This window comes from Amborella trichopoda, chromosome 3 (assembly GCF_054954075.1).
Source record: "Amborella trichopoda isolate Santa Cruz 75 chromosome 3, AtrichopodaSantaCruz75HAP2 v2.0, whole genome shotgun sequence".
NCBI classification, from domain to species: Eukaryota; Viridiplantae; Streptophyta; class Magnoliopsida; order Amborellales; family Amborellaceae; genus Amborella; species Amborella trichopoda.
Genome location: NC_142338.1, coordinates 54,137,747 through 54,281,925, shown reverse-complemented (window position 1 = coordinate 54,281,925; position 144,179 = coordinate 54,137,747). Strand labels below are relative to the sequence as shown.

The 144,179-nt window shown below is 34.9% G+C and overlaps 10 protein-coding genes across 31 annotated transcripts; 6 read left to right on the top strand and 4 right to left on the bottom strand.

The window, feature by feature from the left end:
• Positions 1–2,412: 2,412 nt before the first annotated feature.
• LOC18429371 (pentatricopeptide repeat-containing protein At1g32415, mitochondrial) lies at positions 2,413–5,175 on the top strand. Its single transcript, XM_011623419.3, has one exon. It carries the CDS (start codon positions 2,757–2,759, stop codon positions 5,148–5,150), a length of 2,394 nt encoding a protein of 797 aa, XP_011621721.3. The 5' UTR covers positions 2,413–2,756; the 3' UTR covers positions 5,151–5,175.
• An 11,687-nt stretch (positions 5,176–16,862) lies between these two features.
• On the top strand, positions 16,863–23,588 carry LOC18429370 (homeobox leucine zipper protein). Its single transcript, XM_006838656.4, has 2 exons — positions 16,863–17,296; positions 22,848–23,588. The coding sequence occupies exons 1-2, from the start codon at positions 16,970–16,972 to the stop codon at positions 23,055–23,057; spliced, it is 537 nt and encodes a 178-aa protein (XP_006838719.1). The 5' UTR covers positions 16,863–16,969; the 3' UTR covers positions 23,058–23,588.
• A 6,944-nt stretch (positions 23,589–30,532) lies between these two features.
• Positions 30,533–35,244, top strand: LOC18429369 (Leucine-rich repeat protein kinase family protein). 2 transcript variants are annotated; one of them, XM_006838655.3, is made up of 13 exons: positions 30,533–30,923; positions 31,037–31,172; positions 31,259–31,330; positions 31,478–31,549; positions 31,831–31,902; positions 32,017–32,088; positions 32,179–32,250; positions 32,607–32,713; positions 32,866–33,042; positions 33,168–33,500; positions 33,866–34,120; positions 34,556–34,689; positions 34,790–35,244. In XM_006838655.3, exons 1-13 carry the CDS (start codon positions 30,842–30,844, stop codon positions 35,006–35,008), a joined length of 1,803 nt encoding a protein of 600 aa, XP_006838718.1. In that variant the 5' UTR covers positions 30,533–30,841; the 3' UTR covers positions 35,009–35,244. The 2 variants fall into 2 exon arrangements, with proteins under 2 accessions (XP_006838718.1, XP_088717528.1); XM_088861402.1 differs by having other exon boundaries at positions 30,592–30,923; positions 33,881–34,120.
• A 79-nt stretch (positions 35,245–35,323) lies between these two features.
• On the bottom strand, positions 35,324–43,752 carry LOC18429368 (Pentatricopeptide repeat (PPR) superfamily protein). Of its 5 annotated transcripts, none has more exons than XM_088861398.1 (4): positions 40,294–43,635; positions 39,786–39,940; positions 36,984–37,032; positions 35,324–35,586 (listed from the first exon to the last, which is right to left on the bottom strand). In XM_088861398.1, the coding sequence occupies exon 1, from the start codon at positions 43,291–43,293 to the stop codon at positions 40,579–40,581; it is 2,715 nt and encodes a 904-aa protein (XP_088717524.1). In that variant the 5' UTR covers positions 43,294–43,635; the 3' UTR covers positions 35,324–35,586; positions 36,984–37,032; positions 39,786–39,940; positions 40,294–40,578. The 5 variants fall into 5 exon arrangements, with proteins under 5 accessions (XP_088717524.1, XP_088717527.1, XP_088717526.1 ...); XM_088861401.1 differs by lacking the exon at positions 35,324–35,586 and having other exon boundaries at positions 36,880–37,032; positions 40,294–42,565; positions 43,266–43,752; XM_088861400.1 differs by lacking the exons at positions 35,324–35,586; positions 36,984–37,032 and adding an exon at positions 37,074–37,411 and having other exon boundaries at positions 40,294–42,565; positions 43,266–43,739.
• Positions 43,753–52,469: 8,717 nt separating this feature from the next.
• On the top strand, positions 52,470–61,554 carry PHF1 (phosphate transporter traffic facilitator1). The gene is made up of 10 exons (XM_006838653.4): positions 52,470–52,748; positions 52,830–52,915; positions 53,713–53,845; positions 54,190–54,281; positions 55,015–55,114; positions 55,275–55,347; positions 55,458–55,581; positions 55,856–55,975; positions 60,144–60,214; positions 61,094–61,554. The coding sequence occupies exons 1-10, from the start codon at positions 52,614–52,616 to the stop codon at positions 61,264–61,266; spliced, it is 1,107 nt and encodes a 368-aa protein (XP_006838716.1). The 5' UTR covers positions 52,470–52,613; the 3' UTR covers positions 61,267–61,554.
• Positions 61,555–63,567: 2,013 nt separating this feature from the next.
• LOC18429366 (ATPase complex subunit) lies at positions 63,568–73,812 on the bottom strand. 4 transcript variants are annotated; one of them, XR_016051729.1, is made up of 7 exons: positions 73,399–73,693; positions 73,259–73,299; positions 71,741–71,804; positions 68,851–69,039; positions 64,967–65,082; positions 63,959–64,137; positions 63,568–63,873 (listed from the first exon to the last, which is right to left on the bottom strand). XR_016051729.1 is itself a non-coding variant. In XM_006838652.4 (7 exons), the coding sequence occupies exons 1-7, from the start codon at positions 73,546–73,548 to the stop codon at positions 63,756–63,758; spliced, it is 813 nt and encodes a 270-aa protein (XP_006838715.1). In that variant the 5' UTR covers positions 73,549–73,812; the 3' UTR covers positions 63,568–63,755. The 4 variants fall into 4 exon arrangements, 3 of the variants coding, with proteins under 3 accessions (XP_006838715.1, XP_088717523.1, XP_020520238.1); XM_006838652.4 differs by having other exon boundaries at positions 65,011–65,082; positions 73,399–73,812; XM_088861397.1 differs by having other exon boundaries at positions 65,011–65,082; positions 71,746–71,804; positions 73,399–73,674.
• Positions 73,813–77,518: 3,706 nt separating this feature from the next.
• On the top strand, positions 77,519–84,432 carry SPD1 (P-loop containing nucleoside triphosphate hydrolases superfamily protein). Its single transcript, XM_006838651.4, has 9 exons — positions 77,519–78,554; positions 78,886–79,100; positions 80,051–80,201; positions 80,335–80,526; positions 81,663–81,825; positions 82,197–82,432; positions 82,716–82,892; positions 83,008–83,172; positions 84,007–84,432. Exons 1-9 carry the CDS (start codon positions 78,078–78,080, stop codon positions 84,325–84,327), a joined length of 2,097 nt encoding a protein of 698 aa, XP_006838714.1. The 5' UTR covers positions 77,519–78,077; the 3' UTR covers positions 84,328–84,432.
• A 4,649-nt stretch (positions 84,433–89,081) lies between these two features.
• ATRZ-1C (RNA-binding (RRM/RBD/RNP motifs) family protein with retrovirus zinc finger-like domain-containing protein) lies at positions 89,082–96,941 on the top strand. Of its 13 annotated transcripts, none has more exons than XM_020664211.2 (4): positions 89,147–89,307; positions 90,383–90,426; positions 90,852–90,967; positions 95,982–96,941. In XM_020664211.2, the coding sequence occupies exons 3-4, from the start codon at positions 90,857–90,859 to the stop codon at positions 96,702–96,704; spliced, it is 834 nt and encodes a 277-aa protein (XP_020519870.1). In that variant the 5' UTR covers positions 89,147–89,307; positions 90,383–90,426; positions 90,852–90,856; the 3' UTR covers positions 96,705–96,941. The 13 variants fall into 13 exon arrangements, with proteins under 13 accessions (XP_011621568.1, XP_020519870.1, XP_011621566.1 ...); XM_088861388.1 differs by having other exon boundaries at positions 89,182–89,301; positions 90,383–90,452; XM_088861390.1 differs by lacking the exon at positions 90,383–90,426 and adding an exon at positions 91,191–93,550 and having other exon boundaries at positions 89,184–89,307.
• Positions 96,942–98,608: 1,667 nt separating this feature from the next.
• On the bottom strand, positions 98,609–112,312 carry KTF1 (kow domain-containing transcription factor 1). Of its 2 annotated transcripts, none has more exons than XM_020664155.2 (18): positions 111,903–112,312; positions 110,600–110,826; positions 110,335–110,490; positions 110,029–110,187; positions 109,846–109,929; positions 105,809–105,876; positions 105,219–105,647; positions 105,064–105,112; positions 104,839–104,994; positions 104,577–104,714; positions 104,373–104,490; positions 104,118–104,273; positions 103,981–104,041; positions 103,779–103,871; positions 102,122–102,161; positions 101,975–102,008; positions 101,615–101,845; positions 98,609–101,466 (listed from the first exon to the last, which is right to left on the bottom strand). In XM_020664155.2, exons 1-18 carry the CDS (start codon positions 112,165–112,167, stop codon positions 98,816–98,818), a joined length of 5,115 nt encoding a protein of 1,704 aa, XP_020519814.1. In that variant the 5' UTR covers positions 112,168–112,312; the 3' UTR covers positions 98,609–98,815. The 2 variants fall into 2 exon arrangements, with proteins under 2 accessions (XP_020519814.1, XP_011621564.2); XM_011623262.3 differs by having other exon boundaries at positions 101,615–101,842.
• Positions 112,313–133,120: 20,808 nt separating this feature from the next.
• Positions 133,121–136,549, bottom strand: LOC18429361 (Major facilitator superfamily protein). Its single transcript, XM_006838647.4, has one exon. It carries the CDS (start codon positions 135,409–135,411, stop codon positions 133,651–133,653), a length of 1,761 nt encoding a protein of 586 aa, XP_006838710.3. The 5' UTR covers positions 135,412–136,549; the 3' UTR covers positions 133,121–133,650.
• Between the last annotated feature and the right edge of the window lie 7,630 nt (positions 136,550–144,179).

Sequence of the window (144,179 nt, the reverse complement as noted above, 5' to 3'; positions counted from 1 at the left end):
AAGGACCCCAATTAAAATGCTCACTTCGCTTTTAAAAAGTTTTTTTATTGTCGACACTCTACAGGGTTACAATTTCCATAACGCATGCATGTGTACTATCTAGCTATTGGGATTGGCATCATGGGAAAGGGGCATGAATTAGAGATTGTTTATACTTTGCTTTTCAATGGTTTATCATCGTATTTAAGTGATTTGAAAAGGGAACCGACAATTCAACAATGAATTCAGGTGGGGGAGAAAGATCATTTTATCTTGTGTAAAAATATGAGCGAGAGAGAGCATTGATTATGGATATTTGCTCTTCACCTTCGCTTCGTATCTCTTTCTCTCATATCTTTCGGGAAGCTAATGATGCAGCATATCATTTAGTGAAATTTGGGGTCTCTTTGTCATCTTTATCTGTTTTTTGATGCTATAGTTCCGGTCTTGTAACCGATGCTTTTTAAGCAACAATTTAATAAAAGTTCTTGAAATTATAAAAAAGAAAGCATTGATCTTGGATAAAGCCAGAAGATTACCTACTTCGGCAGGAGTATACATAAAAAATAGTATATTATCTATTTACTCCCTCAGGCAAAACATATGCTATAGATCCTTTGTAGATCTCAAACTTTAGGGACGTAATAGTTATAATCCGTAGACTAATCTCAATAAAAAGAAGTTTTGAAATAAACTCTCCATATAATAGAAAATAAATCAATGCCTCAAGACTGAATAGAGACGGTCAAATTTTTGCAGGGCTAGATCTAAGTTTCATGAATCTCCAAAATTAAATTTTTTTTAGTTTGAAAATAATCATCTAGTAATTCTTATGTGGTTCCCAAAATATGAGACAAAATCTTTTTTTCCTAGGCATGTGTTTTGGGCGAGAAGTAGGCAACTCCCGTAGGAGCATAGTGTATGCACTCGAGTGTAAAAATATTGTGCTTGTGTTTTTTATACAAGAGAAATCATGGATCACGTTCAAAAGCATTGCTGGATTTTGTTTGGGGATTGTACACTATAAGACAATTTATTTTTGGTACATAAAAATCACAATCAATCCTAACCATTGGGTATGAAATTAGATAGCTTGTGGTATGTCACAAAGTCCAAAAATTTTTATTTTAAACTTTATGTGCATCCAGTGACATAGCTTCAAGCACCCAATTTCACATTGATTATCTCTCTCTCTCAAACACAATTTTTTTGCACAAGATCATTGATCTGTCTCTTTCTACATACATCCATGGTTGAATTGTTGGTTCTTCAATTTCTAATCTTCCTTTTCAAATGGTACACATATATGCTTTATGGCATTCATAAATCATAACCTTGTAGGTGGGAAAACCTTAAAAGCAAGGTCACAATCTAGCTGCGGACATGGCTTTAGGGTGACATGACCATTGTGTTGGAAAACCTCAATACAGAAGCTACATTCATTGCTAGCTAAAGAGCCTAAATTTATTTTGCATTTATCTCTTATAAGGTTAATTACATGTAACAAGAAGTTTTGTTGATTGGTTAATCGATTGCATTTTATTCAGGAAATGGTGTAACAAGAAGTTTTGTTGATTGGTTAATCGATTGCATTTTATTCAGGAAATGGGTTGGATTGGTATTATTATGGATATAACAAAATCATTCTATTAGATCGAATAAGTACATTAAGTACTTTGTCTCAAAATTGAGAAAATCTATGGACAATTCTTTAATATCTCGTTCATTTGCAACAATACATTTTCTTTATGCGTTGTTTTTGGTTTATTTATCACCAAAGAGAGATGAATACTATATAGTAATGGTAGCACTATGAAATTATTTGGCCAACCACAATGACCAAATTTATTATCTTCAGCCTTATTGGTGAGAAAACCATTAAGTTGAAATTCTCAATAGATAAGCTATATTCATCTGCTAACTAAAGAGCCTAAATTTATTTTGCATTTACCTATTTTAATGTTAATATTATGATATATTTATGTCTTTAATTGTTTTTCTATATTTCTTGTGTTTTTTTGTATTGTGGAATTCTTTGGCTTTTTTTTTTTTCTGAATGTAATCCTTGTTTGATTTCCTCTTTATTTTTCGAACCTTTGAAGTAAGACACCCGATTTTAAACAAAGTTAATCACAAAAAAGAAAAAAAAATATTAATATACTATTCATTCTCAAATTTTGAACCTCATAGACGTGCCTTCATTTTCACAATACAAAAAATAAAATAAAATTAAAAGATAGCCTAAAAAATAACTGAATCTTAGTGTATTTTAAATTTTAGTTTGACTATGAAATGAATGCAATGGTTAAAGCAAGTATTTTTAATAAAAAGGTCAAAAAAAAAAAAATTCTATAGAATAATACCCCTTTCTTAAAAAACCTCATAAATTTGGATTTTAAGAATTCCTAGCAATTTTGGAGATTTTTTGAACAGACCGATCCACCGATCCAATAGCTGATTCTCTGATCTAGATTAATTTTCTGGATGAGTAATCCGCGTCACCAACCCGGGCCCGGGTAAAGTTATACACAGTTGGTCGTAATGTACCCCTTCTATTGGTAAATATTACGAGAATGAGGTGGGCAATTTTAGGAAAAGATGGTAAAATGGAGCAGTTTGAAAAGCTGAGAACTTTGGCCTCTGGTTCAAAGAAAACTTATTCTCTCTCTAGCCATGGACACATATTTCTCCTGCTTTCTCTCTCTAGCCATGGACACATATTTCTCCTGCTTTCTCTCTCTTCTGCCCTGTTTCCCGTGAGATGCATGAGGTAAATAATGGAAACATATGTACTCCACTTCCAAATGTCAAGCATTCTCCGTTTGAAGGAGGCTGCCAATTTCTCTCACTACCCTTCCCATAGATGCCTACTTCCCTCTGCACTCTTCTCAAATCACCCAAGTTTTCTCTCTCTTTGGTATTCAAATCAATCAAAGCCCCCACTTCCAAAACACCTCATTCCAAATTTTCTTTTCCTTCAATTTCCTTCTCTTCGAAACATGACCTCATTTCCAGACCAGCCCATGAGAAATTTTCTCTCACTCCCATTTTCTTCCCTTCAAATCAAGGCCCCATTTCTGAACTGCCCCATTTCTGAACTGCCCCATTTCGAGCTTCAAGACCGACCCAAATCACATTGTCCGACTATCCATCGTTTGTTCGATAAAAATTCAAAAAGAGAAGTTTTGCAATGCACGTCTGCAATTTCCAGGCTTGCTCGCAAAAAACGCATTGATGAAGCTCGAAAGCTCTTTGATTCAATGCCTGAAAGAAACCAAGTCACTTGGAATGCAATGCTCACTGCTTATATAAATAGTGGTCGAATTATGGATGCCTTTCAGTTATTTAAGAGAATGCCTCATAGGAATGTGGTCTCTTGGACCGCGATGCTTCATGGCTTTGCACTCTCAGGATTGATCAAAGAAGCCATGGGGCTCTTTATTTCAATGCCTGAGAGGAACCCCACTTCATGGAATGCCATGATATCAGGGTTAATACACAACCATGAACTCACAGAGGCTCGAAGGCTCTTTGATGAGATGCCTGATAAAAACACGATTTCATGGAATGTTATGCTATCAGGTTATGTTGAAAGTGCCATGATGGGGGAGGCGAGAGCTACATTCGATACCATGCCTAAGCCCAATGTTATCACATGGACAAGTATGGTGGCTGGTTATTGTAGAAGTGGCAACGTGAGCGAAGCTCGAGAGCTTTTTGAGCAAATGCCAGTGAAGAATTTCGTATCATGGACTGCCATGATTGGTGGGTATGTGTGGAATGGCATGTATGATGATGCATTGCTTATCTTTCATGCCATGAGATGGGCAAGTGTGAAGCCCAATAGTATCACATTTATCTCCCTCTTTCATGCATGCTCTGGTTTGGGTTATGTTAACATCGGTAAGCCGCTCCATGCCAGTTTAATGGTGAATGGTTTACATGACCATGATGATGAGAGATTATCAAAAAGCATGATTCACATGTACTCTCAGTTTGGAATCATGGATTATGCCCATTATATATTTCAAAAGCGTCAACAGAATTGCACCATGTCATGGAATTCACTTATCAATGGTTATGCTCAACATGGGTCATTGAGAGAAGCTAGGCGCTTGTTTGATGCCATGGATACCAGGGATGCGGTGTCATGGACATCCATGATAAATGGGTATTTCAGTGCAGGGGATGTGGACGAAGCTTGCCACCTTTTTGAGATGATGCCCATGACCATGAAAGATGCCATATCATGGGCTGCCATGATATCGGGGCACGTCCATAACGAGCTCTTCTCAGAAGCCATGGACTTGTTCTCCCAAATGCAGCAATCATGCATCAAACCCCTGGACCATACATACTCAAGCCTTCTCAGCGCTTGTGGTTCCATGGCATATCTAGATCAGGGGAGGCAGTTCCATGCTCGGTTAATCCAAACAAGACCAAATTCAGACATAATAATCAATAACTCACTGGTTTCCATGTACGCAAAATGCGGGTCTATAGACAATTCTTACAAAGTATTCATTAACATGCCATATCGTGACATAATCTCTTGGAACTCGATGATCATGGGATTTTCACATCATGGCTCAGCTGCCATGACCGTGACGCTCCTAGATGCCTTGACGGGTGAAGGCCTAAAACCAAATTCAGTAACATTTCTTGGCATTCTATCAGCATGTAGCCATGCTGGGCTTATGGATGATGGATGGAGGCTCTTCCGATCCATGATACATGAACACAACATTGAACCAGAGGAAGAACACTATATATGCATGATCGACCTTCTTGGGCGTTTCGGAAGAGTAGGTGAGGCTTTGGAATTTGTTCAAAAAATGCCATTTAAGCCTGGTTTAAACGTGTGGGGAGCTTTGCTATCCATATGTAGCATACATAAGAATGTGGCTATTGGCAAGAGGGCTATGGAGCATGTACTCCACTTTGATCCTTTAAATGCACCAGCTCATGTGTTACTCTGCAACATATATGCAGCTAATGGTCGACATGACGAGGAAACAAGACTTAGAAAGAGAATGGGGCATAAAGGTGTAAGAAAGTATCCTGGTTGCAGTTGGATTTTGGTGAAAGGAAGATTGCATCTCTTCTTAGCAGGGGATAGATCACACCCCCAAATTGAAAAGATATGTGAAGTCCTTGGAGGCCCTGATTAAGTTAAAGCTTGCTTCATCTTTTAAAGTGTTTTCCATCTATTTCTTTTTCGTTGTTTCCATGCATTTGGATCTCTTTACCCTTACGAGATCATCTCAGAACACGTGTTGTCTTTTAGTAGATCTAGCATATGGAGAAAATACACTATATATATATATATATATATATATATATATATATATGGGAAAGGATCATGTTAGTCATAATAGCTACAGTGTCAGACAGCGGCCCAAATTGAATCCGAGCCCGATCCAATGATTGCGGCTTCATTACGTACTTGAATTTTTATCATTTTCTACAAATCCAAATCACTTGAAATTTTGAGAGTCCATTCTTAAAAAATAGGATAATATAATAAAAGAATAATTCACAAAATATAAATTAAACAAAATACCCCTAAAACATTTAAAGGGTATTTTGGTCAATTTGTATTTTACGAATTATTATATTTATATTGCTATTAGGTATGCCTTAATGCGAAGAATGAATGCCTAAAATTTCAAGTGATTTTGTTTCGTAAAACAATTTGAAAATTCAAATACGAAATGATGTCGCAATTGCCAGATCGGCCCAGATTCAATGTCGATCGTTAGTTCACACTATAGCAGTCAATCCGTGGGTTGGCAGGATCATTTCCCTATATATATATATATATATATATATATATATATATATATATATATATATATATATATATATATATTAATGGAAAGACTTTGTTCTATCGTTTTTATTGCGAAGCTAGTTCTAAATTCAAAAGTGCCCTTTTTATAAATATCAGTAATAGGAACTCTTGGTATGTTTCAATTATGTATTTGTTTCTCTATATTATCAATTATTATCTAATAAGATGATCCAATCTCATAAAACTACGGATTACAAATATTTACATATAGGTCTTATATCGGTAGCTGTTAAACCACCCACTAGATTAGGGTTAAATAATTCTATATTATTATGTCTTAGGGATAGTAGACATAATAAATTTACTGATTCCTTATTAGGAGTTGTAGAATCCAATTTGTGTAGTGGTCCGGTTTATTTTAATTGTTTCCCTAATTATTCAATCTCTCTAAGTGATCCTAATCTTCTCAAAGTACTTACTCATGATATAAAAACACAAGGGTTCGACATGAGCCCAGGATATCAAAATATAGCTTTAATCTATAAAATATGCTATTAAGTTATGAATACACTTTGTCCAAATGTCTTACAAATGGATACAAAAGGACAAACTGTATTTTTCCAAACAAACATAGAAAAATCAAATACAGTTATTCCAAATCAATAAACTGGTCCCAAGTAGTTCTCCCAGAAAATTGGTCTATTCACAATGAAAACCAGCAATATAGGACCCCTGTCCATAATGAACCAGACCAAATAATAGAGCATCTTGATGGAAATATTGAAATACAATTTAGTTCTGATAGAAGAGCTAGGTTGAATTTCTCAGATGATATAATAAAACCTTCAAGGAAAATACCTGTACTTTTCAGGCATTCTACCTCCTCTTTACCAAAAAAACCTATAATACAAGGACTGACCAGGACAAGTAGCAACGTACATATACCTGTCTACAAACCAGTTGATCCTAATCCTTCAAATAATGAACTATCATATACTGACCTTGATTTTCAGGTCCTAACTCTTCAGAAAAAAGAAAAGATAGATATAGAATTATTAAGAAATGATTACCTATCTGAATCCAATAAAAAAATAAGAACTGGTACCTAAAAGAATTTTTGCAAGAATTATTGGATGCTTTCATAAAAGATATAATAAATTTATAAAAAAGAATAGACAAAATATAAGATTCTTTGACTGGTTGACAACAACACTCAAAGAAAAGGATATTCCTATCCCTGATTTTGAAATAAACACCCTTGAAACCCATTATCAAACCTTTTATACACCCGAGGGTGAAGAAGTACAAAGTGTACATCCTCCTGCACGAAGCCTCCAAATAAAAGGAATATCAAAAGAAAAATCAGAAACAAGAGATTCACCTTATAAAATGGTCCCTAATGAACATACCCATAAAATAGAAATGATTCCACATATGATAGAACAAAATAATTATGCTAATATTTATTTACAATTTATTGGTAAGCAAGCAACTAGGATTGAGAATATGTTAGATAAACCTCAAGAGAAAATACAAGAGAAAAAGAAAGCTGTATTGTTTAAACCTCCTCCATAAATAAATGAAGATAGGTTTCACTTAAGAGGAATAAAAAATAAAGGGTTAGTGGATGAATTAATAAATAAATTATCCTTGTTAAGCATAAAAGAAAAAAAAGGAAAAGGGAAAGTGGTAGAAGCTGAAGCTATGGTACTTGAAGAAGAACCAATAAAAGATAATGAAATATCGAAATTGGAAGAAGCTTTTAAAGAAAATAATCTAGCTATTAATCGAATAGATTACGGTAGGCAATGGAGGTCTACTACTCCGACAAGAATGTATCATACTAGGCCAACCCCCGTTGATATACAATTTGAAGAGGATCTGATTTCACATACTGTATCCTATTTAGGAAGAACAATAGTCAATTGGAATATTGATGGAATGTCTGATCATCAGATACTGGATACTATGAAGCATATCACCATGTATGCCACGGCTTGTAAGGTTGCTGGAAGCTATGATCAAGAGGTCGTCAAAGCCATTGTCTGTGGATTTACAGGATGGTTGAGAGGATGGTGGGACTTTCACATGAGTGAAACCACCAAGCAACAAATATTAAATGCTACCAGACAATGGGTGGTAAAAAATGAATTTAATCAAGATGTCCCCCATAGTGAGCGTGATGCAGTTAATACACTCATATACACAATAACCCTTCATTTTGTAGGAAGTACGTCTTTACTTGATGCTAGATCAGAAGACTTACTTTTTAATTTCAGATGCCCTACATTATCTCATTACAAATAGTACAAAGATGTATTTTTTTCAAGACAACTACTATCACGAGAGGATAGTAGTGCCGACCATTGGAAGGAGAAATTTATAGCATGATTACCTTATCTTTTTGCTGAAAAGGTAAAAAATAGGTTGAAAAATAAAAATTGAGGAATCATGGCATACTCTCTTTATACCCTAGGAGAACTCTCTGCAGAAATATGCGCAAAAGGACTTACCTTGTGCACTGATTTGAAACTCAAAAGACAATAAGATAAACAAAGAATGACAAGGAGGAAGGGGTTAGGAGATTTTTGCGAACAATTTGGATATAGTACTGTACCCTCATCTGATAAAATCTATAAAAGAAAGAATAAAAATGAAAAATATAAATCTGAACGAAATAAAGTTAATAAAGATAAGTTTACCAAGAAATTTGCTCCAAAAGCAAAATTCAAAAATACCAGTTTGTTAGGACACTACAAAAGTACTTGTAGAGTCAAAAAGAAAATTAATGCCATACTCCTTGAAGAAGAAATCAAGAGACAAATATATGATATAATTCATATAGATCATGAGTCTGATAATGATACTTCATCTTCTGATACTGAATCTTTAGTAGGAAGAATAGAATATGAAAATTTAATATTGAGTAGTACAGATTCTAATGAAGATATGGAAGATTGTTTTTGTAAGTCAGTTAATACTCTTACTAAGGAAGAGAGTTTAATCATAGATTAATAGAAAAACTTCTTGATCCAGAAATCAAAAGCGAAGTTCTAACGCAATACCTACAAATACGAAAGCAAAAAATAAGCCTACCTCCTTAATCAAGACTCAAGAAGGATATAGCCTTGTAGAAATTCTTAAAAGAATTAATAAAAAAGACAACATACAGAAAGAACCTTATATTTCTGAGTTAAAACAGGAAATAAATAAAGTAAAATCGGAAGTCCAGCATCTTAAAAATAGGATAAGGATATTAGAAATGACTACCGACTTCTCAGAATTAGATACTAATGATGAACTAGAATTTGATAGTCTTCTAAAGTCCCATAAAGAGATAATACCACCTTTAAACCCTTTTGACAGTGATATTCCAGAATCATCTAACTTAGCAAATAAAAATAATCAAGAGAATAATTATGTAAATTTAATAGATAAAGTTATCACACAAAAATGGTTTACGATGGTAAGAATAATAGTGAATAAAGAATACAATTTTTAATCCCTTGCATTAATAGATTCAGGAGCCGATCTTAATTGTATAAATGAGGGATTAGTACCAACTAAATATTTTAATAAAACTACCCAAATATTGAATACAACAGATGGTAGTAAACTTATAATTAAATATAAATTATCTAATGCTGCAGTATGCAATAATGGAAATTGTTTTGAAATACCTTTCATCACGATCAAAGGATTAAGCCAAGCTGTTGTCCTTGGAACTCCTTTTCTAAACTTGCTTTATCCTTTAAAAATAGATAGTACGGGAATAGAGTCAAATTTAGACGGATATAAAGTAAAATTCAAATTTATTGACAAGCCAAAAGTAAAAGAAATTAATAATATGAAACAGGCTATTGAAAACAAAGAAAAATTCCTTTGCCATTTACGGAAAGAAATAAGATATAAATTAATAGATGAGAATCTTCTGTTACCATAAAATAAAAGAAAAATTGAAAACATTAAAAGAAAAATAGAAGAAGAAATTTGCAATGAATTGCCAAATGCTTTCTGGAATAGAAAAAAACATGTGGTGAATTTACCTTACATAGAAGGATTTAGTGAGAATAAAATACGAACTAAGGCCAGACCAATCCAAATGAATACAAGACTTCTTAAAATATGCAAAAATAAAATTGATGAATTGCTCCACAAAAAGTTGATTAGAAACAGTTCATCTCCTTAGAGTTGCTCAGCTTTTTACGTAGAAAAGGCCTCAGAAAAAGAGCGAGGAGCACCGAGACTGGTAATCAATTACAAGCCTCTAAATCAGGTACTCAAATGGATTAGGTATCTTATACCTAATAAAAAAGATTTACTTGATAGATTGGTTAATGCATGCATATTCTCGAAATTTGATCTAAAATCTGGTTACTGACAAATACAAATAGCTGAAGAAGATAAATATAAAACTGCTTTTAATGTTCCCTTTGGATAATACGAATGGAATGTAATATTGTTTGGACTAAAAAATGCACCATCAAAATTTCAAAAAATAATGAATGATATTTTCAACCCTTATATGAAGTTTATGATTGTTTACATAGATGATGTGTTAATATTTTCAGAAGACATACATCAACACTTCAAACATATAAATGTATTTATAAATGCAGTTAAAGCTTCAGGATTGGTTGTATCAGCCAAAAAAATCAGTCTTTGTCAAACTAAGATTAGGTTTCTAAGACATAAAATTTTTGAAGGTAGTATCATCCCTATCAACAGAGCAATAGACTTCGCTGATAAATTCCCAGATATTATTCTAAATAAAACCAAACTTCAAAGATTTTTGGGTTGTTTAAATTATATTTCAGATTTTTATGAAAATCTTGCCATTGACACCAAACCATTGTTCGAAAGATTAAAAAAGAATCCACCCAAATGAACCGATATACATACTATGGCAGTAAAGAAAATTAAAAATAAAGCCAAAGAATTACCTTGTCTTACACTGTCTGATCCTAAGGTTTTTAAAATAATTGAATGTGATGCCTCCGAAATAGGATTGGGAGGAATTTTAAAACAACAAATACATGGCAGGGAACAACTTGTCCGCTTTACTTCTAAAGCTTGGAATCCTACTTAGCAAAACTATTCTACGTTAAGAAAGAAATCTTAGCCATTGTACATTGTGTGACAAAGTTTCAAAGTGATATTCTTAATCATAAATTCTTAATAAGAACAGATTGTAAAGCTGCAAAAGATATTTTACTTAAAGATGTCAAAAATTTAGTCGCCAAACAGATTTTTGCCAGATGGCAAGCAATTCTCTCGTCCTTTGATTTTGATATTGAACATCTTAAAGGTAATACCAATTTTCTTCCTAATTTCTTAATACGTGAATTTTTGTAGAGGGGACAGGGATAGAGCAGACAGCCAGAGATAGACAATAATGAATAATAATAGTCAAAATAAGGGACAGAATAAGATGGAACTTGTTCCACCTCTATCTCTGGGATCACCTATAATAAGCTATCCACCACCCTCACCACCTTCCGAAAAACCTATGATAAACTACTCAGGAACTTCAAGCCAGCTAATAAAAAGACAAGCTTAGGAACTTGTCTCTTCTCCTAGCCCAATAAAAGCCTCTCCTTCAGAAAAATCCCTGTTTGTAGAAACCACCTTCCTGATAGATACGATAATAGAAGATGAGCATTGGGATCTAGACCCAGCGATAATTGCAAATCATTATCTGATAAATAATTTGAATCCCTCCAATGAAAATAAGACAAGGGAGTGGCATGAAGCAATTTTGCTAGAAACAGGCTCAATTACTTTGGTACACTTCTACCAAAGGAATACGAATATAACAGCCTATTCAAAATTTCAAATACGGAAAATAATAACATATAAAGAATGGGGTTCTGACCCAATGATGAGCAGAAAATTACAAGCTCTAGAGTTCAATAATAAATATTTCAAATATTCAGAATATATGGATGCTTGGCATAAGATTTTTGCCCTCCAGAATACTAATAGCTCTCATACTTGGTTTCTACAGATGAAAATGCCAGTTGTTGAAAAATTGCCCAATTGGTTTAGAAACTGGTTCCTAATCCGGGGATACGGAACCCAAATACTTCCTGACAAAATACAAAAATCCCAAGCCAAGTTTGCTGAATTTAACAATAATGACCCAAATATAGATTACCACCTATATTTTATGGCATTATACCAAATCCCTTGGATAATGAAATGGAACTATTCGATATCTGATAATTTTACTAATGATTGGGAATATATCCCAAAACTTAGAAAGAAAATATTTATCAAATGGTGGGACGTCTATGAAAACAAGTCCCTTGACCCAGAGAATATTAAATTGAAAAAGTTCCCGGGCCAGATTCCAAAAGAAAACCCAAATAGCTTCGCCGAATATATTAATAAAATGAAACGGCAAAACCCGCAAGCAACCAAAGAAGAATTAAAGAAACAATTATTACAGATATTTGAAGAAGAAGGAGATACAATGTCAACCTCAACACACAATGATGAGGACTACGCAATTGAAAATGAAGACTGCGGAATAATTCGGCTAGCCATTGAATTTTCTCAATAACGCCCGAAAGGAAGGCCCATAAAATATTCAGTATATGACCTGATCATAATACACGACAAACCCGGTCCACATCACCGACATAGACCACCAACTCTGCCTACCAGCTGTTGTCCACCAAAAGATTCCACTGCCACCTGTTCGTTGCATCGACATAAAAGACAAATCTTGCCTGCTACCAGTCTGCTCGAAGATTCCGCCAGAACCAGCTGTCCACTACGCTGACATGTGCCGACAACCTTTTAGTCCCTTCAACTCCCTATTCAAAGTTGCTACCACTGTACAATGATGCTGCCGACAACTTTTCGGTCCCCTATTCAATAGCTTTAAACAATATCGAGACACTGTGGAAGATTCCAGATTGATACCGACTAATGAAGAACAATTGATAATTGCTTGGGGTCCGAGGCCTATAAATACAAAGACCCTCCTCATTTGCAAGGCATCCGAAGCTCCTTTCTCTTCTCTCAAACTTTCTCTCCTTCTCTTAAGCCTTTCACCTTCCTCTTCTAGAAAGCTCTTCCTCTCCACTCTTCGAGTCTCCTAGAAACCATCTCTGAAGATCTCTGCTAAGCTCAAGCCTTCCTGTGCAAGAGCTACTCTCGGGTAATATAATACTTTGATACATTCTCTTGTGCATCTATACTCTCTGCAACTCTCACCCTGATATATTCTCTTGTGCATCTATACTCTCTGCAACTCTTTGATACATTCTCTTGTGCATCTATACTCTCTGCAACTCTCTGATATATCTCTTGTGCATCTATACTCTTTGCAACCCTCAGATATATTCGCCTGTGCGTCCATACCCTTTGCAATTCTCTCTCTTTCTTTGTAACTTTATTCCTGTCATGCTTCTTTCTCTGTAAAAATTTTACTTATGTACTGTATATTGGATGCTGTATCAAGCCACACCGAGTCTTTTTGAGTAAATGTAAAATACTATATGTGTGATTGTAACTTTCCAACCCTACCGAGCTATTGTCCGGAGGAGTGGAAACTCTTTTCCAGTTACTGCAAGTATGTATTGTAAGTATTTCTTAAATTAAGTTCTTTTTAGTAACATGTTTTAGTATGCAAACAAAGTTTATTTTAAGTATTAAAGTTAGGGACATTAATTATACAAATTGGGTCGTACTTGATATCTCGCCTTTCTCTCTATTTATTGTTATCACTATGCTTCTATATCTTGGATTCCTTAGATTTATTGTCTAAATATCATGTCTAATTACTATATATTGATAAACTGTGTTGATAAGCTATTGTGAAGCTTTTAATAGATCTTGGTGTATATATATATATATATATATATATATATATATATATATATATATATATATATATATATATATATATATATATATATATATATATATATATATATATATATATATATATATATATATATATATATGGGAAAAGATGGGATTAGCTCACTAACTCATATGAACATAGCCCAACGACACAGATTGAATCTGGGCCGATCTGACGATCACAGATGTTCGGTAGTGCTTGAATTTTATTGTTTTTCTTGAAACTTTTCGGGGGTACTTTGGTCAATTTATTTCATGTAAAATATTTTTTTTTATATTTTTCGAAGATTCACCTATTTTTTATGAATATACGCCTAAAATTTCAAGTGATTTAGATTTTTAAAAAATAAAATAAAATTCCAACACTACCGGACATCTATGAACGTCAGATCGTCCCAAATTCAATCTGGGCTGTTAGTCATATGAACATATGAGCCCAACGGCCCAGATTGAATTTGGGCCGATTTGACGATCACAGATGTCTGATAGTGTTAGAATTTTATTTTATTTTTTAAAAATTCAAATCACTTGAAATTTTAGTCATATATTCATCAAAAATAGGTGAATCTTCGAAAAATATCAAAAAAATATTTTATATTAAATAAATTGACCAAAATACCCCCAAAAAGTTTTGGGAGTATTTTGGTCATTTTTTTCACGAATAATTTTTATTATATTTTTATTTAGTATGCCATGATGAAAAAAACACCCACCTAAAATTTCAAGTGATTTGAATTTGTACAAAAAATGATAAAATTCAAACACTACTGATCATCCGTGATCATCATATCAGCCCATAATCAATCTGAGACAGTGACATCAAATCAGCCCATAATCAATCTGAGACAGTGGGATATATATATATATATATATATATATATATATATATATATATATATATATATATATATATATATATATATATATATATATATATATATATATGAGCTAGTGGGCTAATCCCATATATAGGGAAAAGATGGGATTAACTCACTAGCTGATATGAACATATGAGCCCAACGTCCCAGATTGATTTTGAGCCGATTTGACGATCACGGATGTCTGGTAGTACTTGAATTTTATTTTTTTTACAAATTTAAATCACTTGAAATTTTAGGTGTGTGTTCATCAAAAATAGGTGAATCTTCAAAAAATATCAAAAAAATATTTTACATGAAATAAATTAACCAAAATACCCCCGATTAATTTAGGGGGTATTTTGGTCATTTTATTTTTTACGAATAATTTTTTTTATATTTGTTTTAGGTGCGCCTTGATGAGAATAACACACACCTAAAATTTCAAGTGATTTGTATCTGTAAAATAATAATAATAATAATAATAATAACACTACCTGACATCCGTGATGATTAGATTGGTTCAGACTCAATCTGGGCTATTAGACTCATATGTTCATATGAACTAGTGGGCTAATCTCATCTTTTCCCATATATATATATATATATATATATATATATATATATATATATATATATATATATTGGATCTCTCTAAGAATAGTTTAAGCTCTTGAAATCTTTTGATATGTACTTCAAACTTTTAATTGAAGCCAAAATACTCGATCCAAATATGAGCTGTAAGTTTATGTGCTATTTGAAAACGTAAAATCAGTAGAGTTTTAATCCAATCTTGAGTCCTTTGCACATAGGGCTCCATTTCTTCGTATTTCACATATTGTAACAAAGCTTGATTTTGTGTCTAGGATTTTTATAACCGTGCATTCATTTTTCCCGGTATGTGTGTGTGCTTCTATATATATTCCGAGAATCTCTAGGACATCACATGGCTTTTAGGTGTGGAGGTACCTACTTGTCTCAAAATTCATGCGTCTTCAATTTTTTATTTTTTATTTTTCAATTTCAGAATTCATCTGTTAAGTGTTTGGTTCTAAAATTTCAAATTATTTGGTATTGTTTGTGAAAAAGTGTTTTGTATTTGTTATATTTTATCTTCTAAAAGAAAATATGCGAGTACAATTAATAAATATTTAAGCCCGTAATCAGAAAAACTTTATGTGAAGGCATGCCATGAAAATAGTATCATTCTGTTTGCATGATAAACGCTATCATGGTAAACAAACTCGAATTTTTATAAATATAGGTTTGAGCTTTAGTTTGTAATCTTTGAAATGAAAACCATGAGCATTCTGGCTATGAAATATAAATTTAGAGATGATTAAATGGTTATCAAGCCTGGAACGCAGTTGTCCGATCGGATGGATTGCCGGTATTTTGGTTGGTCAAGCCCAAAGTAAAAATCAAGTTTATGCCGGTACTTTGGTTGATCAAGCCCAAAGTAAAAATCAAGTTTGTTAGTCAGACCAGGTAGTTTTGGCCAGTTCAACTGATTAAAACAAAGTTGACAATCTTTTTCTAATATATTTCATATTTTAAAAATATTATTCTAAACTTTTTTGTATTTTAAAAATCCGGTCTAACACAGTCAACTGGGGATATATTGATTCTACGCAGTCCATAGCCCTCAAGAAATGGCCATCCGATCAAGATAACTCTGGTCATGAGTTTATGATTGGTAATTACATGGTTTGGATGGAAATAGAAGAAAGCACGGATAAAATATCACTTGATCTTGGGAATAAAATTTCGGCTGATATCACTGATATTTCAGACGAATAATGCAGCTAAATAGATTTCAATGTATCTCAACCACAAGAAAAAGGGAACCTACAATAAAATGCCATTTATGTTTTATACCGAGATCTCAACACTAAGAATGACTCACAAAGTTTGATAAATTTTTTATTGAGCATTGTACACAATTAAAGACACACTCTTTGTCATTTGAACTTATATTTGAAGCTGACCACCATATGTCTCTAAAGTAAATGGTCTCACCTTGTATTTTATCCAAAAAAAAATCTTATAAACGAAGAAATAGTAAATAAAAGAGAAAAGTGATTTTCAAATATTGGAGGTCTCCGTTCAATCTCTAGCCACTAATTTTCCCCTGAGACTTTTTTTCTTTTTTCTTTTTGTTTACCGAAGTTAGTTTGTGGACTGTAGAAATAACATCCTAGATTTAAAAACATATCTTTTAGTATGTATTTTGACTAAGAGAGTAAATAGATAGTACACTCCCGAGGGAGTAGGAAAACTTTTGGAAGAGCTTTTCGCCGGTGCGGAGATCCGAAGTGCGGTACAGCACGTGAGAACCGTGTATTGGATTACAGGGTTGGCAGAGAGCAAAGACTTCCAGCTTGAAGCTTTTAGATTCTCTCTCTAAACTACAAAATCAGAAGCCCTTCTCTCTCTAGACCACAAGGGATTCGAGGTTCATAATATGAGTAGGAAAAGAGAGAGATCCACATTCTCGAACCAGCCTCATGGCCCCAAGAGGAAGAACCCACGCATCACCCACATGAGAGAGAAAGAGGAGAGAGGAGAGCCGAAAAGCAGAGGCAGCTCTCTGGTGATTGTTTGTTGCTTGCCCTCAGATTGCACAATTATGGAATTGAAGTCTCGTTTTGAGTCCTTTGGAAGCATCGCGAGGGCGAGGATCGATTCGGACTGTGGAACTGCTCAGATCACTTATCGATTGAGGGATTCGGCGGAGGCTGCCATTGCGAATTCTAAAGACCCATTTGGCATATCCATAAGAAACAAAAAGGTCTCTCTCTCATATTTGATTCTTTTGTTTATGTTTTGCGAGGTTTCTTCTTTGTTTGAGATATGGGTGTTTCATGGAATGTTGGGTTGATTTGATAGTGCATGCTTGAACTGGTTTATTGGGTTTGTTCTTATGCTTGAGGATTGGTACTTTGTGGAGTTTCTGGGTTGATTTGAAGCTTCATGCTTGAACTGGCAGATTGGGTTAGTTCTTCTTTGTTTGAGGGATCAAGATATTTCATGGAAATTATGCACTAGTTTGAATCTTCATACTTCATTTCATTGATTTAGTTTGTTGGATTGATTTGAAGCTACATGCTTGATTTGGTAGATTCTGTTCTTTCCAGTTCAATTTTCTCCTTCCAATGGTCGTGTAACTCATTATGTGACCTAATTTGGGAAATTTTGTTGAATTCACCACTTTGTTTAGTTTCTTTGCATTTCCTTATGTTTTGTTCGGATTTTTAACATCCATCTGCATAAGGAGATTCTACTTTTATCGTATGAACTTATTTTCCCCAAAAGGTTATGAAGGATTGTTGGAAATTTTGTATTTTTCGACTGACTGACTGACCGAAGGGAAACACCCAAAACTTGAGTATTTGGTTAGTCCGTGATCTATGAGGTGGTGAGGTGTTGCTTACCATAAACAACTCAGCCAACAGTAGCTTCCTCTCCTAAGTATGTATGTCCTACAAAAGGAAAGAAGAGGCTGTACATTATCTCCTTATCTAGTGTTCCATAACCTTCAGTATTAGTCTTTCTTCGCACAATTATCCAGACATGATTGAATATATCTGAAATTTTGAAATACCTTTTCTACCAATGGTCTCCCCATTCTGGCTCTCGGTCTTATCATATAGAGGTCTACTTTTCCGGCTTTACCATATAGATGATATGGTTGGAGCTCAATTAAAGAACCCTGTATGTCAGATTTTGTAACCCGTTACCAATCTTGCCGGAACTTGCCGAAATCTCACCAGAGGACTATTGTACAACTTGAGGCTTGTGGTTTAAGAGCTTGAGTGAGAGAGATAGAGAGAAAGAATTTGCCGAAAACATATTCTTCTTTCTCTTAATTCTTTTTAAAAGAGAACTTTTTATTTTTACGGTTTTACTGATACTTATATTTAATAGGATGAAAAAAATCCTTTTTTAGGACCTTTTACTGTCTTTTCTGCCCCAATTTTGGACTAGTTATTGGACCGATCAGTTCACCTGTTCAACTCCAGTTCATATCCTTGCCTGGTTCCTTAACTGAACTGGACTGCAGAAGACAACTGTTCACTGGTTCACCAGTCAAGCCGGCCGGTCCGGTCCAGTTTTTGCATCATTGGTTAAAAGTGTTTCCTTTCAGTAAATAGATTTTAGAGAAAGGCATGAGAGTTTATGGATTTTGGTTCTTAGCATAATTTGCTAACTGTAAGCAAAGATCCCCATGTTCTGTGTCTAGCTAAAGAATCAGCTAGCTTGTTGGTTTCTTCCATATATACTTGAAGGACACCATTACCTTGGATCATAGCAAAAACATTTCACCAAAAACTTGTTGAAACTTCCAATGACACTCTTCGCTGCTAGCAAGCTTAAGTTGGTTGAATCCCCCTTTCTTAGGATTAGAGACCAGTTTGTGCCAAGCAATACTTTTCGGTTATAGAGTTATTAACTTCATGTTGTTAGCATCACAATGGCCTGCTGGTCTCAAGAAGATTTGCAGATATCACCTCTGTGTTTTCTAGTGAAACCCCCAGCTTTGTTAGGTCAGGTCGATTGGCCTATGGAGTTTCTGTCAAAATTATTTTGACACAACTTATTGGAGATGGCCCCATTGTGTGGACCTAATGGCTCGAATGTGAGGAGTCTAAGTTATATTGTGCCAATAGGTACCTAAAAAAAATCAATGCTTTGAAATCCTTATAATTTTTGTCAAGTTGTTGCCCAAGAAATTGCCTGATCTGTAATATTCTTCCTCAACGTTGGGGAGTTTGGGGAACTTGTGTTCGGACGTTCTTTTTTATGCCCCAGACAGATCACCCAAACTACGAATGGGAGGGTATGCCTCCACAGAGTGAGGCCAAAGCTCAGGATGGAGGGGAAGAACCATTGCAATTTTCACAATGGTCCTTCACAGTGGGAAGATATTCCAACTAACTCCAAATAATTATAGGAAGAAGGACCGTATATGGAAGCTATGTTGTAGTGGATGATAAGGTGACCTGCATTCTATACTTTCCTTTTGCAAATTATGTATCTAATGGGAATTTAGAGGCCTCGATTGACCATGTGATTTATGGTCCGCACCTTGTTAAAGATTGCCATCCGAAAGCCCAAGTTCTGGGCAGAACCAGGATACATTAGGCTTTTCTTATAGGAGTAGAATGACTGTACTTAGTAAAACTCTTACTAGTCGAGCCTCAGATCATTTCACTCTTCTGAAAGGGAGGTTGAGTTGAGAAGTTCCCGCTTTTGGAAATTTAGGCTTAATTCTAGATTGTGGATCCCAGGCTATTTGCCGCCCTCTCACTAGCCCATACAAAAATGCTACACTTTCTGCAGGGTCTAAAGATATAGTACGTAGGTTTGGGGGGAAGGTTTTCTTGGGACCAAAACTAGAAAAGCTGACTCTATTGCCCTCTCCAACTTCGAATTTTTTTTTGGACGTGAACCTTCCTGATTTCATGAGTGCCTTTTCAAGCAGCAGAGGCTCTTGTAGACTTGCAAAGGGGTTGAACTAACTAGCCAAAACTGTCAACCCCATATTGGTATTTACCCATCCTTCTGAAAGGTTCTCTGCCATACCCATATTAGTATTTAGTCATTCTTCAAGGTTCTCTGCATTGCCACTATGTGCAGTCCCAGCTTTTGAGATTTTTATACAAATGAAATCGTCTCAAGTCACAAGCATGTGCTTCTAGGTTATTATACTTCTGCTGGCAACTTCTTCCTTGGTAATTGCAAGTGTAAAATCAGATCTAGTTATCATATTGAATGAACTGACCATTGAAGCATAAATTGCAAGAAATTGGATTTGTTCATTGAATAAATTTCTTCTGGGTAGGTCAACCATGGGATACAAAACAAAGATGTAGTGTTGAATGAATTTAGATCGAGTTTGAATCACTAGATGCTTCAATGTGGGAATTCAAAGTGCCTCCCTAACATGAAGCAGATATTGAACTCCAATTTACATAACTACATAGAGCATGGGATGTCATAAGATTTGAGCCTAGGATGGCATGATACCGCCCATGATATTCCGCCCTTGCTGCTCAAGAGTCCTGTATTCTGATACCATTTGATGAAGAAAACATAAAGATAACAGTTCCAATGGCGAACACACACACAATTCTGAAGAAACCCATGGTTTCTTCCTCACACCCAAACTAGGGTTTCAAGTTAGAGACCTCTCTCTCTCTCTCTCTCTCTCTCTCTCTCTCTCTCTCTGTGCTGTAAAATCATGTGGAATCACCTATTGATGTAGAAAGAATATCATGAGGAAGAAAATCCAATAATCTGTTGATTGGTAAATTAAGGTGGCTATGCATTGGTTAAACCAGAAAAGCTTTTTCAAAACTCAACTCTCTATTCTAAATTTTCTACACAAACCCCTTTTATAATAAAAGAGTTTATTTAGAACCCAAGAAATCCTAATTCTAATGAAAATAGAAGCCTAATGAAAATGGAATTCGTAATAACAATTTTAATCCTAATAAAACAGATAATTCCATAAGCACTGTAACTACTATTTTAAAAAACTTCTGAAATCCTAAAATTATAAAAAAAAAAAACCTATAAAATTAAAATCATAAAATTAAATTCTAAAATTAAAATATACATCCTTTGAAATTAAACAAAAATTAACAATAAGAAAATTTTGTCCTGCATCACTATGTGCTCTAGAAGCCTCATTATAGCTTTTTTAAGCACTTACTGTAGTCTCTTATTCATTGCTGTGGTAAGCATATTTGTTGCCTGCTCTTCTGAAAAGACATACTTATTAGTACTGAACTTTGTGTTTGGTAGGATCCTGAACCTAGAATTGACTTCACCTACTTTACTGTAATTCTCATAACGTTCCATACTATAGATACATCAAGGCAATTTTTCTATGGCATGAGAATACACTTGAGGTGCATAAGTCTTTTCCTTTGGTTTCTGATGCTTGATACAGAATCACTTTGTTGCTTGTTAGTCATATAGGAGATTTCTATTTTGCCTGAGCTCATGAAAGCCAAACCTAAATACATAATTTAAGTGAACCTAAATACATAATTTAAGTGAACCTAATTTGTGTATGGAGATAATGTAATAACCAATAGAAGGATAGTGGGCATTATATTAATGTTGAATCTGTAAAATTTCTAATTTAAACCCAGAATAAGTTAAACTACTGATTGATGGATAATATCCCCACAGAGTAAAGTGCAGTTTTGAAGACCTCCCAACTCCACTCCTTAACTTTAAGGCAGAAGAAAATGATCTCATTAAATATTTATTTGGACATTGAATTAAAGGAACTAAGCCAAATTATGTGCAATAATATTTAGTAAAGAGCTTTTATCTTTTTGCTTATGCTTAGCTATTCACCTCATTTTTGCGATATTGTGTTGCCTTAAAGAGTCATGGCCTATGACCTTTAACTGGACACTCAATTCCTAGCATGATAAATGACCCACCTTAGTTCATGTTGCTGCTTCCAGCCTCCCTAGAAGTACTGGTTTGGATACTAATATTTTTTTCAAGGGAAAAGTTTATATAGAGATGAGGCTCTAAACAATCACTAGAAGAGGTTGTTTTGATGCCCAAATATCCTCAAATTGATCATCTCGACATCAAGATGCATGGACATGAGAAAAAAATGGATTTCAAGTTTTGGAAAATAGTGTATTTTGTAACACATTTTTGGACTATCAATTTTCAAGATTTTCAAGTTCTCATAGATCTATCGATCTACACTAGTTTTGAATTTAAGGCTATCACAAAGATTTCCAGTATTGAAACCACATTTCTTGACACTATTTGAAGGTAGGCTCTAATTTGATTGTTTAGAGCCTAGGCTCTATACCAACCGCACCTTTTTTTTAAAAGAGGTTTTGATAGTAATATAATATTCATTATATGATTTTGTAGCTGCCTTTTTATGAACTGGCTATTACAACCCCTTCTCTCTCCTTCATGTCACCTCGAGCCTTAGCTCAATGTCTTCTCGGGTCTTGATGCAATGTAATAACTTGAATAAATATGATTGCTTGATCATAAATAAAGTAAAATGAAGTTTCAAATTTGACGTTTTTATTCTCTCATATTCTTCTGAATATTTTCTATTATGGCCCCATACATTTTCTTGGAGAAGGAAAATTTGGTTCTCCTTGTCAAAGGCATTATCTCTACAATACTAGGGATATTGACAATTTCTGACTTCTATCTTCTGAATTTATGAAGTGCTATGACAAACCATATTTTTTGTTTAGTGACTACTTAGTGAAATTTCTTTTGCAACTGCGATCATATTACTTGTACCATTTGTCAGTCATCTTGTTTCGCATAAAATGCAGATACAAGTTTCATGGGCAGACGATCCTTTACCTCGGTGGAAAGTGGGTGTTGGCCTCTCTTCTCACAAAGACAGACAATCTAAGCTACTTAGACCAGAAACTCCTCTCAGTAGACATGGTAAACTTGCCAACCGGCTCGGTGCAGTAAATAGGGAATCAAATTCATCCTTCAAAGACCGAGAGGTGGTTGCATATGATGACCTTCTTTGACTGTTATAGTTTCAAGAAGGTGGAATAGATATTAGTTTTTCTTTTCTTATGCATGAAGGACATTCGTTTCTTCTTGTTTAGTTGGCAATTAGAATGCCAGAGCCATTTAGGTCGGCCTCTCTCTCTCTCTCTCTCTGTCAAACACACAAGCACGCAAGTGGGCACACACACCGACTACTATTTAAACGTGGTTGATGATAGTGGGCTGCATGCCCAGCTCTATACAATGCTTTACTATGTTCTGCTGCTTCTGCATCGATCTGAAATGATTCCTGTTTCTCAAGGAGAGTGGAAAGAGAGGATTGTCAAGAGCAGCATCCATGCATTAGAATAGGACTTGATTGGGAGAAGTTTATGGAATATGTTTTGATGGGAAACAACTGAGGGGTTTGGTATAGAAGTACTCATGAAATTGGAGGATTAATATAAAAGCAAAGACAGCTGGGGCACTGTATAATTGTGGTCCTTGAATCTTTGTTAATTGGGACAGCATTGGTGCTTATGGAGTGCTTAAATTCAACGAATTAAAAAGTGAAAAATGAAAATAACTTCTGATTGCTTGGGTATGAGTAAATAATAAATAGCATGGTGTTCTTTAGATCATTAGGGCCCTTTTATTAGGGTTTGGAGTAAATGACACGCATGGCCCCTGTAATTTTGTTATAATAAGAGTCCTTTCTGAAGTTCAAAATTTATGTACATAATCAATTTCTTCTGTTTTCTTTGTTCCAAAATTAATCTCTTTTGAATTTTCAAAGTCTGAAAATTATGTGGAATTTTTGGATCTTGAAAATAAAAAATTCACTTGCTCTGCAATTTTTCTCCAAGTAAGAAGCATTTTCAGGTTTTCAAAATCGGAAAATGTTTGTGGAAATTTTTTCCCCTCTTTTAAATTTATTTTGAAAATCCAAAAAACATTGTGGAAATTTTTTTTCAAATAAATCATTAAATATCAAAATGATCAATTTTGGATCTAGAAGATCCGAATTATGGGTTGCCTAGTTATTTTTAAAAAATTACGAACAAAACAGGTTGGATGTAAAATATAAAATATTTAGGTAAAAATTAAATAACATAAATTAAATGGGATATATGCGTAATTTTTTCAAACCACCATAATAGGATCCATTGCATATTTTAGAAAGCACAAAAGGGCCAAATATCAATGATTGTGTGGTTTCTATAAGGCTGAGGCCCCAAAGTAAGGCTCACCTTCAAATGATGTCTGAAGATATTATTCTAGTATCAACAATGTAATGGCTTAAAAATTTATTTTTATATCTAATTATAAAATCTAAAACTTCAAAAATAATGTAGAGCGGGCAGATTGTAAACACTTGAAAATCTTGAAAAGATCGTAAACACATGAAAATCTTGAAAATTGACGTCTTAAAAAATCCATTACATAATGTACTATTTTCAAGATTTTGAAATTTATTCTTTCTCATGTCCATATATTCTGAAGTCGAGATAATTGATTTGAGGATTTTTAGGTATGAATTTTTTAGGTGCACCATAAAAGGTTGTATTATCTTCTAATATATAAATAACGGACGTAAGATATTCAATTTTCTTTGAAGAGTTCGCTTTTTAGTTTCCATTTCAGAAAGCCGCCTTAGAAATTTAGTAAAAACTATCCATTTTCAATCAGGGGTATTTTGTAATTTAGCCCATTTGCACGGTTCGAGCCAAACAAATAAAAAGTACCCATAATTGTTCAAGATTGGGAACATGGAATTCCACAATTATAAAAATACGCTTAGTTATCCTGGCCATCATGGTATTTTCTGAAAAGTACGCTTAGTTATCCTAACTATCATGCTATTTTGTTAAGGGTAAGCTTTCTATTCTTTCCTTATAGCATAGAAGTTCTATCTTTTTCTTTATCCAACCGTCCATTTTGAATGGAGGGTTAAGATTGTCTCAATCACAATATCATATCTCTGCATTATTTTATTTTTAATTTTTTTTCTATAAACTATTTCGACACCAAAATTTGGACGTCCATTCCTCTATTAAACTCGCACTAGCAAAAAATATAAAAAAAATATTTTCAATAAAATAACATGATCAAAATACCCTTGAAAGTTTTAAAGGGTATTTTGGTTACTATATTTTATCAAAAAATTATTTTTAATATTTTTTATAGGTACGCCCCAATGAGAAGACGACACGTACCAAATTTCATATCCATACAATTTGTATAAAAAAAACTAAAAATAAAATGCTTTGAGATATCAGATCTAAGATAAATCAGTGAATGGCTCTCTTGATCAAAATTGGACGGCTGGATAGTAGGGGGAAGATAAAACTTTTATGATACTGGGGAAGCATAAAAACCTTTCCCTTTTGTTCATTGGACAATTTCATTTTTCTAATCCTAGACGATAAGCCTTTAATTGTTCGATTTTAGCCCTATGTAAGGGTAATTTGGGTATATTGTAATAAATTTTTTGAAGAGGACCTTTTTTAAAACGAATTTAAAAAGTAAACCCTGCAGTGAAAACTAAATATTTTAAATCGTGTATTGATTATGTGGGATTAAACAACCCTTTAATTGATATTTCCAGCAAGTTAAATTTTTTAGTGGAATTTTATTTTTTAAAATACTTCTCTTTATGAAAACCCATTTGTTTGTATATTCTCCGATCTCATATATTTTAGACGGTACTTTTTTTCTTTTTTTTTGATCAAATCTTTTAGACGGTACTCGTCCCAACTCGACATGGTCCTTTATACTATTTTTTAAAAGACTTGAAGACCCTTTCTAAAACGCTAGGAAAGTAATATACATGCTTTTCAAAGTTCTTTTTACTTGGGATTTATTGAGATATTTTAATTGCACGTGTGTTACACGAAACTATAATTTATTAAATATTTCCTTAATTACGATAATAGTTATTTGATTTTATATTGTCTATTCATTTTGTAAAAATAATTAATTTTTTCAATTATCTATTTTTTGTTTCTCTATACTTCATATACTGAATTTCTCATGTTCATGTGTGTCATCATCGTGCAATAAAGACCGTCAATTCTACCGAGGGACCAATGATGTAGCCGATCGATTAGCCAAATATGGAAGTTCCTTGTCTTCTGTCTGTTTCCAATGTCTTGATTCTAAATTTGTAATTTAATGTTCTTTTAGAACTCTATCAATAAAAGTTATTAACCTTGTTAAAATAATAATAATAATCGCCTTTAACTCATTCCAATTTCTTTAAAACTCTCCTTACAAATTAGAGTCCTACTAAATTGGATTTCCTTCACCTACTTTATTTGCTCCTTAAATCTCTCTCCTGGATAAACAAATTCTAAATTATTAAACCATTTCTCTTCTCACATTTAATCCTCAATCTCTATCTCTAAGAACATTCACTAAATCTATTTCATCTTCAACCATGACATTCTCTCTTCATTGAAATGACTTTTGGCTCTTGATAGATGCACACAAATGAGTGCCTGCATTTACTTACTTTGTCCCTCTCGATGTAGCTATTGTGTATGAAATGATAAATTTCTTGGAATGAATTAAAAATATTTCCTAAAGTTGTGAGATTTCTTTTCTTTTTTTTTCATTTTTTTTTTTTCATTATTATTATTATATCCTGTCTAGTTTTCTTCAAAGGCAAATCCAAGAGAGTGGCAAAAGTGAATGAAAATTATGATTATATTCATTGAAATTTTAACAAATCATTCCCCTCTTTGGAAACCAAAAACCGCATACTCAAAAATTCGATGACATCTTTTCCTAGTTCTTATGTAAAAATAAATGGAGGACCCCATGACCACTCAGGAGTGGGTGGGTCCGTGTCGCGTGAATCATCATGGCTCCCATGTGGATCTCTTGGATTAATTTGAGAATTTAAAGGTTCAAATACGCCATGGAGTAGTAGTTTATGATAATATAGATAAATATTAAATTACAAGGTATATGCATAAAGATTATATGGTCTTGCAGGAGCATATCTTGCATTACATGGGGTAAATCACTGTTAAAAGGTGTTTTAGAAGTATACATGGTATTTCGAATTTTGGGATACAAGCTCCTCGACATAGTGAACACCGTAACTCCTCAAAATAGCAAACAACATCAAAAGTTTTTTTTTTTTTTTTTTTAAAGAAATTCAAAATATGCATTATACATGCCAAAAAAAAAAAGCTTTTTTGCGAGTGAACATAGACTATCAAATTTTGAATAGCCAGATTTAAGTGCTCAAAAACTTAAAATGATATTTTGTCTCTTTTTAAGAATATTCACCTGGTGATTTTAAAATTGATCGTAAAATTTTAGATAATATATATATATATATATATATATATATATATATATATAATCCTCGCAAGCAACTCTTTTACTCGATGGTAGAAGTGTACCACTTACACCTACCCCATGCCTCATCAAATGAATTTCCCGTCCATTGCCCATAATGGACGGTGAATATTTGTTCTATTCAAATGAATTTCCATCATCAAAATGTCACGAATGATACCTTATGTTGGTTATTGCCTTATTCGAAATAGATAATCCATGGTCCCTTGGTGGGAACATGCTACACAGTCAAATCAAACAAAATCTTAGGTCTCAAGACATTGTGGAAATTGAGGTGCACGTGTTCATGTTAGCCACGTGATTCATCGCATGGGGTCAAGGAGATTTAAAAAATCTCTCGGTTCGGCTAAAGAACTGGTTACCCTATGTCGATTTTATAAATATATAGGAAATCATATGAGTCTAGAACACAACCGACAATTTGCTATAGTCAAACAACGTTTTGTTACACTAAAAATACTGATTCATCGATCCGGACCGGTTTTTGGCTAGTTTACTATTTTTATACGCGTTTTTTTGCCGGTCCATTAATTTTCCCGCACAATAAAATGACGATCCAGACTGCCGATTCACCGATCCTGATCACTTATTAAACGTAATGGCATCGTTAGAAAAAAAAAACAAAATGCCCATTCAAAAAATTCACCGGGCGGATCATAGAAGGTGACTCGGCAAATGTTATCTGTTGGTGCAAGGACCCTGTGAGGGTCCCATGGGTGCACTTTCATAGACATCATCGTTTCTGCTCTCAATGGAAGAGAGGTCGTTTTTCAACATATCTATAGAAAGAGTAACTCTGCTACTGATCATTTAGCGAAAGAAGGGGCTCTTCTTTAAGCCTCCGCTCTCTTCTTCTTGCTATCCCTCCTACTCTCTTTCTTTCTCTTTTCTCTCCCTTTTTCTTTTTTTCTTGTAAATTTCTTCATTATCTTAATGAAAACTTATTGTTTCACAAAAAAAAATGTACCCCAAAAAAATGAGAAGAAGAAAATGACAATGGTTACGCCTCGTGAGATGCAATAACACAAATCACAATGAGATTAACGCCTCCACATGTGTATCGAAGGGAGTAAAAGACATGCTCCTCCGTTTGCTAACCATGATAAATAATAATTGAAATAAACAGACATGTCGTGATACGTGTAGCATACTTCTAAGCATGCTATCACTATATGTTATTAAAAGAGAAGCATGTCGTGATACGTGTAGCATACTTCTAAGCATGTTATCACTATATGTTATTAAAAGAGAAGCATGTCGTGATACGTGTAGCATATTTCTAGCATTTTATCACCACGAGTAATGTTAGCTGTATGCAATTTGTTGCAGGTATCACAAAATACTCTGCACGCTCTCAAAATTATATATAGGATAAAGTTTATCTAAGGTTGCAATCTTCAAATGTAGAATTAAAGATGTAGCTAATAAATCCATTGGACACAATTGTTTGACTGTTGAAAAACCCTTTAATTGATCATCTCGGCATTGACATATAAATATAAAAAGAAGAAGAAGAATGATTTTGAGTATAAAAAATAGTGCATTTTGCAACACCACACCCTCACATATATTGTTGGGAAATGTAGGAGAGAGGCCATTAAAAGAGGAATTCTACTAGGGAGGCTACCGGGTAGGAAACGTTGGGGTGCATCCAATGTGAGAGAGATGGTGCTATCACTGCTCCATAGCAGTGTTAGCAAAGACTGGATTGGATGGGTTGGTTTGATTGGTCGGATTGCCAATCAGTTTGATCTAAAGTAAAAATTTAGTTTGATTCAAACTAATGTCAAACCAGTTTTTTACCGGTTGGACTTGTTGACTTTAACTTGTTTGATTAGCAAAACGAAGTTAGGCAAATTTTTTTTGTTGTATATTTTATATTTTTAATAGTCATTTTTTAATGTGCTTTTTTAAAATCTAGTCCAACCAATTCCATTAATTTTGATTATGTGCTTCGCTGGCTCAATTTTCGTTCCAATTTTGATGACATTGCTCAAGAGGCTATGCAATGTACCTGTCTTACAACGATGGGTTAATGTTCTTAAAATTGCTGAGCGGACTTGAAATACTAGTGCAGGACCTGTTGTGTTTCCCCATGAATCGGGTAAATCGCTCTATTGACATAAATCAAAGAAATTTATATGTTACTTGCAGATAAATTCTGTTTTATTTTTTATATTTATAAATAATGCCTTACTTTCATGTTTTACAACCAAGTCTAATTTTGTGAGAGCATAAAATGTAATTTAGTTTTAATTTTTCTGTATAATATATCAAGCTTCAATTTAGTATATCTACAGTTCTCTCTATAGTACATCTATAAAAATATTATGAAAATAATTTAAATTAAAAAAATACTAAATTGCCCTTGAATAGTATACGAGCAGTTCAGTAATTTTATTTATTAACAAATTATTTTTAATATTTATTATATGTGTATAATTGTGTATGGACATATGAAATTTGAGTTTAATCTGATATATAAATAAATAAATAAAATCAAAATAAAGTATGACTTAATTGTAAGATATGAAATATACAAGGCTAGTTCTAAATTTACTCATCTATAGATCATCATCGTCATCAAAGCTTTTTTTTAACTCATTGGAGTCGGCAACATGAATCTTGATATATCGATTCATCTATTGATATAATATCCCAAAATTTTGGGTTGAAAATTATGTATTAAAAAAAAAAGTAAATTTTTAAAAATAAAAAGTATTTTTTTATGTCTCCTTGACCATTTTTCGCTTGGAAGTGCGTTTAAGACCCAAAAAATGATAAATTAATTTTCCTATACTTAAATTTTCTTCCTATTATTTCAATTTTTTTATGTTTTAAAGAGAGAATATTTTTCTTAATGGAACAGGAAATATTTATGGTTGAATCGGAAGGAGTGAGAGAGTGACAACATCGTCATGGAAAAGTACATTAGTGGCATTTAAGAACATATTTGGTATTGTAAGAATTGTAAGGGATAGTATGGGTGCTCTTCTTTTGGCCTTTTCACTCGTAATTTGAAAGTCTGGTCCCAACAACGGCTACTTCAGAGCTCAGATTCCAATGTATTATCACTGATTCACTGACCTGCACCTCTCCTTTCATTTATTAAATTACACAAACATACTCTCTCTCCCTCAACTTTTGCACAATAGCTTAATTAAGAGATCCATTTATATATAAAATAAAGTGATTAAATTCATAGAAAATAGTGATTGTGTCCCTTACAAGATACCATCATATCTCTCTCTCTAAGTCTATGGCACTCATGTTTCTGCTTTCTCACTCCACTCTTCTCTAACAAGCCATGCAGCCAAACCCCAAAAGGAGGGAGAAAAGAGTTGCCCCAAAAGACCCCACCTTTCAAAACCTCATCAAACCTCATATCTGAAACTCTGCAACTCTCTATAACTCATGTAGAAGAAAAAGCTCAAGAATTTAGTGAAAGACCATGGGGATTTTATTCTTTCTGTTTGCACTAACACTAACTCTTTCTAGTCTCAGTTCCTCTGTATTTGGCCTAACACAAGATGGTAATCCATGCCAACTCTTTTCCCCTCTTTCTCTCTCTTTTTTGTTTATTAACAGAGTGTTCATATTTTTCTCACTAAAGTAGATGGTTTTTTCTTTTTTTCTTGGAGGACAGGTGAAGCACTGTTGGAGATGAAGAGGGGTTTAAATGATACCAAGGGGTTGTTGAGTAACTGGAAAGACACTGATATTAATCCCTGCAACTGGACGAGAATCTCTTGCCATCTTCATGACCAAAGAGTGAGGGTCATGTATGTTCATCATTATTCACTTGTACTCTCTCTCTCCTCTGTTTTTTTTGTTCATATATTTATTTTGCTGTGTTGTTTCGTATTAGAAATCTTCCATTCCTTCGTCTTGGTGGGACTATATCTCCAAGCATTGGCAAAATAACCAGATTGCATAGACTGTAAGCACTTTCCTTCAGTGTTGGTTTTTATAATGTAGTCTGATCTTTTTCCCGATGGTTGATGAAAATTGGGATTTGTTATTTCTTGTCTCTGAGAAAGGTCCTTTATTTGTGTTGTGGTTTTGTCCTCATGGAAATGGTATGCAGAGCAATCCATGAAAATAGTTTGCATGGGACCATTCCAGCGGAGATTGGGAATTGCACAGAGCTAAGAGCATTGTAAGAGAATTTTTACTTCTCTTTTCTAACTTTTTCTCTTTTCTAATTTTTAGTTTCTTTGTTACAGATTTTTCCTTTCTCTTTTCACTATAATTTGTTCCAAACTGTCTTTTCACAACGAAAAGCAACTCCATGGGAAAGTTTTGTGGAAACTTTGTTTTCTGTGATTTGGGAAAAGTTATTGTTTTTTTCCCACAGTTCTGCTTAGTTGACTATTTTCTTTCCTTCTGTTATTTGGTGTTCTGGGATTTTTTCCGTTTATTAAGTTTCTCCATTTTCAGGTACCTGAGGGCTAATTACCTTGAAGGAGGTATCCCTACTGAACTTGGAAGGCTTTCCAATCTCATAATATTGTAAGTTCTTGATTATGGTTTCAATACCAGTATTTCCTCTAATATAAGTACTTTATATTTGTCATGGCTTCTTTATTTTTTTGTGTACTCTAAAAGTCTCCTCCTAATGTCCAGAGATTTATCGAGCAATTCACTAAGGGGATCCATTCCCCCCTCCATTGGCCATCTAGGACGGTTAAGATTCTTGTAAGTGGGATATGACAAATCCCATGCTTTATTTGGGACTTACATTTATGTTGGTTTAAGGCTCATGCATTGTTTCTTTGGGCTCCACAGAAACTTGTCGACAAATTTCTTATCTGGAGAGATTCCAAAAACTGGAGTTTTGGGTTCTTTTGGCAACTTCTCGTAAGTATTATTGTTTCGTATACAAGTGACATGCCTCAGAAATTCCTTCACTCTCGGCAAGCAGCTGACCCTTCTTAGTAAAATCTATGATCATTTTTGGAGCATGCATTTGAATACCTGTAATTTATGCCGGTATCATTGTTATTAGCCGATGGCATTACCTCAAAAAGAAAATATTTTGTTGCACAAGTTTCTGATTCAACTAGTGGATGCCGTTCAATACCTTTTAGATCTTCATATCCATTTTTTTCATTCATTTTATAATGAGGCATCATTCTTTTTTGAGGTATAAATTACAAAAGAATTAAGTACATCTTTTAAATATCTTTTTTTTGTTTGATGCTGCCGAAATTCAGGTTTATAGGGAATTTAGATTTATGTGGCCCGCAAGTTCAGAGGCTATGTAAAGGTTCATTGGGCTTTCCTGCCGTATTGCCTGGCCATGTGAATGATGATGAAGCAGGCAAGTTGAAAACACATATCCCATTTCATGGACTATGGTCTCTACACTCTATTGTCCATCGAATTGTAGCATAGTTTCCCTTTCTATGTTATATTTTTCTTCTCATTTTTTCCTTCATTTCTTGAAGAGCTACAATGTTTTTATTTCTGCAGTTCCACCAAGAAGAGCAACATCACATTACGTGAATGGAGTACTAATAGGTGCCATGTCAACATTGGGTCTGGCACTTTTCATGCTCCTTAGTTTCCTGTGGATTTGCTTTTTGTCACGAAAAGGAAAGCTTGGGAAAAATTACAGCAATATTGGCAAGAAAATTGATCAGGACTCAGGTCTCCAAAACAACCCACCATTCGCACCGTCCTTATTATATTGTCATTCAATAAAATCATCCTGTTTATTTTCCTTTTTCTTTCCCTTTTTTATCTGTTTATGGAAGTTTATTGATTTTAAACAGGCACCAAGCTTGTTACTTTCCATGGTGATCTTCCATATTCATCTGATGAGATAATAAAGAGACTTGAGTCACTTAGTGAAGCCGATGTGGTGGGTTCAGGAGGATTTGGGACTGTGTACAAGTTGGTTATGGGTGATGGTAGTGCATATGCTGTAAAGAGGATTGACCGGAGTCGTGACAAATCCGATCAAATGTTCGAGAGAGAACTTGAAATCCTTGGCAGCATAAAACATAGAAATCTTGTTAATCTAAGGGGCTACTGTAAATTTCCTACTGCAAAACTTCTCATCTATGATTATGTGGTTCTGGGAAGCTTAGATTATCTCCTCCATGGTAACTTTCCATATCTACTATCTTCTACCGCTGCTGTTTATCACCATATAATAATTCAGTTCTTCGTTGTAAATATAATACACACACGTGTCCACTTGTATATGTTTATCTGTAGTCCAATTGACAATGGAAAAACATAGTCACACTCACACATGTATGTTCCTTCTCTAGTGGTTTCCTCTCTCTCTATTACTTTTCATCATATCAATGGAAGGTGATGACCCCAGTGGACTATGACCCCAGTGAACTATGTTCTTCCATTATCCATTGGACTATGGAATACTTTCCTTTTCGTAAAAGATCACATTGTCAATTAGAAAAACTTGAGTTTTAAATCAGTGGTGCAAATTTATATATGTTCTCAGAGCGCGAGTGTACAGATCAACCTCTAGATTGGAATGCACGTTTGAGAATAGCTCTCGGTTCAGCCAGAGGACTGGCATACCTTCACCAAGATTGTTGCCCAAGAATAATGCACCGTGACATAAAGGCTAGCAATATACTCCTTGATGAGAACTTGGAGCCTCATGTGTCAGATTTTGGACTTGCAAAGCTTCTTGTGGATGAGGAAGCCCACGTGACCACTGTGGTTGCTGGTACTTTTGGCTATCTTGCTCCAGGTATGTCGATTCATTCTTATTCCCCTCCCATTTTTTACTCTGCCATGACATTATGCCATAGGGAGAATGTATAGCCTATACGAGGTATAGTACACAGGCTGGATGTCCATTTTATAAGAAAATGGATCTGTAGATGAATTGTAGTATGGAGATGGAATATTGAGTTCAAAAGGAACTAATTATCAACAAAAATAACTACAATTCATCTCAATAATGGAAGTAACGCATGATTGAGGCCCCATCTGAGATGAAAAATCACTATTTCTTCAAATATGTTAGGTTGGGTAAGTTGGTTTAGGCAGGATGCCTTTCCATATATTGTTATGAGATGCACTACTAATCAGTAGTATTTCTAGTAGTATTTCTTTTCGTGGACAATGGTTTCCCTTGAATGCTAGCTTTGACCAGCATAGCTTTGTTCTTCATTGAATGCAGAGTATCTCCATAGCGGTCGAGCAACAGAGAAATCTGATATCTACAGCTTTGGTGTGCTCATACTGGAATTGGTTAGTGGAAGGAGGCCAACAGATCCATCTTTTGTCAAAAGAGGCCTAAATATCGTTGGATGGGTGGGTATTTCCATCCTCTGTCAACAAATTGCTTCTTGTCTCTCTTCCCCACCCTTGCTTTTCCTAATAGTAATTACTTTTTCTTGGTTCAACATTTTAGATGAACATTCTATCAAGAGAGAATCGACTAGAAGAAATAGTTGACAAGAACTGTGAAGATGTGGATACAGATTCTGTGGAAGCGATCCTGGACATTGCGCGGAAGTGTGTTGATGCAAACCCTAATGATCGCCCCGCCATGAACAGGGTCTTGCAGATGCTAGAAGAAGTGGTCATGTCTCCATGCCCATCTGAATTCTATGACTCGCAGTCTAACTGATTCCTAAGAAAAGCCTCCTTTCCGTGGAATTTTGTAGTGCAGCTATATTTTGTTTTATTACTAGCTCTTCCTCTTTGTGATGATCCCTGCTCATATATAAATGTGTATATATAATTATTGTTATTGATATATGTATGGTTGATGGGGTTTTGACCTTCGCCACTTTGGATTTGAGAATAGCCATTTTCTAGGATAACAGAGAATGAACCAATGGTTAAATGACATTGCCAAGCTAATTCTGTCTTTACAGTTTTTTTCTTCTTTTTTTTAGTGGTACGGATCATATCTTTCTGATATGTAAAAAAGAAATGAGAGTTGGAAATCACCCTTTCGAAAAGGCAAGTGCTTCCATTGTTCTCTTAGTGCATCTTAATATCCACTCATGGGCTCAAAAAATGCTCTACAGAAGAAAGCAAAAAAGGAAGTTACAATAAAAGTGGAAATAAAAGGGGGACTAACCACTCGAAAAGTCGCCAAAATTCTCCAGAGCAGAATTGATAGGCGGCTCCCTCCCTAGCTAGAGTATCAGCTGCTGCATTGGCTTCCCTAGAGATATGCGTCCATGAGATGTGCATAGCCTTGCAAATGAGTGAAAGCTCGTCAACAATGTAGTTGAGTCTCCAAACGCAGGAAGTAAAGCCCGAGGGCTAGGGCAATGATGTACCTGGAGTCCCCTTGGAACTCTAGGAACTCCAGCTAGGATTGAATTTTTGTAGGCCCTCGAAGGGAGCGAGAGCCCTAGGGGGTGTGAAAAAAAGGACACAAAGAAGATCCCTGAAGCAGCAGGTGCCCATAAGATCTTATCAGCCCCGTTAGGGGGGCTGCATTATTTAGTATTCTCTCCAGCATCAATTTGGTGCGGTGCACAGATGCGAAATCAATAGCTTCTTTGTTGAATTAATCATTTAAAGAACTTAATTATGAAAATCTTTTGTTTTTTATATGCAAAAAGGCTCCATTATCATTTCCATTATTCTGAAATCCATGACAATCCAAAACAGTCATCGTTACTGTGTATTTTCATGTTTTTCTTTCTAACGGTGTTTTACCAAAGGGTGTGGCATAAAGTGCCAAAGTTAAAACAATCAATGTACGGGTCATCTTTAAGCCTTGTCAGAAGATGAAATTTTGGTATTGGAAACCCCTGGCTTGAAAATGTATTTAGATCGCCAAGAAATGATGCAGATCAAGCAAATTTATAAAAGCTAACAAAGTTTTAAAATGGGTAATCCAATAATACAAACTTTTAAAATAGAAGGTCCAGATAATGTGTTCCATGATGCACTATTTTAAAGTTTCGAAATCTTTATTTTTTTTTAATATCTAGACATCTCAAGTTCTAGATCATTGGACGAAACTCCAATATCAGGAACAATTTGTTCTGGTGAGTTTTTGAGGTGCACCTTATATAAGCTCTTTCCTTTGACTCAACTAATTGTAAAACATACCAGGATTAAGCATCTCTTCTAAATTTGCAGTAGACTCTAAAAGAGTAAATAATGGGACCAATGAGAATACTTTTTCTTTTCGTAGCTAAGACGGAAAACCTTTTGTTCTGATGGGAACTGAAAAACTGTAACAGCAGGGGTATTCATTCTAAAGTGCATTGTTGTATCATAGATTGCCTGTAACTCATCAAGGGAATAATACTCTATTTTTTCATCTTGTAATAAACACTAATAGGAGTACCGTGGTAATTTGGGTTTCACAAATATATGCGATGCACTCTCCTTTTAATCAACTTATAGACACTGTCAACTTCCAAGCCCTAGGCTACGCCCCAACCAGATCAACTTCGTATTTTATGATCATGATTGTGATTAATTATTCTCATCTGCTGAACAAATAGAAAAAAAGAAAAAGAAAAAGAAAGAGCGAAATGTTTCATCTTAATCTGGAAGAAATGAATTCTGTTTCTAACAACGGAAGGTGGCCTACATCTATTCACTACAAAAACAAACATAGAAATAGAAACCTTTGCAAAGTAGACCATTTTCAGTCCAATAAGCTTCGATTGCAAGCTTCTGGGACAAAAAAGCTTTAATTAGAAGAATGAAAGAAGAAATAATGCCATTACATCTCAAGTACTTCTCATTATCACACTGCAGTTAGATGTATACTGTTACACATAATTGAACCAAATTTATACAAAAAGAAATCTTAAAAGCACTTCACAAGGGAGAATAGGAAAACTCTCAGCCCAAGGTCACTGTACAGTGACATAAGCTAATATTTTATTTTTCAATTTACACAAGTATATTCTTTCTTATTCGAGCAAAAGGTTTCAAAATTGGGACACTTTATTAATTCTTTCACCATTCGCGTAGGCTAGAAATCGAAGTATGGCACTCAGCTTCTCTTTTTCCTGAAGGATGTCAGCTTCTGAATTTGCAGACAAGCTCTCTACATAGCAAGAAACAGATTTAGGAAAGAAAAAACATAGGAAGCAAACGATTAAAGGAAGAAGGCATAGGCATTTCATGTAGGCATTCATGAGGTGACAATGCTTAAATTGGATAACCCAATCTTCACATTCCTGAAAATACCTTGTAGAACATTTAGATATCAATGGTTTAGTAACAAAAAGTGACCACACAAAATAGAAAAATAATAATAATTCAGAGTTTCTCCTCTAAAACTAATTTCTCGGTTTAAAAGAAGAAGGTATAGAAAAATAATAATAATTCAGAGTTCATTGGATGGCTATTGGGGTTTATTTGCTTATCATACACAATCAATTTGCATGGTTTTTGAATGAAAAGCGTATGAACAATGAATATCATTTCTGGAAACTTAGGTGGTCAATTTTATTTGTAAAAGAAAATATATTCTATTGTGGAGATCCAGCATGATAAATTGTTAAACTTCAACAAGAACTTCCCTCAAAATTAGGCACATAACTTCAATGACAGTTACATGTTATACAAAGAGACATAAAATTATTCTTCAAAATTATCAGTAGTACGAGGGAAATGCCAGAGGCTTCTAAAATTACCAGAGGGGTGTAAACATGTTTTCCCTAAAATTATCAGTAATGGGAAAGGAATACCCGGGAGTTCCTCTAGATGACTATAGGCGACAACTTTAAGCCTGCTAGAACCTTTCTGAAAAGTAAAACAAATACACAGAAATTTATCAAAATACACTTAAGAGATGAACTATTTAACATTTTACTGCTGTCTTTTAATATAATTTCAAAAAGCCCATCATAGGTTGAAACAGGTCATGTTAAATAAGTCCGGTGTATTTTGATAAATTTCCCAAGAACAAAAAAAAAAAGGAAATCTCTGGCTAGTAGAAATTCAACACCAGAAACTACAATGAATCAGTGACTTTCTCCAAGTATCACCTACCTTAATTTATGAAATAATGGGGGTAAACTTTGATTCAGCATTTTAGTTTGCTGGATGACTGTTAGTGCATTCACCTTTTGACCAATGCATGTCTTATGCAGCAAAAACAAAATCAAGAAACATGTTCTCCCGTCAGATGGAGACATGGCATGTTCTCCCCTCTCCAAATGCAGCATGGAGACTTGGAATTAACAAACTTAAAGTTCCAAAGAGCTTCCTTGAGTTTTGGCAATAGTTGAAAGCCCATTTGGATGTCAATTTCATTTACTGTTGGTTAAATAACAAAAAATCTGGATTGTCACAGCATGTTTGTAAATTGTTAAGCACATGCAAGTAGGTCGAGCATTGCTTCTATGCAGGTATAGGTGCTGAAATATCCGAATTGAACCAATGTATGCCCACTCAACTCTTAAAGTGCTAGTATTTCGAATGATTGTTGAAGTCATTCTTTACGACATAATTATATCAAAGTTCGATTCAAGACAATAAAATAGGAAAATATTTTCAGATTCCATGGCACACTTTTGGCCATGGTGACAAACATTTGTCCAAACAGAAGCAGGCTTGAGAAATTATTTGCCTCATTCTATGGAAGCCCATGTGGCAAATATGTACAAAAGTAGGATGGATATAGCCATCAACAGAAGCAGGCTTGAGAAATTAATTGCCTCATTCTATGCAAGCCCATGTGGCAAATATGCACAAAAGTAGGATGGATACAGCCATATCATCGATGTAGTTAGCATCATATCCTAAAACAATAGTAGAAGCATAAAGAAGAAAAAGAGAACACAAATTACAAGAAAAAACATAAACCCTCAAGGCATAACGATAGAACCATGTAAACATTGAGAAAATAGAATGGAACTTCTAAAATGCTTATAAGAATGCTCACATATAGCCCAGAGGGGTAAATTTAGCCAAATTACTCATGTTGCTTTCTCTTCATCGTAAGAATTTCTTATTTGCAATCAAGAGGGATAAAAATTTCATGATCTTCATAATAAGGAACAATAAGAGTGCATCTCATGCCTTCAATAAATAGCAACTTCCTTTTATTCCGGAACTTAAAAACGATTGCAGAAATAAAAGAATTGAAAGACAAAGTGCATCCATTCCTAAGCCCAGTTTGGTACAAAATAAACCGCAATAGGATCTACAAAGATGAAACCAAAACACAATAGGCAAAAATTAGCAATATCAAAATCATATAAGCAAATGCATCACACTAATATAGCTATTGTAACCAATGGAATGAGATGAAGGACCAAAGCCATATAAAATATAGGCACAAATTGCATGGGAAACAGATTCCTGATGCTGATTGAAAAATCATCAGCTGAATAAAAAATATTTATCCCATAGATAAAAGAGAAGGCTATTGAAATACATTGGTCCATCTCTCCACAAAGGAGCTGAATTACCTTATGGAATAGCCGCTACAGCATATAATATTTGCTTCATGGAAATAAAGATTTGGTGAGTGGTCAGAATGCAAGTCCAGGGAAGGTATCTCCCTAAAAGTATCAGCATTGGTCCAGTTCTTTTCCTCCCCAGAAATTATGGCAGGAAGTCACTTCTACATAATGAAAACCAAAAATAAATTTGTGTGATAATATAAATGATGAACAAAACTACTCTTAGATCACCTTTGAACAGGCCAGGATACAAGTAGACCGGATTAAGAGAAAACAAAGAGCAAACTTCATAATTAAAAGCCATGATAAACGTGGATAGAATGCTTGGGTGCATGGAAATTAAAGCTATTATTTGCTACTCACGACATCTTGCACATAATATTAAGAACTTTGATATTAACTGTTCCAGGACTGATTTTAGCTCAATAAAACATGGCTTCAGAATAAACCCATCATTTAAACAATCTCATGGGGTATAACATAGCATCATATTCTAAAAAAGATAAGAAAGTACCTTCCAAATGCTGAATCATAACAGAACTGATTTGTCCATTGTGAAATGATCAATCCAACTGAAGTTCTCAAGGTATTCAACTTATTCGAGCATCCTCTGCCAACGAACTTCATATGGATATCTATACAACCTAAAATATGAGGCCATCAACATTTTGTCATCCATTGATCTTCTTTCCTGGGAATACAAAAGGTAGGCTCTGATAGATTGCAGGTAGGTCAGGGACAGAGGGCATCTTAAGGTGTAGCCTTCCAGAAGATAATATTCCATCATCATCCCTCAACATTATTCAGGAAGTTGTTTAATCAACAAATCATATGTTTGAGAACTAGGAGGAAAGCCCCCTTTCTCCATGATGCCTAGCAATTCAGAGCATCGATCTACAAGGCCATCTTTCAGCAACCCATCAATCAAAATCTTCCAGGTCACCTCATCAGAGTTATATCCACATTGAAGCATGCCATTAAACACATTATGAGCCTTCTCCACATTACCCTCATTGCATAGACCACATATAAGTGACCTAAAACTTAGTAAATGTGGTGTATGGCCGCATGAAATCATCATATCCACAAGCTCTAATGCTTTGCTCCAAAGGCCCAATTTGCAGGAACAATCAATCAAGGAGGTGAAGATATCCTCATTGGGGGAGAACCCATTTTCTCTCACTAAATTGACTAACTCTTCTGCTTCTTCCAACCTGCCCACGTTGCAAAATCCCGCTATGAAAGCACCATAGGTCTGGATGTTAGGATCAAATCCAAGTCCCCACATTCTCTCCATGAGTTTCAAAGTGTCCTCTATCTTTACTTTCATCCAAAAATGACTTGGGGTCACAGAGGAGTGATCCTCCACCAATCCATCAATTATTTGAAAAGATAGCTCCTTAGTACTATGATTTTCTTGAACAATATGTCGGATTAGAACAGTGTAAGTCTGGTGACTTGGTTCACAACCGACGTCCTTCATCTTCTTTAAAGCAAGTAAAGCTTTGTCGATCGATCTGTGGCTTGCAATGCAGTCTACCAATAGTGTGCACATAACATGGTCGGCAGATATCCCTTCAGTGTCCATTTTCAGCATCAATTTCTCCACTTCTTCCAAGTTCCCTTCTTTAAAATAAGCAAAGATAATCGAAGTATAAGCACAGGCATCTGGCGTGCATCCTGAAGAAACCATTTGCTCAAATACCTGAATGGCTTGCTCAATCTTTTCTTCTTTACACAGCTGATCAATCAGAATCGTGTATGTGACAACAGTAGGTTTTATTCCCAATTCCACCATCCTCTCCAGGCACAATGATGCTTCATCCATTTTACCTTCTTTGCACAAACCATCAATTACAGAATTATAAGTATAAGAGTTTGGGAAGCATCCATGTTCAATCATTTTATCGAGCAGTGAACGAGCATCATCAATCTTACCCAATTTACAGTAACCATCAATTAATGAAGTATAAATCACCTCGTTTGCTTGTATGCCTTTCTCTGGCAGTGAATTGATGAGAGCAGATGCCTCATCTATCCTGCCATCTTTGCAGAGGGCATCAATCAATGGAGAGTATGTCCAATGATCACCAGTAAACCCACCCCCAGCCATCAAGTCAAGCAACCTAAAAGCACTATCCATGTGACCCGCTTTACACTGCCCATAAATTAGAGAGTTATAAGTTACAATACTAGGAGTTAATCCGCTCTCAAGTGTTTTACTCAAAAGCCCCATTGCCTTATGCACCTTATTCTCTTTGCAAAGACCACATATCAATTCATTATAAGTCCTTGCATTAGGCTTAACCCCACTTGACTCCATTACCTCCAAAATTCCGAAGGCTGAGTCCACTTTCCCTTCCTTACAGTATCCATCAATTAAAGCATTGTAAGTGACAACACTCGGTGCCAAGCCTCTCTCGGTCATCTCATGCATGAGCCTATCCGCCTCTTCAAGCTTGTTATCCTTGCATAAACTATCAATAAGCACTGTGTATGTGTGAACATTAGGCTTGCATCCTTTCTCACTCATCTCCTCAAGCAAACCAAAAGCTTTATCTCTCCTTCCCAAACCACATAGTGCAGCTATAAGTACTGTGTAAGTTCGAACAGTTGGGTTTAGACCTTCTTCCTCTACCATTTGAGTAAACAAACTGAATGATTCTTCGACCCTCTCAACTTCACATAGACCATGTATAACTATAGTGTATGTGACCTCATTTCTTGGGCAACCCTTTTGAGGCATAAAATTGAAAATCCTATATGCCTCATCCACATTGCTATTCCTACAATAACCCAAGATCAAAGAGGTGTAAGTGAATGTGTCGGGGTTCAAACCAGCCTGAACAATTGAAGAGAGATAAAGTTGGGCTTCTTGAACATTACCCAACTTGCAATACGCATTGATCATGGTATTGAATGTATAAATATTAGGGGCAATCCCATTACCCAACATCTCCAAATAGACAGACTTCGCAGTATTGACCACGCCCAACCTCGCCAAACCCATCAGCAAAGTGTTATAGCTCCTTAATGTGAGACTAAATTTATCCCCGATCTTCCTAAATGTATCAATTACAAACTCAATGTCATCAATGGATTCACATGACTTGATCATGGTGATCCTGATCTTCTCAGCCATGCCCATCGAACCAGCATGAATGAGACGATCCAATATGGCTACATAAGATTGAAGGTTGTGTTTGTAACCAGGTACTTGGCCCATCCAAAAGAAGAAGTTAAGGGCTATTTTTGTATCCAAGATAAGTTCCAAGACTTTGCATACATGAAATGGAGTTAGAGAAAATGCCAATTTCTTGAAAAATGGGTTCTTTTGCCAACCAGGCCTAACAATGGCAGCTCGAACTTGGCTTGGTAGATCAAAAAGTTCAGCATCTGGGCTATCAGGGATTGGAAAAGAAGATATGCATTTTGTAAAGTGAAGAAGCCTCTTGTTCAATAACATGAGAATGGTTTTAGACTGACCTGGATTGAAGGTCGATGCTCGTCTCATGGTGTGAGTCCTGACATGGCTAGTGAGAGTCGCATTCAAGCCTGCATATCTGCAGCATGTTTATTCATAATACATGTGAGAACCTAATGAATGAAAGAGAGAGAGAGTAATGGATTGAGATGTAGAATGGTTCTGAAGAGGAGTGAAATGAGAGGTGGAGGTCTTGCAAGGCATGGCTTGAATATGGTTTCAGTATTTGTGAAGAAAGAGAAAGGTGCCCTGTTTCTCTCTCTAAAACAGATAGAGAGGTTTCTCTCTCCACGATAGTAAGCCGAGTTGTTGTATCAGAGATACAGAGTTTGCATTAGCAAAGATGGAGGCTAGCGAGGAGAGACCCCTAAAACCAGTAACTTCATAAAATACCGAAAAGACCCTTACTAATAAGTCTCTCTTTTTCTCTTTCTTTTTCTTTTTCTTTTCAAAATCTTAGGCCTGAAAGCTTGATATCGCACATGTACAATAATATACTCGAAATTTCGTTCATTAAATCCGAACCTTTTTAATTCTTAACGAAATTTTCATCTAATTTTTCGATGCATTTCGCCAAATATTTAAAGTTCTTGTGAGCCAATTTGGAACCAATTCAGGTACAAACAAATAGCTCAATCTGCTAATGTTATAAAAAAAGGCTCAATATGTTATAACTCAAATTGAAAGTTAGATTCTTAAAACCTACCCATAAAAGAAAAGGGAAAGGTTTTTATAGAAGATCTATGCTTTCTTTACCATCCAGCTAGTCAATTTTGATCAATAAAGTTACTCACCGTTTGATCTTAGATCCGATGTCTCAAAGTATTTTTTTTTTTTTAGTTTTTTTTGTACAAATTGTATGAATATGAAATTTGGTACGTGTCATCTTCTCATTAGGGCGCACCTATAAAAAATATTTTTGAAAAATTGATAAAATATAATAACCAAAATACCCCTTGAAACTTTCAAAGGTATTTTGGTCATTTTATTTTATTAGAAATATTTTTATATATATTTTTCAATAGTACGAGATTTATAGAGGATTGGACATACAAAATTTAGCGTCAAAATAGTTTATAGAAAAAATTAAAAATAAAATAGTGCAGAGACGTGAAATTGTGATTGGGACAATCTTAGCCCTCCATTCAGAATGGACGGTTAGAAAAGAGGAAGTATATAAGTTTTATGTTGTAGGAAAAACATAGAAAGCTTGTCCCGAAGAAAAATGAAAATAAATCTGGTTTGCAATATTTAGAAGGCATGATGCCTATAAGGCTTAAACTCTATGAAAACCAAATAAAGCTTTATCTCAAATCTTCATCTAGAAAGTACTTTGGGCATTAAAAATCTCTAAGATGGCCCTAAAATCAATTTCCAATACCGACTGTAAATTTTGAACGTAAAAAAGGTACAGATTTTGTAGATATGTGAACACTCATTTTTAGGGTGAAATTGACAGTCTTGATAATGTATTATAATATATACTATTGTTAGGACTTGAAATCCTATATTTTTTCACAACCATAATGATGAGACGTAACTTATTTTTCATAAGACTGTAGCCCTAGCAAAACATGTTCCATAGAAAAATGGAAGCCTAATATCTAGGTTCTTAGAGCACCATAATAATGGAGATTTAAGATATAAGATCTTGAAAACCCCATTGGAAATCAAATAAGGATAGGCAAAAGGGTGTGGTTTGTATAGAGCCGAGGTTCTAAACAATCAAAGTAAAGCATACCTTTACATAGTGTTAAAAAAATGGTTTTAGTACTGAAAATCTTTGTGATAGTTTTAAAATAGGAAAAAGTTTATATAAGGTTGCAACCTTAAAATATAGAATCACATAATGCACCTCAAAAATCTATCGGAAATGATGTTCTAATGTTGAAAAAACCATGTAATCGATCATTTCGACATCGAGATACATGAATATGAAAAAAAAAAGTTTTTGAGTCCCGAAAATAGTGCATGTTGCAACACATTATCTAGACCGTCCATTTTTAAGATTTTAATATATTTATAGATCTACTTGATTTTAACCATTTTTAAAATTTAAAATTTTCTAATTAGGTATGAAAATAGATTTTAAGATAATACGAAGTATTTTTTACAACAAAATTGCATGTTATAATAAAATTTTAAGGTGCACCTTAATTGGATTGTTTAAGGTTGCAACCTTATAGAAACCGCACCAATATAAATATATATATATATTTTTAATTATAAAATTTAAATCTTAAAAAATAATATAGATTGAGCAGATCTATGAAAAGTTGAAAATCTTGATAATTGATGGTCCAAAAATGCGTTACACAATGCACTATTTCCAAAACTTGAAATTTATTTTTTTCTCATGTCCATGCATCTTGATGTCGAGATGATCAATTTGAGAATATTTGAGCACCAAGACAACATCTTCTAATGAAATTTTTGAGGTAAGGTACAAAATTCTCCTGCAGGAGCACAAGACATCTACCCCGTTGCCAAAAGGTGAAGATTTTTTTAAAATAAATTTATGAACATAGCCTTCATAATTACCCTTATTTGAAAAATCTCATCTGAAACTTAATATTTACATTCATACTCATTTTTCTTGGATTATTTTTATCGTATGTCAAAAAATGGCGTCTAGGATTCAATAGCTAATTAGGACCTTCAAAGTCTAAGATAAAATAACTTCGAATCTTAAAGGTCTTAAGTTTTTTCTGGATCCAAAAGCCAATGCATCAAAGTGGCTTCTCGAATCCAGGATCAACTTCGAACTTAAGGTCCCAAGTTTTTCGTAGATCCAAGAGTGGCTAGGCTTCTCTAAATAGGCTCCTAAGTTGGAGAATTTTGAATCTCATTAGGTTACAAAATCTTTGCCCCAGCCTTAGCTTCAAATTCGAAGTGCCGTTATTAACTTCGATGGAAGGGATAGCAGATGATAAAGAGCAAAGCAAGAAGATCATAAAAGAGTGCTCCTCAATATTAATAGTAATAATAATAGTAATAGGAAAAAGTTTATATAAAGCCGAGGCTCTAAATAATCAACTTTGAGCCTGCCTAAATATCTTAAAATTGATCATCTCGACATCAAGATGAGAAAAAAATGAGTTTCAAGTTTTGGAAATAATGTATTTTGTAACGCATTTTTGAACCATCAATTTCAAGATTTTCAAGTTTTCATAGATCTATTGATCTACATTATTTTTAAAGCTTTAAACTTTATAAATAAATATAAAAATATATTTTAAAGCTGTCACAAAGATTTTCAATATTGAAACCACGAAGGTATGCTTTAATTTGATTATTTAGAGCCTAGGCTCTATACAAACTGTACCCATAATAATAATAATAATAATAATAATAATAATAATAATAATAATAATAATAACAATAACAATAACAACAACATATAAAAAATCTAGGGTGTAAAACAATTTGCTGGCCTCTTTATTGTTAAATTTGACTCGAAGTTCCTTCACGGCTTGTATCAACGTGGTGACGAGCATGAGAGGGATGAGAAACAAATTTTGTAAAAGATTTAGAAAATTTATTTCTCTTGAGCAAAACATTGGCCGTTTTACACTTTTGTCTATTAAAAAGAGTTGCTCTTGTTTAGGATTGGAACCCTTCACAAACAAGGGCAACTTAGTAATTTAAATCACCTATAACCAATAGGTTTAATCCCATCATTTGGTTGGGGAATCTTAGGTCGATGAATATACTAAATAGCCTAGGTTTGTTCAAGGTTCCCTACTATACTACAAAAATTTGAGTGTTTTGATAATATTTTTTAAAGAGGTATTTAAGAGAAATGAAAATTAAGAAGTAAGTTCATTAATGTTAATTGGAATGTTTTGACTCCCTCAATGATTTTGTAAAAGGTTATTGCTGCAAGGAGAAAGTAATAAATAATAAAATAAAAAAGGTTAAGAGATATACTCTCTATGGGTCGGCAAAGGAGTCCATCCCAAGATCTTTTCACATGATCAAATTCTTTTTTTTCTTTTTCTTTTTTTGGGTAATTCAGTGGCTTTTCACATAATCAAATTATTTCTTTTTTTTTCCTGTTTTTTTGGGTAATTTAGTGGCTTTTCATAAGATCAAACTCTTTCTTCTTCTTTTTTTGAGGCAATTTAGTACATTAAGAATTAGATTTTTGAAAATATTAGTTGGGTAATGGAAACACATTGTGGTGACTATGATGTGGGGTGCTACCACCACAACCTCAGCCACTTTTCCCCCAAACTCTTTCTTTATTCTCCCATATCTTTTTTCTACAAGGAAGGGCTATATTCCTTTTAAATATAAATTTATAAGGAATAATGAATAAAATTAAAACAAAATAAACAAACTAAACTCTATATCTCCCTTATCTCTTAAAAACAATCCTATATACATATCCATCTTTTTAAATAAATTAAATTAAACTTCCAAATCTACCCTTAAATCTCTGCAACTAAAAAAGGACAAAAATAACCCGCCTCTGGTTGAGAACTCTCCCATACTGAATTTTGATCTTCTATCTCCCCACATTGGTCGTCCACCTCCATTTGCACATAGTACTCCTCTCCTCCCTTGCATGCAGCCCAATTGGCCCCACCTCATCCTCAACCATCTCGTAAACTTCCTGAGGACCTCTCTCTGGATAGTATAATCTTAATATCTTTAACGCTTCCCCAATTAGGTCCCAATTCCTTGAGGTGTAACCTTCGTGTATAAGTTGTGTTGGATAGCCGATATCCCTCGGCTACATCAAGTTATATGAAAATAGACCAATAAGAGTGCTAAAATTAAAGACCCCTGCAAATCGATTAATATGAGACATTTCAACATCATGATAACCTCGAGGCATGAATCTTGAGGGACAGGGTCTACATGGGTTCTGTATTAGAGGCATAGTTTGTGGTGTGTACAAATCAATATATTCTTGTGTCGGCTTCTCATTAAACATATCTTCTACCTCACATATATAATCTAGCATGCTCTGTCCTATCTCTATCTAAGCTCGAAGCTCACCTGCCCAGTTTTTAGGCCTCTTCTCCTTTCTCTTCCACTTTTCCTACTGCAAGGGGTCTACTAGTATCCCTTGGTGGAGTCCAAATTGTCAGAACACACGATATGGCATCTACACCTCACAAATACGTCCACATATGAGAAACATGTGGAACAAAGCAGTTTCCTGAACCTGAATGGCACACGCTTTGTCTTCATGAGTTTCTTCTCCTAAATTAGGGAAATCATCATATGGGATCCATTTGACTTATCACAAAAAAAAAAAAAAGAGTAAATAACCTGCACTAAAAAATTATTGAAATTAAATAAACATGGTCAGTGAAATTTTTTTATACTAACATAATTTACTCGTGTATTATCGATCTCCTGGCGCCCCACGAAATAGAAGTTGTGAGCGTCATCTCATTCTCTATGAGGAGCCCACTTGAGGGATCTAAGTGTCGCTCCCCGGATGTCTTTGGGCATAACAATTTGAAGTGCTCATACTCCCAACTATGGATTGCATACATATCATTCAAATATTAGAAAAAAAAATTGTTACAACCAAATATTTATCAAATACTTTAAATAATAGCATTACCAATGAAAGAATGGCTGCTCCACTTAGGTGTTGGTGATCAGGATGAACAATCTTTGACAAATATCAGAATAACTATTCAGGGCCGTTGCACCCCATGCATATTGACCAGCAACATTGATATCCTCAAAACGCTGCAAATATAATGTAGATATTGTACCATCTGTGGAATCCACAAAGATTGTGCAGTCAACCGGATATATGAGGTAAGCACACGCGTGTCATATCAGGGTGCGCTATTATAGTTGCATGTAACTGACTAAATTTCTTCCTCAATCACGTAAGCCAAATAGCAGAATAGTTAGTACCTTTATGTAGCTCTCCTAGCATCGGACTATATAATCCTTATAGTTATTCACTTTCCTAAAAGTTATAGGTGCACATGTCACTCTTAACTGGGGAATTCTCTATGCATCTTCAAGAGTAGACCTCATCTCTTCGACGTTCGTATTGAAGCGATCGGTGTTCGTCTGCATGCCACATCTCGATGATACCAACCAGTTCAACGGTCCTTGTGATTTATAGCAATCGGAGTTAGACGATACAACCTTGATCTCATGATCAAATTTATTTGAGCATTGTTAGTTAAAAGCCATATTCTTAGTGCATCGCTCTTCTCATCAATCTTGAGTTTATTTGAGCATTGTTAGTTAAAGGTCATACTCTTAGTGCATCGGCTTTCTCATCAATCTTGAGGGCCTTAGCTCGTTCCTGAAATGGAATTTATAATTTCAAATGTTAAAACAAATGAATTGATTAACCAATATGATAGGCAAAGAGGATTCTAAACATATGTACATACTTATCCTTTCGAGACCTTATGTGATATATAATTATTTTATCTTGTGAGCAATGTAGGAATTTTAGGACCTCCAAGCCATCATACGCCTCGGACCATGATCCCTATTAAAAATCAATTAGAAAGCGTGCAATTGAGCCTTATTACAATTAATAGCACAAAATGCATGCTATAAAAAATGTGATCATCAATTTACTACGGTGACAAATTACTCAAAATGTGATAACCTCATGCTTTAATGATACTAATGGGAAATTATACACTATGAGAACCAAAAATACAAAATCAGCAATAAGAAACCAAAAATATCATAATAAAATGCTTCAAGAAGAAACAAAAAATGCAAAATCACCCATTATTCAGTAAGGCGCTTGGGATTAATTTGATCTATCTTTTAGGAACCAAAATCAAAATGGTAATAATAATAAATAAATAAAAAGTTATTAGAGCCCCTTACATTATCAAAGAACCTCTTATTGTACTAAGAAAATATTATAATCCATTTCAAAATAAAACTTCTTAATTGAGACATCAAACAATTGCAAATAACAACCTAAGAAGGAACCGATCAATAATAAATAGTTTAGTGTATGATAATGATCTAAGAAGGAATCAAACATAAAGTTTTCAAAAAAGAAATTTGTGGACCAAATAATAACAAATAATTTACGTGCTTAGCATTACATGTTTCAAGAAGAAAACAAATTGATGTTACAAAGATTTGGGAACTTTCATTTATCAGTCAAGAACCATAATCAAATTGGTAGTAATAATAATAATACTAATAATAGTAATACTAGCAATAGTAAGAATAGGCATACTAGTAATAATAGTAATAGTAATAATAATAATAATAATAATAGTAATACTAGCAATAGTAAGAATAATAATAATACTAATAATAACAATAATAGTAATAGTAGTAATAGTAATAATAATACTAATAATAATAATAGCAATAATAATAATAATAATAATAATAATAATAATAATAATGTAATAGTAGTAATTGTAACAACAACACATGGCTACTTACATTATAAAAAAATACTAAAATAACGCTACAAAGATTTGGGGATTTATATGAACGATGATGCTAAAAATAATATGGGAAATGAGTTTTTAGATGAATGAAGAATGTCCGATGTGAATATCGAGTGAAGCAAATGAGGGCCAGGTAGCTCCAGTGAGAGAGAGGGAGCGAGAGGAAGAAGGCTAGGGTTTTCAGATGGAAGAAGCGGTTCTACTACGGGTGAGATTTCCGTGAAAGTAGCAGTAGTTCGAGTTTCGTTATACACAAGGCGGTCCTGACCTTTGTTTCGGTCCATTAGACCATATCACGGCGAACCTCCATGACCATCAGAGCTCTCGGTCTACCGTGATGCTTTCACGGACATAAGATTCAAAAAACACACTCGGAGATAAAAGAGAATGAATGAGGTTTTAGAAAATTTGAAGTTTACTTCTAATAATCTAAAAAAAACTATTTATATATATTTAAAAAAATTTCCTTATAAATAAAAAAAATAAAAATTTCACAAAATAAAAAAATACTTTTATATAGATATTTTTTTGCTTAAGCCGAATTAGCCCAAAATGGATCGAAGCTAACAGAAGCGGCAACACTAGCTTCGCTTCGGTCTAGGCCTAAAATCTAATGACTTCAATCTCTTTGATTGAAGCGAAGCGAATCTAATAATACGGAGATCGGTGGTCTGGATTGTTCATCTAGAAAACCGATTTGGATCATATAATAGTGATCCAACCTAGTGAATTGGCTGCTATAAAATAATAATAATAATTTCAAAATTATAAAATAAAAGATATGACTGGTTTTTGTTAAGGATGCAGTTTGTATAAAGTCGAGGCTCTAAACAATCAAATTTGAGCCCACCTTCAAATAGTATCGAGAAATATGGTTTCAATGTCGGAAAGTTTTGTGATAGCCTTAAATTATATTTTCATATTTAGTTGTAAAATTTAAAGCTTAAAAAATAGTGTAGATCGATCCGATCTATGAAAACTTGAAAATCTAAAAAATTGACGGTCGAAAAATGCATTACAAGATGCCCTATTTCCAAAACTTGAAATTCATGTTTTTCTCATGTCCATGCATCTTGATGTCGAGATTATTAATTTGATGATATTCGGGCATCAAAGCGACCTATTATAATAAATGTTTTGAAGTAAGCTCTAATTTGATTGTTTAGAGCCTAGGCTCTATATAAACTTTTCCCTTTTGTTCAAGAGCCAATCGATTGCATCGTAGCCGTGGAGGTACGGTGCATCTTCAAATTTTATCATAGTATATAATTTTAATGTAAAATATTATTAAGATTATCTCAAAATCTATCTTTATATCTAATTATAAAAGTTTAAATTTAAAAAGGTTCAAATCAATTAACATCTTGAAAATGGACGGTGTAGATAATATGTTGTAAAATACACTATTTTTAAGATTTAAAATCTTTTTATTTTCCATATTCATGCATCTCAATGCCGAGATGATCAATCAAAAAGGGTTTTCCAACATTAAAACTACACTTTCGAATGGATTTTTGAGGTGCTTCCGTGGTTCTACATTATAAGGTTGCATCCTTATATAAACTGTTTCGGTACGGCGGTCCAATCGATTTCCAATCGGCATTTTCTAAAACCCTGTTTCGGTACGGCGGCATCAATGCAAGGCTCACAAAAACCCATGTTTTAAAATGCGGGTTCGCTCATAATCTTATGCATTTATTATACCCGAATATGCTTAAACTACTTTTCTTTTCCCATTTCTTCGCCGTTACACGTTAGAAGTATCGTTCCCTCCCGCTCTCCATTAACGCATTCATCGTTGACATTACAAAAGCTCTTCCAAAGCTTGTCAAGGATCTGCATTCCACGCGGCAACCTTCAAACAATTCTCTCTCTAAGCTCTACGAAAAAATTCAGTCTCTCCCTCTCTGAACTAGTACTCTTGAGATGGAGGGCAAAGTGATCTGTGCTTCATGGATCCGAAGACCGGGAGAGACCGCAGTCGTTCTTGGAAAATCTGGATCAACCCCTTCTCTCCAATTCTATTCCTTCAATTCGCAGAACAGTTCCCTCTCTCTCATGGTAATGTTATGGTCCATCTGCAATACTCTCTCATCTTTTTGGTTTCGCTCTCTGACTGTTTTTTACATATTAAAATTACAGGCTGAGCATATTTGTGAAGAGGGTGACCCTCTCAGTGTAACCGTTAGTGGAAACGACCTTGTTTACTCCACTCGTCATGGTTGCGTGTATGTTCTTTAACATTCTTCTTTTTTGTGATTGTTTTCTTTCCAATCGTTTGCAATTATCTGTACAAAATGATCGGGAACAATTATTTGGTTTTCATAATTATAGGAAAAAGGTGATTTGTTGAATTATAAGTTTTTTTGGTGAAAATTTATATGTTTGCTTCTGTTTTGCTCTGTTCTTTCTCCTTGGTTGACTGTGGTTGTTGATGTATGGTGCTCTAAATTTTTTATATTCATATTTGAAAAATGATAGAAATTGTCATTATGTTTTCCTTATTTGTTGCGTATTTCCCTTTGATTTTTTCTTATATTTGACTGATACATTTAGATGTTTCAAATTCCTGAATTTCAATTTGGGGCTTCTAGTTGATGGATCATAATTTGATTATTTATGCCTTTATTTTTGGTAGTTGTATTGATGTCTTTATTGGATTTCTGTAATATGTAAGGATGCTGTGTGAGGACTTTAGAATGAATTTCTTTTTGAAGATAAAGTGATGATATTGTTTAAAAGGTGAAATTTTGAGCCGACTACCATCCCAGGGCTCGAATGTTTCATGCATTCTGATAAAAAAGAAAGATATTTTTCACATTCATGGGTTATATTCTTTCTATACTGCTTAGGGCATGGTTTTTAACCTAGGGCATTTTCATTTATGAACTGTCTCACGAAGTATTTGATGAATTAATATACTACAGTGATCAGAGTTAAAACAATCTCCATGTGGTTGTCACTAAAGGTAGTTCATGGGGCAATATATTGATAAAGTAATGCCTTAATTTTTATGTACTTTCAGATGGCTTGAGTTGTATGGTCGCGAATCAAATGTCAATGTTATTGCGAAAGATCTTCCTTCTCTCCAAGGCATTGGGCTTCAGAAATGTCTTGCGTTTAGTGCAGATGGCTCTAGATTTGCCGCTGGTGGGGAGGTAATTTTTTCTCTATCATTATTATGTAGATGTTTATCTATGAACTTCCTTTGTACAAGTTGGTGTATCATTGACATTTATTGAATAAATTGCAAAGCTTTTTTAGTACCATCTTGAGAAACTACAACAAAAGCATCAGAATTTCTACATTAATTGGATATCGTGTTAGACTTGTCCATATTTTGAATTTTTTAAGATTCCCTTCTTTAAACAACTACAATTATTTATTTCAAATGTATTTCTTGGTATTCAACATGGGACATAGTGTTCGTGATTGAAGGCTTTTATACTTATATTTCATTTAATCAGAAGGATCATCTAACAAGATCACTTATTGTGCTTAGGATGGGCATCTTCGAATTTTCGAGTGGCCAAATCTACGCATACTTTTGGATGAGCCAAATGCTCATAAGTCTTTTCGAGATTTAGACTTCAGGTAAGCACTGTAGGTGATGTTGTTCTTTTGTGCCTCAAGTTCATTAGTACTTTCAATGTTTGTATTTCAGTTGACTTTGTAAACTTTTACATGTATGCATGTAGATATATGTATTGTATAATACATATATAAGAAAGTGTGCATTTATACCATTTCATATGATATACTACGCAATCAAAATTTATGTAGAAGGTGAGACATGTATGGCTTAAAGCCCATTGTTGGTTCCGTGTAATTTTCCTTCACCATCTCCATTTATTTGCAGCAGAGAAGTGTTTAAATGATTATATTTCTGTTTCTATTGTTCGTTGAGAAAGCTGTCAATTGACTGCTTGATGTCCATGGAGTTGTAGTCAATTGAGAAAGTAAAGAGTGGTCTTGAAAGGGATGTGTGATCACTTTGATAACTTAACAACTCAAAAAACATTAGGAATTTCTACTAGTTGTCAGTTCTCAATTGGCAGAAAGATGTGGAAATTGGGTATTTTTAATTCAAGAGAGCCTCCATGTTGACCACTTGTACTTCAGGAGAAACCTGATTGGTTTCTCAGAACTTTATTGTAGATTAGGGGACTCATGGTCGTAAGAATGTGTGCTTGTTGGCTATGAGATGCACTCATACATGCGCATGTTATGCATTATTGTTTGAACATCTTAATCTGAGTATATATTTATACATACCTTTGCATGTGTTGTTCTTTCTCTCACTGCATTTTGTCTTGTCCTCTTCCAGCTTAGACACAGAGTATTTGGCTTCAACATCCACTGATGGTTCTGCAAGAATATGGAAAACAAATGAGGGAGTCCCATTAACTTCTTTAACACGTGACTCGGTAATGTTCAATACACATGCAGATATACATAAAAACATACATAACATGTATGTATGATGTATGATGCATAAATGCATACATAAATATAGTGATGAAAACTCTTGTTTTGCTCGAGCCTCATTTGCATAAATCACTGGATACTTTAATTCTGTGTCTACAGGGTGAGAAAATTGAGTGTTGTCGGTTTTCAAGAGATGGAACTAAACCGTTTCTCTTCTGCACTGTTCAAAAGGGTATGTCTATATCCATTTGACTTCAGATGATAGTTGAACTGTTTATGCCTCATTTTTCTGTTATAACCTGTGTACTAATCAGCTGAATCCCTCTTGAAACTCAAATAAAGCTGGGGGCAAAGTGGTAACTGCAGTTTGGGACATCAGTACTTGGAATAGATTGGGGCATAAAAGACTATTTGGAAAGCCTGTCTCTGTGTTGTCTATCAGCTTAGATGGAAAATACCTTGCACTGTAAGTCCATTTCCGTTTTTATCTGCTTATATATTATATTGGTTTTTAAATAAGAGTGGAAGTAACCTCCGAATTATTTCGTTACTCATCATTGGCTTGTGCTGCAAGTATGAGGTGTTTTATTTTATTTTATTTTCTTTTTTTGCACATCCTAGTCTGTGCCTTTGAACTGGTAAGCATATTCTTCATATAGATTATTTTGCTGATGCACGTGAAAATTTGTTTTCTTTGCATTAATATTGCTTGCCAATGGATTATGTTGGTTTCCTTATAGGGGAAGCTATGATGGAGATATTTGTGTTGTTGAAGTAAAGAAAATGGAAACATGTCATCTAATTAGAAAGGTGCATCTTGGTGCATGTATTTCAACAGTGGAGTTCTGCCCCAGTGAGAGGTAAATAATAGTGCCCTTAGCTTTTCTTCTAGATTGGTAAAATAAGATCTAATCTCCACATATGCTTGGGCTTAACACCATTTTGACTTATCCAATCAGAGCCTCTTTGGATTGACAATTGCCTTTCACTTTAACAAAGTGCAATTGCATATTGTTGACCAATTTTTCTTAATTTCGGTAGCATTTTTTGCAATGGAATCTGTGGCAGTTGATCATTTCTAATAAATGATTTGTGATTACTTTATTATACGAGGGATCCATTTGTTCACATTCCATTGCTTATGGAAGGTATTGTTGAGGATTGATGTCTTGTATTCTGAAGAAATAGATCTGCCAAGGTGGAGTAAAAAGGACGACTTGGGAGGGCCGTTAAAAGCTCGAAGGAGTGTCTGATCAGGTAGACTCAGTTGACTTGGCCCGTACGAGGGTTAGGCGACGGTAGCCCACGAGGAAAATTTAGGATATCCGCATATGGGATTCGATATATATCTGTACATGGGGTATTTCGGTAATTTGTATTATCTATCTGGGACTCGATATGTATTGTTGCGATAGAGGGTTTTTTAGGGTTAATGGAAAAATACAAATCTCTTTGTAATCAGAGAGAATAGAGAGGCGTGAGGAAGAAAACTATTGTAACCCTATTCTCTATTGCCAGTAAAGAAGCTCTCATCTCTCGTAGATGTAGGCACTTCTTTCTAGTTTTTATGGATTGTTTTTCGTTTCAACAAATTCGTATCAAAGCTTACTAGGTTATTCCGCGTTTTGGCTACTACAATGACAGAAAAGGGCTCAAGCGTCAAGTATGATATTGAGAGGTTCAATGGAAAGAACAACTTCACTCTTTGGCGACGAAGGATGAAGGATCTTTTAATACAGCAAGGTATGGTTAAGGCTTTGCTAGGAAAATCGAAGAAACCAGCAAAGATAGACGATGAAAAGTGGCAAGAGATGGAGGAAAAGACAGTAAGTGCGATTCATCTGAATCTATCAGATGACTCCTTGTGTTATGTGGTGGACCTCGAAACTGCTCCGGAGGTTTAGACAAAACTCGAGAGTATCTACATGAAGAAATCTCTGACGAACAAGTTGTTCTTGAAAAAGCAGTTGTATTCTCTTCAGATGGAAGAAGGCATTGATCTGCTTGAACATCTCAGTGAGTTCAACCAGATCATAAGCCAGTTAACAAGCCTTGATGTCGAAATCGAGGATGAAGACAAGGACCTCCTTCTGTTGGCTTCGCTTCCAGGATCATACGATCACCTGGTTACGACTCTACTGTACCGGAAGAAGACGCTTAAGACGGACGAAGTCACTGCTACTCTTATGTCAAACGAGACAAGGAAAAAGACTAGCAGTATTAAATCTCAAGGAGAATGTTTCTTTGAAAAACACAAAGAGAGTCATGAAAGGGGCAGATCAAATCAAAGGAAGTCTGGAAGCTGAAGTCCGACAAAATCTAAGGGGAAGGGCAAGTTTATTTGCTATTACTGCAAAAAAAGAAGGTCACATGAAGAGCGATTGCACGAAAAGAAAGGAGGATATAAAGAGGATAGAAACAGGAAAAACATTTGATGAAGCTAGCGTGGCTGATAGCTCTGATAGAGATGACAGGATCTTCTCTCTATATCCTCAGGTAAGAATTAATTTACTGATTATTGGATTTTAGATTCCGGATGTTCTTTTCATATGTGTCCAAATAGAAATTGGTTCGAAACCTATAAATCATATAGTGGTGGGTCTGTTCTAATGGGGAATGATGCAGTATGCAAAATCATTGGAATAAGAACTATCAAAATCAAGATGTTTGATGGGATAGTACGAATCTTATCAGATGTGAGGCATGTCCCACAATTAAAGAAAAACTTAATATCCTTGGGGGCCCTTGACTCGAATGGTTGCAAGTATACAGCAACAGGTGGAGTCCTCAGGGTTAGTAAGGGATCTATAGTTGTTATGAAAGGTCAGATGGCTGGGAACCTATACAGGTTGATAGAGAATACAGTTACAGATGGAGCTTCTGTAACCACAGATGTAGAGTTCAGCACAGATGACACAAAATTGTGGCATATGCGTTTAGGGCATATGGACGAACGAGGTATGATGCAACTTCATAAAAAGAAATTGCTGAAGGGTGTCAGAGCGTGTAAACTGGATTTCTGTAAGTACTGTGTTTTCAGCAAACTGTGCAAGATTAGATTCAGAACTGCAGTTCATACGAGCAAGGATATACTAGACTATGTACACACTGATGTATGGGGGCCTTCACCAATCAAATCCAAGGGTGGAGCAGAATACTTCATTACCTTCACTGACGATTACTCAAGAAAGGTCTAGGTTTACTTCACGAAACACAATAGTGAAACATTCACGACGTTTAAACAATGGAAAGCAGAGATAGAAAGGACGACAGGAAAGAAACTGAAATGCTTGAGATCAGATAATGGAGGGGAGTACAAGTCTAGAGAATTTTAAGAATTTTGTAAAGAAGAGGGGATTGTACGTCACTTTACCACACCAAAAAGTCCTCCGCAACATGGTGTGGTTGAGAGGATGAACATGACTCTTCTGGAAAGAGCTCGACGTATGAGATTGAATGCAGATTTGAAGAAAAGTTTCTGGGCAGAAGCAGTTAACATTGCCCGTTTCATCGTTAACAGATCACCATCTACAGCGATTGATTGCAAAATTTCAGAGGAGGTACGGACAGGAAAGCCGGTAGATTACTCTATGATGAAGATCTTTGGATGTCCAGCCTATGTCCATATGCAGAGTGGGCAACATTCCAAATTAGACTCTAAGTTTAAATAGTGCATCTTTCTCAGGTTTGAGAAGGGAGTGAAGGGATTCAAGCTTCGGGATCCTACTTTGCATAAGGTTGTGCTTAGCAGGAATGTTGTGTTTGATGAATCTCATAGGGTGAAGTCAATCAACATGCAAGATGACAGAGTGCAAGTAGATGAAAGTAATGGAGAAAGATTGACAGTCCCGATAGAGCTAGAAGAGTCTGAAACACCAGAAAAGGAAGAATCATCTAGCAACATACCAGAACAGCAGCAACCACATGGTGAACCCTACAGTCTGGCAAAAGGCAGAAAGAAGCGTGTTCACAAAGCCCCTGTGAGATACGGCTTTGAGGACATGGTAGCCTTTGCTCTGACAGTTGGTACTGGGAAAATCGACTCTTTTGAAGATGCTCTAAGTGATACACAAAGTGATAAATGGATGGCCTCCATGATGGAGGAGATGGAGTCTCTAAAAAAGAATAAGACTTGGGAGCTTGTCAAGAGGCCCAAGGGAAGGAAAGTGATTGAGTGCAAGTGGATATTTCGGAAGAAAGAGGCAACAACAGAAAAGGACTATGAGAGATTCAAGGCTAGGCTCGTGGCAAAGGGCTACGCTCAGAAGGAGGGAGTGGACTACAATGAAATACTCTCCGGTTGTCAAGCACACTTCAATAAGACTATTACTTGCTTTAGTAATCATGTTTGATTTGGAGCTAGAACAGCTTGACGTGAAGACAACGTTTCTTCATGGTGATTTAGAGGAACAAATCTGCTTTTCTTCATGGTGATTTGGAGGAACAAATCTTTATGGAGCAACCTAAAGGCTTCAAGGTGCACGGAAAGGAAGATCCGGTTTGCTTACTCAAGAGATCGCTTTATGGTCTTAAGCAATCTCTCAGGCAGGAAAATTTCAGATATCCATACATGGAATTCGATATATCTGGGATTCGATATATATCTGTACATGGGGTATTTCAGTAATTTGTACCATCTATATGGGACTCGATATATATTGTTGCGATGGGGGGGACTTTTTAGGATTAAGGGAAAAATGCATATCTCTGAGTAATCAGAGAGAACAGAAAGGCGTGAGGAAGATAACTATTGTAACCCTATTCTCCATTGTCAGTAAACAAACTCTCATCTCCTGTAGACGTAGGCACGTTGCCGAACCGCGTATATCTTTGCGTTGTGGTTGGTTGTCTCTTTCTTTTGTGTTTGTTTCTTCTTTCTTATTTTCGTAGATTGTTTTTCGTTTCTACAGGTATTTGGTTTTGTATATTGTAATTGATCATTAGACGATTATGCGCAAAGCTAACAATTGGGCTGCCTACATATTTTAATTTTTGAATTTAAAGCACTGATGGAATGAAATTTTGCAGATCGGTGCTGTCCATATCAAGTGAATGGGGAGCAGTTATCACAAAGCTCAAGGTGCCAGCAGATTGGAAAGGTAATGGCTTATTAACAGAACACTCAAATGTTACTTGCCTGGTCCCTGCCCCTGATTATGCACACACACGTGACTTTCTTATCGGAAGACCAACTTTAAGTTTTGAAATCAATATATCACAAGGAAAAAGTGTAACATCTAGAAGGTTTTATTTGCTGAAATAATATGTCTAACCATTACAGGTGTGTATGGCCCTACAGTAGAGAGGGGCTGAACCCAACCAATAGTTGCTAGCATGCTATTTGCAGCCCTTTTCAGAAACTGAAAGACTTGATTAAATCAGTCAATTCGAATTAAATAGTTCTTTCTATTGCAATTGACAAGTGTTTTTTGCAGTGGAGCTGACATGTTGTGAATGTCACAACATCAAATATGTATTTTTTCATAAAAGAGAAATTGGGTTAAATAAAGGGAAAATATTACATTTGGTAGCAAATATTGGTCACTAAGAAGTGCAACTGTTGTATATGCAATATCAATATGTCAGTGAGCTGGTGGTGAGCCTCGTCACTGAAACATCCTCATTGGGTGTGATACATGTACATATGGGAGTTTTAAAAGTTGAGCTAAATTTAATGTTTTTATAGAAGCTGGAAAAAGCTGGCATGGTATCATATCAAATGGAACCAAAAACGGCCAAAAACTATATTCTAATTGTCAAACCCAGTGACACCTGTGATGGAACCTGATGGTTAGGCTATTTATCAAGATCAAATCTCAACAAAAAAAAAAATTGTGATATTATATCGAATTGGCTATCAAATAGAGGGTTTGGATATGCTACATACCATTGTTTCTGCATATGCATGCAATGATGTGTGATGCATGTTTTGTGCCCAACGTGCAGACTGATTTTAATAATTCTTTTGATTTGTGCAGATTGGCAGGTATACTTAGTACTGCTGGGCCTTTTCTTGGCTTCAGCTGTTCTTTTCTATATATTTTTTGAGAATTCAGATTCATTTTGGAATTTCCCTCTTGGGAGAGATCAACCTGCAAAGCCTTCAATTCAAGCCATCTATGGTGAGCAGTCAGCAGATGACGTGTGGTGAACCATTGGAACCATATGTGGGGTTCGCATCAGCAAATTTGTGACTTCCTTCCCATGCATTCATTGGAAATGAGCAACATTGAGCTTTGCAGACTATTTTTGGTTAGCTATTTATTGTTTTAGTGATGTGTATCAAAAATCGATAAATTATTTGTCTGGGGTCAAAGCTTGTCGATTTTGAAGTTGTTCATCTCTATTGTTGTCGTAACACAGATATTTTGTGATCTTTATGTTTTGTGCACCGGGCCAATTTCTGACTTAGAATTCCAGCATCCTCTTTTTTTTGAGATATCGGGGACCTCTTTTGTACTTTTCAGGGAATATAGAGTGCCTTTTGTGAATTATTCCAGCATCCTATTTTTTTTTTAGATATCGGGGCCCTCTTTTGTACTTTTCAGGGAATATAGAGTGCCTTTTGTGAATTCTTCCAGCATCCTATTTTTTTTTGAGATATCGGAGCCCTCTTTTGTACTTTTCAGGGAATATAGAGTGCCTTTAGTGAATATTTGTATGCCTCTTAGACCTTTTTTTTTTCTCTTTTGTTTTTCTTTTTTTTTTCTTCATTTTTTTTTCCCTTCTTCTCTTTTTTTGATTTTTCAGTTGTCCACTACATAATTTAACATTGATGGGCATAGGCTTTTGGCTTTGAAACTTTAAGCAACTTTCCCTCTTTTTTTTTGACTTGCACACTTTTGGATGGGGTCTTCTCTTTTGCTTTAAATTGGAGGTGTTTCTTTTGTTATGGCACTTCGCCCTTGGACCTTCCCCTTGAGATAACAATCACTTTATTGTTCTCCAGGCCACAGGAGGTTATAATCGAGTTTGTCCTCGGATTTCCCTTACCTCATGTTAATGTCCAACATCTCCTTGACAATGGTACTGAAACCTCATTGAGTTTTCTTTGAATTCCAAATTGGATTTTGAATTTTAGACTTTGGAATACCCTTGATTTTCAAGGTCCATTTAGGTTAAATGAAACAGGTGAAAAATTATAAAATCACGGCAGAATTGTATGTCCCAACATCACAAAATTTCAGGATGATTAGGTAAAATCAAACAGGCTGACTTCCTGAAAAAATAGAATGTTTCTAATAAAAAAAATGCATTTTTTTCAATTAGGTGCAAAACCCCACTTTCAGGAGGAGAGCATCATGGGCTCGCCATGTATATTCCATTACCCATTTTTCCGGTGACTTTTATCTTTTTTTTATTTTTAATTAATTTCCAAGATAATAAAACTTTCAAAGCAACATAACAAGGGTTACGATTTATTCACTTATTTTCCTTTTCATTTGGAACCTTTCATAGTAAAATAATGAAGGATTATTAAGGGGCTTAGGTCGTAAATGCAGTTCTAACATTAGTTGGCTGGACTGCCTGGAAATATTGGATTCCCAGCAAAATTTGGAGAACTTAAAATGAGAACTCTGACAGGTACCAAGGTTTGAATATAGTAAATTTGTGGGTCTCAAGAGAATTTAGTTGCAATACAAAAAAAAAAATGGGTGTGATTTGTATAAGGTGTTAACCTTAAAACAATCCAACCTAAGGCGCCTTCATGTGATTTGTATAAAGTGTCAACCTTAAACAATTCAAAGCAAACCTCCAAAGCTCGTTGAAAGATGTAATTTTGGTGTTGGAGATTTCAACGATGACGTAAAATTTACTTGATATCTAAGTACGTACCATTTTTAGGATTTTAAAATATTTTGTTTCTTTTTTTTTTCACATATGTACATCTCAAGGTCAAGATGATTAATTAGAGGGTTTTTTCATACAACTTTTTTCGATAGATTTTTGAAGTATGCTTTTTTTTTTTTCTATAGTCTAAGGTTGCAACCTTATATAAACTTTTTCTAAGAAAAATAGGGCTATGTGGTTAGACAACACAATACACATGACAATGTACGCCCACAAAAATCACCAATTTCCGAAAATGTCATAACAACTAGGACTTTAGAAACGTATTTCATATTTTTCCATGTCTTTCTTGTTCCACTAGCTTGGACAAAATTTTCACGTATCCGTTTCGTTATTACAACCTTCTTTCTTTAAGTCAAAGACCAGAAGCTACGCGCAAATTCTCATTGGATCTCGGTGGTTCTTAACAGCGATGGCTATTCATTCAAGTCTTCTGGTAGCATCATCAGATCTTCAACAAGGTGAAAATTCTCGGATTCCCGATGTACATGTTTCTACGGCTCGGATGAGTATGCTTGTTTATATCGCAACGGCTATAAACAGTTCCTTGTTCCCATTATCATAACTTGGTTAAATTCAGTACAGATTCAATGAAACTAGATTAGCCAAAAAAAAACAACTTTCATCAGCTTTTTCACAATTTAAAATTAAGATACAGACCATTCAACCCAAAAGATAATACATAAATTTTAAAGTTAGTACATTATTTGAAACAAGGAACGTAGTTGGATGGTAGGATCAAGTTCTCTCCTATTTTACGCGACTTCAAATTGGTTGAGCCCACAGATCTTATTTCTCTTCTAACAATAGGGAAGTACATGAAACAAGTGAGGTCACCTCTTCTTGTGTAGCCAACCCAAAACCTTGCCATCGAATTCTTCCAAACCGGTCTAACAAAAATATATACCTGCAATCGAAACAATGACACTGTAAACATCAAAACCAACATTTCATTTGGTTTGAGAGCAAGAAAAAGTTAGGGAGCAAAATACCCAGTGAGAAGATTCAAAATTTGAAGTTCCTTCCTAAAATAGTAGTGATCACCAAAAGAATAAACCATCTGCTTCTGAAGGGTTTGCTTCTCACTATCAAAATCAGATTTTCTCATTGTTCTAAGCAGTAAACTTCTAATTGGGCTCAATGATAAGAACCAAGAGTCGATAAAAGATACCTGCAGAATGGGCAATAGCTTTTAAGCTACCAGTAAAAGGTTATGATGAACACAAGTGGCAAAACGGCATCTTATAAGAGGGATAATAACAACAAAGTGCCCTGAGCAACTGACGTAGTCATGCAGGTGCACAAGAAATTCAGATCTCAAAAAAATGTCATGACTGGTCAATTCTTTTTGAGTGACCATTGTTTCTTATCTGGTATATGGAAATACCAGATCAGGAGGAAAACTGGTATATGGAATACCAGATAAAGTGGAAAATAGTACTTCAGGGAAAAAATGGGTCACACACTTGATATTACAAGTTCTAGAGAACATGCATAAGTTATGTAGATGAGACAGAAATCCTATGATATTTTCCCTTAATAACTGGGGACAATCTGCATTTAACAACAGGAAACATGGCAATACATATTACATTCGTATGAAGAAGATAAGAAGTTGCTTCAGGTTCTTTATATCAGGTCAACTATGTCCCCTATATTGTCGCATTTTCTAGTCCAAACAAGCATCTGAGGATCGTCAGATCCTCATTCAGTAAATCTCATGATAAACTATCAAAGACGAAGGCAAAGCTAGACAAACCCATGAAATTACAAGAGGGACTTTCACGAATAAAAGTGAAAGTGGCAATTGGTAAAAGTAAGATATAATCTCATACTTCAAACCTGCATTGCATTACCAACAGTCTTTAAGGATGAAGATACCCATTTTATCTCCAAAAGTGACAAAGACAAATGAAGCTCAATAAGGTCTAAACTAAGGCCTCCCATGCATGGTTTAAAATCCATAATAGAAGTTGATACAAGCAGTGTAGGATGATTACATTATCATACTAGTGACAAATGGCTTTGGATTTTGGGATACCACCTCATATAATTGGACATTTCTTGAATTGCTGAATGCATCCTCAAAAGGTTTACTCCAAGAATCAATCATTGCCTGCAAAAAATAGGAATGAATAAGATAAAACTTAAAATAGGTAATAATTAAACAATTTGAAGATGAAAATAAATTCATAGGATTGCAACAATTGAAGACCCTAGCAGAAGCAAAATATATGTTGGGAAATATGAAAAGCTATAGACTTATGAGTTTGTTTTCATTCCATTAGAAACAGTGTATAAACTCCGTGACTCAGGTGCAGAATTACCTTATTCACTCGGATCTGATCTGGAGGGTCCCAAATCTGCAGACAAGGGACCGAGGTACAGAACCAGCCAGGTCCCTATGACCTAGGTATGGAACAAGTTTGTTCCATCTAGTGACCCAGCAGGTTCCTGATCAAACATAGGCAAGCTAATGAGCCCTGGTCTAGTTGCTTGGACTCACCCAGTCCAATAAATTTTTTATTTTTTGCCATGGGCAGAAAATAAAAAAAGACAACGTTAGGATACGTCAGCCCTATGAGGGTATTGGTCGTCAAAATTTTATCTCCAGGGTTTTCCAGCTCTCTATCGAATCACGAAACAGGATTTGTGAAGGATTGAAAAAATTCCCCGAATTTGAGAGAATATGAAATCCACATTGAAACTTTGAAAAAAACTTCAACCATCATTGGATCTTCCAATCCAAAGCCCAATCACCAAAATTACTTTGGGGGTTCAATTTTAGGAGCTTTGAAGGTTGATATATGACTGCTACTTGCATTTACACAGTTTATATTTTGTAAATTTCACTTAATTTCTCAAAGCTAATTTTTTCACTAGAAAACTATGTATGTGGTACCATTTCTTCAAACTACTCCAGATCTATATTGATCTATGCTTTGTTTAGGCTAGATCTAGTTGTTACTTGCTAATTAACGGCTGGAAGATGTATACTTTCTTTGAATTTGTACTTTTGTTTTTGAATGGTATCATCATCATCATCGTCGGAGCCTTTTTCCAACTAATTGGGGTCGGCTGTATGAATCATAGTTCGTCATTCTGCTCTATTAAGGGCTATACCCTCAGTGAGGCCACAAGTCCCCATATCTTTTCTCACTACTTCCAACCATGTCTTTTTGGGCCTACCCCAAAAAAAATGTAACATTTTATTTTAGCATGAAATATGTTTGTGATTCTTTTTTTTTTTGGATTTCATGCTTTGTGTTTCCAAAATATTTCTTGATTTGTCACAAAGTATTCATGATGTCTCACGGATTTTCCCTTATTTTTCAGTATTTCCCCTGCTTTAAAAATATTTTCTAATTTTTCCTTTTTCTTTTTCATGAGATTCCTTTCTGGTATTTTTTTTACATGTATTTGCCTGTTTGATGCTTTTAGGGAAGTGAATCCCCACCCAAATGTGTTCAATACGGTGCAAACAATTATATTTTTCCCCTTCTATACTTGGGAATTTTTTGGCATTGAAATGCTTTCTTGTAAAATTTTGCATGTATCTTGGGTGTTTGATACTTCTAGGCACGTAAATCCCCAATCAAAACACATTTATTTTGGGTGCCAAGCTACACAAGGTGGTCTATGTCCTCAACAACTTGAACATCCGAAAGCGTTTAAGGACCACGACTCTATCAAATTGGATCACATATTTCTAGATGATCCTTGACGAGTGGTAGGTGGAAGTGGAGGGGTCCCTTTTCAATAAGAAGCAACTAAGTAAGAGTTTGGGCCCATCAAAGAGGAAGTGAAGGTGGGAGTTGGAGGTGTACAATTTATGGGAGGAGCAAAGTTGAGGCACAATGGGAAGATGGAGGAGGAAATGATGATAATGTTGATATAAGGGGCACTAAGAATGAACACAAGAAGCTGGGTATGCACAAGCATGACGGCTAGACCAGCCTTGGAGACTTTGGGTTAACAGGGAGGGACTACCAAAGTTTTCCATCCGACGAAGTCATTACCAAACCATTGGGGAGATAATCAGGATTACCATGATTGGAATGACTATGAGCCACTGTCATTCATCTTGGCTTTATATTGATGTCATTTCGCATGTATATTTGTAATTTTGAATGCTTCTATAAAACTCAATAATGTTATGTATTCTAATTTAGACCTAGCAGTTAAAACCCTCAGTATGTATAAGTTTCGAGTTTTCTTTAGTATACATAATATTTTCTTGTTTTTTTTTTCATTTCCTATATTTCATATTTTCTGCAATTTTCAACATTATTTTTTACAAATTTTTATGCCATTTTGGGCCGACTCGCGACTCTCTAAGCTGACTACGCCTGGTCTATGCTTGGGTCCAAACCTGAGTCGAGATCAAGTTTTGCAGCAATCACATACGGACTACTTACTCAAGTACATATTTGAACAATTGATCACACATCTTAACCAAGAAAGTTAAGGGCCACAAAACCTAAAAGAAATACAAACACATGAAAAGAAGCAAAAAAATCCAATAAACCAAAAACAAACTGCCACAACAACATGAATTGATAGATAGCTGCAAGAATACAAACGATTCAAATCTAAGGATCGTTCAAAGAGAGACGAAAAAAGACTAAAAATCATAATGAAGTTCTATTTTCTGTTTCAGTTGATGCACCTTTATTGGTTTAAGGAAATAATCACTGTTTAGGAAAATATATGTCCTCAAAGTTAAATTATAATTTTTAGGGTGTAGTTTGTATAAAGTATCAACCTTAAACAATCCAAGTAATGTGTACCTCTCAATTATGCTAAAGATGTAGTTTTGGTGCTAGAAAATTTTGTGATTGCCTAAAAAATTGTTTTCGTCCCTAATTGTGAAATTTAGAGCTCTAAAATTTGTGCAGATCGAGTAGATCTATAAACACTTGAAAATCTTGAAAATGGATAGTCCAGATAAGACGCTACAAGATGCCCTATTTTCAAGACTTGAAATCAATTTTATTTTAAAAAAAATATCCACAAATCTCAAGGTCAGAAGAACTAATGGAGGGTAGAACAATCTGCTTTGGTGGGTTTTTGAGGTGTGACCTTACTTTCACAGTATAAGCTAACACCTTTCGCTTGTATAAACTTTAATCATAAAGATGTGTTTGCACTCTGCGACTCATATACGTAATGCGGATATTCATTTTGTTCTTCATAACATTAATAGTAAATCACCTATGAGGGCATTCTAGTTGTTTTGTAGTTAAATACTCATATCCATCATGTTTTCCTTAATGAGAAATCAATTCTCTCCCGCATGACGAAAGCACCAGAGGTAGTCCGACCCAAAGCAAAACCTAAGTCCTAATCACACTCCGTGGCTAAATCCAAGTAAATCTTCACATCTGAGATGTGTAGTATGCCCTGAACCTTTCTTGCCTACTACTGTATATCATAGTAAATTAAACATCATCATCATCACAGCTTTTTCTCAATTAATTGGGGTCGGCTACATGAATCCTGGTCTACCATTCTGCTCTATTAAAGATCATACCCTCAGTGAGGCCATAAGTCCCCATATCTTTTCAGACTACTTCCAACCACGTCCTTTTGGGCCTACCCCTAGCGCTTTTCCGTCCTTCCACTTGAACTAACTCGCACCTCCTAACATGTGTTGTACTTGGTCAATGCCACACATGGCCATCCCACTTAAGTCTACTCTCTCTCATCTTATCGCCTATTGGTGCTACACCTAAATTCTCCTAAATGGATTCATAGTGAATTAAACATCAAAACCAAAAATCCATCTACATTGCTACATTAGAGGGCTTTAATGGAGTTTTGGTTGGGTTAGAATAATAGCAAACTAATGGAGGAAAATATGCAAACTGAGAAGTTCGCAAACCTGAGAGCTTGCACGAAAGTGAAGGCATAGTAAAGATGAATGGGGAATGGCCATTTGATTGGCGTTCGACTCTTTCTCTTCATATGCAATGGGTAGCTTTATCTTTCTACCATTTGAGAACTCGACATCCAGTGCAGGAAACTTTTTAGCCACCATAGATGGAACTATTGTTTTATTTGCCATCCCAATCTGCAAATTAATCATTTAAACAGGATAAGTTTCTCATTTTTAAAAAAAAAAAAAGTGTTTTCAAACAAGAAAGTTGTTGCACAACATCCAGATCATCATATGTCAAAGCATATCTCTCATCAGCAGAAAAAAAGGGCATCAAGTGAGAACTTTAAATATAAAGTTGCAACAAAGAGACCATCCCTCTGTTGATCGTTGTAAATAAATAAAAATAGCCCTAAGTAGAGTTCACAAATTACAGGATATAAAAATCTAATTATAAAAGAAAAACACAGAACATAACAAAAATAAAATATCACAAGAGTACTCTTCTAGTTCATTTATTGCTGCAAGGAGAATTGTAGGTACGATTAGAACTTAGAAGTGAAGTGATTCATACCCTACTTCCTAACTCGGTATCTATTTTGCTGTCCCATTAAAGTAGGAACTGAAGTAAACTCCTAAGCTACTCCAATCTGTTCACAAGTAATTCACAAAGAAAAGGATACGAGAAAAGTTTCAAATTAATTTGAAGCATCTTATCCTAATAAGCAGCACACAAATTTCCAGTTAGGTATATCAAGTATTCTTTTCATGTCTACCAGTTAAAACTAGGCATGCTGCTGTATGACTAGGTACTAATTTTCACGAATGGAATAATGAGGGTGCCGATGATAACAATTATAATACTTTCTTCACTTTCCGGATTATTATATTTTTCCATTTTTTCAGGTAAGTTTTTTTCATGACTCATTCATTCAGTTAAACTTCCAGTCATGACCTGTTTGGACCAGAGGAGCTATCTACCAAATTAACAACTAATCATGTCTTCATAATATTAATTTCTATCATGCATCACAACATGTTTTCATGTGAAATACATAATACTTAACCGAGCAGCAGGTATGTTCTTAATTCTGAAACTCTATTCCTTGAGGAATCACAAGTATAAACCATTTATTTTCTTATTGTATTAGAAGCTTGATATCTAGGGTAGACAATCCAGCAGAATGAAGAGATTGAGAAAGATGTTACACAGAATTAGAGCTGAGTGGATGAAGTGGAAATGTACATCCGGGGGGTATTATGTGATCGCCACCATTGAGACTGAAGGGGAATTCTATAAGACGGCTGTAAGACCAGCCATGCTTTATGGGACGGAATATTGGGCAGTCAAGAAACAACATATCTATAGGATGAGCATAGCTGAGATGAGGAAGTTGAGATGGATGAGTGGGAAGAAAGGATATAATGCGGAATGAATACATATGAGGGAACTTAGGTGCGGCTTCCACAGGCAATAAGATGAGGGAAAGTAGACTTAGGTGGCTTGGCTATGTGAAGGCCCAAAAAGACATGGACAGAAGTAGTGAGAAAATATATGGTGACTTTTAGTCTTACTAAGGGTATAACCCTTATTAGTGAAGAATGGGAGAACATGATTCATGTAGCCAAACCCAAAAAATTGTAATAAGCCTTGGATGATGATAATGATGATTAGAAGCTTGATATCAAATCATGTTATCAATAATGAGACAATTGGAAGAACCATGTTATACCAACATACATAAATAAACATATACCACATAATCTAAGCACATACCACATAGTGATATGGTATCATAAAATATACGAATAATGCTAACACAAATAAACAATCACATATATTACACTCATTTCCTAAACTTGCTTCTAAAAACAATTTGTTTCTAGGGAAAATATCTCTTTATCCCCTATTTTTAACTTCCATATCTTATGAGACCCAAGAATTGAAAATATTACTTGTAAGCAAAAGGTCTCCATCTTTTGTATCTTACAACCCCCTGGACCCCTTTGACCATAAATTTTTTACCCAAACAAACACTAAGTGACACCCTATTCAAATTTCATCTCTCTCTCTTCGTTTCTCGGTGAGTTTAGCAGCCAAGAGGTTTAGCTTGAGCTCGAACACGAGCATACCTTCTTATGTGTGAGAGAGAGATGAAGTTTTATAGAGAGATAGAGTTTGGGTTTTAGAGAGAGATGGAGTTTTAGACAGAGAAAGATGGAGTTTGAGTTTTAGGGAGAGAGATGGAGTTTACAGAGAGACGATCATGTGAGTGTGAGAGATGGAGTTTGGGTTTTAGAGAGAGATGGAGTTTTGAGAGAGAGGATGATGTGAGAGAGAGAGAGAGATGAAGTTTTAGAGAGAGAGAGATAGAGTCATTTCATAAGTTGTTGAGGTCACCAATACATAGTCAAACAGGTTTAGGGGGTTGGAAGATAGAAAAGATGGAGTCTTTTTGCTTACAAGTAATATTTTCACTTCTTGGGTCTAATGAGATATAGAAGTTAAAAATAGGGGATAATGGGATATTTTCCCTTGTTTCTATATTATATTATGATCGTAAGCCCAGTCACCTGCATAGTAATTCCAATCCAGGGGATTCAAGCTGCAAAATGATTTTGCCTAAATTGATAAAAATTATGATACACCTCAACTCTTAAAAAATTGTTCGGAACTCTAGCACATGAAGTTGAGAGGAAAATGCTACAAGATGGCATGAAAAACAAAAATAACAATAATGTGGCATTGTGCATGGTCGAAGAAACATCAAGGCCGTCAATATAGGAGGTTCAAGACATGAACCGAATATCAATGGAATGTCTATGATCAGATGGGCCATCAGAATCAAACACATATAAACCTCTTAAGTCAACACTTTGTAATAATTCAGCACACCTTACCACCATGTTTTTTTAACTCAGACATGTCTGCAAAGTAACCTCTATTCATTTCATCTGATCTGCACGAATGTAAGTCAAATAGATGCATTAGAATAAACAACAGCCATAAAGGAGAGACTTGTGCCCTTTAAAAGAAAACCACATCTTAAAAAGCATCTGCAAAAACAGGATAGGAGTGTAACAAAGTAAAAGAACAATCAGTTGATAAGGAGTCCAATATGCATATCACTGTCAGTTGATAAAGAAGTTCAACAAGAAAAAGTTAGCATTGTGTGAACTCCAAAATAATTATAAAAAGAGTTGTACGAACTCCGAAGAGTCTTTCTTAAGCATTTGATAACCAACTCTTGTCTGCTGATGCTGAACCTTTTTTTGCAAAGTCTGCAAGTACTACAGTTCCCCCCTATGAGAATCTCAGATTTTGGCCCCCATAGAATTTATTACCCCTTTCAAATCTACTCAATAGATTCTGTTGGGTTGAGGAGGGAAATGAATAAGTATCTAAATAGTTTGTCTGCGATTTCATGTATACCATTCTTTTTATCCAATGTAATAAAAAGCAACAATCTCATGGTAAATAGACTACTATAAGTTTAATAGACATCTGACCAAGGATATGAACATAAAATGGTTACTGAGTGTAAATAAAAATATCAACAATAGAGATGACTAAGATGAGATTCCAAACACTAAATAAAAGCTCTCTGCTTAAAATAAGCCTATCCTAACACCGAAAGCAGTAAACAAAACTTGTTAAAGGATTATGGAATTCTTATGAATAATTTATAAGAACAAAGTTGAGGGTTTGCAATATCAAACCACAAACAAAGCCTTTGTCCATGCAATTAAAGAAACCTACCAGTACATGTAGACCAGAAAATTTGAGAATGATCTTGAGCTATCTTAAGGCCTTTACTTCTTCTTACTCATATTAAGAGTGTTGTCGCACAAGGATTTTTCAATAATTCCAAGCATAACCACAATGTATATCACATTTCATTGAAATGCAGAATAGGTAAGGTGATAAAATGAAACACTCCATCACAAGGTTTTGTGGTTTCCTTGATGAGAGTCCCAATTGTAATATCAAGCACAAATTTTTATAGTGGTTCCACGATGAGCGCAGTAGCCACAGCGTTCATTTGACATTACATTGACCAAGTATAGTATATTTCCATACCATGTGATATATATATAATATACTCATATTCAGTGTTCAATGCCCAATAGCCATCTATTGCTTGTCTTAATGGTCAAATGAGACACACAACGAGATGAGCATAGCTTACGATGAGAATTTTTTGATAAAATTTTGCATAGCTTAATACGAATCTCAAAAAAAACAATAGAAGATAAACAATTATTTAGCTCAAATAAATTATTGCTCTCAGATCCAACCTCCTATCAGATAATATTTACTGCTAAAACCAGCCACTATCATTGTAAAGCCACTGTTTTCTGTATAGTTTTCTGATTATAGAGAGAGACAGAAAGAAAGACAGAGAGAGCATACAGTCTCTCGCGCTCCTTCTTGATGGCCTCTTTATTGCCAAACTGCAAAATGAAAAATAGATAGGAATCAGTCGTCCTCGAAAATATAGAGAAACAAACACGAACAAAAGAAGCAGTAAGAGAGAGAAAAAGAGAGATGACCCGATAGATATCGAAGAAGCGAGGAGAAGGTCGGGCGATGAGAGAGGGGGCATCAGAACGAAGGCAGCCATTATCGAAAGATAAGCACCGGGCAATCGAATAGCAATGTGCAGAGTAGATTAAGGAAGAGGAGAGCCTTCTCCTCAACATTTTCTCCTTCTAAATATTGATTTTGCAGAAAAGCTCATCAAATGCAATTTCGCGAAAATGAGCGCGATCTTTCCCTGATTCCTCCCCTTTCAACAGCGCGGCCGCGTGTGGCAAATCGAGAAAATTAGCAAGGAAAAATAAAAGTGGAAAATAATCTTTTACCTCCCGTCTAAAACGTGCCATCCATGTAGACCCTCGGGTCCATGTAAACCCTGGATCCCTGTAGGTGTCTACATTCCAAATAGAAAAAAAGTTTATATTAGGTGTCGGTCAGTCTGCATCTTAAAAACCACATTAAATTAGGAACGGTATACAATGAGATTATTTATTTTTTATACAAATAAATTATAATTACTTACGACCATCATATGTAAAATTTGATATTGTCTTGACACTACCAAAATAATAGTTTGAAGTCCTCAAAATATTCTTTCTTGTCATGCATTACCTAAACCGTTTATTTTTAAGATTTTCAAGTGTTTATAAATCTAATAGATTTACATTATTTTTAAAATTTAAAATTCCATAATTCGGAACGAAAACAACTTTTTACGTTGTCACAAAGTTTTTTGGCACCTAAACTACATCTTTCAGTATCATTTAGAGTGCCTTAACATAGATTTTTTAGGGTTAGCGCCTCATACAAACCAAATACCTTTTAAATACGGGGTACCTTTTTTTATCCAAATAACATATATGTCCATATATTTTTTACTTAAAGGTGTAGTTTGCATAAGGCAACACTCTTAAACAATTAAAGTAAGTTATGCCTCCAAACTTTGCCGTAAGATGCAATTTTGGTGTTGGAAATTTTTAAAATTTGAATTTCCAAAAAATGGTTCAAATCAAGTAAATCGATAAATGCATGAAAATCTGGAAATAGATGGTCCAGATATTGTAAGATGTACTATTTGTTGGATCTGAAATCTTTTTTTTCTCTGTATCTATCCATCATGATGTCGAGATGATTAAGTAGATATTTTCCAACATCAAAACAATATTTTTCGAAGGAATTCAGTGGTACAGTTTAAGATGTCAACCTTATATAAACGTTTTCAGTTAGATTGCAACTTTAAACAATTAAAGTAAGGTGCACATCTAAACTTTATCATAAGATGTATTTTTAGTGCCAAATTTTTTTACAATGGCCCGATAATCTATTTTTATCTCTAATTATAAATTTTAAACTCTATAAACGGTTCAAACTTCAAATCAAGCGGATCTATAAACACATGAAAATCCTAATAATGGACGGTCTAAATAATATTTTGTAAAATATATTGTTTTTGAGACTTGAAATCTTTATTTTCTCCATATTCACACATCTTGATGTCGAGATAATCAATTTGATATTTTTCGAACATCAAAACAACTTTTCTCGAGGAAATTTTGAGGTGCACCTTAATTCTATATTTTACGGTTTCAGCCTTATATACAAATTTTCCTTAATACCGTAGTCCAAAATCCGTCTCTCATGGTTCACTCACGCATTCATATTTTATACTCCTGTGGCAACATATTGTACACCTGCTCCCTTGAGCAGATGATCACAAGGGTGGCTTAAATGGCTCTCCAGTTCGCTCACGCATTCATATTTTATACTCCTGTGGCAGCATATTGAACACCTACTCCCTCAAGCAAATGATCACAAAGGTGGCTTTAATGGTTTTCCAGTACTTCCATCACTCGAACAAGGGAGCCTTCGAGGGCCTACCACTGTTTTTCCCTCTAGAAATTGGCGGGACCTTGCTTAGGGAGCAACCAAGCCTTCTCTATAGGAGGCTTGGGGAGATCTGTCGGGTTCATATCAAAACAAAAAATCTCTAAGTTTTATTTTTGCTATTTTGTTTATTTTTTTATGGAGTTTGCTCTATTTAATTTTTTTTTTTTTTTTTTTTGTGGGTTTTCATAATGGGAAATGTTTCTATGCTTTTTTTACAACATAGAAGTTCTATCCTCCCCCTACCATCCAGCCATCTAACTTTGATCAAGAGAGCCACTTACAGTTTGATCTTAGATCCAAGGTCCCAAAGTATTTTATTTTTAGTTTTTTTTAATACAAATTGTGTGAATATGAAAGTTGGTACGTGCTATCTTCTCATTGGGGCGCACCTATAAAAAATATTAATTTTTTTTTCAATCAAATACAATGACCAAAATACCCTTTAAATATGTTAGGGGTATTTTTGTAATTTTATTTTATTGAAAACATTTTTTTTTATATTTTTTGCTAGTACAAGTTGAATGGACGTCCAAAATTTGGTGTCAAAATAGTATATAGAAAGACTTGACATTATGAATGGAGCAATCTTAATCCTCCATTCAGAATGGACGGTTGGATAAGGGGGAGGATAGAACTTCTACACTCTACGGAAAACATAGAAAACTTACCCTTTCATATATACCTCATGTATGAAACCAATATGATTTTGAATATTTGATTTTGTGTTTTTTGAATTTTTCCCATTTTTCTCTACATTTGTATTTTTTTTTTATATGTTGCCCGAATTGGCTGAGCCTACTTTAACATTCGGCTGTTGGACTTAGATTAGTTGAGACCAGTCCACCAGACCAAGTTTTTAAACACTTTAAAGGAATTTAAACAAGTGTCTTAAAACCCAGACCACTCGAGTGAACCAACAATCCAGAAGTCCAATCCAAATTGGCAAATTGTTGATAAGTAGACCGATTCTCTAGTGTGAAAATGAGTCCCAAACATATATATATAAAAAGGGAAAATTTCGTATAGATCTTTAATTCATCGTATTATTTCATGATAGACTTTCATTCTATTTTTCTTTCAAGCATCATTAAAAACCCTTAAAGATTTCACCATACCCCCTCATCTCTTATCTCCCTATTTTATTTACTTTTGACTATAAAAATTAGAATCAATAAAAGAGAAAAAAAAGAGATGAAGGGGTATGGTGAAATCCTTAAAGATTTCTTTATGTTGGTTGAAAAAAAAATAGAAAGAGGGTCTATCATGATATAACATGAAGAATTCTATACGAAATTTTCCCCAAAAAAAATTTGAGAAGGAATAGAAAAAATAAAAAAAATAAAGACTGAAATATGTAGGAATCGAGCAATTCAACTAGTCCGCATCGTCTGGTTCCTAAAAGACTCGTACAATTCCCCATGGAAACGGTTGAGTCCAATGATAGTGGACCAATCAACCAAGTCAATCTACACTGACTCCCAATTTGGATAAGTAATTCTTGATCTGGATCACCAATTTTTCAATCTAAACTGACGCCCATTTTGGATAAGTAATTCCGATCTAGATCACCAATTTTTCAAACACTACATGTAAGCCAACATTTTTTTCTCCAACCACGATACTCAGCAAATGACTATGGAACTGAGATGTTCTGCCTCAAGGAAAAAAACCTTATCTGCACCCTCTGGTAATTGGTTACAGATAGAGGAGAGGAGAGGAGAGGAGAAGAGATGAGATGGTACATAACAACGCATGAAGGTATAACACGGGATTTCGTAAGAAAAAGATCAAGTGCTTAGCGGAACAATGCTGCATCTCAAGTTTAGCGAGAGTTGATATTCCCACTTATATCAAGGCTAAGAATGGGTCGAATCAGTTCCGATCCACCAAGACTGAAAACATAAAAACATGAGATGCAGAATATATCCATTCATAACAGAAATTCATCTACTTAAAATTGTAAATCAACTCCCCACATACAAAAAAACTGCCCCCCGTCCTCCTATTTTTCTAGGACAGAGTGGCGGCACTGGAGAATGCATACCCGGGCTGTGTTAGAGGAACGACTTCATCTCACTCACATAGGGCTAACAATGGGCCGGGAGGCGTGGTCCTGATCTAGGCCACAAACTGTGCCGAGGGTTGGGTTAGGCTAGGCTAGTGCTGGCTTGATTTGGCCCAGCACAACTATTTTTTTTTTGGCCCACCCCCGTTAGGCCTTGGCCATATAAGAATATGAGCCAAGCTTGGGCTGGTGTGGCCCTAAAAAAATAGCATTTGGGCGACAAATTGTGGCTTGAGGGTTTTTTTTCTTTTTTTTCATTTATTTTTGGCCTGGCCATGGGCCTATATGAACCCGAGCCAAGCTTGAGCTGGCCCATACCACCCTCCCATTTACATAACAGGAAAAAAAAAGAAGATATTATTCCTCGCTTCTGGGGCTGCCACACGTACATTCAAACACGCAACCTAAGGCGCGGTGGGGATCTCTCCCTCTCCTCTCTCTCTCTCTAAAAAGCTCGGTCCATTATGAAGATCCCGGGAATCTTCTTTTCCCAGTTCCAACTTACGTGCCTTATCACCCGGTGCCTTGGCCTCCATTACCCGCAGCGAACAAAGACCGTCAACAGTTCCCCTCCAATACGATTCTATTTCGATCACTCTCATCTCTCTCAAATCTTTGTTTATTCAAGAACTCACATTTCTTTTAGAGATTCCTCCTGAAAGACACATATATTTCCCAATTGGACTTAATTTCAGAACCCACAAATTTTTTATAGAGAGAGAATTTTTTATTCAAAACGTTATGAATGCTATAGGCTCATGTCAGTTGCTATTGGATTTGCAGAGCTCCTGGCGCTCTATCAATCAAATACCCATCTCTGCTTTTGCTTACTTGTACAATAACAATGCAAAGTTATCAGCTTCTTCCTCCCCTTCTCCTTCCTCTTCTCCGTTTAAGAGTCGTAGAGGTAGGAGGGGAATTGGGTCATCAAATGCTTTCTCTCTATCTCCTCAGACTATTCGTAAGCCGTTCGAGCGGTTCTCGGTGTCTCCTCTCACGACGTCTTCCAGGTTGGGTTCGGTGTCTGAATTGATGCTTTTCATGGAGATTGTCCCCTTGAGGATGAGGAGAGAGCTCTTGCAGCACTCTGAGATTCATCAATTGATTGAGGTGGTGATAGATCTTGGAAGAAAACCTCTTGCTCGATTCCCTTCCGGTGATTGGGTCATTTCACAACAGCCAGTCGAGCTCGAAGATCTTAAATACTCCATTTCAAAGGTAATTGAGTGTCATATTATAGCAATTCATCGCAACTCATGTTCTTATTTTTCTTATTCCTCTCTCTCTCTCTCTCTCTCTCTCTCTCTCTCTCTCTCTCTCTCAATTGCTGAGCTGTTATTGGGTTCTGTTCATAGAGTAATTTGCATTTGTATTTCTTTCAAAAATTAAATTTGTTGAGTATTGCATTCTTGTGGGATTCAGTCCAAAGCTATACAAATCGATTTAATTATTGATATCAAATTGGTTTATTTCGTAATTGATATGAATATAACAATGGCAATTCCTATAGCATAGTTATTTTTCTCAAATTGTTTTATTTGCATTTTAGGTGGGTGATTTCTCAGATGACAATCGATCTGGGATTAATAATTCACTGCATCGCATTAGTGCTATTCGAAACCGGAAAATGCAAATAATTGGGTTAACTTGTCGAGTTGGTCGGGCAATATCTGGAAGTGCAGAGATGGTCAGGGACTTGGTTGAGGATGGAGGCTCTGTCTTGGTTATTGGACAACCAGGAGTTGGAAAGACCACCTTGATAAGGTTTTCTCTTCCCCTCCAGTTTCAGTTGGACATGCAAGTTTCAATCGTCATAAAAAGAAAATTTCAGTTGGACACGCGAGTTTCAATCATCATAAAAGGAAAATTCAAATCTTTCTTCTTAAGAAAATTTATGAAATTACACGTAAGACTTAAACTGTTTTAACATCTCACTCATAGGTGTGATCTAATAAATTTCCTGGCCCATAATGATGCGTAATTTGATGGGAATATTTGAAATTTAATCAAAAGAATGATGGGCTATTTGAATCGGCCAACTGAACCCAGTGAGATGTTAAATAGTTAAACTCTTAGGTGTGATTTGGTAAATTTCCCTTGTTTTAATTATAAAAAGAAGTCATGTAATACATGTGAACATCTGTAATATCCGACAATGTTACAAGGTGGCGTTGGATTGCTTTAGTATGAAAGAGATAGAGTTGGCCTTTTCAACTATGTATAAAAAGCATTTTGTGAATGCCCTCCTTATGAACCTGTATTTCACTCCCATGTTCCTTGAAGTATGCATATCATGTTTAAATAGAATGATTCAAAGTGTGACCTCTTCTGCGTTTACGGAGATGGAGATCACCAGAACATTGCCATCACTATGTAAATAATAAATTTTGCTGTATACATCATAAAATAACCAAACATTTATTTTATCCGAGCACCGAATGCAAGTTTTATAATATCTCATTTCCTGTTGATATTTATGATTTAGGATCATTTCAGTTATCTGGTACTCTGATTCTTCACAATGTAATCTAGCAAGTACAATCATCACATGTGCTAGGTTTGATTGGTGACGCATGTTCCTTGGTATTGTTTTTGTTAATGGAACTCGTGAGTTTGTTTTTTCCACGGCTTGTTAACACTATTATATATTTGAATGTCTGTTAATCCTGATGGATGTTGTGGAAATGTAATACTGACTTTGTTGTTATGCTTAGGGAGATAGCTAGAATGTTAGCAGATGACCATAAAAGACGCGTTGTAATCATTGACACATCTAATGAGATTGGAGGTGATGGAGATATCCCTCATTCAGGAATAGGGCGTGCAAGAAGAATGCAAGTCCCCAATGTTAATATGCAGCATACTGTAGGTCTCTTATGTCTATAATATGCCAGTTGCTTTCTTTATTTAAACTTGGAAAGTGAAGAGTTCTTTTCATTTCTTTGCTGAATATTGTTTGGATTGTTGTTTGGATCCTTGATTTTAATTTTTCATGCAGGTAATGATTGAAGCAGTTGAAAATCACATGCCTGAGACAATTATCATTGATGAAATTGGGACCGAGCTTGAAGCCATGGCAGCCAGTACAATTGCACAGAGAGGTGTCCAACTGGTTGGAACAGCCCACGGGATGACAATTGAGAACATAATGAGAAATCCGTCCTTGCAAATTCTTGTTGGTGGCATTGAGGTTTGTAAAATCCTTTGTTACCATTGTACTTACAAGAATTGAAATTTGAAAGGGTTAATATTTTTTATTGTGGGCTTCCTATATTTTGTCCGTGTTATAGAATCATGCATTTTTAAGTCTTGGTCTTCAATACACACACGCACGTGCGAGTGGGCGCGCACACACAAACAGAGAGAGAGAGAGAGAGAGAGAGAGAGAGAGAGACTTAGGAATGCCTATGGATGAAATGCTACAGGATTTTGCTCATAGGCTGCCAACAATCCGGTTGAATCTAGACAGTTGGGATAGTTTATTACTATTTGAATTTTATATCTTTTTTACAAGTTGCATTGACATGAAATTTTAAGGGTGTTTGCATCCACCCTCATGCACCTAAAAAATATATATATAATAATTCTCAAGAAATAAATTGACTAAAATATCCCTTCAACAATTACAAAGTATTTTGGTCGTTTTATTTTTTTGAATTATTTTCTTTTATTTTTTTAGGTGCGTCCAAGTGAGATGCACTCACATTTCAGCTCAATCCGGTTTAAATAATGGGTGAAATATTATAGTGTTTTGAGCAAGCTTTTAGAAGTTTTGGGTTCACCTTGATGTGCATATCCTTTTCTCCTTTTTTCAATAAAATGTTTTTGCCTTTATAATGATGATGATGGTTTTTGCCTTATATACCAATAAGGCAAAAATATGTTCTGAAACATGTCAATGTTGGTCCTTAATCAACACAATGTTTTTTTTATTCTCTTTTGATAATATAATCGGTCTAATTTATGGTCATATATGGTGCCATTACAACAGCACTAGCAACACTTATCTTGCTCTTATTTTTGCACTATATACCACCTCAGTTCATGTTTAGCAAGGGTCATGCATTGACCTCAATTGGATCTTGTGCACCAGTACTTCACAGAGTTATGCAAGCATGCCAAAATCAATAGTATTCTTACATTTCTTACTCCTTGTTAAATTATTTAATATTTATACATTTTGTTCTCCTTGTTAAATTCTTTAATAGTTATACATTTTTTTCTCCTTGTTAAATTATTTAATATTTTCCACTAAGAATAATGCATTTGCAAATATTCATGATCAGAATGGAGATTATTCATTCCTAATAAGTTATTCATTTGCAGAGTGTCACTCTTGGTGATGATGAAGCAAAGAAGAGGAAGGTTCAGAAGACAATACTTGAGAGAAAAGGCCCCTCTACCTTCTTATCCGCTGTTGAGATGATATCCCGAACTGAATGCCGGGTTCATCATAGATTAGATGCAACTGTAGATGCAATCCTTGCAGGTAGTCTGGATCCATGTTTATGACAAATGAAACGATAGATTTTAGTTTAATTCTACAATGTAGGGACCCCAAAAGGGACTATATTGATCTTGTATAGTGTTTTGTTAAATTTTGTCACTGTTTAACCTCACTGGATTATATTGTTTACCGTTTTTACAAGAAGGTCACAGTTACCCCTGGTTATTAGGGGTGTGTCATTCTCTATACTTAGTTCGAGAAAAAAAAAAAATTTAACATTGAGCACAGTGAACAGGACACTCCCAGCAGCTTGATTTCAATGGCTAGGGTTGATTGTGATTTTCTTGGTTGAAAGGTAAATGATTTAATTTTATACTGGTTTTAAACTCATAAGCTATACATTTTACAAACAGGCAAATCTCCTTTATTTGAAGTGCGTCGTATGTCTCCTAAAGTTGATGGGCCCATTAATTCCCCAGTGATTTCTAAGGATCCAGATACAAGTCACTATGAAAGATATGCTTTTGCTTCTGATGAAGATGATAGTGATACTCAAGATTCCACAGAATATGCTGGGCAAAGCAATAAAGGTAGCATAAGTGCATATGAAAGGGATAGTGGTGCACCTGTACGCCTTTATACATGCAAGGTAAATGCTGCAAAGTAGAGGAAAGTTTTTACAAGGGGAATGCTTTCATGAAATCAAATTGACTGAACCTTCCCGACCAGTGAGATTTTGAGTCACTTTTGCTCTCTCTCTCTCTCTCTCTCTCTCTCTCTCTCTCTCTCTCTCTCTCTCTCTCTGTGCGCTGTGTGGGGGTGGGAGGTTTGAAACTTTGAGTTCTCTCAGTAACCCATATAGTCGTTAAATAAAAGTCTTGCTTTGATATTACTGGTTATACTATTTGATTTTGGAAATGATTATGGCTTAGATCCTAGAAGCTGACCTGTTGCAAGTAATTAAATTTATGGGGCTGGACCATGCAATCGACATAACTGATGACATTGGGACAGCTAATGCAATTCTTGCATTGAAGTCTGAGTTAAAGCAGAATCCATGGATTAGAGGTGTTGCTAAATTTCATCAGTTACCAATATTTGTTATTAAGGTACTTGGATGATACCAAATCACTGCTTTCATTTGGACTTCAGGTGTTACTTTAAGAAAAATATTGGTGTTTTTGGGCATTAATCATAAGAAGTAATTTAATTGTCGTACCATAGGCAAATACTATGGCACAGATGGTGAAGGCAATTCGCATGATTCTCGGGATGGACACATTTGGAACTGTTTCTCGATGGTCATTCAAGCAACCAAAGAGGGACATAGAAATTGCAGATGACGCACCTCAAAGAAAACCTTCACTGGAAGAGATTGATGCCTTGGAGGTGCACGCCCACCCTCATATGTTCTCTTTTTTACTATGTTCTTTCATTTTTCAGTTGTTTATTTGTGCTCTATGATATTTGGATACTTCAACATTGGCTCCTGGGTATTCTAAAAACATGTATAAAATCACAAAAAGGCTCATATCATCGGCGGCCACAGAAATTCCAATAATCATAGTTTATGATTGATATTAGGGGCTGAGTGACTGATCTCCTTAAGATCTTTTCATTTGAGCCAGTTAACGCCCCATGTTCTGGTTATCATCATAACAAGAACCGGACAAATAATAATTCCCTCCCCTGTTCTCATTGTTCAAAACACAAATCGACTTCCCCTTTTATCTCCATTTATTAATTGTCATCAACTACACCGATATTTCGCTGTCCATATACCCAACTTGTAATATCCTTAGTTATCCACTTGTTATCTTCTTCTGTGTCAACTGAAAGAGAAACAGTAAACCCCCAGCAGTTCTAGTTGCTATCCTTTTGTAACTTCTTTTGTATTTATTATTTATTTTGACTGAAATTTCTGAGTACTTGAAAATCTCACTGTAAGATCATGGAATGACAAAATGTGCATCTTTTTGCTGGAATTTTGGATGTAGCAATTTGTATTCATATTTCAAGTTATATTTTTGTTGTTGAAGAATCGACTTATTTGTTTTTAATATGACAACCCGTCCCTCAACTTTACCCTTTTGATCCATTATTTATTTCCCACACTGTTCCTTTACAGTAGTCTTTCTTTTCGTCCTTCATTTCTTGTCGGTTTGTTATTATTCCTTGATTGCAAAGTTTTGCTGATGAAATCTTAGTTTTTCTTCTCATTAGGAGGTCAGACTGGCTATTGAGTACATTGTCATTCCTGGAGGAGAGCCAGTAGAGCTCCTTCCTAGATGCTCTAAAATAATTGCCCGCCAATTGGCGCTTGTGGAAAGCTATCAGCTTGCTGCTGAGAGGTCAGGCACGGAGCTCAACTCAAGGCTTCAGATTCTTCCCATGAAGATTGATAGGAAGAACAATGCCCCTCATAAAAACCCTGGTCTTGGTTTGAAACAAGGTGCGGAAGAGTCAATGTTAGATTGGAATTCAATAAGCAGTGGAGGTGGCGGAACAAGTGTTGCCAGGCTTCCTCTCTTGCCTGAATGGTAAGGCTGAACAATGTTGGTTGTCACTCTTGAATGATGCACCCCGTGTAATGTACACTATGTAAATTATGATGCCATGTTGTAATATCATTTATTACTCTTCTCTCTCTCTTGTGCCTGTGTTCCCGCCCATTTCGCGCTACCTAATTTCTTCTTTAGTGCAAGAATATGCAACTTCCCTTTCCAAAATTTCCTCTTTGTGGAGATTTCTGAAACGAAAAGATAACATTTGGTTCTTGTCCCGAGAGTTCTGCACAATATACAGGAATTGAGGTTTTTTTTTTTTTTAATGAAAACAATAACACTTATCCGATTCGTAGACCGATTTCAGCATGCCCATTTTCATGGTAGTCATATTATTTAGCGACCCCAAATACTCGGAATAAATTTTGTAATGCTAAAGAGAAAAATATCAGCTATTTCCTCTTAAAAGCCATAATATTCGTAGAAATAGGTTGTTATGTACTTTAATACTGCCTGCCCTGAAACACAAATGAAAGAGTGCTCGAAAATCTGTTATTAAGAGCCATCACAGGTAAGACGCTTTCAACAAAAATCAGACCATAAATGGAAGTGGGGTTTAACAGTTTATAAGTAAGGCCTGCTTATGGTAATCCACATGAGCATGGGTTAAAGTTGGTCATGAGAGTTATCACCGTCCAGTCAGCTGGATGGAGGATAAAGGATCCCATGTCCGACAAAAAAAGAAAAAACAAAAGAAGCTTCCCACTAAAAGAGGAAAAAAAAGAAAAGAATAAGGTCCGTTTGGATACTTGGAAATATATTACGGGCGTAATACGTTACATGCAAATGAATTGTAATTATTTGGACAGTATTTAGATGCAACATGGGAAATACATTGCTACTGTTTGCCATTTCTCTAGAAGAAATATGAGAAATGCATTACCATCTGAATATTAAAATATGAATATTTTTGGCTAACATGATTAGACTTTGGTTTCAACCTGATAGGTCATTGGAATAATATGATTAAAATAACATGATTTTATTATGATAAACTTTATTTTTATTTAATTTTTATAGAAATCTTTCAAATGTCTCTTTATATGTAATTTCAAATAATAAATAAATTCATAATACCAAAATCAAAATCTTGATGGTATAAGTTAAAAAATGAAAAGAAATTTGATTAGTAAACTATAACGTTTGGTAATTGGAGTAGAAAAATTTGAAGCATTGGAGGAGACTAAATATGTATCTTATTTCAATTGAGCTTTTACTAATATCTTATGAGGATTATGTTAGGAGAAATTTTTTATTATGATTGTATTGTGTAATTTGTCATCAATTACTCATTATTATTTTTATTATTTATGTTTTTATACAACAACTGATGGTGGGCTACAACCCAAATTGGGGATAGAGGGATGTAGAAAATTTTTATATTATGATTGCAGTTAGAGGGATGGAGAAAGTTTTTATATTATGATTCTAGTAGAAAATTGTCTCATATCAAGTTCTACAATTGTTTAAATCAATTTAGAGTTCACCTTACTTTCACTTACCAATTATTAAAAAAAAATGTTTTATATGAGAGTCAGATGAGGGCTTTTAAATCAATTTAGAGTTCACCTTACTTTCACTTACCAATTATTAAAAAAAATTGTTTTATATGAGAGTCAGATGAGGGCTACAACTCAAATTGGGATAGAGGGATGTTTAAATTTTATAAGGCAGAGAGATACACGTGAAACATTTCCAAGATTACTAGTATCGTAATAGATCACCCCTCACCGAGCCTAATAGATTTAGTAATTTTTTGAGAAATCTCGGACAAGGGTTATGTCTGTCCATTTCCTTACTATTAAAGTGTACCCAAACAATGTAAATGTCATATTTCCTTGTAATATATTGCCATGTAATAAATTTCCATATATCCATACATTTGCCTCTCCACGAGGCATAAACTATCCATTTAAAGATGGATGTAATTGACATTCCCTTTAAAAGAAAGGTAAAATCAATGGCCCAAATTTTTATTTTTAAAAAAATGTCATTTTTAGTTTTTTAATTCTTCTTTTTCATGCTAGGGATTGTATATTCTATAAAAATCAAGTCAAAAATTGTCTCAAAAATATATTTTTTTGTTGAGAAAGTCTAAAAAATAGATTATTAAGGGGCCTGCATTTCTTCATATGAGTTAGGGGATTCCTTAAATATTAACCATGGTATCAAGCTCAATTTGAAAATTATTGTTAAAAAAGGGAAAAGAATTGTATTATCGATTGGCAGAGCTTCACAGAGCATCACAAAGTGCTAAGACAATAAAAAATGTATATATAATTCCTAACACCTAAAAGATAGCATTCGAATATGAGACCCTACTCACACGAACTATTTCAAATATATTAGTTTAATTTATAAATAAAATGTATACAATAAGATCATTTAACTTTTGTATAAGGAGGTTAGAAATTTTTTTATCCCTTAGATTTGAAATTGGAAGGCTAATAATATTTCATTTATCATTCTCAAGTTAGGAAAAAAAAAATTGAATGTTTTTTTAAACCCTAAGCTGTCCGAGTTGAAAATTGATGGCTAGGATTAGTTATGACCTCCTTGTTCTATAGATAAAACATCTTATAATATCTAATAGTATACAATCCTTGTTTGAAAATGTTATTTAACTTTATGAGTTTATTGTTTTTCAATTCTAAATTTCCTTTGAAAATAATATCTATCTATTTATCTATCTATTTTGAAAATAATATCTATCTATTTATCTATCTATCTCTACATACAGGGGAAAATAAGTAGGACGTGATTTATAAATGGAAAATAGTTTCATGCTGGCTGGATTGCATTTCTACCCTATGCAGTCCAAAGGTATAAACCATCCATCTTAAAGACGGATGCAAATAGGTTGTCTATCTAAAAACAATTGTAATTAATAATCCTAATGGTTTTTTAATATAATTATTATTTCTATTTTTTATTTTTTATTTTTATAGTCATGATTTCCATGTTAAAGATTATATATTCTTAAAAAATTAGGATAAAATTATATTTAAAAAATATATTTATTGCCAAGCCTATATTTCTATAATATGCGGGCTGGCGGCATAGAAACTTAATCCTTTTTAAATATCCAACATCTCTTATATCTCAAAACAGTCATCTGTAAAATCCCTTAAGAATTGTATGATTTGTTACGCAAACTTTATTTGTCAAAAAAAAAATGAAAAAGAAAAAATGTTATACAAACCCAATAATGAATTTGCTGAGGGTAAAAGATATTCTACTCCTTCAAGAGTAGAATGTACTCTTACTCCCTCGCATAAAACCTTATCTAGAATTAATTTTAAGAACTTAATTTTTGGAGATGTAACCTCTTTAAGTCATAGATTAATCTCAATAGAAAATATTTCTAAATGTCCCCTCTCTGCACTTGAAAAAAAACAATGTCTCGAGATTGAATAGAGAACATCCAATTTTAATTACATGGTAAGATTTAAGTGTTAAAAAACTAAAATTTCAATTTTCCTGAGAATAATCATCTATTAATTCTTAAATGGTTTCAAATTGAAAAAATCCTCCCAAGTAGGTATTTTGGCTGAGGGAGTAGAAATAAACTATGCTCCCCAAAGAGTATAATATAAGTGCCCTTTGCTCAAAGAACCGTTATTCTCACAAAAAATAGTCATTGTATACTATTTTTTTATTTATGAAATGAAAACTTAAAGAAAAAGTTTTTGAAAATATAATAAAAGAGTTATAAGAAAACAATATTTAATGAATTAGAAATAAAATAAAATATAAAAATAAGGAAACTTTCCTAAATTTAAAATTCAATATTATTAGTATTTATCTATAGCACTCAGCACGAGCCAGTGGTACTCGGACATTAATAAGATGTAGGAAAAAGTTTATAAGAGGTTGCAACCTTAAAATGTAGAATTGAAGATGCACCTCAAACATCCATTGGAAAATGTTGTTTTAATGTTGAAAAACCATCTAATTGATTATCTTGATATCGAGTTGTATGAACATGAAAAAAATTTGTTTTTTTGAGTCCCATATGTAGTTCATCTTGCAACATATTATCTAGACTGTCAATTTTAAATATTTTAATGTGTTTATAAATCTTTTTGATTTAAACTATTTTTTGAGTTTAAAATTTTATAATTAGATATGAAAATAGATTTTATGATATTCATAGGAATTTTTTACACCAAAATTACATGTTTTGATAAAATTTGGAGGCATGCCTTAATTTGATTATTTAAGGTTTCAACATTATAAAAACCGCACCTTAAGATTTATTATGACATATGGTGCGGTTTGTATAGAGCCGAGACTCTAAACAAAGTCAAGCGCACTTCAAATAGTATCGAGAAATATAGTTTCAATACTGGAAATCATTGTGATAGCCTTAAGTAATATTTTCATTTCTAATTATAAAATTTAAAGCTTAAAAGACAGTATAGATCGAGCAAATGTATGAAAACTTGAAAATTAACGGTCAAAAAATACATTACAAGATGCACTATTTACAAAACTTGAAATCCAATTTTTTCTCATGTCCATGTATCTCGATCCAATTTGATGATATTTAGACATGAAAACAACCGGTTCTATTAAATTTTTTTGAGATACGCTTTAATTTGATTGTTTAAAGCCCCGCACTTATATAAATTTTTTCTGCAAGGATCGGTTCACACCTTGCGTAAACAGGTGTAAAACCAATTTATTTTCAAATAATTTTATAAATATAAACACTTCTGCAACCGTCCCGTCGTTTCATCCGACGGTCAAAGAGAGGCTAGCAGTTCCTTAAAACCTAGTGTTCTAGCGTACTGACTCGAGTTAAAAATAGGTTTCTGGAACGGTGGGTAAAACCCGGACAAATTAACTAGGGTTGAGCGAAAGGACCGAACAAACGGGGGAAAAAGTTAAAAGAACCCTATTCGTGTTTCTGCATTGCTTTTTTTCTCTCGCTTCTTCTGCTCTCGAGTTGGTAACGGTCAGCGCTTTTCGCCTCTGGTTCTTAACTTTTATCACTGCGGCTTTCTTCAGAAAATTTATGGAATGCTTTATGATAGCTTTTGATTTGTTTTATCATAGTTATTGTTTTCCTTTGTTAGGGATCTTGGAAGGCTTGCTTTTATTTTGTTGGTTCGTTCAGGTCGACTAGGGTTTCTGAAACACGTTCATGCTTTGGTTTTTTTTTTTCTCTAATTTCGATGAATTGCAGTTTTTTGTTTAGGATTGGGTGAATTGTTTTTGAGGATTCTTGTTATTTATGGCTGTGTTTATGGGGAAATTGGTGAAGTGCATTAGGGATTTTGTAGATGCTTAAATTAGGGTTTGTGACATTCATGAAAGTTGTTTGGTTTACTATGAGTTCAGTGCGTTATGGCACTGTATATGGATTTCAAGGTTTTGATAAAGTTAAGGGATTGCATACTATGAGACCATTTACCTTTGATACAAGGAGCTAACAATTACTTACAACCATCTGATGTGAAATCTGATAGCTTGAGTGTGTCACAAAGTTCGAGAAAATTTATTTTGAAGTTTGAGCTTGGTCTAATTAGAGCTTCTGAGAACCGCCAGGGAACTCTCTTCAATTGACCTACTCTTGTTTCGGCATCATGCATGTATTTTAGTTCGTTTTTAAGAAATTTAAAGTTTCATTTCATTTATTAAGGCACTAGGAATCTCTTAGGTTTTTCAGCTATATCAAGATTCTTTGGATTTTTTCTTCGATGTAGATGTATATATCTATATGATGTTAGCTGGATTTGTTGCAATTATGGCTAGTGCACTTAGGGTTCGTTCGAGTAAAAATTGTGAAATCTAGATTTCCATTTTGGTGGTTAAAGCTTTCATTTTCTTGATATGGGCTGGATTTTTTACTATTATCTATGTTAACTGGGGATAATGTATGATTGTTCTTTGGATATGGTCAAGCGTGATAGGTTCATTGAGTATTGGAAAGGGAGATTCCCTGTTGCTTTCATGTTCTTCTGCTGAATTATTTAATGGATAAGGTTTGTAAGAAGTCATTATTGCTCTTTTTCTTTTTTGGTGGCCAGAGATTGCTGCCTATTGATTGGGGTTTGTGAAAAGCATATCTGGGGTAAATTCTCAGGGTTCTCCCTTTTGGTATTGCTTGAAATTCTCGCGAATTTGAATGTAGTCGTTTAGAGTTTTAAAGTAGAGATCTTATGAAATTCTTTGTTCATTTGTTTTTTTTTAAACTAATTCCTTGTTCATTTCTAAAGCAAGGTTTACGCAGGAACATGTGCTCATTTGTATTTTTTTTTTTAATTATTTATATCTGTTCTTGTTAATTGAAATTACCATGGATTTCAGTTTTTTATTTGCTTTTTATTTTCAATTCAATCTTTGGGATCTGAAGTTAGAATTCTGACATGCATGAAATTGAGGGATCCTACGTATTAGTTTTCTCTTGGTTTATTTTTGTAGTAGGTAATGTTTTCGCTGGGAAGTTTATTTGTAGGCTTGCTGGTTACCTGACGTGGATTGGGATGACTTTTGCAGGTTAGATGGCTGGAAAGGAAGACATGCGTGTTTTTGTGGGAGGATTGTCATGGGATAGCACTGACAGGCAGCTTGAAGATGCTTTCAGCGAATTTGGAAAGGTTCTTGATGCTCAGGTATGCTCTCTTGTAGTTAAAAATCGCATATTTCAAGCCTATTTCGAGCTCTAATTTGTACCTTTTTTCGGTATTTGGTCTTATAATAAATAGTTTGTTCATGGGCTTTTTTTATGTACTTAAAATGGTTGGCATATATGATTGCATCTTCTATTTTGTGTTCCATTTTAATTAACTTTTCTTCTCTTCTTTGTTTCTGGGTTTGTGCAATGCTATGGTCTAGTGGCTCGCCTTGATTTGTTCAAATTCCAGTTCCATCGCAAAAGCTCGATGTCCCTTGTTTGAGAAGTTAATTTCGAGCTCTTGCTTTGTTCGGATGTTTGCATGGGCTGATGAGAACATTAAAGAACTACAAAGCAATCTGAGAGTTCTTAGATTCTTGTTTAGCTTGTTAATTAGTGAATACAAAAATGGATGTTGCAAGTTTCAGGCAGCAGTTTGTAATAGACGTGACTGAGCAATGTGCCACAGATCCACTGACGGTCCAAGTGACATTTGTGCAGGCTGAAATTGAAGATTTCTCCAAGCTCATAGCTCTGAATGTGATTGAATTATATAGACATGGGTCATTCATGTTTGCAAAGAGAGTGACGTTTATAAACAGATAATTTTGCAACTATGAGGTTGGCTTCCATGTATAGAGACAGAAGGTGATGTTATGGCATTTGGTGATTTTGATGCAGGTATCCTCATGGCATCTGCTACATCATGGTACACCACCAAGTTTTAACCAATAGTTTTTGAGTTGGCTTGAAACATATCCGCTTTTAGGAAAGATGAGCTTTACCAGTAAAGGGGAGGATGAGTTTTAGATTTTGTTGATTTGCCAGTTCTAAAAGCAGATTTTTTTATCACATGCAATTGAACTGTACTTTGGATGATTATGACCATGGCTTGGAGCAATATTTTGCCAGAGACTGATTGGCAGCATAATAATACTGGCACATCTCATTTAGCTATTGTAGATACTCATTTCTTGGGTAGTTTTTAGATGGATTTATGAGATATTCATTGCTTGTGAAGTCTGAGCCTTACAATGTTCTACATTTATTTGCCTTAGTATGAGCTTTGTACTCTGAATGGATATTTGCAACCTGCCAGTTGAGAATGTTCTATGGCTTTAGGGAGTGAAACATACGCTAGATTATGTGGATTTGCAGCGAAGAGTATGCATGGGCTCATTCCATGATTGTGTGCAGAATTAATATGCTGTTATTGTGTCAAATGCCAGCCAAAATTTAGTTGGTGGTTCAAATCTCATTCTTCGAGAGAGTCAGATCTGGGATTGAGAGTGATGATATAATTCGGTACCATCATGGCAAACATGAAGTTTGATATTCTGTCATTCAGCTTATGGTTTTACCTGTTTCTGCAGCACCGTAAATGTCTGCACTGAATGCAATGTAAACCCAGGTCTTCTAGAGGATATTCACATGCTGCTGGTTTACCTTAGGTGCTGGGATTTTGATTCCATGTATCAGACTACACAAGTTTATGATTTGTGAATATATTTTTGTTCTGTTTGTGGTTTCATCTGCTCAGCAACAGCAAGTGATGGCTCCAGGCCGGATTGGTACATCATCGTTTCACAGCTCTGACGAAGCCAAAGCAGAGAGCAGATGCATAGGCATTTCTGTTGTGTACGGTTTATTGGTGTATCTTTTACTGCAACTGTGGTGATCATTGTCCTTTGGTCAGTTTCATGTGTAAAGCCCTTGCATGTACTACGCATTCACAATCATTTGACCCTACATGCTTTATTTATCAATTGCTGGAGCATTTCTGGAGCCAGTGCGTGCAATGGGTGACATACTGTTCGAATGCCCTATTCCCCAATAGTTCAAACATTGACTTCTTTTGTATGACACTTTTCCCAAGAACACCTGGATCCATTTTAGACTTCTTGACTTCCATAGGGAAAGTTGTGTTTGTAATTGATGACTAGACAGCTTTTTTTGTTTTGTGGAAAGGTAATGAGTGAAAGTCCCGACTGTTTTCTTTCTCTGATTCTGCATTTGGTTTTGGCATGCTGATGTTGAGGCGAGCAGAAGACACTAATTCTATATTTAGATGCAATGATAGAAATGTGAATTAGGTCTCCCTCTAGACTGTCGCAATCTTGTGGTATCAGGTTTGTGCTCTGTGAAGATGGTCATGGTTTTTACTCAGTGCCTTAAGATATGTATGTGCAGTTCATTTTATTTTGTTGGAATCTGGACCATCATTTTGTGCCAAAATTGTTAAGAGATGGTAAGCAGTGCATCTCACGGTTGTGAACAATTTGCATAACTAGTGCATCTCACAGTTATGAACAATTTGCATAACTCATCAACCTTTGATTTTGAAGATATGGTTTGATATCCTAGGTTTTGATTTCCCGTGGCAGTTAAGAATAAGACAGTTATGTTATTGGAGAACCTGAAGGGCTATATTTATTTGAGGACATGGTGGTTGCTTTAGTTCTGTTCTTTATTCTTTATTGTTATGCAAGTGTTTTCCATCCGCGAGGTATGGACTTGCAATTAAATGATGAATCAGCATAGAAACTGATGGTTTGATCAAGTTCGGTTTCCCCAGCATTGGGTAAGAACCCTTGACACTAATGAATACCCTACTTGTAATGCTTTAGACTATTGCCTAGATTATTGTTATTGTACAACTTTATTACTAGACCTCTAGGTTCACTTATTATCAGCAAGTGTTACTTTCTATGATACATGTGTTCTTATCTTTTCTTTTTGAAGTGGGTTTCCACTTCTTCTGATAGTGTTATTGAATGCAATGTTTATACTAAATGGAATGTGCACATAACCCTTTATATTCTGTAAGTTCTGTATTATGATGAAAGGGTAAGGCATCGTTTGGGTGTGTTTTAATACTAGTTTGTTGTTAGTGATTGGTAAGAACTAAATTGTTTGTTTGTCACATCTTTTATCTTGTTTTATTGACAAGATGCATTTGTCTGGAAATAGATCATATTCTGGTTCTCTATTAAATGCTTAGATATCTATGTGCAATTTCATATGATACTCACTTTATTATGTGTAACTTGTGGAAAGACATTATATGCTTTGAAGTGAAACTGCCACCAATCATAGTTTGATGGTGACATGATCTTGTTTCTTGTTGGGCATGGAAATTTGTTACTGTAATTTTTGATATCCATTTGTTTGAGATTTAGGATAACCCTTTCCCCAATTTGTTTTTATTTTGCAACCTGACCAGTTTGGGATCGCTAATTGAGAATTGCAAATGTCTTAAAAGAGCTAATTGAGGGAATCTTGAGGCTTAAGACACATGCTGCTCATAAATGAACGAGAAACATCAGAAGGAATTATTCAATGAGATTCTAAAGGCATTTTAGTTTGTAACTGGAATAGAACAAGACAAATGAGAAAGTTAATTATATGATGTAATTGCGTAAATAAAAGATTCTTAAGACACATGGTGCTCATAAATGAACGAGAAACATCGGAAGGAATTATTCAATGAGATTCTGAAGGCATTTTAGTTTGTAACTGAAATAGTACAAGACAAATGAGAAAGCTAAATTATATGATGTAATTGCTTAAATAAAAGATTGGTCATAATGGAGGGGAGTGCTGTCTTCACATAAAGGGTTGAATAATTTACCTAATCAGTGATGTAATGAACAACTATGGGCATACTCTGATATTTTGTTGTTATAAGTTATTTATATGATGATAAGGACTTTCTGCTTTATTTTAGTATCATGGTTTTTATTCTAATATTAAGCACATTATTGTCATTTACTGAAGATGAACTTAATTTCATGCACTTCTAATGGAAAGGAAGTTCAGAGAATTATAGCAATAGGTGTAGGTGATCTTGGAAGAGAACTATGGTCCTGAAGCATTTATGAAATATTTATGGGAAATAAACATTAGTGGTAAAGGGTTCCAACTTATGGTAAATTAAATTATGGATTTTTTTTTTGGATAAAAGTTTAAAGTATCCTGAATTATGTATATTGATAAGCGTAAGTTATTTGAGATGGCCAAATGGCAAAGATACTATTGAATCTTAATGTAATACAAAAGGGATTGTATACTCTGATACTATTTATTTTTGGTACACCATTGGATGTGATATTCAATAGATAAAAGTTTCACAGCGTGCAAGAAAAATTTTATTTCGGACTTTGTGCCCAAACAATGACACATCATGAACCACCCGATTTGAAATTTAATGGTCAATGACGATTGTGAAAAATTTTATTTTGGACTTTGTGCCCAAACAATGACACATCATGAACCACCCGATTTGAAATTTAATGGTCAATGACGATTGTGACCTTCGTATGTCAAAAGTAAATCGTCTCATTGTATACATTTCCAATATAGAAATCCCCTGCTTCTGGTGGAGTATTGATATGAGGACTAGGAACTTTTTTTTGGAAATGTCCGATTTACAGTTTCTTTTTATTTTAAAAAAATATTTTTTGCCTTGTCTTGTACTTGTTTATCTCTAAACATTTTCCAGGGGTGATTTATCAAAAATGTATTTCCCAGGTTCTTTGGACCTTCCTCACCCCTTTCCTTTTTCAAACCATCTCCTTCCCTTGAAATACATATATATTCCCTAGATTTAATTTGTATTTTTTATTTTTATTATGAATGATTTATCACATTTAATCCAAATGCAAGCTTAGATTGTTTGGAACTTCAGATGTTTACGAGTAGCTTTTTCATAAGATTTCCACCTTCATATTTTTTTTAATTTCCTTTTTCCACCTTCAGATTGTCATTCAGATTTAGCAACAAGAATATGAATTCTTATAAAAAGTAAAACAAAGAACATGTCCCAAAAAAAATCCTCCTTTTTTTTTCCGCAGTCAACTGCTTCATTACTTATAAAAGCAAAAATTTTGGTTCTAATTTTATTTTAGTAGATTTCTCTCTGTTCTTGCTTACAGCCGATACCTTATCATCTTTCTCCTTAATCCATCTAAATTGCTATTTGTTACTTGCACATTCATTAATTGCCTTTGCAGATCATGCTAGACAGGGACACTGGCCGACCTCGTGGCTTCGGGTTTGTTACCTTTGCGGAGCAAAGAGCAATGGAAAATGCTATTGATCAACTTCATGGAAGAGAACTTAATGGCCGTGTTATCTCAGTGAACAGGGCCCAACCCAAGATGGGCGATCGTGATGACTATGGGTACGGTGGTGGCTACCCTCCAAGTGGAAGGGGAGGCAGTGGCTATGGTGGTGGTGGTCCACCACCAGATCGAGGAGTGGGTCGTTCTGATTGCTTTAAGTGTGGCCGACCTGGGCATTGGGCCCGAGAGTGCCCCGTAGGTGGTGGTGGGGGGGCCCGATTCTCTTCAAGACCTAGGTTTTCCGGGGGACGAGGGGACCGCTTTGGTGGTGGAGATCGATATGGAGACGATCGATATGATGGGGGGTCCAGATTTGCTGATAGGGATCGGGACCGGATGGACGGCCGGGATGGGGGGAGATATGCGGGGAGGGATCGATATGGGGGTGGTGGGGATCGGTTTGCAGACCGATACAATGGGGGCTCAGATCGTTATGCCCCCAATAGTTATGGTGGGAAAGAGAGAGGAGGCTATGAAAGAGAGAGTGGTAGAGGTGGCGATCGATATGGGGGTGGTGGGCCAGCTAGGTATGAAGGGAGCTATAGAGAGAGGCCTGGTCCTTATGATCGACCACCTAGAGGTCGGCCTTCATCGTATGATGACCGTTACTAGTGAGGCAGGTTGGGAACAGCGGTGGGGTTTGGCAGGAAGTCTAAATGTTCAGGGTTTGCGAACAAAACAAAAGGTAGTCAGAACTTGCTTGATCTTAGTTTAGTGTAGCTCTTGTGTCTATCTTGCTTTGTCAGGGGTGTTGAAACTAAAACTTTGACTCGGATTTTTATGGCTTGTGTCGCTGTATACAATGGCCCATCTGGCTGGTGACGAGTGATGTGTTAGTGTTTGTGTGAATGATGGGCGTTACCGGTGTAGAGAGAGATTAAATCGCATTCTCGCCTCTGTCAGGGAGAGAGATTCTCAGGCACATCGAATTTCACATTTATCCCTCTCCCATGATAGAGTGAATTGTAGAAGGATATATTGTCGCTTCTTTTACGAGTGGACTCTTGTGCATCCATCCCCTCAGGGACGGACACACCAGAGTTGCACTAATCAACATTTTAAACGAGTGTATGTTATACTCTTATTAGAGCATATACTTTATATCTACTCCCTTAGTATAAAAAAAGCTGGCACGAGTGTATATGTTATACTCCTATTAGAGCATATACTTTATATCTACAAAACCAACCAAGGTTAGTCTATGGCTTGATGAGTTACATATCTAAAATTACTCCTATATTGGGTTTTACATTATGGAGGAATAAATGGATGGTACACTCCAGCGAGAGCATAAAATCTTTTGGCTCTTGCACCTATTCTAGTCTTTCCAGGGTATTTTGAAAAATCAATATTAGCAAGGGTGTGGTTTCTATAAGATTGCAACCTTAAATAATCCAATTCATTAAGGCACTCTTTCAATTTTTATCATGTAATTTCGGTGAAATGTTTTTTAGTATTATCTTGAAATTTATTTTTATTTCTAATTATAAATATTTAAAATTCAAAAATGGTGAAAAACAAATCGATCTATAAACATATGAAAATCTTGAAAATAGACCGTTTAGATAATGTATTGTAAGATCTACTATTTCGAAATTTTAAATTATATTGTTTTTTCATATTCATGCATCTCAGTGTATCAATTAGAGGTTTTTTCAACATTAAAACAATTTTTTATTTTACATTTTACACTTTAAGGTTGCAAACTTTATATAAGTTTTTTCCTATTAGTAAAATGTAGATTAGTTATTCTCTATTAAGTATTTTGAGAAAATCCCTTTTGAAAAGTAATCATCAGGCACAATGATTCTCAAAGTAGATCCCAAAATTGTAATCCAAACATTCTCTCTTTGGCCCCAGATAGCAAGTGACATTATAAGTTCAGCAGGAGCATAGTTTATGGGCGACGCTTATATTTTCTGTTCTCTTCACGCTTTGGCCTTTTGAAACCGTCCATCAGTGCATAAAAAAACAGCGTCCAAAAGCATGCCTGCGATCACATGCTTTGGAATTCAAAGCATCCCCTCCCACACAAACCTCATTTTCCGAGCCATAGTCCTTAACATTGTCAAAATAACCAAGCATAGCTAATGTCACAGTTAGTCTAACATGGAATGATTTTTCCTGCATGAATGGGTTTTTACAGAAATGAAAGATGGCTTAATTTTGATCAATTTATATATAAGTTCCACGCCAAAGGGCCTATAAACCTAAATCAGCATCCCGTTAGTTCAATAAACATACTGTTTTCTTTTCCAAATTTCATGGACCTTGATCTGCCCAAGGTAAAAGAGCAAAGTCATGTATGAAGTTACCCAAATCAAAATTCTCTGATACTCCAATAGATTCGAGGTCGTCGTGTAAAAATTAATGAAATTTGACGCTAAAAAATATGACACGAGAGAGCATTGTGTTCCTCGGTTATCATTAGGAGGATAAGCAAGAGGGGAGGTTATGGAACATGCTGTGACCATGAGTGATTGAAATTCAGCATGCCTGCAAAATAAACACCTCACTGCAAAACCAATGAGCGTCTTATATACACATCTACAAAAGAAGAAAAGGATCACATCGCCCTAGTCCGATAAAGTAAGACAATAACCCAAAAGTCAAAAGTTAATCCCAAAGCATTTACCTTACATTCAACCGATATTTAGTCAAAAGCCATATCCAAACAGACTAACCACTCTAGGTTGGGCCATTGAGTTCAGCTTTTTTTTTTACTACCCCTCCTTCCCAGTACTTCCACCTCCTCCCTTCTCCCAAGAGTTCTTTGCTGTCCCCCAATCACTGGTAGAGCCACCTCCAGCATCAGCTTTATGATCAACTTCTGAATTCCCCCACCCGCCAGCATTGCTCGCACTTCCAGTATTCACATGAGCAGGCGGTTGGCCCCAACTGCCTAACTGGCCACCCTCACTTGCACCTTGTTCTTTGCTCCAACCACCACTTGCATCTTTCGGTTTGTTCCAATCGTTGGTTACCTTGTTCCAACTATCTTCCTCATTTCTCTTTGGTGGTTTTGGTGGTCTATTCCAGCCCCCTCCTTCCTTTTGATCCTCTGCCTCTTTGTTCCAATGACCATCCTGATCTCCACTGATACCTTTCAGTTTGTTCCAATCACCTCGAGCTTCAATTGTTTCTTTTGGTTTGTTCCATTGGCTTGCCTCACCTTCACCATTTGCACCGTCTTCTTTGCTCCAACCACCATTCTGACCCTTTGGTTTGCCCCACTCATTGCTTCCTGCCTTGTTCCATTGATTCGAACGATCTCCCCATCCACCCTTGCTTATCTCACTATCGTTGCCCCCTCGGTAACCTCTGTCATCTCCACTAGAATCTTTCGGTTTGTTCCAAGAGCTGGCCTGGCTATCTCCCTTTAATGGTTTGTTCCAAGAGCTGGCCTGGCTATCTCCAATTAATGGTTTGTTCCAAGAGCTGGCCTGGCTATCTCCCTTTAATGGTTTGTTCCAAGAGCTGGCCTGGCTATCTCCCTTTAATGGTTTGTTCCAAGAGCTGGCCTGGCTATCTCCCTTTAATGGCGTGTTCGCCCCTCCCCATCCACTGTTTCCTCCATCTCCTTGGTCTCCATCTTGGCCCCAACTACATCCCTGATCTTCGGTGCCTTTGTTCCAACCACCTTGGTTTTCTCCCTTTGATTGCTTGTTCGCTCCTCCCCATCCACTGTTTCCTCCTACTCCTTCGTCTCCATCTTTGTCACCTCCTTGGTCTCCATCTTTGCCCCAACTACATCCCTGATCTTTGGTGCCCTTGTTCCAGTCACCTTGGTTTTCTCCCTTGGATTGCTTGTTCCATCCTCCCCATCCACTGTTTCCTCCCTCTCCTTGGTCCCTACCTTGGCCCCAACTACCTCCCTGATCTCCACTAGTATTGCTCCAATAATTACCTTCCCTAGTATCATCTGAACTGTTCCAACGACCTCCCCTTCCCCTTCCCCTTCCTCTGTACCCTCCTCCTCGAGGAGCCCCACCCTCACCATCTTCTCTCTTCCAACTGCTATCGTTTCTCTTCCAATTTCCTCTCTCATTATCATCTCCCCTACTACTATCATTATCATGATAGCCTCGCCCTCTCCCCCCCAAACCACCACGATCACCACCTTCCCCATTGAACCTACCCCCATTAAATCTCCCTCTCCCCCTCCCTCTCCCTCCTCGACCTCCACCATCACCATCGTCTCTCTTCCAAATCTCTCCCTCATCACCACCTCCCATATTATCATTCTTGAAAGAGTTTGGCCCTCTGCCCAAAATTCCCTCGCTGCTATCGTCTCCATTAAACCTTCCTCCATTCCATCGGCCTCTCCCTCTACCTCTTTCACCTCTACCTCCTCTACCGCCAGGGCCAAAATCTCTCCTGTTTCCAAATGACCCTTGTTCTTCACTAGCACCCTCCCCTCCACTCCAACCCTGTGATTTACCCCAAGGTTGAGCTTGAGCATCTTGATATGAGTTATTCCATCCATCTCTTTGATTTTCATTTGACCCAAACTCAGTTTTTCCCCATCCTCCTCCACTATTCCAACCATCACTTTGATTTTCATTTGCCCAGGAATCTGTTTTGCCCCATCCTCCTCCTGAACCATTCCAACCATCTCTCTTATCTTCATCCCCAACTTTGGCTTTGCCCCTCGAACCTGATGCTTCATTCCAACTACTGGCCTGGCCCCATCCCCCAATATTTTCTTTCTCTGATGACTCTGCTTGTTTGCCCCATCCACTATTGTCACCCGACCCTACAATATTTTCTTTGTTCGACGATTCCAGTTGTTTGCATGGTCCATGACTGTTGCCCCAACCTCCAATATTTTCTCTGTCCGACGATTCCGCTTGTTTGCCACGACTACTACTGTTACCCCAACCTCCAATATTTTCTTTCTCTGAAGACTCTGTTTCTTTGCCCCAACCACTACTTTTACCCCAACCTCCAATATTCTCTTTCTCTAATAACTCTGCTTGATTGCACCAACCGCCTTCACTTCGACCACTAGTATCATCTTCACAAGGACCTTTTCCTCGTTTAGCACTAGATACATTTGCCTCATTCCAACCTCTTGTATTTCCAGCAGTGACTTGTGGATTGCTCCAGGAGTCAGATGCTTTCTTCCAGCTGCCAGGCACATCATCTGTTAATTGTGCATCGACTGATGACTCGGACTGTTTGTTCCAGGCTGTGTCTTTTTCTGCATTGGTAGCTTTTGGTCCACCCCAGCTACCTGATGGTTTCCAGGAATTGCTGTGATCTGCATTGGTAGTTTTTGGCCCACCCCAGCCATCTGAAGATTTACTCCATGGATCTGTTTTATCACCAGTAGATGCAATTGCTTTGTTCCAAGCGCTGTCGGCTTTGTTTCCTGCAATTAAGAGGAAAAAATGAGTAAAGCGTAGGCAAAACCAGTTTGGGAAATGTTGAAGCCACATAAAAAGCACAACTTATGGTCAAACTTTATCATATTTAACATCAATTTCTTTTCTTGGGGGCACAGCTGCTAGGCATATCACCTTCTAATTGTGCTTCGACTGATGACTCGGAAGGTTTCTTCCAAGCATTGTCATTCTCTGCATTGGTAGTTTTTTGACCATCCCAGCTACCTGATGGTTTCTTCCAGGCATTGTTATTATCTGCATCAGAAGCTTTTGCTTCACCCCAGCCATCTGACGATTTACTCCATGGGTCTGTTTTATCTCCATTCGACATAATTGCTCTGTTCCAAGGGTTATCAGCTTTGTCTTCTAGGAGTAGCACAACAATGCGCAATGAATAAGCAAATCCAGCTTGGAAAATGTTGAAGCTACATAAGAAGTATAATTTATGGATAATATCAAGCACATTAACATCTGTTTCTTCTCTGGGGTATATACCTGATTCTGTGGTAATACCAGCAGGGGCATCCCACTGAAGCAACAACAAAGAAAAAACAAACATTTATCAGGAAGACAAGCAAATGAAACTATACAATGAGCCAAAATGAATGGGACAGTCAAAAAGTATTGAGTTTGGAAGCTTACCGAAAAACCAGTAGAGGGGGCTGCATCATCCCAACTGCTCCTGATAAAAGAAGACAATTTCTAAAATCAGGTAGCTGGACAATAATACTGAAATTCAAAAGCTGTATCTTCAAAGGAGCTATTTTGAAATTAGTTGCAAGTTTTGTTTTGGACTAGGATGGGCACAGAGGTGCTGCACAAGATATTCATAAACTGAGCCCCTTCCCATACTGGATGGCAAAAGTGAAGGCGAAAGGAAGAAACTAGAGATTGCTTTTCTCTTTTATCAATCTAATGAGTTAAGGACATCAATCCTAAGAATGAGGGGTTCAGTCAAAGAGCTTTGTACAATATAGGCATATTGATTATATAATTTCCAGTACAATGAATGGATTAGATGCTGCTTAAAAATAGAAAATATTTCTTGAACAAGTCTATAGACAACAGGGGCTCGCAAGAAGTTTCAGCCTTCCTGTTAAAATAAACGTTTGTCTATCCATGATCATCTAGAACATCAAGGTTTTGAATTCTTAAGACGAGATATTTTTACAGGGAAATGTACAAATACTTGTTAATGTATTCAAATATCCATGCTTCCTTTTGGGTTCCCAATGCTATTTTAAGGAGTGATTCACATATGGAGTGTACCATATAGTCTGTTGTGGAGAGCATGTGTTCTGGAATAGATCGACATAATTTGGAAAGCAAGGAAAAATATAATATTCGACGGGAAGTATGGATGAAGATTCACTGCTTAACTTGTAAACAAGGACATTATTGCTTTGGCTATCCATGTGCTGATAATGGACACTGAAAACTCACAACTTCTAGTAGTTGTGGATAGACATAATAAGCCAGTTTCTAGTCAACATCAATTCAACAGTTTGACATAGATGCCTCCTGCAATGAGCGCTCTAAATATCAATTTCGACAGCTGCTCAGGAAGGATCCCTAATGCTGGGTATTACTGGAGGTGTTATATGAAATGAAATAGGTAGCAATCTTGGACCTTTGAATCCTAACACTAAATGGATGCAGACCTTTGAATCCTAACACTAAATGGATGCACCCTCCACTTTCTGGTAAGCATATGCATCTACATTAGCAGCAAGTAATTATTCATACTCATGCACAAAAACGGATGAAAGGCCACTGTGAAGGATTGTAGGACTTTTAAAAAGTATTGCCGATATATTAATTGAGCCTTCTGTTGTTTCTTATGATTCTCTATTAAAGGAGGTAAATGAGATGGTTATCGGGTTTGCTAATTCAGGTGTAACTAGGAAGGGCTTGGGACACAAAGACTCCTTGGTACCTTATGCTTGTAGCCTATTGACCTGTAATTTCTTTATGTTTCAAACATATATTGCCAGTTGAGAAAAATACAAGGATCACAGATGATGCCTAACAAGTCTTCATACGAGTATGATCCTAGGATAATGGCTACCATTTTAATGCACCAATTTAGATTGAAATATTTGACCGGGTTGGATCCTCTTAGTTTTCGAACATGACATGCTTCTTGAGTGTGCATTCTGAGGGAAAGATAGATTGCTCTTCTAGATCCAACTAATAATGCAAGTGAAGCACAAAATGTAATGGCAATACATAGTTTCAAAGACAATCAGAAGCTGAAAATGAGATCTAGTTTTTAATAGATTAAAAAAAAAAGTTGTACCTTGTGGAATTTTGTACCATGGAATCCCATGCTGAACCACCCAAACTATTGCCCTTATCAAGGGGATTCATATCACCATTTTGAGGCAACCCCCTAGCATAAAAAAGATGGAGAACAATATTAAGCGGAAAAAAAGGGCCGATTACACGTTTCTTTCATTGTTTTACGACACATTTAAAGCCAAAGGGAACACAAAGTATACCACACTGAAGTTGCAGTCCCTAGTCCCTTGCGATTTGCTTCAGAGAGGTAGTTACAACTAACTGCATATATCAAAACACATGAAATTATAGTAAGTTGTGCATAAGAAATAAACCACAAGAAGCACACTGCACCAACCAGTCATGATCTTCATTGGTGAGTTCAACTTCACAGTAACATCAGAGCGATAGATATCCACGACATGACAAAGGTATCCCTTATATGGACCTAATCGGATTCTCAATGTTTGTCCTACACAGAAGTTGGTTTCTCCATTCCCTCCACGTTGACCAACTGCAATCAATTATGCACAATTAGATGGGGGAAAGAGACAGCCTAATAAATTACGATCATGGCAGAAACAAATAGAGGTTTATGAACTTAGAGACATACAGTCACGGAAGGATCTCGTCTGTTGATAAGGTCTTTCAGGTGACTCTTTCCTAGGGGATTCTGGCATTGTTGGTGTGGACATAAATTCCTCAAATCCTGGAGGAACAAACCCACCATCCTACAAGTACAATGGAAATTGAGAAGAAAAAATACGGAGTTTAAAGATGAAACAAATGACATGATTTTCTTTATTTACTGTCTTACATTCTCCTTAGCATCAGCATGCAAAATTCTCTCACATGACTCAGGTTTGGCACAGATGTAGCCACCATTTTCTATTTGGTTTTCATCATAGACAAAAACGGTACCTCCATACAAATGCTTCACAACCCCTTGTTTCCCCTACAAAATCCAGAAAGACAGAACATAGTGGAGCACTTAAACATCCATAAGAAAGACAACTTCATCAATCAAATTGAGACAGCAAAATTATGAGAATGTGATAATAAGTAATAGATGTCTTTACCTCAAATGGGCCCTCCAAAAGCCTCACAGTATCTTTGATGGATACAGCATTCTGGTGATGATCGTGAACAGGGATATTCATATAACAAAGTTTGAGCTGTAAATCTTGCGGCTCAACAGTCTTTGTTTCTGCTTGTTCTGCGTTGCCTTTCAAGACCTAAACCATTGATTCATAAGCAACTAACTCAATTAAATGTCAGAAAATTTATCAAAAGTTGTCACCTACCTGGAAGCAGTCACCCTCACCACCTATGATAACACCAATTCCCTCTTCTCTGCAGGCAATAGAAAGCAGGAAACGTGAAAATTGTGAGATAAAAATAGGAAGAGCACAAATTTAAGATAGAAGACAAGTGCAGGCATACAGTATCAGAAGCATACTCGATTGATACAAGATCGTGAACTTTGAAATTTTTCTTCTTAATCTTTAAGGAATCCTTCTTAAACTTTAAAGAATCTTCCTTCTTAAACTTCAAGGAATCTTCCTTCTTAAACTTCGACGAATCTTCCTTCTTAAACTTCAAGGAATCTTCTGATCTCTTAGTGCTTGTTTCACCAACCACCTTGGTACCACCTCGTTTTTGTCTACCATATAATACGGAAAGCCAAACAGAATCCATATCAGCATCTTTTTGGGAATACCTGAACTTCTGGAGCTCATCATCTGATGGCTGCACATTCCAGCTACTTAACGAGTCAACAGATACCCTTTTGTACAAGAAACCATCCTTAAGCATAAGGCCATCAAGAATCTCAAATATCTCTCCAGTCTGACGGTCACGTCTGAGTGTTATATGAGTCCGAAATTTTCTGAAAAATAATATCACTAAATGTCAACTCTATTCCAAAAATAGCTCAATGAAGATGAGCTCATTTATTTATGAAAAAGATAGCAGTTATTTTCTTCTGAAAAAAAAAGGACAAAATATGCTCAACAATCTATAATCAGCAGAAGGGATGGAGAAAGTTACTCAAGTTGTTGAGCACCGATCAAACAAGGTGCAGGCCTAACAGCTTTCTTGACAGTCCCATTCCCTTCCTGGCATTCAAGCTTGTAACAATCACTATACACTATTGACATTACCATGTATATTCTAGTTCAACAGATGACTCAGGAAATACTTTTGAGGCATATGCAATCCTTATTTACAAACGAATAAACTCTGCAATATGATAAAGGCAATGACAATGAATGGATGAAGAAGAAATGATTCACAAACTAAGCATTAAAAGAAAATTTTAGAACTTCAAATCAGCATCCAATTGGTGAAGAAAAAGCAGAGAAGGATATGATATGAACCACATAAGAATAAAGTACAAGGGGTGATCAGATGAACTACACCATTATTCAAGAGACACGGAGGCAGAACAATGCGACCGAAATCGTACAACATACATAAGTGGCCACCAACAGATTCATAAACAGATATACCAATTTGTTTCTCCCACCCCAAGAAAAGGTACTCTGATGTCCAGGATATGGTTATGGCATCTCTTTTGTGTTTTCACACTCATGTTTTGAAAGTATCTGATGTGGATGCGTGCTCAATGTTAAGCATGCTGCATCATTGCTACCAAAAGAGATTGCATGCACCACAGAGAATTATCAGTCATCCCCTAACAGGGGACCAGATGCCTCACAATTTCCTCCGTCGCTAACCGCATAGGTTGTGATCTAAGGCAAGTTACGATACCATTGCTCGACCTAGGTTGCTCCTTGGTACATTAAGTTCTATCCTAGAGAAGAAAAAAAAGCCCAAAAAACCTGGGGAAGAGGCCCTTTTTTTGGCGTTGTAACAATCCATTCATAAAAGTGTCCAGGAATGTAGTTGCATTGGGAAGTGCAAACAGACAAATGGATAAAATTAAGAAAAGAGTACTGTTTCATAACAACAGAAAACAGAGATAGACAGTTTCAGAGAGGCAGCTAGTCAGACAGGCAAACAAAAAGAGAGATACCAAATAGACAGACAGACTGATAAAGGCAATGTATACAATGAGACCATTTACTTTTGATACATGGAGGTCACAATTATCATTGACTGTTAGATTTGAAATCAGGTGATTGAAGATGTGTCATTGTTTGGGCACAAAGTCCGAAATAAAATTTCTAGAATGTTGTGACACACTTTCACTTATTGGATATTATATCCAATGACAAAAAGTGATTGTGACTTCCTTGTACCAAAAATAAATGGTCTCATAGTATACAATCCCTAAATATAAAGTAACTTACAAATATAATGATTTATACAAGTCTTTTTACAACTTCGAAATCAAGAAATGAGATTAAGTAGTCAACCACAATTTTGTGACATGGGCAAGTCAGATAAGTTAGAAAAAAGACCTGGCTTAATCTGATTTTGAATTGTTCCTAAATCACAAGGATTTTGGAATTTACTTTCTTGCTTAGCCAAGTTGGCTTGGCTAATTAACAAGCTATGGGTTTCAGTCTTGAAAAAATATACCCATGCATAGATCTGATGAATGATGTGGAAAACCTTAAATCACAAACATGCTTTCTTTTTTCATTCTTCTTATTTTTTTCCATGTTTTACTTGTTCTTTCTTCTTTTCTTTTTTGGAGGTGTTAACGTTGGGAATAGAGCCTAGGATGTTATGTTTAATCAACTAACATGTTGAGAACTCAAAAATCTTCCACAAACATGGAGAAAGAGCCATAATTCACAAACTACGAATTTGTATATACCTTTAAACCTGATGGCTGTAATAATCAAGATATCTAGGTAAAAGAGAACTCAGACTTTCTGCCACAATGTAGAAATTTGCTTTTCTTAATAACTAAATTTGCTTTGCGTCCTTGATTTGCAACTATGCAACTGCAAAAATATGCAACTCATAGCCCAAAATACACAATTTTCAAAGCAACCTTTGGCCCAAGTGAATGAATTAGTCACCCTTTACAATTTAACACGACAAACAAATCCACAAGATAAAAACAAAAAAAAAACAAAATTCCCAGTAACTCATAAAAGATCTGCAAGATCAATGAATACACAATGTTCTGCAGGAAGCACCAACCCCCACACACCCCCCTCCTCCTCTCTCCCAAAAATGAAAAAAAAGAGAGTAACTCATGGAATAAAACCTTGATATATCGCTAAGTAACCTTTCTTTAGTACCCTCTGCTTTCCTCCTAGGATGATAAAATAACTAACTATTCAAAACAAACTTCTGAATCTTGATATGGTATACATGTTCACTGACACTGACCCCACAGAGGCACCCTATATACATCAGAAAGCTTGAAGCATTTACAATTACAACAAACAAAGCCAATGGTAAAGACAGAAGAAGAAAAAAAAATTGCATTCACTGGGAGAATGAAGCTCAGTAAACAACAAAAGCCTTTCTGAAAATATTGTGTTTAATGTTTGTAATACTTCAATTTATTAGTTTTATGCGCATTCTTATATGCCAAAAGATTCCATGCTCCCGTGGGAGCAACTGTCCATTTACTCCTTGGGTAAAACTCAATCAGGACCCTGAAATTCGGTGAAGCCCCCTCCGCTTTGAGTCCTTGATTTGCAACTATGCAACTGCAAAAATATGCAACTCATAGCCCAAAATACACAATTTTGAAAGCAACCTTAGGCCCAAATGAATGAATTAGTCACCATTTACGATTTAACACGACAAACAAATCCACAAGATAAACACAAAAAAACAAAATTCCCAGTAACTCATAAAGGATCTGCAAGATCAATGAATACACAACGTTCTGCAGGAAGCACCAACCCCCACACACACCCCCCCCCCCCCCCCCCCTCCTCTCTCCCAAAAAAGAAAACAAAAAGAGTAACTCATGGAATAAAACCTTGATATATCGCTAAGTAACCTTTCTTTAGTACCCTCTGCTTTCCTCCTAGGATGATAAGATAACTAACTATCCAATACAAACTTCTGAATCTTGATATGGTTATACATGTTCACTGACACTGACCCCACAGAGGCACCCTACATACATCAAAAGGCTTGAAGCATTTACGATTACAACAAACAAAGCCAATGGCAATAAAGACAGAAGAAGCTAAAAAAATTGTGTTCACTGGGAGAATGAAGCTCACTAAACAATGAAAACCTTTCTGAAAATTTTGTGTTTAATGTTTGTAATACTTCAATTTATTAGTTTTATGCGCATTCTTATATGCCAAAAGATTCCATGTCCCATGGGAGCAACTGTCCATTTACTCCTTGGGTAAAACTCAATCAGGGTCCTGAAATTCGGTGATGTAATTTCTTCAACCTAGCAACAAAAAAGAAAAACACACTGTATGTGCCGAAAAAAAAACCAATAATGTTCCAAGATTGAACAGGGACCATCCAATTTTTGGAGAGTTCGCTCTAGGTTTTGAGAACTCAATATCCTTTTTTTTCCAGAAAATATGATGCTTTAATGGATCCTATAAATACAAATCAGAAAATCTCCCCCTCCCCTCCCCCAAAATACGCTCCGGCAGGAGCATAGCATGTACGCTCTTCCCATGTGTTTGATTGAAGTACAACAATAGAAGTAAAATAAGCGTATGAAAGCCAATTTAAATGGATGAGAGGATGCGTGCATGCAGCATGTGCATAAATTTTTATGTAGCTTCATGCTGCTCTTTTTTTCTTTTCTTTTTTTTAAATGGTAACAAAGTCATGCTACTCTATTGAACATGCAAATTTTGATATCATACAAAGTTCTTAGACCCCCGAAAACCCGATCCTACTATCACTTGTTTAATACAAGTAGATCCACATATAATCTAGCAACGTTGAAATAAACATTAATCGAAACACCAATAAAAAAGACAATTTCTTCAATTAATGATGACTACAAAAGCATTTGGCATATATTATAGATTTTTTTTTTCATGCACACACAGTGAAAATGTTAACATTACAACCAAATACCAGGAAAGCAACAGTACGAGCAGCATGTTAGAATGAATACATGCATGGAACCAATTGTGAGGACTAGTTAAAGAGGAAGACATAAACAGTACAAGTTTTTTGGCTAGGGCTTGTAGGTCAATCCGTGGCACCAACTTGACAGTAGCTCTTCTACGTGACCGGTCTACCTCCACAACCTGGTTATCCAAAATGAAAAGAAATAAGCTGAAGTCTCTTAGCAAACTACTAATAAATTCGACTGCATATTACTCAAAAAAACAGTTAAGACTGCATACCAATGCTAGGTCACTTTTGTATTGCCCAGACTTCACACGCACCCACATATCCTTGGAAACTTCAGCCATACTCCTCTGAACAGAGAGCAAGTACGGGATTTCATTTTGTGGAACAAGTTGCATCTTGCTTGGATACACATAAGAAAGCCCAATACAAGCCTGACCAAAGAAAACATTTCAGTTGCAAATGATCTCATAAAAAACCAATGGAGAAACTCGTTAAAAGCACAAACAAAGAAAACAACTTTAGTTGAGAATAATATTATAAACACTCATTTGAGATACTAAATAGTAAGCATAACTAACCTCAGCTACATCACATTGCTTGTCAGCTTCTATGTATATAAAGCCTTTCACATGGTCAAGTGCAAAAGCCGACTTTAGTTTTAGAGGAGTTCCAAGGGATTTAAGGTCAAGAAACTTTTGGATGAGGCAGCCAGCTACCAACCGTTCACGCCCAACCTGATGTCCAAATATTTTAGAAAGAGCACCTAACCCTAGCAGACGAAGATAACATAAAAATTATCTCTCACAAAGAGGAAACAATTACACACTACTTTTCACACCATACCATGCACTTGACCCTCCAAATCACTGGAGCGATCTCACCAGCCACAGAAGGCTTTTCATTATCAAATTCCTTGGTATCCTCGGCATACACGACATGCTCTGAACCACGCACGTATCGCTCCTTAACTAGCCTCTCCAATTCTTCATCAGAGAGCTGTTCTTCTTTCATAAAGAAAGGAAGAGAAGAACAGCTTTTCTTGTATTTGTCTTGAGAAGCTGCTTTGAAATCTATTTACAAGAACAAGATGCAACAAAAACTATCATAACAACCACTGATAGAATTGCAACCCATAAGAAAATATATATGTAAAAATCAACAAAACCTATATAAAAAAAAGAGATCTATTTAAACTAAGCCAGAAGTGTAAAACGTTCATTGGAGCATTCAGCATCTTCCATAAATCCTAGACACAAAATTATCACCTGAAAATTTATACATCTTCAACATTTTACTTCCGTAAACCCAAAAGTAGAAAAAAAAACATTTTTAGTGATAAAATTAGCAGAAAAATGACGAAATCATAATAAGTTACAAAAAAAACAAATTACAAGCGAACATTATTTAAACTAAGTTACAAGGGCAGATATTGCTCAAAGCACACATTATTCTCCATAAACCCTGAGAATAAACTCACCCGTATCAGATAAGAATGTTGTGTATGAAAGACATGGTTTCATCTTTGATACTTCCTTACCATCGCACTTCCATTATTCCATATGTGAATCCAAAGTACGGAAATACAATATAGAAACCCTAATATAAGTAGAAAATAACTAACTGATCTATTTTTTCGTTTCAGTGCACTAGATGAAATACATAAAAATACAACGTCCTGAAACCATTCATCACGCATGGCAATGCCATCCCTTCTAAACCGTTAAATATGATTAAGAAAGCCATCTACTATCACATCATCATCATCGTCCAAGCCTTACTGAAACATTCATCCATTATCATGAAGACATGTCATACGATCATAAGCCCAATGCATTGCATGTTGCTCCCTCTAGGACAATGCTAACCCTAACCCTATCTCGATTTCTTGCATACAAAGAAACTCCTATTATCAACCCAAAATCAATCTCAAAACCCATTACTATCCAGCAAGAAAGCTAATTTTCAAAATCAACCATCCAAGAAAATGCAGAATCAACAAAACCCAGCTATCATGAACCAACAAATGCAGACGGTAGAGAGAGAAATCCCCCAAAAAATAAAACCCAGTAGAGACTCTAAAGCAAAACAAACATTATAATGGGAAATGAACCATTTGATACCCTAGATAGATGGAAAGTAATGTTACCATTATCCTCTTCTTCTTCATCCTCTTCTCCTTCATCAGTGTCCATTTCTTCTTCTTCCTCCTCCTCCTCCTCCTCCTCCTCATCTTCTTCTTCATCATCCTCTGCAACATCTGCAATATCATCAATTAATCGAAGAGGTCGAATGCGAGAACGAGATTGTTTCTTTGGTGGGTTTGCTTCTTCTGGTGCCCTAGATGAGGAGGCAGCGTGCTTCCTCTTCACTGGAAGTGAACTACCCACCACCTGCTTACCTTCTCGACCCATTTCTCTCTCTCTCCTCCCTCGATGCAGAGCAAATGAGGAGAGAGAATGCTGGATTGCTTCTCTCTAGAAAATATATATGCAGATAGAGAGAACAAAGTGAATGAAAGGGTGTCTCTTTCACTTCCTTGTTATTTATGGGATTGATAGTTTTCCGTCTCTCACTATAAGAGTGATTATATGGTATTATTACGCATTTTACCCTTTTATTTATGGGATTGTCTTCTTCCTTATGTTGTTTTTTATTGGATTGTATTATTTATCTTTTTTTTTTTTTTTCTTTTTTTTTTATAAGTAAAGGAACTATTTATCTTTAGGGCATGGATAGAGTCTCAATCATTTTCACTAAAACTTTGTATTTGTGACACTCTTATAACCGCCCATTTTAAAATGAGATCGGATACAATGATACTATTTATTCTTTGTACAAAGATGATCACAATTCCAAACAACCATTTAATGTGAAATTTGATAGTTTGGACGTGTCACAAAGTTTGAAATTTTTTTTTTGAAGTTTGAGCTTGGTCAATAGAATAATTGCAGCCACTCAACTTTACATCCAATGATCAAGATTATTGTGACCCCTTTGTATAAAGGTAAATGGTATCTTTCTATAATTTAAGGGATATTAATGCTTGTGATTTTTTTTTTTTTTTGATAAATCAGTGAGGGAGAAAGCCCCATACCTGTTTTTCATTAATAAAATAAATAAAAATATTGCTGTAAAACATACCACTTCTGTGAAGTCATGAAGTAAAACAAGTGTAATAAAATATGTTAGTGGCTTAAAAAAAAGGGGCTTAAGTCGTGGTGATCCCCACATCCTAATTGCCACCGTTGTAGTTTTCATTTCCATCGTTACCACCACCCTCATTAATACTACAAAAAAGTTAACTCAGAATATCAATTATTTTGTTCACCCCACTGTAGCCATCAAGTACAAAAGATGTCCCTTTCTATACGATCTTTTTATTTCTCCCGTAATTCTATTTCCCTTCAAATGGTTTTGGGAAAGTTTAGATGAGGTTTGTTTAAGGAAATCTATATAATGAAACGATTTATTTTTTATATCGGGAGGTCACAATTATCATTGATAGTTAGGCGAATTTGAAATCAGGTGGTTGAAAATGTGTATAATGAAATCATGTACTTGTTCAAATGCTATCCCAATCTAAAATTCTATGGATTTAAGAGACCAATAAAATCATTCTTTATATATTTCTTTTTTTCATTTTAGATCATAATTTTGCAGCTCAAAATACCATGCATATATGATGATTTGTGAAGAATTAAAAAACAAATAACTTAAGATTTAAAATTTATTTATGTTTTCAGATTAATGAGTATGGTGGCTGGAGTTATACAACTTTGAAATTTTAAGTTTGACGTCCACTTGTATGGTGGACTTTAAAGTTGACTGCATTTGGATAGTTGTCTCAATTGATGCACTAAAACCGGTCAAAAAAGAGTCATACTATATAATATTAAGAAAATATCTCATTATCTCTTATTTTTAACTTCCATGTCTCATGATACTCACGAATTGAAAATATTACTAATAAACAAAATGTTTCTATCTTTTCTATCTTACACCCCCCTAAACCCTTTTGACCAAATTTTTTTGACCCAAACAGACACTAAAATGACACTCTATTCAAATTCCATTTCTCTCTCACTAAAACTCCATCTCTCTTTTCGCTTCTCGGTAAGTTTACCAGCCAAGGGGTTTAGCTTGAGCTCAAATACGAGCACACCTTATGTGTGAGAGAGAGAGATGAAGTTTGGGTTTTAGAGAAAGAGGGAGAAAGATGGAGTTTGAATTTTAAGGAAAGAGATGGAGTTTGAATTTTAAGGAAAGAGATGGAGTTTGGGTTTTAGAGAAATTTGGAGTTTTGAGAGAGAGAAGATGATGTCAGAGAGAGATGGAGTTTGAGAGAGATATATATATATAGTCATTTCATAAATTGTTGAGGTTAATAATACATAGTCAAAAGGGTTTATGGGTTTGGAAGATAGAAAAGATGGAGTCCTTTTACTCGCAAGTAATACTTTCTAATGAGATATATAAGTTAAAAATAGGGGATAATAGGATATTTTTCCAATAATATTTCCTTGGGCATTATTTATTAGATCTCGTTTACGTTATTATTGCTCAATCTTTCTTTCATAGCCCTGTATCTTTCTTTGGGTGGGTAGTCTAGGGGTGAAAATTGGTTGGGTCTCAATGCTTTAGGTGAACTTAATCTTAATGAGAAGCGGGTTGGGTTGGGCCCAATGGAAAAAGCTTGGGGGTTCAAGTTCAACCAGGATATGACCTTTGACTCAGTCAAGTGTAGATCAATCGATCGGACCTAGACCTAACCCACCATATTTGAGTAAAAAATTAAAAATAAAAATATAGATTATATCTTAGGTAATAAGATGAGAGAAAGTAGACTTAAGTGGATTGACTAAATGTTATGCAGACCTAGTATAACATATGTCAAGGGGTGTGGGTTAGTTGAAGTGGAAAGCTAAAAAAGAGCGAGAGCTAGACCCAAAATGACATGGTTGAAGTAGTAAAAAAAAATTAGGGACTTATGACTTCATTGAAGGTATGACCTTAATAGAGCAGAATGGCGGATCAAGATTCATGTAGCCGATATCAATTAGTTAGAAAAAAATTCTGACGATGACAATAATGGTAATATCTTATAAATTTTTTATAATATAATAAACATATATTATGTCAAGGCGAACTCAAGACACGGCCTGACCTGACACAATTAGGACCAAGTGGGACTACAACTTGACCCACCACAACTTGCAAGTCCATATTCTAGAGCTCGACCTGACCCACATGGTCCATAAGTTAGATCCTAATCCAACCCTAAACCCTGGTCAAGCATCCCACTAAGTCGATTACCGGGTGTCCTACCACAAAGCCAAGAGTGTGTCGCATTTGAACTAAAATTTACTTTAGAGTAGGTAATTTGAATTCAAACACCAGATTATAACATTCTCTCCCTTATAAAGCTAAGAGATGAATCCGTTACTGTTCTGAAGGATACGCAAAGCCCCTGAAAAATGCTTCACAGATGAATAGTTATTGTAGACGTCAATTTCATAGTTATCCATCTTATGCATCGATGTTTTTCTTCATAGCTAGCTAGTCATGTTAGTCATCTAATAGATCGATTTTAGTAATATTTGTAAAGTTAATTAAACATTCGGTCCCTCGGAGAATCATGGAGCCGTTTCGAGTGCTTGGTTTGATTGCTTTCATGTGTCATTTGGCTTGTTTCTTGTTTCATGGTTCTCTTCGTTGGCATTGGATTTCAAGTGTGCATGCACTCTGTAATTCTGGCACTTTGCAATAGAGAACGTTTCACGGGTTGCTACGAATTCTTGAAGGTTGTCGACTACCACATACGTACAGATACTTCGAGTAATTGAATTTGGAGAGAGAGGTTGCAGAGTAGCATAAATGACGAAGAAAGTGGGTTGCAGAGTCTCGGTTTACTGTAACGGCTGATCACCAGTTCTCAACGAAAGTATGAACTTTATTGAAGCAGCAAAAGGTAAATAGAGGATACATGTCGCATTGGGTATCGATAATAGTATGTAACTAAACAACCATTGGAGTTCAGACTTGCAACTCCCATTATTACACAAATTTGAATGTGAAATGGACTTGCTGTCCAAATTTCATAATATTTGAATGATGATTGATTCAAGACTTCGCTGCAACCATAGACTAGCCAGTCGTCCAACAGCCGGAAACGTTTGAATGGTTTGGATAAAATGGGGGCAAAAAATTTCATAAATGCTGGAGATTGTTTGGATAAAATGGGGGCAAAAAATGATACAATTTGCAAAATAGAGAACTCGATATTTGCCCCCTTTCGATGTAGTACTTGTTGTGCAAAGAAGGGCAATTCGTCTTTGGGATACAAAAAAACAGTAAGGTATTTTTCTTTGTCCCTAAGCTCTATGCACCCGAACTTGGAATCTACATAATAGACACCAGATTCTTCATAGCTTAGAGAGAGAAAAAGATAAAACCTAGTAGAGAGAGAGAGAGTTAGCCCATTGGTTTGCTTCTAGGAATTTTAGATAATGGTCTCTTGAGAGAGACTAAAAAATTGTTCTTACTGTGTCGAAAAGTTTTGTCACGTAGGAACGCTATCTCAAGACGATGTTTGCCCCCCTTTGATGTAGTATTTGTTGTGCATAAGAAAAAATTGTTCGTAGTGTGTTGAAAAGTTTTGTCACGTAGGAGCGCTATCTCAAGACGTATTTGTTATGCATAAGAAGGACAAAATTGTTCTTAGTGTGTCGAAAAGTTTTGTCACGTAGGAGCGCTATCTCAAGACGATGTTTGCCCCCCTTTGATGTAGTATTTGTTGTGCATAAGAAAAAATTGTTAAGTTTTGTCACCCTTTGATGTAGTATTTATTGTGCATAAGAAAAAATGTTCTTAGTGTGTCGAAAAGTTTTGTCACGTAGGCTCAAGACGTATTTGTTGTGCATAAGAAGGACAATTCGCCTTTGAGATATATGAAAAAGGTCTCTTCCTAAGCTCCATCCACCCAGCTCCGTCATGCCCACCATGCGCCCTCACACCTTGTGCTCCGCACATGCACCTTCTCTCTCATTTGTACTTAGAATGTATTATTTCATCAGAATGTGTGCTTTTACATATGGCTCAACAAAATATCTCCTCTTCAATATGGGACTTAAACCTACATGTTTTTCTCTCTATAAAGCAATTTAAGAAAAAATAATATACCAGAGCGTTGTTTTGAAATACATATAAGTATTTTTCAAACAAAAAATACTAACAATAAAACCAGCTGAAATTTGGTGGTAGATGAATATGTGGTAAAAATTTCAGGAATTTTGGAAAGGGATGAATTTGCCTTCCCAAAATTTGTCATGTGCTTGTGCTTTAAGCTGCCTGCCTATTATGAACTCTCGAATTTGGCAATTCTTGAGCCAATTTTGATGAAGTTGGACGAATGTTTCAAGGACTATTAACTGCAACCTTGTCTAACAAATTTTAATCAAGTTTGAGTCTTAGATTAAGGAGAATTAGGCAACACAAAAGAACCTTTTGTTTTTTTTAATTGAAATCAAGGATTCGATCAAGGTTGTCCATGGCATGAGTCCAAAATACAAGGAAAAGTGATTAGATATAAGTAGTTGAAAGAATATTTATATCTTGAGGATATAAACGCAGGGTTTAAATCAAATTTGTCAATCTAGAAGGCATGATTTTTGCTGAAATCAATGCCATTTTGTTCATTTTTGGATACCAATCAAGGTTGGGCGATGAACATATTAAAACCTCGTATTTTGTAACATTTTGGGGTTAGAATGCCCGGATTTTTCAGGCCTAGCCGCCTAACTAGCCATGCAAAGCATGCAATATTTTTTTTCTAATATATACATATTTTTAAGCTAATATTTATATTTTTTAATATTTTTGAAACCCAAAAAAACCAATTCTACAGCCTTTACTAGACGAAACCCCTTGTTGGTTCAATAGTTGGTCCGATCTTGATAACACTCAGTATAAAATGTTTAGAAACATATTCTCTTATGTCTAGAGGTAGATTTGAATAAGAGCGTTTGCCAAAGTTGATAAAAAGTGTTTCTTTGTTCAAGAAGTCTTAACCCTCCATATAAAGGGGTGCTTTAAAATGATTTGGAGAAGTCGAGGTCTTCAAACTTGAGAACATAACCTGCTGAATTTAAGTTTAGAGAATTTAGATAAGAGATAGATGAACTAGTTTCGAGGCAAAGTTCCATTGTCAATGTTTTTTTGTTGTTTTTTTGGAGTTTCTATAGCACCCTCTAATACATGGATTAAAGGTATTCCTCTATGTATACTGACTGGGTGTACATAACACATTTCTTATGAGAATTTAGAACACTTATGTAACTACCAATAAAATTAAAACCTCTTCCATCTTTATAGGATCCTTGGTGATTTGAGCATTCATCTTGTGTACTTCTCATTTTCTCTTTCATATCTAGTTGACTACATTTTTCGGTTGCATCAAGAACAAATGATCTGTTATTAAAATGCTAAAAATGCAACAAACCCAGTACTGAAGCATATAGTATTATGAAAATTGAAAGCGAAATAAACCCAAATAAAAATAAACATAAATAATTGACTTACCCAAGCCAGGCCCACTGGCTAAGCACCCCGAGCTAGGGCAAGTCAGACCGATAAATGAAACTTGGCCCCTATAACTTGAAGGGATGCTGCTTGAACATGAAGTTGGGATGTAGAATTGAAGTTTTTGGATTAGATTAAATAAATGTTGGGAAGCTTGGCCTTTTAATTTAATTAAAGTTTGGATTGTTAAGTTTAGGACTTGGGGTTTAAAGTTGGGGTCTTAGGGGTCTTTGGTCTCGTTGGATCTAAAAGTCGCAACATTAACCTCTGGGTTTATAGGGTTTGGAGGCAAAAGGGGGGGGGGGGGTGTAAAAGATATCCAACAAGGTCAAAACAAGGCGAGAAGGTCTTAAAATGTCCTCAAATTAGGGAATGCCACTTATAATTATTATTATTATTTTTTGGCAGTTTAATGGGGATGAGTTCTCCTCATTGTTATAAGAATGAAATTCAATACGTCATGTTCTAATGATCTACCACCCTAACCAGCTACCATTGAGCCCATTTCTACACCACCCGGACGTGCTAGCCTTGAGCCTATTTCTGAATGGTACTTATATGCTGGTGTCGCTTTAATATTGTTAAGTTTTCTTAGCTATTTTGTGGGGGTTTTGAGTTTTAGTTTCCAAGGGATTTCAAGTATTTATACCCTCTTAGGTTCCTTTGAATTTTTTATGGTTTTTAAATTTTACTACTAAAAAAATTGAATCTTAAGGTTGGAGCTATTGAGGAAAGGTTTAGGGTTTCCTATTTTGAGGTTAGGGCAATAAGGAAGATTTTTAATTGGGTTTTTGGCAAATAAAACAATTCTTAAAAAAACAAATGAGGAAAGTTTCTAAAGTGGGACTTTGTGGAATTTTTGAATTAGTGACGAATTTCCATAATTTTGGGGTTTCGATGGGTTGATACTGGATCATTTTAATTAGTATGGTCCATAGGAGGGTCTTGGTGAAATTAGGGCATTTTGGTCAAATTTAGGGAGTGACAAGAGAGGGTTATGAGATTTTGGTCGTTTTCTAGGTCTAAGACTTATTATCGAGAGATTAGAGTGTTGGCGTAAGGCTACTCCGATTCCAATAAAACGTGTTGGATGTAAAATGAAACATGTTTCATAAAGGACATTAGAATTCTTATACCCCATGGCTCGTTAATATCAATGTAATGAACAAGCTTTTCATGGTCTCCATTAGGAGTTTTTTCTCTCTTAATTATTTTGTACACTTTCGGTGCAATACCTTTCCCTCTCCTCTCTCTCCTCTCTCTCTACGACAACAAAGCCCTCTCCCTTCTGCATTCTCTCTTTGGAATGCTTCAGTTATTTAACATGAGCTCTTCAATGCATGTTGTAACCTTATATATAGAAGTAAGATGTACCTCAAAATTCAGTAGAAAATAGTGCTTAAAAGTTCGAAAACCTTCCAATTGAACGTCTTGACCTTTAACTTTGAGATGTACAGATATAAATAAAATGAAATTTTCAAGTCCTAAAAATAATGCATCTTGTAATAAATTATTTAGACTATTTATTTTCAAGATTTTCAAGTATTTATAGTTTAGCTCCATCTACACCATTTTTAAGAAATTAAATTTTATAATTAAGATTAAATATATAGTTTTACGCCAATTCATATTGGTCTTCTAGATGGCTGGTTATCCAGACAGTTGTGGTTTTCTAAACGCTAGAGGTTTTCTAAACACTGGATTCACTTCTATGTCTCTTAAGGGGAGCTTTTACTCGGTGAACGTTGCATACTCACATCAAATAATAATAATAACAATTAGTAAAGTGAGAAGAGCTTTTGAAAACATCTCTTTCATTTTCCTCCTTTTATGCGAATTAAAAGTGAAATGGGCTTAATAAAGGTATAGAAAATAATGAATTTATCTAGAATGGCTTGACGGGGAATGACCAATTTGTTTTGAAGGAACCAATGAATTACCTCCACCCTCTTGTTTTGAAGTTTTTTTTATAAATTACATCCTAAAGAATTTTAGAGAGAGAAAAGAATTTTTGATAAATAATTTAAATTACCTCCTAAAGAATTTTAGATAGAGAAATGAACTTTTGAGAAAATAATTGCACCCCATACACTTTCTTGTGGTTTTTTAATTGTATATATCTATCTACCTATGTATTATATATTAAACAAGAGGAATACCCATTCTATTTTTGTACTATGGGTCCTATTTTTTACCTTCCTTGATAAATGTCTCCCTTTATCTACAAGATTTTATCTTCCCTCTATTACATATTTCTTTAAATATCTTCCTATGTTTTGTGCCACGTTTCCCATATTTACTCCTTTTTAATAAATCACCCCCACCCATGTTTGATTTTCTATCATGATTAGATCCATAATGGCTTGACTGAAGTTTTTTTTATAAATAACATCTTAAAGAATTTAGGGAGAGACTTTTGATAAAGAAATGTAGAGAGGAATTTTTGAGAAAAAAATTGTATCCCATACACTTTCTTATGGTTTTTTCATATCTATTATCTATATATCTATCTATTAAATATTAAGTGAGATAAATACCCCCTTTATTTTTGTACCAAGTGTGTTATTTTTTATTTTTCTTAGTAAATTTCTCTCTTTATCTACCAGATTTCATATTCTCTCGCCCCTATTTTTGTGCCGAAATCTCTTTCTATTACACATTTCTTTAAATATCTTCCCTGTTTTGTGCCACATGTTCCATATTTACTCCTTCGTAATAAATCACCACCTCCAACTCCCCACCTCTACTCCCCACCTCTAGCCCCCACGATTTTCCCTCTCCCTCCCTCCCTCTTATACCTTCTTTTTACTTACAAGATTTTATTTTCTCTCCCCCTATTTTTGTGACAAACAACACATTTTTTTTGTTTCTTAATAAATCCCCCTCCCCGCACACATGATTTTCTCTCTTCTCTCTCCCTATTACACATTTTTTTAAATATATCCCCCTGTTTTGTGGCACGGGTCTCATCATTCCTCTTTCCTAATAAATCAAATCACCTCCACCCCTTACCCCACGATTTTTTCTTGTTCTCTCTTTCTCTCTTATAACTTTCTTTAAAAAATCTCTTACATCTTTCTAAATTCTCTTTTATCTCTCTCTTATTTATATCATTTACCCTCTCTACCATTTCTATATGTCTCTCCCTCTTTCTTAAAATCTCTTTCCTATTTATTTTCGTAAAATCTCTCATATCTCCTTTATTTATATCATATACGGTTTCCTCTCTATCGCTTCTATCTCTAACTCTCTCTTTAATAAAATATCTCTCCCATTTATTTTCCTAAAATCTCTCTTCTCAAATGACTCTCTCAACCTTTTCTCCTTCTCCATCTCTCTCTTTTTTTATTTTTTCTATCTTGCAATATCTTTCAAAATATCTTTTTAGGAAAAACCTATTCCATCATCCCTCACCATAAATCCTCAAGCCCCAACCCAAAAGCCTATCACGCCTCAGCTTCTCTCTCTCTCAAGTTCATTTCTCTATTGATATCTCACGATAAATTTTTTGCTCAAAAATATTTTCCTAAAAGAAAAGTAGAATGTACATCAAATTGTAATATGAATTTTGTACATATAAAAAACAAGTGGTTTGTTCTCCCTCTCACTCAATTAGAATACAAAAACTAAGGATTTAGATTATTGAATAGTTTTAATTTTTTTTTACTGTAAACGTGAACATAGAAATAAAATAATAGTATATTTTTCAAATTATAATATGATTTGTTTACATGTAGAAAATAAGTGGTTTGATCTCTCTTTCACATATCGTGAAACTTAATTAGATTGAGAAAACTAAGGATTTAGATTCTTGAATAGTTCAAAATTTTTTATTATAAATTTAAATATAGTAATAAAATAATGCTAATTATTAATATTATTAATAATATTATTATTTTATTTTATTATTTTCTATTTTGATTGCTTATAAGTTATTTATTTATGCTATTGTCTCTTCTAGTTTTCTCTTACTATATTTTAGTTGTATTACGCCTCTATTATGAAATAACATTTTAATTTTAATTTTATAAGTTATTTTTATCATATAAGGTAAAGCCCATGCATCTTAAATGTTAATGAAAAAAATGACTTTTTTTTTCCCTTCTTGATTCTTATGTTAGATTATATCAATTTTGTTTCTATCTCAATTTAACCCTTCATGATTTTAACTACAATTTGTTATGTTTTAGTGTTTTATGAATATTTTAACATTACAATAGTTTTTTGATGATATTAATAACTTTCTCTTGCTATTTTCTAGATGTATTATTGCCTATTTTGAACTCTATATTATGAAACAAAATTAAATGGCAAAATTGAGATAGAAACAAAGTCGATTTATCATTTAACATAAGAATAAAAAACAAAATTGATCCTTTTTATTTAGTATTCAAGATCATTGGGCCTTACAACAACAACAATAATAATAATTTAGTCTTATTATTATTATTATTATTATATTTTAATAAAAATAAAATAATATTTTTTTTTATAATTTTATTTATTATTATTTTATAATAATATTAATGATAAAAACAAAGCAAAATAATAATTTAGTTTCTACCTCAATTTTGGCCTTTGCATATTTTAACTATAATTTTTATATTTTAAAAGTTTTTATGACTATTTTAACATTACATTAGTTTTTTAATGACAGTACTATATATTTTTTTACTGTGATTCAGTATATATGAAATTTAAAATCTTTCTCTTATTTATTTTCCTAAAATCTCTCCCTCTCGAAGGTCTCTCTCATGGGTTTATCTCTCTCTCTTTATTTTATCTATCTTTAAGTAACTTCCAAAAACTTATAATAAAGAAACCCATCATTTCTCTTTCCTTGCTACATTAACTCCTTTTTTTTACGTGCTACATCTAAAATCTCTCCTACAATATTTCCTCTATTTTTCTCTTTTAATCTCTCTCTCAATCTCTCCCTCCCAAAATATATTTTTAGGAAAAACTACTTCCATCCTCTCTCACCATAAACCATCAAGTACCAGCCCAAAAGGATATCATGCTCCACCTTATTTTATGAGAAAACAATGTATTTATCTCCCACTCTCAAATTCATTTCTTTACTGATATCTCATGAGGATTCGTTAGCACAAAAATATTTTCCTAAGAGAAAAGTAGAAGGTATAATATCTGTCTCTATCTCTATGTAGTATTTTTCAAATTGTAATACGATTTTTTGCATATAGAAAATAAGTGGTTTGATATTTCTCTCACAAGTCGTGAAACTCAACTAGATTGAAAAAACTAATGATTTAGATTCTTGAATAATTCTAATTTTTTATCATAAACTTGAACATAATAATAAAATAATATTATTCTTTTTTTAAATTGTAATATGATTTTTTTACATATCTCTCTCAAAGGTCATGAAACTCAATTAGATTGAAAAAACTAAGGATTTAGATTCTTGAATAGTTCTAATTTTTTTATTACAAACTTGAACAAAGTGATAAAATAATAAATAAGATTACTTATTATTATTATTATTATTATTATTAATACTATTATTATTATTTTGATTGTAGATAAGTTATTTATGTTATTGTCTCTTCTAGTCATTGTATTATGCCACTACTATGAAATACTATTTTTATTTTTATTTTATAAGTTATTCTATCGTATAAGGTAAAGCCCATGGATTTTAAATGCTAATGGAAAATTTGATTTTTTTTTTCCTGTTTTTTGGATTTTAAATAATGGAAAAATTGGTTTTTTTTTCCTTTTTTTTTTGGGTAATTCAATGGGGATGACCGGCTCCTACCCGTGATTTTTGGGTAAGTCATCATGTTTTGAAACCGTTAGTGGTTTTTGAATGCATTAGGTGAGAATGGAAGTCGTTAGTGGTTTTTGAATGCATTAGGTGAGAATGGAAGCCTACCTGTCGTCATGTTTTGAAACCGTTCGTGGTTTTTGAATGCATTAGGTGAGAATGGAAGTCGTTAGTGGTTTTTGAATGCATTAGGTGAGAATGAAAGTCGTTAGTGGTTTTTGAATGCATTAGGTGAGAATGGAAGTCGTTAGTGGTTTTTGAATGCATTAGGTGAGAATGGAAGCCTACCGGTGTTTTGAAACCGTTAATGGTTTTTGAATGCATTAGGTGAGAATGGAAGTCGTTAGTGGTTTTTTAATGCATTAGGTGAAAATGAAAGCCTAAACCTTAGCTGGGGCACAAGTAATGCTACCACCATGACCCCAACCCATTATCGTTTGTTTTCCTTCTTTATTCTTAAGTTAGGTTATATCAATTTTGTTTCTATCTAAATTTCAACCTTGATGATTTTAACTATATTTTGTTATATTTTAGTTTTTTATGAATATTTTAACATTACATTAGTTTTTTATGACAATAATAGCTTTCTCTTGGTATTTTCTAGGTGTATTATTGTATTTTTTTAACCATTTATCATGAAACAAAATTACTAGGCAAAATTGAGATAGAAACAAAATTGATTTATTATTTAATATAAGAATCACAAAAAAAAATAATCCTTTTTCTTTAGTATTCAACATTAATTGGCCTTACCTTATAAGATAAAAATAAAACAATAATAAAAGTTTAGTTTTTTTTAAAAAATTATTTTATTTTAATAAAAATATAATAATAATCTTAATTTAATATTTATTATTATTAGTATTATTATTATTATTATTATATTTTAAAAATATAATAATAATAATAATAATATACTAATATTAGTAATAGAAACAAAATAAAATAATACTATTGTTTCTATCTAAATTTTGGCCTCTATGTATTTTAACTATAGTTTTTATATTTTAAAAGTTTTTATGACTATTTTAAGAGTGCATTAGTTTTTAATGGTAATACTATAATTTTTTTTAATGTGATTAAGCATATATAAAATATGTTTCTTTGTTTATTGAGATATTTGAATATCTATTATTTTCTAATCATGAATTTTGAATTATTCAAAATTATTCATAACTGAGATGTTGTGATTCCATCTCCTCTAGCTTTTTCTTACTATTTTTCATTTGCACAATGTCTCTCTTGATTCTTCTATTTAAAACAATTCTGAAAATCTTCTGATCGCATTTAGTCTTTTTTTATGCATAATAATATATCAGAATTATTTATTCCATTCATGCTTTTTAAATAAATTAATTAATTTCTAACTATTTAAGACCATGTTTTATTGAATTATTTTCAATGATAAATATATTTCAGTAATTAATATTATATTATTAGTAATGATAATACAATGGTGTAGTATGCACTTTCCTATATTGATACATGCAATATAAACTTTCTATAATGGCAATATTTTGTTTCTTTTAATACCCGATCTAGGAATCTGATTTAGAAATCACTGGACTCCGGAAAGGGGCAATTCTGATTCTTGGAACCATTGGAATCGCCTCCAACTTCCTGGTTTTAAGCTTATTTCTTTACATCTTATAAGCCGAATTCCTAGAGGGCGAACAATATTTAGTTGCCTTGCTGAAATGAACTCAATCCTCATGGTTTTAAGCATTTTTTCCTATTTCTTTATACATTATGGCCCCCTCAAGGAATCTCCTGAATCCGACATGGTGAATTGGATTTGGAACCCTGGAGATCAGAATGATGTCAACATTTAAAACTATAGGTGCAGTTTTTACAAGGTTGTAACCTTAACCAATCCAATTAAGTTAACCTCAAATTTTATCATAACACGTAATTTTGGTAAAAAAATATTCTTAGGCTTATCTCAAAATCTATTTTGATATCTAATTATAAAATTTTAAAATCCAAAAACGGTTAAAATCAAGTAGATCTACAAACATATGAAAATCTTGAAAATGGATGATCTAGATAATGTATTGCAACTCAAAATCTTCTTCTTCTTTTTTTTTTTTTTTTTCAATATTCATATATCTTGATGTCGAGATGATCAATTAGAAATTTTTTCCAATATTAAAACAACTTTTTCTTATAGATTTTTGAGGTGCATCTGTAATTCTACATTTTAAGATTACAACTTTATATAAATTTCTTTTAGTTATTTCTCTATTTCAAAGCCTTATTAGTGGAAGGGGATTCACAAAATACGATTGAGTGATGTTGCAGTGAGCATAGAATCCCTTGACGACTTAGATCCCTATGGATGCAAATTTCAAATGGGACAAGTTTTCTATGAGTCCCAAGACTCACCTACTTGAATGAGTGATTTCTCTAAAATTCATCTTGACGATGGATTTGGGATCCAAAATTTAGGGGTCCATAATCTCCACCTTGGTGAATATAAAGGAAATTTTTTTTTTTTAAAGTAAACGTTGGTAGTTTTTAAGGTTAATTTAAGACTTTTTATTTTAGTATTGGGAGGGACCACCATTACCAACCATCCATCTTTGAGATGGATGGTTGGTGCGTAAGGTAATGTATATGTGGAAGTGTGTCCCCTGACCCAAAGTACACTTTGCCTTTCAAATATCTTAGGCAAGTTTACTGTAGCTTTTGGACCAAACAAGGGATGACTCTTCAATCTTCGTTCTCTTAAATTCTCCCTATTTGCAACTTTTTGACTTTAATAAAGGAAAAAGTTTATATAAAGTTCACATTTTAAAATGTAAAATTAAGGTGTACCCAAAAATCCTTTCGAAATAGGCTGGTTTGATGTTGAAAAAATAACTAATTGACCATCTCGACATTGAAATGTATGGATATAGAGCAAAAAGAGATTTCAAATCCCAAAAATGGTACATCTTACAATACATTATCTAGATTGTCCATTTTCAAGATTTTCATGTACTTATAGATCTTGATTTGAACCACAATTTAAAAAAATGAATCGGTGACTTGGATCGGTCACCCCAAAAATTGTGTCCAGTTGGTGGATCGGCTAGTTTTGAACTCAACTTTTTTAAAAAAATACTAAAAACCGCTAAAACAATAGTTTTGAGTTTTCAAACAAAAATAAGAGTGCATACATTATGTACTTTCATTATTTGTAAAAAAATGTGTGAATGTTGAGACATTATTTTTCGATTTGCATATCTGTTTAATTATTAATTATAATATAGTATTATAATATTACATCAAAATGATTAAAAATATCAAATAATACTTCCATATTATAGGATTAAAATAATAATACCCCTTATAAATGAAATTAGTATCATATCAAACATTTATTAATTCCCTTTACTCATTCAAAATTATCGCAATCTAAATAACTACAATATTGTACACCGAAATTAGAATTATTAATTTATTTTTGTAATTATTTTACATACAAATGAGAATAAATTTTAAATTTATCAAATTTAAAATTTTTCTTGTAAGATCATCTAATTTAAAAATATTATTTTCAATTATAACAAAAAAATATCATATTATATATTTTATAATATAAATAAATTAATAAATAAAATACAAGACTTGGTTATTAGGGTATAATTATTAATTTTATTATTATAATAAACATGATTCAAAAAATACTAGAAAACACTCATATGATTAAAAAAAACCTGATAAGTTTCAATGTTATGACATTAGAAAGAAGTATTCAAAAAATATGTTTCCTCTAAAAAATGGAAAGTAATGATATCAAAATTTAGAAAAATAAAACATAAAAAATGTTGGACCGCATATCATATACATTGTATGGTTTATTTTGCAAAGGGATAGTATATTTTCATATTTTATCTCTATTAGTTGTGACTATTCTATTGACTAGATTCAAAATTCAAAAAAAAAATTTCTAACTTTATGACAGTAACTAAGTTGTCCCATTCAAAATCAAATGGCTGGGTTACTTTACCTTTATTAATGGTCTCACCCATAAAATAAAACTCGAAAAACAGTTTGGTAAACAAACATCTCTCTCCTAGAGATAGATTCTTGAACTAAAGGTACCCTAAGGGATTTTCTAGAGTATTTTTATTTGGGATTGTATTCAATGAGACGATTTACCTCTAATACAAAAAGGTCACAGTTACTTACAACCATCTAATGTGAAATTTGATAGCTTGGATGTGTCGCAAAAGTCAAAAAAATGTGTAATGCCCCGACTTTATTCACCCCCCCCCCCCCCCCCCCCCCCCCCCCATGAGATGTTCTAGAGAGAGCGGGGTAAAGGAAAATAGTCTAGCTTTTTAAAAAGCAAACGAGAGAACAAACTGTACAGGAGTGTTGGGTAGCAGAACAAGCGTCGTGCATGAGGAGTGGGAATAATTGTGTTGGGTAATGAAGCAAGTACCACGAAACCATAGAAATCGCTTTGACGCATTTGGTTCAAAAAAAAAAAAAACCGTAGAAATCAGCTTGAAGCATTCTGTTCACTCTGACATACAAACCCAAATGGACCTGGCTGATTCATGATATATGAAGGGAACTGGATAGCGAATGGCAATTCTCGATTTGGATCAGGCAATTTTGATATGAATTGCCGAATTTTAAAACCTTGATTTGAACCATTTTTAGAGAGAAAAACTTTGTACAAGGATAAAATCTTCAAATGTAGAATCAAGGTGTCTTTCTAAAATCTTTCGAAAAAGATTTATTTTGATGATAGAAAATCATCTAATTGATCATCTCGACATCGAGATACACAGATATGGAGAAAGAAATACATTTCAAGTCTTAAAAGTAGTACACCTTCCAACACACCGTCCATTTTCAATATTTTCTTGTGTTTATAAATTATTTGATTTGAACCATTTTTGGTGTTTAAAATTTTATAATTAGAGACAAAAATAGATAATTGTACCATTCTAAGAATTTTCAACACCAAAATTACATCTCATGACAAAAGTTTGGAGGTGTACCTTGCTTTGATCATTTAAGGTTTTAACCTTACGCAAGCCACACCTTTTTTAGCGTTTAAAATTTTATAATCAGATATAAAACTAGATTCTTGTGCAAACTTAAGAATTTTCAATACCAAAACTGAAAGAAAGACTATTGTAATCTTGTAGGGGAATATAATTTTTTTTATTTTTCTTCTTTTCACCCCTTTTATTTTCTTTTAGCAAAGATCACTTACAAGTAGTCTTATTACAATAATTCTTGCTTCAAATAAAATAAAACTGACAAATCCAAAAACTTAAAAACCTTGATGTCATTAAACCAATTTTTTTCAAACAAAAAAATATTCACAATTTTTATGCTTGGGAATATAAATATAATATAATTAAATATGACAAGAAACAAAATAGAGTGTTAGAGATTACCTTAACCGGGCTTAGTACACCCCATACCGAGTCACCACCATCCGATGGCGTGGGATCTAAGATCAACATTCAATCTCAATCGGGAAAACAAGTTTAGCCAAGCCACACCAATAGAACATGAACCCCTTTTATCATAAACTCAAACCCTAAGTAAATTCCCTTAGCACCCTAGTGTGAGAGATATAAATTCTCTTTTTGTTATACCCTAAAACCCTTAGTCATAAATCTATAGTTGAGAGATGGGAGAGAGAAGAACCCTATAGCCTAAACCCTTTGCCCATTTTTAGAAAGAGATCAAAGATGAGATAGTGGGATGTGCCCCCTTTGAGCTTTCATGAGATCGAGAGAAACTTTTTTAGGAGAAAGATAAAAAGATAAGAGACAATTCATTTTTTATAAGCTTTTAAAATGATTAGGGTTTTCCTTGGCTTGCATTTTCTTGTGAGATTGAATATGAACCATTGATCTTGGGTGACTTGTGGGGTAAGAGATTTGAGCCATCCATTCTCTAGATGGTCCATCAATATTACGGAAGGTGCTAGAACCTTTATCACCATTTTTTAAACCATTTTTTCATCCATATAAATTAAATAAAATAATTTCAAATATAATATTGTGCATACCAAAATAATACACAAGCCTTCTCATGCTTTCTAAAAATACATTCAAAACTTCTTCAAGCCAATACCTTTCCAAAACACATAACAACTTGGCCTACAAGCCAAAGTCACTTATCACAAAGATAGAAAGCTTCTAAATGGGTGAAGCGTGCCACCCATGACAGGATCTCATGGGTCCCACCATCTAGCCCATGATAGGCCTATGTGCACAATGGACCCCATACAATTTTAAATATTTTTAAAACTCAATAAAATAATTGTATATTTTATTTGAATATTTAAATCAATGTAAAATCAATATCTCTGATTTTTTAAATCTAAATTTGATAAATAAAATATTCAAAGATCTAGAAAAATTCAAATACTAATTCTAAAGTCATATATATATATATATATATATATATAATAAAATATATATAATTAAATTCATTAGATGAAAAAATGATCCATATGGTCTAGAAATGAAATCAATAAAACATTGGGGCACTCCACATTCAACTGTGGATTACAGACCACACTTGCTTTATCAAAACGACCCATTTTTTTCAATGGCCCACAGTCTATGCAGGGACTCATTAGTGGGTCACCAAAGTCTGGCCGATGAGCCACAAAATCGCAATCCCAGTACGTGAATTTCGGCTTCTCCTCTAGAGACAGGCCAAGGTCACTTAGGCCTGATGCGACCATAGCTCATATGGCGCTTAAGGGTATCTCTCCCACATGCATACGCTTCACTTTGAAAGGTGGCTTGCTTTCCTGAAACAGTCAATCAATATGCAGGCCGTGTGATGGTACATGGATGAGGCTTTGGCCCCGTCTCTGAAAGCCACCATCACACAAAGGTCACACAGTCCCTCAGCTCACTCATCTTGGCATGCTCCTACCTCATCAAGGGATGACCCATTATACCCTTATTGGTTTTTACTATATGCCCAGGTAACATAAGTTTTCTCAACCGACTGACCTAGGCTGTCAAACACAGTTCGGTATCAATAAACATCGTTTGCTTAGTATGGTCCACGAGAGACCACACTCCCACTGAGCTTATGTTCCACTATATCATTTATTTTACAAGCACTCATAAGGCATTTAATTGCCACATTCACCCAACAAGAACCACAACTTACAACAAAGTTTGGAGGTACGCCTTACTTTGATTATTTAAGATTGCAACCTTATAGCAACCACACCTTTAATAAATAAAAAAGAACAATTGTTTCAAGCGGCCTGGACTGCATTTCTACAATATGTTGTCCATCTATCTTAAAGAGGGATACAAATAGATTGTCTGTCTAAAAACATTTGTAACTAACGGTCCAAATGCTTTCTTAATATAATTATTATTTATAGTTTTCATATTTTATTTCCATAATCATGATCTCCATGTCAAAGACTATATATTCTCTAAAAATTAGGATCAAATTATATTTAAAATATATATTTATTGCCAAGCCCACATTTCTACATGTGCGGGCTTGGCCTCATGCTAACCGTGTCCGTAATAAAATTAGTAATTATCATGAAAGAGAAATTTTTCTCCATTTCTTTATAAAATGGGTGCAATTGGCATACAGATGCATCTGTAGCTGTAGAGGTAAGGTGCACCTTCAAATTCTACCATGGTATATAATTTTGATGTAAAATGTTCTTAAGATTATCTCAAAATCTATTTTTATATCTAATTATAAAATTTTAAATTTAAAAATGGTCAAAATCAAGTAGATCTATAAACATATGAAAATCTTGAAAATGGACGGTGTAGATAATATGTTGTAAAATGAACTATTTTTGAAACTTAAAATCTTTTTATTTTTCATGGTTATACATCTCGATGTCGAGATGATGAATCAAAGGGTTTTTCAACGTTAAAACTACATTTTCTGATAGATTTTTGAGGTGCATATGTAGGTCTACATTATAAGGTTGCATCCTTATATAAATTTTTTTCTTATAAAAATAGCCCCAACTAAGAATACGTCGAGTGGGACCGGATGAACCGGAATTGGACACGAAGCTGGTGCGGGGCCCAAGGCCAGACACCGGCTTAGGCTAAAGTCCTTTCCCAATATGCATTTTCAAAGTTACCAACAAACTTTTCTTGGCATTTATAGTAAATTGGAATCACTTTAAAGGAGTCCAAAGATTTGGAGCACTTCCGCTAAACGCCATAGGATGATGTTACATATTATAAAAGTGCATCAAACAAAACTAAAATGCCCCTCCCTCTCTTGACCGGAACAAGAGCCTTGGACTTGTCATGGGCTCACACTTCCACGTCCCAAAATGGCCAAGACAATCGTGCCTTTGGGCCCACCTATCTCAATCATTTTATTTCTTTTCGAGCCATGTGTTGTGCTCCCTGGGGAGCATAGTTTTCTTTTGTTCGCTCTGTCAGCAGATCCACATGGGAGGATTTTTCCAAGGAAATATACAATAAGGCTGTGTACTTTTGATATCATTGACTTTTGAATTTAAAATTAGGTGGTTGATGTTGTATCATTTATATGCACAAAATTCAAAACAAAAATCGGTGTCACACAAATTTTTTTATTAGATTTTACATAAAATGGCTAAAAATAAATGTCACCTCCTTATACAAAAAATATGTGGTCTTATAGTACACAATTCTTCGTCTTTCTCAATATGAGATTTTTTGAACTTTTTTACGTGTTACTAAATAACTATTATGAAAAACATTCAAATTTGAGTTTTCTAATATTTATATATCGGCAACTACAAATTAAATGGTTTAGACCCAATCTCAAGACATTAGTACAAGCGCAAAGAGGGTACAACTAGAGACTTTTTTATTATTTATCTGTGGATTAAAAAGGACACATCCTTAAAATTTTAAATCTTAAAATTAATTCTAAGTAAGGTTTTACCTCGTCAAAATTTACCTTCCTAAAATTAATTCTAAGTAGCGTTTTACCCAAGTGAGTAAATGAATACCCTTGTCCTACGGAGTACGATATAAAGTACCAACAGGCATATTTCACTACTGTTGACAAGGAATGACCCAAAGAAGTTACAAATTTTCTAGTATTTGTCAATAAAAAAAAAAAAGTTGCAAATTTTCTCAATCACATACCCTATTTTTGGGCAAGTAAATACCCCTTTGTCTTTGCACATGAGAGTGCCCAACATGAAATGACCAAACTACCCCTCTCCAACCCAGTCATGTGATTACATGAAGTGCCGAAATTTGCCGCTCCCCAGCTCATTACATGAAATGACCAAATTTCCCCTCTCCAAACCATTACATGAAATGACCAAATTGCCCTTTTGGAGATGCAACCCTTCCCAAATAACCAAACTACCCCTATCCCGACCTCCACAGCAACCAACCCCTATCCCATGGATGAAGGGAGTGAACAGGCCAAGATTTGTAGACATAAATTTTATGATACACCAGAATATGAAGCTCCATACCTTATCATCAATAGAGCTTCCCTTTCTTTCACTGTATAAACCACCAGAAACCTACCTAAAAATCACACAAATTCACCCCATCTCACCCTTCTTCTCCTTCTCTTTGTCCGAAACCTCGCCATTTCCGACCGTCTCCATCTCGATGGAGGCCGAGGCTGCTGCCTCTCTAAACCTGGCATAGATATCCCCCTTATAGAACTCTCTTGTCCTCACAACCAAAACAATGGAAATCAAAGCACCAAGCAATGTACAAGCTGTTATGATAATAAAGGAGAGCCTAAAGCACCGGTTCCCTGTACATGTGAGCTCAACCCCTGGAGCCAAAGCCTTTCCACCCAGTTGCTTAGCCGCTTCTATGTCATAGAGGTGACCAGCAACTCTAACATTAAATATATATGAACCCACAGGACTAGCAACGGCACCAAAGTTATAAAGGGTCGAGTAATATTTGAGGCCAAAAATCTCAGAGATTATAGCAAAGAGCAAAGGCCATTGAGCACCAAAACACAGGCCTATGATGACTGAGGCTATGAAGACTGAACCAGGAAATGGAAAGGCAATGAGAATTTGACCAACACAAGAGAAAAGCATGACTATGGTGAGCATGAGTGGGCGTGGGAATTTATATTTAGCTAAGACGATTTCGGACCCAAAACCTGACATGACCCGGCCCAAGAAATTCCATATACTGATTAGAGAGACAAAGGTGCTTATGCCTTGGGGACCATATCCTAAGGACTTACCTATCTGACCCATGTTATCAATTGCTGTTAGGGTGCCCCCCACACCACAAATTGTGGCTAAAAATAGGATTATCATGTCAACACTAAATAAGGCTTGGAGAATTGTGTAGTCGTCACCTCGTTTGGGGGCCTTGAAGGTGCCTCTCCATAGAGAGGCAGGCTTGGTGTCTGTGGCCACCGCTTGGGCCTCGGCTGCTTTTGCGGGCTCAAGCATTGATTCGCTCGGCTTGGGCTCGGGTGACTCGATGGGGTAGGACTGGTTAGATGGCAAGATGGGTTGCCTGATTTTGGCTAGCTCTTGCTTGATCACAACAGCTAGTGGGAAAAAGAGCAAGACCACCACCATGACTGTTGCCCCCTTAAAAGCTGACCCGGAGAAGTTGATGCGAGTCTCGATGATAATCACCACCATCAAGTAAGCACCCAGAGACAGAGCAATATACAGAAAGGAGTAGAAGACCTTGATCTCATCTCTATCTCTAGTGGGCTTCATGATCCTAATGGTGGAGAGGAACATAAACGAAATGGCAGCTGGCAACCAGGCAACGAGCAAGATCAACGACTTCGAATCGTGACCATACAACGCGTGATAAAGCTGTGTTATAATGGCACCACTCAGGCCCACAAATCCCTTGAGGAGACCCAAGACGATCCCTCGACTCTCCGGGAAATTCTTGACGGCCGTAACGAGAGCGCCCGTATTCGCAAACGACTGCGAATTGGCGCCCACACAAATGTACACGCACATATGCCACAGCTTCGGCGTCGGGATACGGTCCGTCACCGCGAGCCATATCATGAGATAACCACCCAAATTCATGACCCCGCCCATCGCCAACACCACCCAAGGCGGTGTCACCTCATTGATGAGCCCGGAGATCACACCAACATTTGCACCCAAATCTTTGAAAAAGCTCAAAGTATTGAGATTCTGTTGGGTATAACCAAGGGATGACTTTATGTCTTCAGAGTAAACCCCAAAGATATAAGTTGCTCCTGCGGCTGACATGATCAAGAAGGAGGCGAAGAACATGAACCAGCGGCCGCGCACCACCGCTAAGGCCACACCTAGAGCTCCCATCTCCGCCATGGCCAGGGCTGGGCTAGGGCTAGGGCTAGGGCTAGGGCTAATGCTTTGGGCTGTTGTGACAAAAGTTTGTGTATATATAAGGGGAGAGGATGGGCAGTTGATGCCTACAACCAGACTGGAAGGGGGGAGTGATAGCGAGGAAGTCGTTTAGAGAGGGGAAGTCGTTTAGAGAGGGGAAGTCGTTTAGAGAGAGAAAGTCGTTTAGAGAGGGGAAGTCGTTTAGAGAGGGGAAGTCGTTTAGAGAGAGGAAGTATTTTAGAGAGAAAGAGAGATTAAGAGAGAGAGGAATAAGGTTGACTCATCCAAATAGATAATGGAAGGGTTTTTATCAAGTAAGGTCTTGAATTTTGAGAGGATATCTTTGGGGATTCATTTGATTTGAGGGTTAAAATTAGGGTTTGGTGCTTGGGTTCATAGGCTCGTCAGCGTGGGCGTAGGAGCCGGGTTTCCACCTTGGGACTAAAACAAGAGTGTCGTTTTTTTAATGGATGAGGTTTCTGTAATAAAACTAAGGGTATTTTTTGTGGACGAGGTTTCTATAAGTTATAGGATTTATAAAAACAAAATAAAGCCTCACTTTAAATCTAAAAACGGATAATAAATTTTGAAAATAAAAAAATAGTATGGAGCTTGCAGATATGTGAACATTTATTTTACTTATGTTGGTAGGGTTGCGGTCCTATCAAACTATTTCCTTTTTTTTCATAAGTGAAGTGTACATGCCACCCTATTAGAGATCAAAATCGGAAAGCTTATCCTCAACATTATTGGCCGCATTTGCTCGCAGTAATTCAACTCCAAACATATTTGGAAAGGAATATTGACCGTATATCTGAGTCGTATGGTATAGTAAGAGATAACTAACTGGTGCTCTTTTCAGTTAGTCCTCTAGATTTGGAAATTTTTTATGAGACAATATCTCTTTATCCTTTATTTTTAATTTTTATAGTTGATGATACCCAAGAATTAAAAATATTACTTGTAAGTAAAAGTTTTCATTTTTTCTATCTTACAACCCTTAGATCCCTTTGACTATAAATTTTTGACCCAAACAAACACTAAAATGACACCCTATTCAAACTCCATCTCTCTCGCTAAAACTCAATCTCTATCTCTTCGCTTCTCGATGAGTTTACCAGCCAAGGGGATTAGGTTGAGCTCGAACACGAGCACACTTTCTTATGTGAGAGAGAGATGGAGTTTGGGTTTTAGAGAGATATAGAGTTTGAGTTTTAAGGAGAGAGATGGAGTTTTGAGAGAGAGAGACGATGATGTGAGAGAGATATAGAGTTTGGGTTTGAGAGAGATGAAGTTTCGAGAGAGAGAGATGGAGTTTTAGAGAGAGATATAGTCCTTTCATAAGTTGTTGAGGTCAATAATATATGGTCAAAAGGGTTTAGGGATAGAAAAAATGAAGCCTTTTTGCTTAAAATAATATTTTCAATTCTTGGGTCCGATGAGATATAAAAGTTAAAAATAGATGATAATAAGATATTTTCTCTTCTTTTTTTTTTTGTGGATAATTCAATTGTAAAAATGGAACTTGAGATATAGCACTCCTAATCGTGAGGTGCTAAGTGAATATTTTTTTCTTTTTCTTCTTTTTTATTTTTATTTTTAATTGTGAGGTGCTAAGTGAATTTTTTTTTTCCTTCTTTTTTATTTTTATTTATATTTATTTTTGGGTAGTTCAGCTGTAGGAGAATGTGCAATTAGTTTGGTGAAATTGGTTACTAGGGGGTGGTTTGGTTAAACATATTTGTGTTTTGGGGGGCTGATTTTAGACGAATGCAAGTATTTTGTTGAAATTTGTTAATAGGAGAAGTTCACGGTTATGATAAATTAGGAATTTTTTAGTTGTTTTAGGAGTGCCCACGTAGATTCAAATTAGGAACTGGATTTGTTAAAAATGGTGAGATCCGATTGCTTTAGGAAAATCCTGTCTTTTTAAACGGTTAAATGGCATATTGATTCCCTATCTATTTCGGTTTGATTTTTTTTAAATTTTTTTGTTGGTTTAATCATGCTAAAAGGATAGTGGTATGGATTTATCTTCGAAGCTATCTGTAAAACGAAATCGCTGTTGCTTTGCTGGTTTGGATAACGGAAAGTTGAGAATAACCGTATCATGAACCATTCCAATAGCATTCTACCACGGGAGCTTATACTGTTCACTTACTCCATCAGGCAAAAGATGAAGTAATAGTTATGGATAGATTCCTATTACGTATAAATGATATTTATTCTTATCATAATCGAGAGATATATATCTAATCCTAATCTTATCAGAGATGCATATCCATATGATATATTTATACGATAATAGTTAATGGACACAATATCCATACAATAGCAAAGACACTTAATGTTATCGAGATATATATCTATACTATACGTTCACACTATAAGAGTATTATGGATTAATACATATCCATTACGAAAACATCCACAAGAGATACATATCTATACGATACATATACATACGATAACAGTTTTGGCCAATCATAAAACCCCTCAAAAAAAAAATAAAAAAATAAAAAAAAAGGAAAAGAAAGAGAGGAAAGAGAGGGATTACCTATCTCGAGAAACTGCAGTAAATCTCAACAATCGGCGGTTAAAAATGGACGATATCTAGCAAGTAGCAAGCAAGGTTTTTGAAACTTGCCGCTTTTATTGGTAATTTTTGGTATAAAAAAATTGCTCATTTTTGTCAAAATTCGAGGAAGATGTGAGGCGTTGGAACATGCCCTTTTTGTGTTATAATTTGAAACTGAGGTGTCATTTGTATTTTATCCCATTCCAGCTAAGTGCCAACAACATGACACGAGGCTTTGCTCTCTTATGTAATGTTTTTTCATAGATAAATTTATCACCATTAAAAAAATTCACCAATGAATTTGTTTGCTTACTGATAATAAAAAACTGCATTTTTTTTTAAAAAGAAACACATACGGGATAATACATCTAACAACTATTTATTTTTAATATAAAGATGTCACAATCACTCTTGTCAGATTTCAAATTGGGTAATTAAAACAAACTTTTTTAAACATTATATCATATATCAAGCCATCCAATTTGGCATTTAAATGCCAGCGACTCCTTGTAATAAAGATAAATTGTCTCATAGTATAAAATCACATGCATTTAACGATTACGTATTGAAGAATCTCGATGAGTAAGCAAAAACAATGACAAGAACACGAACAAAAACATCATTTTCTTCATTCAAACAAATGAATTGAAGGAAGGGAAAATTGGATCCAAACACTTGGATCTGACCACTTAGCTTAAAGGGCCAAACAAGCATATCAGGTTAAATAACCTTTCTATGGATCCCACCATAATAAGATATTCTTTTCCTAGTTGAGTAAGTTTGTTTGGATTTCCATTTCCTATGCCAACTATGTACATCATTGTGCATATCATATTGGAGAGTTTTTCCGCTCCTTTTCCAAAGCACAGTTTGTTTATTAGTAATATTTTGGTGGGTATGAAAATTTTGGAGGTAATAGAAAAATGGAGGCGGACCTACCCTATACTACATGGCAGCATAGATGAGCTACTTATTTACATTTTATCCCTAACCTTTTGGAAACGTCTAAAACCCTCACAATCAAGGACCCTTGTTTTAATATTTGACATATTTTTAATTGGTAAATTAAGTGTTATCTCAATTGAAATAAATTAAATTAAAACAGAGCTAGGCAAGGTAAAACATTGTTTATATAAGTTAGCAATAATGTGGGAATAGCCAATATGATGAGAGTGAGAGTAGACTTAGGTGGACTGGCTATGGGTGGCACAGAACCAGTACAACACCTGTTAGGTGGTACGAGTCAGTTCAAGTGGAAGGTTAAAAAGGGCAAAGATTATGCCTAAAAGGACATCGTTGGAAGTAATGATAAAAGATATAGGGACCTATGGTATCATTGAGGGTATAGCCCTTAATAGAGCATAACGGCGGAACAAGATCTGTGTAATCGACCCTAATTAGATAGAAAAAGGCTTTGATGATGATAATGAGTGGAATGAGTGTAATAGCCAACATGAGGTCATTTTTCACTTTGTTTTTTTTTCGTGACGTATTTTCCCCTTCTTTCACATTAGATTCATTGCGTCACTTAGAACCATAACTAAGCCCAAGTAATTGACAAGGCCAAAGTCCCACAATATTTATGTATATTGTGAATATTCTTGGGCTTAATTGCTTCATAATAACAATAGTAATGTTACATCTCAAATTTGATTCCTATGGTTAAATTACCGAACTATGTGTGTTTGGGGCACATGTGTTCATGGATCTTTTTACATGTCAGCACAATAATGCTTATGTCAGACACTTTCGAAACCTAGGCAGCTCATCTTAACTCCCCTTTCTGAAATCCATTATAAAAGTACTTAATACCTAATGCGGCTCTAAAATCCTTCTTCCCCCCTTTCTCTAAATGATATGTAAGGTGTTGTATCTCAAAAGTTCAATTTAAAATTGATTTTTCAATACTCATATCTATGTCAAATGCTGACACATATTAATCAATGTCTACATGCACATAATACAATAACATTCCTCCCTATAACCATATTTTGTTGCTGCATTCACTCATATAATGATAGGTTACAATTTTCCAGCCCATCGTATTTTGGAATCGCTAGAGAAAATATTGCCACACTAGAAAAAGAGTCTGGGCTTAATTGGTTAGTGCTTGATGATTTGCGCGCTATGTTCTATACTCAATTCCTACAAGGAGTAAAGGCTCTCTGCCCACTAACTCACCCCAAAAAACCATACTCTCGCAATTCTATTGTGGGTTGTTAGGTAGTGTTTTTGCCTTCTTTTTTTTTATAGGTTGTTAAGTAGTGTAGCATGGTGATAGAATTTTTAATTGTATGATACAATTAAGCAAGGGGGAGCGTTGGAAAATAAAGTTAGAGGTTGGGATTGTACATTGGCATTTCTTTAGCAATACGATATGTGATTTATACGAGGGGATGGGATAAACACACTCCTTTTCTATTTAAAGATGGATCCTATTATAAGTTTTTATGTAAACAATTGATTGATTTATATATATATATATATATATATATATATATATATATATATATATATATATATATATATATATAGAGGGAGACATTAATTGCAATGCCATTATTGTCCGAGGGGACCATTATATATGCCAGCTAAATAGGGCCTTGTGTCTCTGGCTGGCGCATTGAAACCCTCCATTTTTTGATGGTCCATTCAAGCCGTGTAAGACCCACTAATTACTTAATAGGGAGCATATGTTAGCATACGATATAAATGTTACATGCATAATAGACACAAACCAGCTATCCATCGTTCGTTCACGTCAAGATACAATAGAAATCACCCATTGTTCCCCTTGAAATTTTGTCGCCCGAATAAAGGCTAACCTCGACCGTCCATTGATGAGGACGAATGGTGGATCACAAGCCCATCTATACCAGAACCCACATGTATAATTGGCGATCAAACTTATTTAACATGGGTCAATACACACAAGACATGATCTTCCATAAACTTAAGACACTCCTTACAATTTATTCTCAAAATCTCACTATAAAAGTACGACGATTTGTAAACAATGGCAAGGAACCGGCCGATCCGGCCCAAACCTTTTTTTATTTCATTTCAATTTTTTTTTTAAAAAAATTTCCATGGTTCTCTCCACAAATAGTCAATACACCATTTTAAACCAATTTTTGGGATGGCGATCTGGGTCACCAATATGTGATTTTGAATAATGGAAATTAAACACCGTAAAAAAAAATTTAAAATTATTTGAAGCCGGCAAAACGAATCATTGTTTACTATTATGCTCTTGCTCTGTATGTTAAACTAACAATTATAAAATTAAAATCTTGGAGCTGACCTCACATAATTGAAACAAACGATGATGATGATGTAAATATTAATATAAGGTAGAACCAAAGGGAAAAAATTGGAAATGGAAAGCATGAATCTCTTCTAGAATAGTGAGGACTTTTAAATTGAAAAGTCATAAAGACGAGATGTTGCCCAACGTCCACTACGGAAAAGTCGTAAAGCCCAACGACCGAGGAAATTGGGATTTTATATCCACATGATTATTATTATTCGAAGCTGGAAACCAGTAACGGAGTGGCCCTTAATTCAAACTCTTACGTGATACGCAATCCACGTGCTGTGCTGTGCTGTGCTCTCGATTAGGACCCCTAGTTTTAAATAGAGACTTATGGGCAAGCTTTTCATGTTTTCCCTTGCAGCTTAAAATTTATATATTTTTTTTTATCCAACCGTCCATTTTGAATGGAAGGCTAAGATTGTCCCAATCATAATGTCACATCTATATACTATTTTATTTTTAATATTTTTTATATAAATTATTTTACACCAAATTTGGACGTCAAATCCTCTATTAAACTCGCACTAATGAAAAATCTAATAAAAAATATTTTCAATAAAATAAAATGACCAAAATACTTTTGAAAGTTTCAAAGGGTATTTTGGTCATTATATTTTATCAAAAAATTATTTTTAATATTTTTTATAAGTGAGCCCCATTGAAAAAATGATACGTACCAAATTTCATATTCATACAATTTGTATAAAAAAACTAAAACTAAAATATTTTCATTCGTTAGATCTAAGATCAAACGGTGAGTAGCTCTCTTAATCAAAATTGAACGGTTGGATGGTAGGAAAAGCGTAAATCTTCTATGATGTAGAAGAAGTATAGAAACCCTTCCTGAGACTTATTACCCTCTTGGATACACATGTAGAGAGAGATATATGAAGAGAGATAGACTCGTGTTGGATACCATTAATACTTGAAAAATAAATAAATAAAATGAAGGACTCGAAAGACCCTCGAATAATTGAGAGCAGGTGAGGGTGTTTATTCATGTTGAATATTCATATTTGACTATGACCATTTGACTGTTTAGAATGATCGAATTATAAAGAGATGGGCTTACGTAAGGTTGCCTCGTTATCATATAGATGGAAGACGCATTTCTGTTCTATGAGGTCAAGGCTTTATGAAAACAAAATAAAGCCTCACGTCAAATCCTCGTCAGCAAAGTACTTTCGGCAATGACAATCTCCACTATGGCTTTAAAATTGATCGTGAACACTGATAATAAATTTTGAAACCCAAAAAATCATATAGATATTGCAGGTCTTTAAATGCTCTTTTTTACGGCAAAATAGACAGTTCAGATAATTTGTTAAAATGTACACTTTTTAAAAGTTTGAAATCTTAATATTTTTTTTCAGAACCACAATGTTCATATCGAGATGATCGATGTCAGGTTTTTCTAACACTTGAATTACAATTTTCGATGAGTTATTAGTTGAGGCTTCACGTGCTTTTGTAAGGGCAACAGCTCTATCAAACCATTTTCCTTCTAAATTTTGTCTAGGGATGTAGTTTCAGTATCAAAAACCTTATGATCGCTTAAATATTTGTATTTTCAACTCTAGTTATAAGTTTGAGAAGCTCAAAAATGTTGCAGATCGATCAGATCTATAGACACTTGAAAATAGATGGTCCAGATAATTTGTTACAAAATGCGCTATTTTTTTCTTTGAAATTTCTTTTCTTCTCTATATCCACACTTTTGGAGGTCAAAATAATCAGTTAGAAGATTTTTCAACTTTGAAACAGTATTTTTTAGTTGATTTTTTAGATGCACCTTGATTCTACAATGTTAGACTTTTTCCTAAAAAATATTTATATAACATATTTGACAGTTTGTGAAAGTTGACTCTAAGCATTGATTTCTTTTTAAATAGAGAGGGAAATGCAAAATTAAGTAGGTGCGCCTTGATTCTACAATGTAAGACTTTTCTTAAAAAATATTTATATAACATATTTGATAGTTTGTTAAAGTTGACTCTAAGCATTGATTTCTTTTTAAATAGAGAGGGAAATGCAAAATTAAGTTGGCACAATTTGTACTTTTCCCCTTTAAAAGGCAACATTCGATTAGGAATAATACCGTTTTGCCTTATCACTCGTTTTTCCCAACTTTCAAACAATTTAAATGATTTTCATTTGTTTTATTAAGTTAAGGAAAAAATTTCATGCATGCTGGACCGCATTTCTACAATATGCGGTCCAAAGGTATAAAGCATCTATATTAAAGATTGATGCAAATAGGTGGTCCATTTACAAACAAATGTAATTAATGGTTCAAATGTTTTTTAAATATAATTATTATTTCTAGTTTTCAATTTTATTTTTTATTTTTTCATATTCACGATCTCCATGTTAGAGATTATATATTTTCTACAAATTAAGATCAAATTATAGTTAAAATATATATTTATTGCCAAGCCCGCCTTTCTACATTATGCAGGTTGGGCTCATATAAACCGTGTCCTCAAGTTAAATTCCCTTTTCATAATGAATAACTCTATTATTTCCTCATTAGTGAGAATCTCTCTCTCTCTCTTATCTCTCTCTTTCTAAAACTTCGGTTTAAAAAAGCCCATGGTTTTGTCCACAAAAAAAAAAAAATCAAGTTTGAAAACTAGTATTAGAAGCAAGTGCTCTCCTTTGAAAACTTAGTAGCTCTTTTCTCCTTTTCAAGTTTCAAGAGTTGAAAACTTAGGCTCGTGGCCCTTCCTCTTGACAATCTTAAAGTTGCCTTGCTCATAATCTTAGGAAGCTTGGCGGTGTGTTCCATATATGGTCCAAATGCACATGTAAGGTGTCTTAGTTTATTTGTTAAATGAAATGGAAGAATTCAAATAG

Excerpts from the sequence above, each read along its gene's own strand:
- LOC18429371 (XM_011623419.3), top strand. The coding sequence starts at position 2,757 with ATGGAAACATATGTACTCCACTTCCAAATGTCAAGCATTCTCCGTTTG.
- LOC18429370 (XM_006838656.4), top strand. The coding sequence starts at position 16,970 with ATGAGTAGGAAAAGAGAGAGATCCACATTCTCGAACCAGCCTCATGGC. Across the intron at positions 17,297-22,847 it reads TATCCATAAGAAACAAAAAG|ATACAAGTTTCATGGGCAGA; the intron begins GTCTCTCTCTCA and ends CATAAAATGCAG.
- LOC18429369 (XM_006838655.3), top strand. The coding sequence starts at position 30,842 with ATGGGGATTTTATTCTTTCTGTTTGCACTAACACTAACTCTTTCTAGT. Across the intron at positions 31,331-31,477 it reads ATAACCAGATTGCATAGACT|AGCAATCCATGAAAATAGTT; the intron begins GTAAGCACTTTC and ends AATGGTATGCAG. Across the intron at positions 31,550-31,830 it reads TGCACAGAGCTAAGAGCATT|GTACCTGAGGGCTAATTACC; the intron begins GTAAGAGAATTT and ends CTCCATTTTCAG.
- LOC18429368 (XM_006838654.3), bottom strand. The coding sequence starts at position 43,293 with ATGAGACGAGCATCGACCTTCAATCCAGGTCAGTCTAAAACCATTCTC.
- PHF1 (XM_006838653.4), top strand. The coding sequence starts at position 52,614 with ATGGAGGGCAAAGTGATCTGTGCTTCATGGATCCGAAGACCGGGAGAG. Across the intron at positions 52,749-52,829 it reads ACAGTTCCCTCTCTCTCATG|GCTGAGCATATTTGTGAAGA; the intron begins GTAATGTTATGG and ends TTAAAATTACAG. Across the intron at positions 55,976-60,143 it reads GAGTTCTGCCCCAGTGAGAG|ATCGGTGCTGTCCATATCAA; the intron begins GTAAATAATAGT and ends GAAATTTTGCAG.
- LOC18429366 (XM_006838652.4), bottom strand. The coding sequence starts at position 73,548 with ATGTTGAGGAGAAGGCTCTCCTCTTCCTTAATCTACTCTGCACATTGC. Across the intron at positions 65,083-68,850 it reads ACTTTCGTGCAAGCTCTCAG|GCAATGATTGATTCTTGGAG; the intron begins GTTTGCGAACTT and ends TATTTTTTGCAG. Across the intron at positions 63,874-63,958 it reads ATTTTGAATCTTCTCACTGG|GTATATATTTTTGTTAGACC; the intron begins GTATTTTGCTCC and ends TTTCGATTGCAG.
- SPD1 (XM_006838651.4), top strand. The coding sequence starts at position 78,078 with ATGAATGCTATAGGCTCATGTCAGTTGCTATTGGATTTGCAGAGCTCC. Across the intron at positions 78,555-78,885 it reads TTAAATACTCCATTTCAAAG|GTGGGTGATTTCTCAGATGA; the intron begins GTAATTGAGTGT and ends TTTGCATTTTAG. Across the intron at positions 82,433-82,715 it reads TACGCCTTTATACATGCAAG|ATCCTAGAAGCTGACCTGTT; the intron begins GTAAATGCTGCA and ends ATTATGGCTTAG.
- ATRZ-1C (XM_011623266.3), top strand. The coding sequence starts at position 90,857 with ATGGCTGGAAAGGAAGACATGCGTGTTTTTGTGGGAGGATTGTCATGG. Across the intron at positions 90,968-95,981 it reads GAAAGGTTCTTGATGCTCAG|ATCATGCTAGACAGGGACAC; the intron begins GTATGCTCTCTT and ends TTGCCTTTGCAG.
- KTF1 (XM_020664155.2), bottom strand. The coding sequence starts at position 112,167 with ATGGGTCGAGAAGGTAAGCAGGTGGTGGGTAGTTCACTTCCAGTGAAG. Across the intron at positions 110,188-110,334 it reads AGCAATGTGATGTAGCTGAG|GCTTGTATTGGGCTTTCTTA; the intron begins GTTAGTTATGCT and ends TTCTTTGGTCAG. Across the intron at positions 104,715-104,838 it reads TTTTGGAGGGCCCATTTGAG|GGGAAACAAGGGGTTGTGAA; the intron begins GTAAAGACATCT and ends TGGATTTTGTAG.
- LOC18429361 (XM_006838647.4), bottom strand. The coding sequence starts at position 135,411 with ATGGCGGAGATGGGAGCTCTAGGTGTGGCCTTAGCGGTGGTGCGCGGC.